This window comes from Alnus glutinosa, chromosome 11 (assembly GCF_958979055.1).
Source record: "Alnus glutinosa chromosome 11, dhAlnGlut1.1, whole genome shotgun sequence".
Lineage (NCBI taxonomy): Eukaryota > Viridiplantae > Streptophyta > Magnoliopsida > Fagales > Betulaceae > Alnus > Alnus glutinosa.
This window is the reverse complement of record NC_084896.1, coordinates 11,225,383-11,353,595: the sequence shown is the minus strand read 5'-3', so window position 1 is coordinate 11,353,595 and position 128,213 is coordinate 11,225,383. Positions and strand designations below refer to the sequence as shown.

The 128,213-nt window shown below is 37.8% G+C and overlaps 3 protein-coding genes across 8 annotated transcripts; 1 reads left to right on the top strand and 2 right to left on the bottom strand.

Moving 5' to 3' along the window:
• Positions 1-26,768: 26,768 nt before the first annotated feature.
• On the top strand, positions 26,769-95,958 carry LOC133882031 (uncharacterized). Of its 6 annotated transcripts, XM_062321123.1 has the most exons (12): positions 33,467-33,979; positions 34,150-34,378; positions 35,915-36,146; positions 36,655-36,802; positions 50,448-50,546; positions 57,882-58,039; positions 70,158-70,344; positions 74,128-74,264; positions 79,914-80,595; positions 81,831-81,943; positions 86,959-87,214; positions 95,304-95,958. In XM_062321123.1, the coding sequence occupies exons 4-12, from the start codon at positions 36,656-36,658 to the stop codon at positions 95,595-95,597; spliced, it is 2,073 nt and encodes a 690-aa protein (XP_062177107.1). In that variant the 5' UTR covers positions 33,467-33,979; positions 34,150-34,378; positions 35,915-36,146; position 36,655; the 3' UTR covers positions 95,598-95,958. The 6 variants fall into 6 exon arrangements, with proteins under 6 accessions (XP_062177105.1, XP_062177101.1, XP_062177100.1 ...); XM_062321121.1 differs by lacking the exons at positions 33,467-33,979; positions 35,915-36,146 and adding an exon at positions 26,769-27,140 and having other exon boundaries at positions 86,959-87,203; positions 95,304-95,444; XM_062321117.1 differs by lacking the exons at positions 33,467-33,979; positions 35,915-36,146 and adding an exon at positions 26,770-27,140 and having other exon boundaries at positions 86,962-87,214.
• A 404-nt stretch (positions 95,959-96,362) lies between these two features.
• Positions 96,363-98,276, bottom strand: LOC133882032 (pathogenesis-related thaumatin-like protein 3.5). The gene is made up of 3 exons (XM_062321124.1): positions 98,181-98,276; positions 97,024-97,690; positions 96,363-96,706 (listed from the first exon to the last, which is right to left on the bottom strand). Exons 1-3 carry the CDS (start codon positions 98,239-98,241, stop codon positions 96,571-96,573), a joined length of 864 nt encoding a protein of 287 aa, XP_062177108.1. The 5' UTR covers positions 98,242-98,276; the 3' UTR covers positions 96,363-96,570.
• Positions 98,277-103,746: 5,470 nt separating this feature from the next.
• On the bottom strand, positions 103,747-104,747 carry LOC133880818 (uncharacterized). The gene has a single exon (XM_062319786.1). The coding sequence runs from the start codon at positions 104,647-104,649 to the stop codon at positions 103,828-103,830; it is 822 nt and encodes a 273-aa protein (XP_062175770.1). The 5' UTR covers positions 104,650-104,747; the 3' UTR covers positions 103,747-103,827.
• Between the last annotated feature and the right edge of the window lie 23,466 nt (positions 104,748-128,213).

The window sequence follows — 128,213 nt, the reverse complement described above, 5'->3', positions numbered from 1 at the left end:
AGCAAGGCATGTGAGCACCTAAAATACTTGCAAAAGAAATTGTCGACACTTGGAGGTGCGGCACCTAAAATAGTCTATCAAGAGTCATTACATTAACTGAAATTATATTATACATATCATCGATATAAAATATTAAAATTAAACCTTAATACAAGGTCAAGCCTCAAATGATAAACCTATAACATCATCCAAAAGTACTAATTATCATAAGTGATCTTCATAATCCTATAATTAGTCCTCAAGCATAACCGGACCGATAACACTACGTCAAATGGCCACATCAGCCTCAAGGTCCAACTCGAATCCACCATCTAAAGGTAGTCAAACTATAAAACAACAAATATTTCATAGGAGGAAAAGATACACAAGTAAGTCCACAACTTAGTGAGTAATAATATACATAATGACAAGTTATTATGTAGTAAACTCAATTATTTATAAATCACATACAAAAATGAAATATTACAGTTTATCATTTGAGAATATCATCATAGATACAATATAGATATAATATATGTTGTAATATATGTCTTAGTTCAATTCTACATGGTCTACCAAGGATATAACCCCTTCTTAGCAGGGTTGACGCTGTCCCGAGGGACCTATAAATACAACATCGGTGCCCAGGATATGTACGCTACTGTCCATCATTAGCTGCCCAACCGAATCCGACTTCGAGTAGGTCATGCTGCTTATAACATCTATAATAACCATTTTTTTTATAAGTAAGAGTAATATCATTAAAAAAACGCAAAACGTAATCAAGTACACAGGGAGTATATAAGAGAAGGAAAAGAAAATAGAACAAAAAAATCATTAAAGCTAATTACTAAGGGAGCTAGGAACGCAGCAATCCAAGAAAACAGAGAATAAAAGAAGAAAGTTATGAGCTCCTTAATCATCCTTTCTTTGTCCTCGAAGTTTCTACCAATTTGTTCCCTCCACAAGCACCACAAAAGGCAAGAATGAACCATCTTCCACACAACAGCACTCCGAAAGCAACAACCCGACCACCACCAAGCAAATAAATCAACCACCCGAAGAGATATAACCCAAGACAAACTGAAGCAGCTGAAGATAGCATTCCACAAGGCGCGTGCAACCTCACAATGGAAAAGAAGGTGGTCTACAGACTCCCCACATTTTGCACATACAACAACTATCAATCACAATGACATGCCTCTTTCTAAGATTATCCAATGTAAGAATCTTCCCTAGCGCCGCCAACCAAGCCAAAAAAACCACTTTCAAAGGAACCTTGGCCTGCTAAATACTCTTCCAAGGGAAAGGAGCTTCATCTTTGCAAGCAATGACCTTATAGAAAGATCTAACATCAAACTTCCTTTTGTGAGAAGGAGTCCACTAAAGCTTGTCTTCCCCTTCACTTCTCACTCTAATGGAATACAACAAAGTGAAGAAGGAAATCAAGACGTCCACCTCCCAATCAGGGGCCGCTCAAATAAAGCTAACATTCCACTAAAGGGAACCACTCTCAGAGTCTAAGTGATCTGCAACAAGCGCATCCTTATTATGAGCAATGACATATAAAACCGGGAAAGCTTCCTTGAGGGTCATCTCTCCACACAACACATCATCCCAAAATCTAATCTTGGACCCATTTCCCAGCATAAATCTTGTATGACTATAAAACAACTCCACCCCTTATATTCTTCCATAGCCCCACTCCATGAGACCCAGGGGGATCAAAAGAGCATCACCCATCCCATGCACTACCATACTTAGGGTAGGTTTAGGATTGCAATTTTGTAAACAAAAAATACGATTTTAAACCAAATCGCAAAAAATGAATAATTTGGGAATTGCATTTTTTAAAAATTGCGATTTGAAAATGCAAAAATCTTCTTTTCAAATCGCAGGCAATAGGGTACTTTTTCGAAAAGGTAAAATTTTAATGACTAACTTGCAATTTTAAAGGCCAATTTGCAATTTTGCCAAACACTTAACTGTGTTTTTAAAAATCACTTTTTCAAATCTCACATTTTAAAATCGCACTTTTTGAAATTGTAAATCCAAACGAACCCTTAACATCCACAATAGATTTCCATCAAGCCTCTCTCAAATGCACATAATGCCACAACCACTTCCCTAACAGAGCCCTGTTAAGGATCCTCAAATTCCAAATACCCAAGCCTCCTTCAGAAATAGAGGAGCAAACATTGGACCAACTAACCAAGTGATATTTGTTCTCTTCACCTAATCCTCCCCATAAGAAATCTTGATGGAGCTTATTTATATGATTTGCTACACTAGCAGGAATAGGGAAAAGAGGCACGAAGTATGTTGGAAAATTGGAAAGACTACTCTTTATAAAGGTAACCCTACCACCCTTGGACGGATACATCTGCTTCCAGCTAGGCCAACCGCCTCTCAATCTTTCCGACAACACCATCCCAAGTAGACTTGGCCTCAAAAGAGGCCCCCAACGGAAGATCAAGAAACTTTAAAGGTAAAGAGGAAATCCCACAACCCAAGATGCTAGCTAGTCCATCCACATTATCCACAAAACCCACATAAACCAAAACAAACTTAGCCATATTAATCTTTAAACCTGAGACAGCTTCAAATCACAAGAACAACACACATAGATAGAGAAGATGGTCAAGATTAGCCCCACAAAATACCAAAGTATCATATGCGAACAACAGGTGTGAAATATGTTAACCACCTCAGAGCGTCTAGATCCCACAGAGAAGCCTGATAGAAGACCTTTGTGAACAATAGTAGTGAGCATTTTACTTTAGGCCTCCACAACAATAACAAACAAAAGAGGAGATTGAAAATCACCTTGTCTTAACTCGTGAGAGCTAGTAAAGAAACCAGACAAAGTGCCACTCACCAAAACAGAGAAGCGCACCGAAGAAATGAAATGCGCTGTCCAAGAATATCATTTCTCCCTAAATCTATATCTTCTCAACATATACAACAAAAAATTCCAGTTGAAAATATCACAAGCCTTCTCAATATCCAACTAGCAAAGCAACCCTGGTTCATCGAATTTGATATGACTATCCAAACACTCATTTACTATAAGAACTGAATCAAGGATTTGCCTACCTTTAACAAAAGCATTTTGAGGTTTCGAGATAACCTTCTCCACAACCTTTCTCAGCCCATTCACAAGAACTTTAGCAATTATCTTGTAAACATTGCTTACGAGACTAATAGGCCGAATATCTTTACGATCCAAAGCCCCAGACTTCTTCTGGATTAGAGCAATAAAAGTGGCATTAAGGCTTTTGACAAACTTTCTATAAGAGTGAAAGTTTTAGAAAACCCCCATGATATCATTCTTGATCACATCCCAATAGTCTTGGAAGAACGCGATAGAGAACCCATCAGGACCTAGAACTTTATCTCTGTTCATGCCTTTACCACCTCTAAAACCTCCCTTTCCTTAAAAGGAAGTTCCAATGAAGAGGCCTCCACCACATCCAAGGAGCTGAAAGCAAGGTCATCTAGGCTAGGATGCCAATTATACAATTCTGCAAATAAGGTCTCATAGAACTGAGTAGCATAATCCTTAATAATCGGTTGATCAAAAGAAACTGAACGGTTTATAGAGAGACTCTATGGAATTGAACCTCCTATTTGAGTTGGCTACCCGGTGAAAAAATTTAGTGCATTTGTCACCCTCTTTAAGCCAAAGAACCCTTGACTTTTGTTTCCAACTAATCACCTCATGAAGAATAGTATTTTCCATACCTCTAATGACCAAACATTTCATCACCTTCTCTTCAGAAGCTAACCCACGCTCTTCCTTTAATCTAACAAGAGCACCCAACTCTTCCATACAAGCTTTTCTAAGGAACTCCACATTACCAAACACCTACTCGTTCCACCTCTTAAGATCAACCTTTAGCTTTTGAGCGAAGATGAAGCTAAGAGAGCCTTAAAATCGATAAGGCGACCACCAAAGTCTCACCCTATCCAAAAACCCATCATCTTTTAACCACATATTCTCAAACTTGAACAGTCTAGAACTCCATTGAATACCACCACAATCAAGGAGAGTGGGGAAGTGATCATAGCACAATCTATGAAGCCTTTTTTGGAATAGACCTAGATACTTGACTTCCCAATCCGGAGAAACAAGAAACCTATCAATATGAGACCAAGAGGAAATATCCTGATTATTAGACCATGTAAATGACTTTCCAGCAAGGGGAAGATCCATAAGACCCTACTTAGAAATAAAGTCTGAAAACTCCATCATAGCGGTGCTAAAACGAACTTCTCCCAATCTGTCAACAGGAAAGCGAGTAACATTGAAATCTCCCCCAATGCACCAGGGCAACTATGACGTCCTACATCGCTTGGGTATGGGAATGAGTAGGCATGTATATAAGCTGAGCTCGGGCGAGTAGTGGTTGTCCGAGCTAGGCTCGTTTAGAATGTTCACGAGTTCGAGCTCGTGACGGGTATTAAATATTGAGCTCGATTCTGCTCGCCAAGAGTAAATTCTTGTCCGAGCTCGAGCTCTAGCTGGGTTTTTTGATGAGTTGAGTGTCTTATCGGGCACTCGGTTCGCCCGAATCGAAATCAAAATAATTTTTAAACTTCAAACTGATTCTCAACCATCAAATTTTTTTCAACAGGTTAAAAATAGAGACCGAAAATATTACGTGACTCGTGAACCTCTACTTCTAATACGTGCATAGCGCATGTAGCTTAGCGTGAGCTATGCATGCAAGTTGGCTGCACCCCTTTTATAGACGTGTAGTGTAAGAAATTTGTTAGCTCTTTTCAGTGTGGGACTAAATGAAATGAAGAAGGACGCACGTAACCTCCTGCCTTCACTGATAAGTTTAGATCTTCGTCAAAACTTCGCACAGTAGTCTTTCGAAGTTATAAGATTTCTCAAACAAAGGCCATGCTTTCTCCTCATTCCTCATTGGTTTCATTTCTTTTTCAACAAACTTACACTCCTAGTAAAATAAATATATATGATGTATTCAATGCAATAAAATACTAAAATGTCAAAAAAACATTCAGTAAAATTTTACAACCCTCACATTCTCCAAACTTTCAAGATGCAATTAATTAAAAGAAAAAAGAAAGACTAATGAGAGACATGCAACTTTTCAAAGTCTATATGTAACATTGGTGTTTTAGACCTTACAAAAGAACCCCGTAGATTTTTTTTTTTTCCTTCCTTTTTTTCACATGTGGCCAAACAACAGAAGAATCATGGAACTAATTTGAACTAATTTGGTGAAAAATGCACCGTTTAATTAAAAAATTAAAAAAAATATTATTTATACTTAAAAATAATTAATTATATTATTATAAGCCTATAAGTTAATTAAAAATTTATTATTTATACCTAAAACTAGGGGTGTTAGATGAGTCTAACTACTCGTGAACTCGACTCGGCTTGGCTCGGTTAAACTCAATTCGGTCTAAGGTCGAATAATAAATGAATTGTTCTTGAACACAATAATATGCTCGAATATTAAACGAGACATATTAGTATAAACTCGACACTACTCTGATAAAGCTCGTGAGCTCGGCTTGTATAAATTCGACTGGACTTGTTCGCTCGAATCGTTAGCTCCCTCGTATGTATTTATATATAGACATATTTATTAATATATGAAAAATAAAAAGACTTCTAATTTAAATTTGTTTGTGTGCACAATGTGTTAACAAAATAATGTAACAACAGAATTTAAATAACACAAGTATTTTGCTAATGATGTGGAAACTCCATGAAGAGAAAAACCACTCCGGGGCAGCAAAACCTAGGAAATTCACTATTCAAAAGACAAAGCTAGTTGCAAAGTAGTAGCACTCACATACCCTTATGCAGTGGTCGTACCTTGAACTCTGACGTGTAACCCAATACGAACGCCTCCCAACCAAGTCACCTACTTGAAGAGGTCTTCAATGGAATCATTTACCATAAGGCCAACTCCTAAGATACACTTCAATTTCAGCACATCAACAACACATAACGGCAACGGCTTGAGAGTAAGTGGATCAGCACAAAAACTCCTAAAATATACTCTTTAAGCTCTTCCAAATTCAATACCAAATTCTTGCAAATTACATGCCTAGGCACCTCTATTTATAGGCTACAGAAAACCAAAACCGACTCTAATATGATTTTCCTAGGCGGAGTCCGAACGGTAGCTAAGGGCATCCGGACAGATAACTGTCCAACCGGCTTTCCAAATTTGCTGAATATTCTTTCTTGAATAGGGTCACATCCGGACGATGTTGCCCTAGCGTCCGAACGGTTGCATTTCTGGTGCAAAAAATTTTCATATTAAGGCATGAGCGTCTGGACAGTGGGGACTGACATTCGGACGGTTGAACGTCTTCTGCACGACTTGTCTTATTAAGGATAGCGTCTGGACGGGAACACTACATCGTCCGAACGATTGCAGCAGTCTTTCCATATCTGTGTTTGGAAAGAAATCATTTTACTTGTCGAACACTGAAAGGCGTCCGGACGTGACGTCTGAACGAATACAACCTTGAACAGTTCGAAGATTTTGGACACAGATAGGAGTTCGGACAGAAAGTTCTCGTCGTCTGCACGGATGATGCTTGATAGATGAGCGTCCGAACAGAATACCACATCGTCCGAACGAATGCAAGGGAACTAAACTAACTGTTTTGAAATTCCCACAGAGTCTTCTTGAAGTACAAAACAGAAGTGTAGACTCTAAATATAATAGCATCCTTGTATAATAAGTATCATTACATAGAAGTGATTTTGTCCAACAGAATGCAGCCAATCACAAACTAACAAACTCCCCCTTTGGCCATTCTGGGACAAAAATCACTTGACCGGTTTAAAAAATACAATCCCGGTCCAAATCAAAAAATACTCCACATTTTTGTCTCAAAAAAACAAAGGGTAAAACAGAGTATGAGAAAAACCACAATAAAATTACTCCCCCTTAACATTTCAGCAAGAAAAGGGTAAACAGAGTAAACAAAAACAATCCCAAAAACAGTTCTAAAGACCAGAGACAAACTGTTAAAAAGCCATGAGAAAAACATCTTGCTGAAAAAGGGAGAGAAAAACAACAAGGTTAGTTCCTTCACAAGTAGAGCAGCACACACATGTATTTAATTCTGAGAAATCAGTCAAATAGCAAGTCAGAATTACACAAACATAGAGTTGAGAGACAAGAATTGGATAAGCAAAATTTTTTCAGCAAACAGAATAATTAAAATAGCTTGCTCAACTCATGTAATGCGTGCGTGTGTGAAAGCTTTCTCAATAAGGTTTTGAAGTTCACTGATATGACTTAAAGCGCCTGAATTTTCGAAACAAGAGAGAAAATTAATGAAGATCAGTCAAAAGTCAAACCTTATTTTACTAGGGCCTAGCAACCCTCATTTGGTCACTGACTGTTTCTTTAGGGACAAGTTCAAGAACAGATTTATATCACAATAAGTAGTGGATCTTTTTAATTATCCATATTTACTAATTTTTGAATGCTTTTTTATCACTTGGTGCTGCAACCTAGAGAGAATGCTAGAATTTTTAGGTTCTAGGTTCAACTAGCGAGTTGGTCAATTTGACCATCATACACAAATATCTCTCTCATCAGAATTTTCAGAAACAAGAAATCATAGAGAAAATGATGTACCTTAGGGGAGCCTTGGATAGTGCACAAAATCATCACATGAGAAAAGTGACTATCAAGCTTAAAAAGTGAACAAGAAAACTTTGCATATTTCATACCTATGATCTCAGCCATATGTAAGCATAATTCATCAAAGCACAATGAACCAATAAAGCAGAATAAGAGACATGAGATAATTGACAAACTTTAAAAAGAACAACCCTGCTACCATACTCCCCAAAAACAATTTTTTTTTTAATTTTATTTTATTAAAAACATCATGCTTTCAGAGGACAAGACTTAAGAAACACAAAGAAGTCTAATCCTAGCATGGAAAAACATATCTAGGACATGTCACAAACACCAATGGCTTTTCGAAGAGACTCATACCTGCAACCATCTAGAAGTTTAGTAAGAATGTCAGCCAATTGGTTATCAGTGGGAATGAAAGAGCGAGATACTACCTGGGATTCCACAAGATCACGTAAGAAGTGATGTTTGATGTCAATGTGCTTGGTACGAAAGTCCTGAACATGATTCTTGAAAATATTTATGGAACTAGTATTATCACAATTGATAATCATGGTATCCTGAGTGAATCCATAGTCACATATCAGCTTCTTCATCCACAAAAATTGGGTACAACAGCTTCCTGCAACAATATACTCAGCCTCAGCAGTGGAGAGGGAAATCAAAGATTGTTTCCTGCTCATCCAAGCCACAAGATTATTTCCCATATAAAAGCATCCTCCTGAGGTGCTCTTTCTATCATCAGCATTGCCAGCCCAGTCTGCATCAGAGTAACCTGCAACAACAAGATTTGTTTTCCTTGAATACCAAATGCCATAAAGAAGAGTATCATTTACATACTTGATGATACGCTTGACTGCAGTGAGGTGAGATTCTTTAGGATTTGCCTGAAAACAAGCACAAACTCCCACACTGAAGGCAATATCTGGTCGGCTGGCTGTGAGGTAGAGGAGGCTATCATACTTCTGTAGAGAGTAGGATCAACTGGTTTCCCTCTAAGATCAGTGCTTATCTTGACACTAGTGCTCATGGAAGTACGGGCATGTTTCTTTCCATCTAGGCCGAATCGTTTAACCAGATCCTTAGCATACTTGGATTGAGAGATGAAGATGCCTTCAGAAGTTTGTTTGACTTAAAGACCCAGAAACTAGTTCAACTCACCAATCATGCTCATCTCGAATTCCTGCTTCATCTCCTCAGAGAATTCATGGGCAAGGGAATCTAGAGTAGCTACAAATATGATATCATCAACATAAATTTGAGCAATTAGCTTGTGTGTACTTTAATTTCTGATGAACAAGGTCTGATAAGCCTGTCCCCTAGTAAACCCTTTAGCCAAAAGATATGTGGTCAGACGCTCATACCATGCCCGAAGAGCCTGCTTAACTTGTAGGCATGATGGGGATGATAAGGATCTTGAAACCCTTTTGGCTGTTCTACATATACTTCTTCCTGAATAATGCCATTTAGAAAGGCACTCTTTACATCCATCTGATAAAGCTTGAATCCAAGATGGCAAGCAATGGAGAGAAGAATTCTTATGGATTCTAACCTGGCACCCGAAGCAAAGGTTTCATCAAAGTCTATCCCTTCAATCTGAGTGTACCTCTGAGCAACAAGGCGTGCCTTATTTTAGACCATTGTACCATGCTCATCTGATTTGTTCTTGAAAATCCACTTGGTGCCAATGATATTATGATGAGTAGGTCTGGGAACCAGAGTCCATACATCGTTTCTGGTAAACTGATCTAACTTATCATGCATGGCAAAGACCCAGCTTTCATCTTGTAGGGCTTCGTCAACTTTCTTGGGCTCTGTCTATACAAGGTAGCCATTGTAGGATACTTGATTAGCTACTTCACTTAAGGGCTGGATCACTCTGTTTCTTAACCGATGCCCTTCTTCTAGAGTCCCAATGAGCTGCTGAGGGGGATGATTGAGCTTTACCCATGACCGCTTAGGAGAATTTGTGGGAACATCATCATCTTCAGAAGCACTAGTAGTGGCAGTAGAAGTTGCATGAACAGGAAGAAATTCAGCAGCTGGAGATATACCTGGGGTTTCTTGAGGTGAAGTAGAAGGCTTGATCATGTCAGCTGAAGGAATAGGCAGCTCTGTAGGAATGGGCTGAATTTCCTCCCCTTTGCTAGATGCCTCAATTTCTTCATCATCAATAATCACATTGATTGACTCTATCACAATTTCTGTTCTTTTATTAAAGACCCTATATGCACGACTGTTGGTGGAGTACCCCAAGAATATACCTTCATCACTTTTGGGATCAAATTTCTCAAGATTCTCCCTATCTCAAAGAATATAGCATTTACTTCCAAAAGTTCTGAAGTACTTAACTGTGGGCTTCTTTCCTCGCCAAATCTCATAGGGAGTCTTGTTGGTTTCAGGCCTCAGTTAGATTCTATTGATGATGTGGCAAGCAGTATTGACAGCTTCTCCCTAAAAATGTTGAGCAATATTTTTTGAGTGGATTATTACACGAGCCATCTCTTGAATCACCCTGTTCTTTCTTTCTACAACCCCATTCTGTTGAGGAGTAATAGGGGATGAAAATTCTTGCTGGATCCCATACGAAAGGCAGAACTTTTCAAACTTGGCATTCTCAAATTTTCTTCCATGATCACTGCTGATTCTCATTATGGGACAGTTTTGCTCAATTTGAATTTTCTTGAATAAGTATTGAGCTGCATCAAAAGCATCAGACTTTTCCCAGAGAAGAATAACCCAAGTGTATCGAGAAAAGTCATAAACTACTACCAATATATACTTCCTTCCACCTAGACTAGCAGTTCTAGTGGGACCTATGAGATCCATATGCAGTAATTCTAAATTTATAGAAGTGAGAATACGTGAAGTCTTCTTATGAGCTGCTCGAGTTTGCTTCCCTATCTGGCATGGACCACAGACTCATTTCCCAATCTTCTCCATTTTAGGTAGATTTTTGACAATTTCTTTGCTAGCTATCTTCATCATATCTGTGAAATTCTAGTGCCCTAACCTTTGACGCCATAATTCACTATCATTTACGGTTGTCTTATTGTAGATAATTTGAGGATCTGAAGTGAGACCAGGGAGGCCATAGCAGTTGTCAGCAGTCCTTTCTCCTCATATTAGCCACTTGTCACTACTGTCAAAGATATTACAGTCCTTTTTGGAGAATTGAACCACCAAATCATTGTCATAGAATTGGCTGATGCTGAGAAGATTTGCCTTGAGTCCTTCCACGTACAAGGCTTCTTGAGATGCTCCGAGTCCTGGAATGTCAATGATCCCTTTTCCAATTACCTTGGATTGACTTCCATCTCCATAGGTGATTCTTCCTCCTTTGCCCACCTGAACTTCTTTTAGTAGAGTCTTATCACCTATCATGTGTTTAGACCAGCCACTATCCAAATACCACAAACAAGTATCAATAATTTTTAAGGCAATATGAGCAACTAGACACAGGTTGCCTTATTTCTTAACCATACTTGTTTAGAAGTTTTCTTCTTATTATTAGTCAAGACAGATCTCTTTTCATTAGGAGTGAGGCTTCCTAGCTTTTCACTAATGAGTTTAACCTGATCACTTAAATTCTTGACTTGATTCTCAAAACCTGGTTCACCTTCCCTAGGTACATGCAATTTATCCCAAGGTTTCTGAGAACGAATCTAAAAGCAATTGGGGCAGATATGGCCACTAATGCCACGGTGATGACAAGTAGGGATGGAGGAATCGAAGTTTTTATGACTAGCCCCTTTTTATCCCCACAAGTAGACTGAGTATGATTATGAGACATGCTAGGTTTAATAAACATAGTTCTATGGGCAAACATAGCATGTGAAACAGAAGCAATACTATCAATACTCAAGTTAGAATTAAAAGGTTTGTCCAAAGGAAGTTTTGAATTCATTAGATCATCTTCTAAAGACTTAATTTTTTCAATAAACACATCTTTTTCAACTTCAAAATCTTTAAGTCTTCATAAGTGATCGGTGCTAGAATTTTTAAAATCTTCAAATTATTTAAACAATTTAACACACATTTTTTGGAGTTCACCTTTTTCCATCAAATCAAAATTGACAGACATGAAACCAAAATAGAAGTCAAACAAAATTACACTCAAGAAATTAATCTTCTCAGAGTGTACCAAGCTTTGATACCAATTGAAAAATAAAGAGACTTCTAATTTAACCGTGTGTGAGTGTGCACAATGTGTTAACAAAATAATGTAACAGCAGAATTTAAATGACGCAAGTATTTTTTTAACGAAGTGGAAACTCTATGAAGAGAAAAACCACTCCGGGGTAGCCAAACCTAGGAAATCCACTATTAGAAGACAAAGCTAGTTACAAAGCTAGTTACAAAGCAATAGCACTCACATATCCTTATGTAGTGGTCGTACCTTGAACTCTGACGTGTAACCCAATATGAACGCCTCCCAACCAAGTCACTTACTTGAAGGGGTCTTCAATGAAATCCTTTACCTTAGGGCCAACCCCTAAGATAGACTTCAATTTCAGCACAACAACAACACACAACGACAACGGCTTGAGAGTAAGCTAATCAACGCAATAACTCCTAAAATTTACTCTATAAGCTCTACCGAATTCAGTACCGAATTCTTGCAAATTACATGCCTAGGGGCCTCTATTTATAGGCTATAGAAAACCAAAACCGAGTTTGATACAATTTTCCTAGGCGGCGTCAGGACGGTTACACTTCTACTGCACAAAATTTTCATATTAAGGCCTGAACGTTTGGAGAGTAAAGACTGACATCCGGATGGTTGAACATCTTCTACATGACTTACCTTATCAAGGATAGCGTCCGGACGGGAACACTACATCGTCCGGACGGTTGCAGCTGTCTTTCCATATCTGTGTTTTGGAAAGAAATCATTTTACTTGTCGAACACTGAAAGGTGTTCGGAAGTGTTGCTGAGACGTCCCAACGGATACAACCTTGAACAGTTCGAAGCTTCTGGACACAGATAAGAGTCCGGATGGAAAGTTCTCGTCGTTCGAACGAATGATGCTTGATAGATGAGCTTCCAGACGGAATGCCAAGTCGTTCAGACGGATGCAAAGGAACTGAACTAATTGTTTTGAAATCCGCACAGAGTCTTCTTGAAGTACAAGACAGAAGTGTAGACTCTAGATATAATAGCATCCCTGTATAATAAGCATCATTACATAAAATTGATTTTGTCCAACAGAATGCAACCAATCACAAACTAACAATATATATGTATAAAAATAGGTTTTATAAATATAACACACACACACACACACACACACGCATACACACCTAAAAATAGGTTTCTACTCTTTAGTTCAATATAATAACATATTGTTACCTATAGACAAAAGTTATATACTATATTATATAATATGCTTTATATACATATTATATATTTATACTTTAGTTATATATAATATACTAGTATTACTTACTTACATAGTCATATATGACAGATACTATAGTTTATAGTTATAACTTATTAGCTAATATGTCACTAATTATTAGTTAATACTTAATATGTTAGTATTAGTTAAAAATTGTGATATGTTAGATTTATGTATTACTAGTGAATATGTTAGATTTATGTATTACTAGTGAATATGTTACACTTACTAATTTATATGTTGCTATTTATTAGTTGATCTGTTTACTAGTTAATATTTATAACATATTAGACTTATATGTTATTAGTTACTAATTATAATATGTTAAATTTACATATTACAAGTTATCATGTACACCATTCATATGTTAGCACTAGACTACTAGTTATTATATTAATAGTCAATATGTGACACTTTATTAGTTAATATGTTAGTAGTTAATAACTATAATATGTTAGACTTATATGTTACTAGTCAATATGTTACTATTTATTAGTTAATAATTATAATATGCCGGACTTATATGTTAGTAGTTATCATTAACATCGTTAATATGTTAGTACTAGACTACTAGTTACTATGTTACTAGTGAATACATTACATTTATTAGTTAATATGTTACCATTTTCTTCAAGATTAAGCTTTTAGAATTACTAGTAATTTAACATGATATTATAGTAAAAATAGTCAAAGTTTACTCAATTTCAATTAAAATATTTCACTTGTTGAACTTCACTTATTAAAAGAAAAATGATTAAACATATATGATTATATTGTAATGTTAAATATGCATATATATTAAATTAATATGTATTATATATGTGTGTATTTTGTGTATGTGTGTAATAAGATTTTAAATTGAAGAAAATTAACTATTTCAAATTACAATAATAGAATAAAAATAAAATTTGTAGTTTGTCAATCATGTTACTTGAAAGTCATCTAATAATTTAAGAAATATAGGCACAATAAACTAAATTATTTAATTAGTATTTATATTAATTTCTTTTTGGCATTATTTTACAAAAATATAGTGTCTAAATTACTAAATTAGAAATAATAAAAGAAATCGTCTAACCTACATAGATGTTTTTAATTCTAAATTTTTCATTTAAATTCATAATTTATCTAAAAATTTTAATTTATTTCTAAAACTCTAGAATTGGATTATAAAAATAATTTTATATACTATAAAAAATTGAAATTTGATGATAATGCCACAACCACGTATGTGGTTGTGGCTAAATGAGGGAGAATATATTTTCTTCTCTCTCCTCTGTCACACGTAGATAAGAGTGATAATTCACAAGACATGCATTTCAATATTCAAAGAAGAAAAGACAAGAAAGAGATGTGTTCTGTCAAAAGCAAAAGAAAAAAACAAGAGAAGTCGAGAAAAAAGGAATGTAGAGGGAGAGAAGGAGCTATGCTCTCCATGTTGTGTGGTAGTGTTGGCGGGTTAGTGGCCACTGTAATGCGTGGTGGCCGGGCAGTGGAATGCTATCTTTGGCCAAGGAGAGTGTCAGCATGCCGTCACTGTGGTGAATCGACGGTGTGAGCATAAATCTGAGGAAGGTTGTTGGTGGGTCTTCCATGCTAGCTTTGGTGGTGTGGCCACATAGCATGTAGGGGTAATCGTCTCTCGCGATAATAGGCCTTTGTGGGGTGGTATTTTGCCGATTGGGTGTATGAGAAGTTTTTTTTTTCATTTAAAATTTTTCAAAACTCCAACCGAGCTCGAGCTGCTCAATCTCGATTGGAGTCTTGGCTCATGAACCTAGTCAATTTCGAGCCAAGCTAGGTTGTTGACAAGCTGAATTCGAACATAGATTTCAAACTCGGCTCGAGCTCGAGCCGAGTCCTAGCTCCCTAATAATGTATTCAAACCGAGTTCGGCAGCCCCAAGGTTGGCTCAGCTCGAATGCAGCCCTATTTAAAACTAAATAATTCTAACTTATATGTTACATATTGTCATATTGGTATAATTATACATTTATACTTAATTAGTTAATATGTTAAATGTTAATCATAAATCCATAATTAGTAATTACACATTTACAAATATTACAATTAATCATAATTCATTAATTCATAGGCTCACCGCTCATGGGTAAAAGCCTTATTATTATTATTAATAATATTTAAACTATAATAATAATAATAATAATAATAATAATAATAATAATAATCATACTTAATCATTATTTTATACTTAAGCTACAATTGTATCAAAATTATCAAAGTAATCATCTAAGTAACCAGATACTTGACCATTATAATTTATATTAGTTACTTAGTGTGAATTGTATACTTATAAGTTATGACTTATGTAGTTATGTGACTATGTCATTATGTGGCTATAATAATTTATTGTTATAACTTAATTTTTAATTATATATAGTTATGAATTATGATTCATATCATATGATATGAGATTATTTATAATATGGCATGAAAATTATGAATCATACTTAATTACTTATCCTAACTTCCTTAGTATCTAATAATAACATTTATATGATATAATATTGTTAATATGATTATTACATTATACATTGTGCCATATGATATGGATTTAATATCATATAAATTGGGGGTAATTACCTTTTTCCCCCATGAACTACCAAAAAATGCGCAATGCCCCCATGAACTACCAACTCGACCAAAATAGAGCATTCAACTACCAAAGACAACCATTTTCCCCCCTTCCGTCAGTCAAAGGGGTTAAAACAAACGGTCAACAGGTCATGTGCCGTTTTATATGGGGGCATGTTGGAAGATGATGGTAGTTCATGGGGGAAAAAGAGGAAGATAGTGGTAGTTCATAGGGGGAGAATAGGAAGAAAATGAGGGTAAAACGGCGTGTGACTGACGGAAGGGGGGAAAATGGTTATCTTTGGTAGTTGAATGCTCTATTTTGGTCGAGTTGGTAGTTCATGGGGGCATCGCGTATTTTTTGGTAGTTCATGGGGGGAAAAGGTAATTACCCCTATAAATTGTTAGATTATACTTAAATTAAATCAAATGAATTGTTAGATCATATCGTCTAACTATTGTTGTTAGATCATAGTACATTATTAGAACTTGGATCACACTTAATTATACAATGATACAAAATAAGTATTGTTGATATGATTATTACATTATACATTGTGTCATATGACATGAGATTTAATATCATATAAATTGTTAGATCATACTTAAATTACATCAAATGAATTGTTAGATACATTGTCCTAAACTACGAATCAATGTAGATTTAATGGTTAAATATGTTTGACCCTATGAGGTTTAAAGCCTTTATTTTTTGCCCCATGTAGTTCATTTCGTATCATAAATTGTACATTTTTTATGGATAAAGGCGGAAATAGTATTTCCATTCAACTTCCGTCCAAAAATTTAGGGAAGTCCACGTCAACACTTCTCAGAAGCTGACACGTGTCCTATGCATTAAAAAAATTAAAAACATTAACAAATTATTAAAAAAAAAAAAAAAAAAAAAAAAAAAAATGAAGGGGGTGGTTGAGCCACCTCCATGGCCGGTTTGGGGGTGGTTGAACCACCCGCATGACCCTTGGGAGTCGTTTGACAACCCCAAAAGAGAAAACAGGGGTGGCCGAAACCACCCTCAAAAGCCTTAGGAGCCACCCCCATTTGGCCTGGGGGTGGGTTCGGCCACCCTAGACCAACCAGTCTGGGGGTGGCCGAACAACCCTCGTGGCCAATGGGGGTGGTTCAGACACCCCCACAAGGCTAAAGACAAAAAAAAAAAAGAAAAAAAAAAAGAAGAAGAAAAGGTTAAGGTTTGACCTTTAGGAGTGGCTGACCTTGACCACCCCTAAACCCAGGGGGGGTGGTTACGGTTTGGTCCTTGGGGGTGGCTGAACCACCCCCAAGGGTGGTTCATCCACCCCCACAAGGCTAAAGAGGAAAAGAAAAATAAAAGGGTTAGGGTTTGGCCCTTCGAGGTGGCCGAACCACCCCCAAGGGCCATGGGGGTGGTTCGACTACCCCAAAACCAGCCGGTCTAGGGTGGCCGAACCCACCTCCAAGCCAAATGGGGATGGTTTTGGCTACCCCCATTTTCTCTTGGGGGTGGCCGAACCATTCTTAAGGGCCATGAAGGTAGTTTAGCCGCTCCCTTTTATTTTTTATTTTTTTACAATTTTTTAATGCTTTTATTTATTTTTAAGTTTTATTATTTTTATTATTTTTTTAATTTTTAAATCTTTTTATCTTCAATTTTTTTTACTGCATATGGCACGTGTCAAACACCTTAGAGGTGTTGACATTGACTTCTATCAATTTTTGGACAAAGTTTGAACGGAAGTACCATCTCCGTCTTTAGCCATAAATGAGGTACCATCTATGATACGAAATGAACCGTAGGGGACAAAAAATAAAGGCGTTAAACCACGTGGGCAAAAAAGTATTTAACCCTAGATTTAATTCTAAAACTTAACAACATAACCGTAACAGTCCTCGGCAACGGCGCCGAAAATTGATGTGATTTTTAGTGAATCAATAATAAAATTACCACTCGCATTAGAACGAATCTTTGTAGGATAGGTCTATGTGAGGGTGTAGAACCTCAAGGGTTGTAATTTTGGTTGTTAAATTACTAAGATTAACTCTAATCTAATTCAGAAAAAATGTTTATTTTTTATTTGCAATTGAAACTAAAAAAAAAAAAAAAGAAGTAAAAGTAAGATAGGTTTGAGAAGATATAGGGAATTGATTTCACCGCTAGCCTCATAATAATGGTAAATTGCATTTAACATGAAAATTTCACATACATGAATGATATAATTCGTACGTATTTGTCAAGCACCCAACAATATTGTCAAAAAAATTCTTTTATTAAGAAATAAGAATAACTCATCTTCGACTGGCACGAATCGTCCACCTAACCACGAAGATGAGGTACAATCTGTCTTCCTTAGGTATAAACTATCAAATCTCTTAATTAGCATACACGTAACCAAGGGATAAGTATAACCTATCTTTCGGCAAGCATGAATTGTTCTACCTAAACTAAACTAACTAGGGTGTAGCACAATTCATCCTTTCTAGGCATGGCCTATCAAACCCTCTTGATTTCGTATCCATTAAAACTGTTGTAAAATTATCCTCCATGCAATCATTGAAAATATAAAGGTTTAGTTCAATAGAAATAAACAACTTTCTAAGAGAAAATAAGAGGTTTATCAAAATTGAATATAATCATTAAAACATAATCTCAAGGCTAAACAACCATGATTCATATGCATAAAATTCCCAAAAAAAAAAAAAACACAATCACACTATTATTAATTGGAAATGGTTACATCAATACCCTATGGATGATTTAGTCGCTTATGGAGGTGCTGGAAATCACATTTGTTGAGGAGAAATCTATTCCAAGAAGCTTCTGAAATTTTTGCACTTTTCTCCCCAAACCTAGCCACTAATATCCTAGCCCAATCCGTGGTCTTTTAGAACATCAAGTCCAAGTAGGAGAAGGAAAAATTATTTTCTTTTCTGTTTTCTGCCTTATTGTCAGTTCTGCAGCACGAATGCGAACTTATGCGAATGAGCTCGAGCTCTATAAGATGTGCACTCGAGCCTTTATGCTGGTGGGTTCCTGCACTCGAGCTCTTATGCACTTAAGCCTTACTGATGAGCGCTCGAGTGTTTTACCTTGCAGAATGCTATACTAATTTTTGAAGCCAAAGGATTACTTATGTTTTCCCTTAGATTTTTGAGAATACCTAAAACATAAAAACAACACAAAACATTATATTTCAATGAAACTAAGAGGCTAACATATGCGAGTTAAGAGACTTGAATATGCAACATTTAACGCTTATGACTGATTAAGTCTAAATATGCTGGATTGATGCCCTCATTTGAATCATAGAACGAATACCTTACTGGATCCTATAGACCGAAAGTCTTTTTGTGTGCAAGAAATTGTACATCTTTGACCATTCAACTGTTATGCAATACAAAATAACCACTGGATCTAAGGCTCGTTATAACATATTATAAACTTTTGACCATAAAGAATAAACCATATAATAGTAAGTCTATTGGTTTTAACTCATACGAGCCAGTGTACCGTGTCATATAATGCAATTTCATATTCACTGTCTTTTACATGCATGCCTTTATAAACTCATCATTTTCATTATCTTATTATTCATCACAGATTTTTCACAAAATAGAGTTCATGATAATAAAAATGTATTTCATGTGAGTTGTAACACATGCACGTTTGATACACAGAATAATCATGTTATGCAAGAAAAATAACAAGTATACATGTGAGTTTTTACTTATATTGTACGACCCCTCCATAAAGTCCTCTTGATGCCCCACAACCTCGAAATTTGAGAAAAACCTGTCATCATTCCTACTCCCGAGCTAAAACTGATTCTATTCTCTAATAAGTTCAAAATAGGTATTTTGCCTAACCCACGAACGCTCGGTACACGAGGATCAATTGTTCAGGATACGATGCTCGAGCGTTCGAAACATGAAGAACAATCATTCGAAGCACGTGGATCGAATGTTCGACTAGGGAGATCGAACATTCGTTCCTGGCAGAAACTTAGTTTTGAACGCAAACTTAACCAAACTACTTCTAAGCAAATCCGAAGCTCCCAACAATAATATTAATACGGTCCTAAGCCATAACAACACATCATACAAGCAATATAACATATAAACCATCAAAACGTTAAACCTAATACTAAACTAGCATTAAGACCAATGCAATGACTATAAGATTAAACCTATAATTAGAAGCTATAAAGATAAATCGATAGCATAACGGTTACAAAATAATGAGTTTAAGCTAAGGGCATTACCTTTTAAGTGCAAAAACGCCTTCCTCACATTGAGACACTCTCACACACTCTCACTAGAGTAAAACTAACTCCAAAAGTAGAATACACAAAATAAAACGAATGAGTGGTGGGGTATTTATAGGGGAGAAATAGTAGAAGATAATGATGAGCTACTCTACTACCTGGTGAACATTCGGTACTCAGGTATCAAACATTCATTACTGTTGCGAACGATCGTCGTACGATCCTCGAATGTTCGTGTACTACTGTCATATATACCAAAGGTGTGAGATGTATCTTCTGACACATAGTACACCATGTCATTGAACCTTCGTGGTGGGAAAAACTATTGTTTGTGAAGGGAAAATCGATCATTCGCAATCGATCGTTCTGGGTTCTCCACGAACGTTCAGTCAACGCAAAAAGTAAAAGTGTTAATTTCCAATTAGGACATACTTAATCCTATTTAATATTTTGGGATACTACAATTACCGATTGCAAACAAAAAAGGGTTTTTAGATTACAAGATTTATAGTCTAAGATCTTGTGTGATAATCTCATAACCATATACTATATTCAATGTAACCTAAGGACCATTTACATGCATACTATAAACAACAAAATAAGCATGTAAAAAAGTTATATGCCATATGTTTGATGTTCATTATAAGGGATTTTCATGATTCACTTTTTGTTCAAACGTTCCACAAAAGTGACTGAATGTTTGATGTTCTGGAGTATTGTGTAATAACTAGCTTATTCTTATCTTTAAACGACCCATCTCTATAAATACCAACCCATAGGCCTTATCTTTAGCTACTTATGCATCTTTGCTTAGGTTTTGACCTTTATGTTAGTTTAGTATTTGATTAGTGTTTTGGTAATGTTTGATGTTGATGTGGTCATTTTCAAACTCAATAATAATACTACTCGCAATAGCACGAATCACTGTAGGATAGTGTCTATATTGAGGGTGTCGATCCTCAGGGATTGGTTGGTTGTATCTATCAAGCTTTAATAAAATCAATCCTAATTTATCCATTAGAAAAATGATGTTTTTGTGATTTTTGATTTATCAACTAACAACTGAAATTAAATGCTAGAAAATAAATTAAAGTTGAACTAAATGAGATAGAAAATAGGGAATTGATTTTATCGCTATCCTCGTAACAATGGCCATTATATTTAACATGGGAAAATTCATTTCTAGGCATGATATTACTTGTGTGTGTTTGTCAAGTATACAATAAAGTGTCAAGAAAATACCATCCTCAATAAATAAGTGTAATCCATCTTTGTTAGCATGGACTATCAAATTCATTAACATGGTTGCAAACAAACAAGGATTAAGTGTAGCTTATATTTGGATTAGCACAAATCATCTACCTAAATGATTCTTGTTGGTGTATAATTGGCTTCATTCTGTTGGACAAAATCACTTTTATGTAATGATACTTTTATACAGGGAAGCTATTTTTTTTTTTTTTTTTCCAGAGTCTACACTTCTGTTTTGTTTTTCAAAAAGACTTTGTGCAGATTCCAAGGCAGTTAAATTCAGTTCCCTTGCAACTGTCCGGACGACGTGATATTCCATCTGTATGCTCAATTGTCCAAGCATCATCGGTTCGGACGATGAGAACTTTCCGTCTGAACCTTCCTCTGTGTCGAGAAGCTTCGGGATTTCTTTCCAAAACACATGTTCTGAATTTTATTCCTCTACTTTCTTTCATTTTCAGACTTGCAGGTCGGCAAGTCCACATTTTCAGCGCTGCATGTGCTGCTTCTTTTCTTTTCTTCTTTTCTACATTTGTAAATTAACCACACAAAACATAACTCTCCAAGTCGTGGGCCCCATCAACTTACAACACATCTAGCCCTTTCAAAAATAAACAAGCTTCTCTTCTTTGCTTCTCTGACTTCTCTTCTTTCTTTTGTTCTTTTCTTTTCTACTTTCTTTCCCTTGTAGGTCCCATGCGTAGCAAAAGTCTCAATAGTCTTTGTATTTTCTTCATTTTTCGTTTGCCCTTTCTCTTCTTTGGTCCCATGCTCCAGCATCTTTTTCTTTGCTTTCATTTATTTATTTATTTATGAATGCATGCTTTCATTTGCTTTCCTTCATTCGTTTTAAGCTAAATTTTTGAGAGCTTTTACGTCTCTTTTCATTTAACAACCTAAAAATGTTGAAAACACTAAAATAAGGCAAAATGTTAAATTACAATAAGGCTTAACAATCGCAAATTAAGGGGCTTGAATGTGCAACATTCAAGACTTATCAGATGTACCAAGTTTTGCATGGAAATGTTATTGAGGTCTAGGACTCTATTAGGAATTATCTCAAGGCCTTAGGAATTGCTTAGAATTGGTTTGATGGCTTTTAGGTTCGGAAATGGGATTCTACACCAGCACCGAATGTTCAATCCTACAATGGACGAACATTTGATGTCAAGGTCGAACATTCGATCCTTTTGTGTGAACGCTTGACCAATGGGCCAAGAGCCTATTTTGAGCTTTAAGGTTAAGATTTGGGCTTATAACTAATATTAGGTCTTTCTCATATTTTGAGGAGCCTTGGGAGGATTTTGTGGAAGCACCCTGTTAGTTTTTGTGTTGGCTGCATTCTGTTGGACAAAATCACTATCATATACTGTTGCTGATTTCACAGGGATGCCGTATCAGTTCAGAGTCTTCAAATATTCAGAGTTTATTTCTCTGATATGGAAAAAGCCTTATTATGACAAGATTAGTGTCACAAGCGTCAAGAAGGAATTTCCAGACTCCAAGAAGACTCTGCAAAGTCTACAGCTCAGCAAAAGTCGGATCCCGACTTTATCGTCTGAACGGCCTAGTGAAACGCCTGGACACTCATCAGTCAGTAACATAAACAATGATGCTTTTAATTAGGGGTTCAGTCAGTTTTCAGAAATCTTCTCCAGAGATATGTTTCTAGAAGATTCTGCACAAATCCCAAGTCAAGGAAATCAGATCCCTTGCATTTGTCCAGACGATGTGATATTTTGTCCGGACGCTCAACTGTCCAAGCATCATCTGTCCGAACGACGAGAACTTTCCGTCCGAACCTTCCTCTGTGTCGAGAAGCTTTAAACTGTTCCAGCTTGCATCCGTCCGGACATCTCAGCAGCACGTCCGAACGCCACTCAGTATTCAATCAGCTATGAGATTTCTTTTCAAAAAACAGATATGGGAAGACAGCTGCAACCGTCCGAACGATGTGAATTCCCGTCCGGACGTGCTCATTCATAAGGCAAGTCTTGCATTCAAAAATCCAGACGTCCGGACATTAGTCTTCATGGTCCAGACGCTCAAGCTTCATATATGGAAATTACGTGCATCAGATCAACCGTCCGGACGACAGATGTTATGGCCTGGACGCTCCAAGCCTTGATATGGAAATTGCGTGCAGCTAAAGTGTGACCATCCGGACGCGGCTCAATTCAGGAAAGAATTTCAGCGAATTTTGGAAAGTCAATTGCATAGTTGTCTGTTCAGACGCCTTATGTCTACCATCTGGACGGCGCCTAGGTATTTCAAGCCAGACGCTCATTTGAACCTATAACCTATAAATAGAAGCCTATAGGCTTGAGATTGAAAGAATTCGGTATTGAATTCTGTAGTGCTTAGAAAGTTATAATTTAGAGTTATTGTGCTGTTGCTGTGCTGAACTGAAATCTATCTTACGGGTTGGCCCTAAGGTAAATGATTCCATTGAAGACCCCTTCAAGTAGGTGACTTGGTTGGGAGGCGTTTGTGTTGGGTTACACGTTAGAGTTTAAGGTACGACTTCTACATAAGGGTATGTGAGTGCTGCTGCTTTGTAGCTAGATTTGTCTTCTGAATAGTAGATATCCTAGGTTTGGCTTCCCCGAAGTGGTTTTTTTCTTAATTGATTTTCCACTTCGTCAACAAAATATCTGTCTCTTTATTTTTCGCATTGTGATATTTTGTTGTACACTTTTGCACACACTTGTTAAAATTAAAAGTCTTTTAATTTTTACACCCTATGACTCAAGTGAGTAAAAACTCACATGGATACTTATTTATTTATTTATTTATTTTTTTTTTTTTTTTCGCATAGCATGATTATTTTGTGCACCAAAACATGCATATCTACAACTCAAATGAAATATAGTTTTGATTACTGTGAACTTTATTTTGTGAAAATGAATGATTAATGACAAGATAATGAACATGATGAGTCTATGAAAAACATGCATGCAAAAGACGGTGAATATTAATTGCATCATATGACATGGTACACCGGTACGTGTGGGATAAAGGCCATTAGCTTACTATTGTACATGCTTTTCTCTATGGTCAAATGTTATTCTTATGTTTGGCCTTGAATCCAATAGTTCTTATGGCCAGCACAACCATGCTTGAACAATGATCATTTTAGACGGACGTCATTAGCAGCGTGGGCCACCGGAGTCAAAATTGGTTACGCCGCTATTAATGTATGGTAGTGTACAATATCCAGGGCACCGGTATTGTATCACAGACATTTGTGACAGTGCCAACCTTGCTGGGAAGGGGTTAAAATCTTGGGTAGCCCATACGAAATTAAACTATGAAATGATTATATTTTTATGACATGTATTATAACTATACTGCATTCATACTCATTTTATTAAATGAAGAATTATAATTGTACATTTATGTATGTGACTTATACTTTAACTCTCAAATTCACTTCATGATAACGTGTGCATCATGTGTATTATTGCTCAATAAGTTATGTGCTTACGCTTGTATCTTTTCTATCTATAGAACATGTGTTGTTTTATAATTAGCTTTTTAGATGCCGCCACCGAAACGCATTATGGCCCACCTAGAGGATGTGATCCGTGTGATTTTTGCAGAGTTGGATCAGGTTTGGCTTAAGTCCACGTGAGAGGAAGATGGGAAATCTAGGGTAGCATGATCGAGATCATCCACTTGCTCTATCTTATTAAGACAGCCTTGACTCTTTTGATGTTATTTTATGACTATTAGTATTAAGTTGTAATATTTTTAGTATATTCAGAGACTAGTTTTTGATCTTGATATTTGGTGACTATCTATGTTATGATGCTTTAGTAATGCTCTGATTGTTCTTAATGTTATTTTGTGTTTTAATTGCTTTCTTTTTTGTTGTAAGTGAAAGTCTTTTGTTGTAGACTCTCTTTGAAGATGATGAAATCCATGTGGTCTTATTCTTCCTCGAATAAGACTGGGAGACGAACCATGAATTTTACCAGTTAGTTAATTTCACTGGGGCGCTATAAGCCGAGGGTCCATTGACAATTTTGCCTCGAGCTCAGTCGATTGAGGCTCTTGGGAACTACTGTCTCAATATTGGTCGACGGAGAAGGTATTGGTAGCATGTCGATTTTCTAAAAAACTCCAAAACCCTGCCTTTTGACGAATTTTCACTCTAACTATTCCGTAAACATCGTTTACAAGCTGTAACTATATGAGCAAAACCCTAGTTTTGTAAAAAATTCATTTTCTTTTACAAACTTTGCTCAATAAAATTTAGGCATCACAACGACCCATTTATGTACGTTTTTCAAGTGCTAGGCATGCCTATTTATGTACATTTGTCAAAATAACTTCTAAAACCCTACTTTATGAAAACTATAATATATTAGTACAACCACATATAAGTCTACATGGGCATTACAACGACTCTATAATAAATATGAATAAACGGACAAAACGAAAGTGTGGGAGTTTATACCTCTCGAAGCTCATCATGCAAGCACCTCCTTACACTGCACGTTGAAATTCTACTTTCGCAGGACTTCGCCACTCAAGAACCTCTCCTCTAAGCCTCACTCAACATTTTGGAATAAAAGAATGAGAGATGCGTGAAAATTTCAAACGATATGCGCTCTATTTATAGAGTTTTTCGTTGGTGCTATAGTGCTCGATCGAGCCATTTTCATGTTGTTCACGCATCGTGCGTCACTTGTCTAAGTTGATCGAGCCTAACTCTTGGTTGACCGAGCCATCATGACTCACAATAAATGCGAGTCAAACTCAGTCCAATTTAAGTCATAGTCTAACATAATCGCAATGTGCAGTCTCGGTCGATCGAGCTTCACTTTTTTCCTCCCAATTTTTCTAAATGTGACTCATGTCTAGTACAATAGATTGAGCATGGTGCTCGTTCAATTGAGCTAGTTGTAGGGACTTCTTAACTTTGCAATTTTAACCTCCTTTTTTGTTATGTTTCGCTCTATCTTCCTCGAGTCCTTCTATTCTTTATCTTAAAACATTATTAGTGTGTATTTCGTGGACATAATTGTCTTTCTTGATAATTATTTTATTCATTCTATTTTCTTGGGCATTACAGAAACGTTGTTGACTCATTCGAACGAGATCAATGTTTGTTTATCTTGGCCATTTTTTTCCCGTGCTTCATTCCAACTGACATGTGGAAGATGCTGTTTTCATTCGAACCAGAATTAGTTTTGTTCGAACCAAGTGCTCGAGCTTCAATTTTTCCTAAGTTTTAAGGTTACATTTCAACTCCCAATTGATCAAATGCATGTGAGCCTAATTGTGCTCAGTCTAATTTAAATAAGTTAACTATGTAAATTTATTATTTTTTGAATTTTGAATTTCTTATAATCTTAATTTTGATTCAATCATAATTTTTACTACCACCTAAAGAGGTACCTTAAAAGTGAGAGAGTTGTCTATCAATTTTTCTCGGTCAATTGGGTCAGAATGGTTAACCAAGGTAGACGTACCCTTCTCGTTCAACCGTACAAAGAGGCCATGATAAAAAGGCAATATAAATCCAGTTACGGAACTCGCTAGTCTCTACCACTTTTTGTCTTCACGCGGCCCCAGATAAAAGAACAAGTTACCTCTTTCCTTCACATTCACTGATACACATTTTTTTTTTTCTTTCTCTCTCTCTTTTCCGGTACACTTTCCCCGTAGCTCAAGTTCTTGTTCTAGCTAACGTATATATATAAAGGGTTGTTGTTCTAGCTCAAGACTAGAACTAGATTATGTGTTCCAAGTTCAATTCTTGAAAACCCAAACAAGAAGAAAAACCAAAAAAGAAAGAAAGATGCTATTGAACTCCCCAATGACCCAGCTGAAAGAATCTCCAGCTGCACCCTTTGCTTCGTTGATTCATCATAATAGGGACTTTTGCAAGTTTGGGTATTCTGCAAGGAGTTTTTCAGAGCATAACCACCGGTTCAAGCTTGTTGGGCAGTCTTTGGGAGATAAATGGAAGCTGAGTGACATAAATGCTAGTGAGTCTTTCCTCTATGTTACGTTTAAAAGTTTTTTTCTTTTTTTTTTTTAGTTTCTTTATTCTTCCCTTCTGGATTATATTATTTGATGAAGCCAATCAATCAGTTTTTCTTGTAAGCAAGAATAACAATATTAAACCAAGCAGAACGTCAGCAAAAGTCTACCAATAAAAGGAAAAAAAAAAACCTTTTAGTGCCTTTGAAAGCGTCCTCTATTGCTGCGCACAATTTTTTATTTATTTATTTATTTATTTTTCTCTCTTTGTACTTTTTTTTTTTTTTTTTGTTGAATAATAATAATTTTTATTGAAGAAAGAGGAAAATCCTCGTACACGAAGAGTATAGAAGAAATACTATACCATCATAGTTTGCTGAGCGCTTAGAGAAGCTTTTAGAAGATTTCTTGAGGTGTCTTAAAAGAAGAATTCAAGTATCGCTTGATGGATTGGAGTAAAGTTTACTCACCACATCATGCTGGAGGCTTGGGGTTGAGAAGGATAAGTCTTTTTGATCAGGCCCTTCTATGTAAATGGCTGTGGAGATATGCAATGGAAATAAATAACCTTCTTAGGCTTGTGGTGGAACAAAAATGTCGTGGCAGGGAGGTTGGACTCCTAAGGTGCCTCATGGTATAGGTGTTAGACCACGAGATGTTCAGCAGAATATATTGGCAGAAACAGGTTTGGAGTAGGATTTGTCTAGAATAGTCTTTGTAGGAGTCAATAAGGTTTGATGAGCAGTACCAGTTGGTTGTTTAGAAAAGTTCTTATAAGACTAAATAATCTTTTATGAGCAATAGTTTAGTTGCAGTAGGATTAGGATTAGGAGATAGTTTTGAAGTAGAAGTTTGGTTTCGTTTACTATAAAGAGTAGAAAATTGAGATAAAATAGGCAGAGAGAGTATTTTGTAACCAATTTGTGGTATTCTCCCGCCTTAAGTGGAGTTAGTTCAGTTATTTTCAGTGTGCAATTATCAGTTGTCTATTGGTAGGCTTGTAAAAGAGTATTTGTCAAGGTTGGAAGGTTTATTTAGATTTCTAACTTTCAGGTGGGAGATGGTAGGTTTGTCATTTCTGGATGTGTTAGTAGCGGGAAGTTGCAAGCCATTTTCTGTACTCTGTAGTTTTTCTAGACACAAGGATGCGGTGGTGGTAGCTTCTTACCTGGAAGGGGCTATTGGTAACATTATTTGAAGCCACCTGCACATTATAGAGTTCAATATCAGATGTTTCCTCTCATAAGATGGGTCATTTCTTGATTTTATCGATTGTTTTGATGCTTAATATTAGTTTTTCAATTTGTTGGTGGTATCCCCTTAGCATCTTTTTAGTGAACATAATTATCAGAAAAACACAGCGCGTTTTAACGGTTTTATAGCTCCACTTGAGACTGTGTGCTCACATGGTTTAAAGTTTAAGTTGCACAAATAAATTATATTTTCTTCAGTATAGGAATATTTAAAAAACCAAAACATGATTTTACTGGCCTTCTATCAGGTAGAGGTGCCAAAACAAACCATTTAGGTGGTTAGTGAGAAATGGAAAAGACATTTATGGTTTAGACTCACACTACTTACCATAAATTATGAGAGTGACTGTTGATAGGGAATTATTAGGCATGGGATAGACTCCTGATCTTGTGATGCCTCATCCTGTCAACTAAGGGATCTGCTTCTTCTGTTGGCAATAAATATCCATATGTAGTTATATGCACTTGTTTTAGGGCCATTGGTTGAACCAGTCACAAGTATATTCTTTTGGAGAGATCTTGGAAGGGAGGCTTTCTGAAGTGTGGCATGTAATCAGTTGCTTATGTTTTCCTTGTGATTCTGTTCTGTCTATATATATAAATAAACTTTTAGGCAATTATATATGTACGTGATTATATATTTTCATTAAGAAAGTTGGAGAAAACTCTTCTTTCTGAGGAAATAATATGGAGACAGAAATCTAGAGCTTTGTGGTTGAAGGAGGGGGACAAGAACACAAAATTTTTCCACAGGTTGGCCAACTCGCGTCGCAAGTTTAATCAAGTGGACTCTCTAAGCATAAATGGTGAAATCTCCAGAAATCCAAGGGAGATTCAGGAGCATATAGTTCATTTTTATAAAAAATTGTATGTTGAGAATTGTTCTTGGCGGCCAAGGGTCGAGGGCCTTTCTTTTCTTTCAATTGATGAAGATGAAAGTAGTTGGCTAGAAAGAGAATTTGAGGAGAAGGAGGTATGGGATGTCATCAGAGATTTTAACGGAGATAAGGTACCGGGCCCCGATGGCTTCACTATGGCTTTTTTTCAGAAGTGTTGGGATATTCTAAAACACGACATTATGGCTGTTTTTGCAGATTTTCACTCTCGAGGCAAATTTGAAAAGAGCTTCAATGCTACTTTTGTCTTTCTGATTCCAAAGAAGAATGATGTCTTGGATGTGAGAGACTTTCGGCCTATCAGTCTTATTGGGGGAATTTACAAGATTATTTCCAAAGTCCTTGCGAACAGGTTTAAATCAGTTTTGGGTAAGATTATTTCAAACACCCAAAACGCGTTCATAGGTGGTCGACAAATCTTGGATTCAGTGCTTATTGCTAATGAATGTGTGGATAGTCAAATTCGTTCGGGGGATTCTGGGTTGCTGTGTAAGTTGGATTTGGAAAAGGCCTATGATCATGTGAATTGGGACTTCTTGCTTTACCTACTAGAACGTTGTGGCTTTGGGGGGAAATGGAGGGCTTGGATTCGTTTTTGTATCTCTACGGTGAGATTCTCCATCCTTGTCAATGGAACTCCGTCGGGTTTCTTTACCAGCTCTCGCGGGTTGCGACAAAGTGATCCTCTGTCACCTTTATTATTTGTGGTGGTTATGGAGGCTTTGAGCCGGATGCTGGTTGCTGCGTTGGAGCAGGGTTCGATGACAGGTTTTGCAGTGGGACATAGAGAGTCAGAGGCAATAGTAGTGAATCATTTATTGTTTGCTGATGATACGTTGATCTTTTGTGGGGCGCAAGAAGAACAAATTCGACATCTGAGGTGCATCTTTCTTTGCTTTGAGGCAGCATCGGGATTAAGGATCAATCTAGGAAAATCGGAAATTGTTCCTATTGGTGAGGTGGAGGATGTTGAAGGGTTGGCTCAGCTTTTGGGTTGTCGGGTAGGTTCTTTGCCTATGACTTACTTGGGTATGCCTTTGGGTGCCTCTTACAAGTCCGTTTCTACTTGGAAAGGGGTGGTTGAGAAAATGGAAAGGAAGTTGGCTAGATGGAAGCGTATGTATTTGTCAAAGGGCGGGCGGTTGACTCTTATTAAGAGCACGCTGTCCAATCTCCCCACGTATCTCTTGTCGTTGTTCCCTATTCCCTTGAGGGTGGCTAATCGTCATGAAAAAATCCAGAGGGATTTCCAATGGGGTGGTATAGGGGATGAGGCCAAATTTCATTTAGTAAAATGGAACAGGATTTGTACTCTGTTGCATTCAGGTGGGTTGGGAGTTCACAACCTCACCCAGTTTAATCAAGCTCTTTTGGGTAAATGGTTGTGGAGATATGGTAGGGAGAGAGAGGCTTTATGGCGTTTGGTGATTGACGCCAAATTTGGGAGCCTAAAGGGGGGTGGTGTTCTATTGAGGTGTCGGGTTCCTATGGAGTGGGGGTTTGGAAATATGTCAGGAAAGGATGGGAGAAGTTTTGCAGTTATATTCAGTTTGTGGTAGGGGATGGGTCACATATCAGTTTCTGGCATGATTGGTGGTGTGGGGAGAGATCTTTGAAGCACTGTTATCCAGTTCTGTATAGTATTGTGAGGAACAAAGCTACAATGGTGGTGGATAATTTGGCTGTTCAGAATGGAAATATTCATTGGAATGTTCTCTTTACGCGGCAATTCCAGGACTGGGAGATGGAGATGGTGCTTTCTTTCTTCGAGAGGTTGTACTCCACTTTGATTCGACAAGGAGAGGGTGACAAGTTAGTTTGGAACCTTTCTACTGGAGGTTTTTTTGAAGTAAGGTCATATTATGAAGTGCTTAGTAGGAAAGAAGGCCCATCATTCCCGTGGAAGAATAAATGGTGTGCTAAGGCTCCGACAAGGGTGGCGTTCTTTGTATGGTCAGCATCTTTAGGAAAAATATTGACCCATGACAATCTGCGAAAGAGGAATATTGTGGTTATTGAGTGGTGTTGTATGTGTAAAAAGAAGGGGGAGTCTATTGATCATCTGTTACTTCATTGCGACGCCGCCCGTGAGCTTTGGAGTTTTATGTTTTCTTTATTTGGAGTTGAGTGGGTCATGCCACAAACGGTGTTGGATTTGTTGACTACATGGGGTGCGTTTTTTGGGCATGGCCTAGCTAAAAAAGTTTGGCGGTTAGTTCCTCATTGTGTTTTGTGGAGCATTTGGCGGGAGCGGAATGCGAGGCTTTTTGAAGATGTCGAGACTGTAATGGTAGTGTTAAAGAAGCGTGTTCTTAACACACTATATCTTTGGATAGCGTCCCATCTTTGCCACCTAGGTGTTTCTACTTTTGTAGACTTTCTAAATTTATTAGCTGTTCCTCCCGTTTAGGGGCACTCTTGTATACTTCCCGTGTATTAGGGTTGCGCCCCTCTGCGCTTTTTATTGAATTTGAAATTACTTATAAAAAAAAAAAATATTTTCATGAAGATAAGATTTGATAGGGACTGTATTGGAGAAGTAAGGCTGTATTTGCTTCTTGATTTTTGGAGAAATATCTTTTACTCCTTGGCTTGCTTTGGAGGTAGTCGCTTTCCTTGGAAAAGTGTTTGGTGCACTCAGGGTCCTTCAAGGGCTGCCTTTTTTACGTGGTCCGCGGTTTTTGGGAAGATCCTTACCTTGGACAATCTCAGTAAGTGTATGTTATCGTGATAAACATATGGTATATGTGTAAGAAGACTGGGGAGTTCGTGGATCATTTTCTTCTTCATTGCGATGTGACTTCTGCTTTGTGGATTACTCTCTTTAGTCGTTTTGGGATGTCTTGGTTATGCCTAGATGGGTTATCGACTTCCTTGCTTGTTGGTGGTCCTCTAGAAGGCTAATGAGTGCTGCGGTGTAGAAAATGACGCCTATTTGCCTCTTTTGGTGTTTATGGAGGGAAAGGAACAATAGGAGCTTTGAGGATTTGGAAAGTACATTGGAGGAGATTTTATCCTTGTTTTACTTTACGTTGTACTTTTAGACTATAGCTTATGACCCTTTGTCGTTTAGTTTTGATGACTTTCTTGCTCACTCCTAGTGTACTAAGGGGCGCCTTACGCTTTTTAATGAGATTGGTTTCCTACTTATAATTTTTATTTTTATTTTTGGAGAAATATAACATGAGGTCTCACTTTGGTGCAAAAAGATTTCCTGGCCTGCAAGGAACCAAGGACTATCTAATCATGTTTCAGAGAGTGAAAATCCACTTATTATCAAGCTGTTTTCTTCTTAATTTGGTTGCCGGAGACGGCCACATTAATAAGATTGTTTGTGAAGAAAAAAAAAAGTTATTGTAAGGTGTGAATCTCCAAGACCTTTTTTTTTGATAGGTAAACAAATTGCATTAAAAAAGCGTAAAGGCGCCCCTAAGCATTCAAGCTCGTTTGGAATGTAGTTGTGAAGAGCTGCTCTCATTCAGGGTCTGAACAGGAATTTTCCCCTTTATAACATCCTGTCTTGGACTCTTGGATATTATTTGGACTATGGTTTCGTTCTCTTCTTCTCTTGTTGTGTGAACCTACTCTGAAAGAGATCTCTTTTTTTTTTTTTTTTATTATTTTTTTTTTTCCCATTACTTTGTACTTGCTCCTTTCTCGTACTATTTTCATTTGTTATGGAGAAAGGAAAAAATGCTATTACACCGAGAAGAGATAGGTAACAATAATTCTTGGTGCTAAAAGACCTCAATTTTGGCATATGTGGATAATTTAACCATCTGATGCAAATTGATAACGTTTCTAAGCTGACCCCTAATGTAAGTCTAGTCTGTTGGAATCTTATTTGTCCCACTACTGATTGTTCTTGGAATAGTCACTTTATTCATCTACTTGACAATTTTAGTTCGTTATATTATTAAGTTTCAGAGTCTTATCGCTATGATGTTGTCACCAGCTTTCTCAAGCCAATAAATGATAAAAACCAGAGGAAAGCTTATTTTTTTATTGCTGAACTTCTCTTCATTGATTGTCTAGGTAAGAAGTTGGCCTACTAGCATCGACAATAAAATGGGTTCAAATTGTTAGTTTCTGGTTTGAACTTTTTTGTTCTCTCTCTCTCTCTCTCTCTCTCTCTCTCTCTCTCATGGGACAATATATTCATCATCAAGCAGTACTTGTGGAACTTGGAAACTTATATGTTTTACTTATTAAATGCATGGCAGGATAATACTTATAAAATAAAATAAAATATGGCAGGATAATAAGAAAGGGAAAGCAGTTTATATGTATCTTTCCTCGTCTGTTGGGGTATTTTCTGACTGTGGAACCTTTTCTAGTTTCATTGGTTGATCCTTTCTCTTTGAAAATCAAAAAATCCTTTTGCTTGCTTATATTGAAAGAGAGAAAAATTGATGAACTGCTTTTATTTATCTCTGATGTTTTCAAATTGAAAAATATGCATCCATCCCCTGCTTAGCTTTGAGGTATGAGTCTCACTGGCTGTCTTGCTTCTTTTGATATAATCTTGCATCCATCAATTATATGTGGGTGTTTAGTATTGAATGAAATAGGAGGAATTTCTATATATCAAGTAATGGAACAACATATTGGGTTTGCGATTTGGAAAGACACTGCAAATTTGGTCATCTGGGATAAGTTACAGATACATCTGTGTTAGAGGGGATTGAAGTAGAGGTCTCTATCAGTGTGCCTTATAATTCTTCTTCTTCCTTTTTTTTTTTTTTTTTTTTTTTTTTTTTTTTTTTTCACTTTATTTAGAAAATTTCATAATATATCTAATCGGGTTGCTGTCTTTCAGACTGTGTTCAGTTCTGGTATTTACACAACAATTTATTTCTTGACAGATACAGTGCAAGAAAGATTAAACTTATGGCTATTGAAGACCCAAAACTTTTTGAATGAAGTGACTTCTCCACTTGTAAAACCTGGTCAAAGTAGAAAGCCTGATCCTGGAAATGCTTTTGATCCTCAAGATATGGGGGACATATTTGTGGCAGAACAGACCATTCATAGCACGACACCAAATGGGATTCTCTCTTTAGCTGCTATTGTATCAATTGAGCAATTTAGCAGGTTAATATTTTAATTTGAAGTTTCTTATGTGGGTGTCTCCTATGTTATTTGTTCTTTAGTTGTAAAATGATGAACTATGATAGTACGACACTCGTAACATTTTTACCTTTTACTTTACATGAAACATGGAACTTATATTAAGAGAGGGAAAGAAAGACAAAAAGAAGGAAGTGTTATTCCCTGCAAACTAGAGTGTAACAATGAATTAAAAGAAAAAAAATGCATGAAGAAGGAAAGTAATATATTTCCATCCTGTTAGCTAAGAACTCCCCCTCCGACGAATATATGATAAACTTAATTTGATTGCGAGAAAAGAACATAAAACTCATGTTCACAATTTTCATACATGATTGCTAGGATTAAACAAGTATACAAGAGAAGTTAAATGACAACTTTCCGACCCTTGGAACTCATTCTGATAAAGTTATATGGATGACTTCATTGCATGGAATTGTATCAAGTTAAATGAAATTACTGTGCTTTATCTAAGTTTGTTGTACATAATGTCACAATTTAGGGAAAATGCTAGTCATATTTGGGTTATACCCCAAAAAGACAAGTCGAAATTACAATTGGAATTTCTTGGAATCACTTATAAAGTTCAGTTTAATCTAGCATACAACCAATGTGGGACTTAGCACATGCCTACATTCACAATCCACACAATTAATATGGGACTTAACATACACTTTCATAATTCAGAGTATCATACTAACCCTTACTCAAACCTCTGACGTCCTCGTCAGGTCCATATCAAGTTGTAGTGTCTCAGTGCCATATGATATTACTCGGTTAGTTCTGATATCATTTATTACGACACTAGGAAAGAGATTACTATATTTGCGCTATTGACAAAAGGACTAGTTGAAGCTCATTGGAATCATTTATAAGGTACAATTTCAATTAGTACAAAACCAATGTGAGACTTTGCATATGCACACCTTCAAATCCATATAGTCAGTGTATGACTTAGTCGTAACTCATTTCACAATCTGGGATATTACATGTAAAACATTTCACCAAGACTTCAAATTATGACTCGATTGAAATAACAAGGCATTATATATATGTATAATAGTTTTCACATAAATGAGCACATATTATCGCACTTTCCACACTTGATTTCCAAAAATACCCCTCACACCCATATACTAACTGTTTCACTAGAGCTCCCATCATTAATTCAATGCTCTTGGTTACTGTTGCTTGGGTTTTGGGATTGTGGGAGCTCCCTGTGTATACGACCTCTGTATTTAGGGGCGCTTTACGCTTTAATTACATTACTTATAAAAAAAAAAATTAATTCAATGCTCTTGGCCTCTCCTACTAAATGATATGTCCCCTAAATCATTGTGTCCCTTCATTGGCGAATCTAACCTATTCCTTACACCATGAAAGAATATAACTTGTCTCCATAGTCTCATATCATCATAGTTATCAGTTTCCTTTTGCACTCTCCCTCTCTCTCTCTCTCACCCAAAATCTTTGTATACTATACTAATTTTGTGTGTTGGAGAATCTTGTTACTATTGCCAGATTTCTCCTCTAAGGAGGTTTCAAGAATTGCAAGATTGATTGCCTTGAACCTAAGCACGACACATGGGTGACATCTTGTAGAGCAATTGAGTTGACTCATGGCGTTTCTCGTGGAAATGTTTGGGCATGAGTGATGGTTCTCGTTTGTATTGACACATGATTTTAGTGTTGCAACCAAGTAATTCATCTTCCCATACGATATTCTTTTGGGATTGAGACCTGGGCCAGAAGGGTGAGATCTCCAACATGACATTGTTTTTGCTGTCACAAATGTTCATTACAATCTCTATTAACAGCTACTACTTTAAGCAAGTGGAGCCGGGCAAAGTCATTGATGAGGATGACTGTATGACAAAGAGGGCGAAGTGGGTGAGGGTAGACTGGGCTTCCTAGTCTGACTACCTAGGTTTTGTATCTATGGTTGAAGGGTTCTATTTCAATCCAATTTGCTGAGGCCAAGATAGGGAGAATAAAACATTGCTGAAATGATAATAACAAAGAGGGAGCAAAAGATGTGTCAAGGAACACATCGTTGATGGGTAGTGGTGAAGATATATGATTCCTTAGCATTGCATTCTATTCACTGAAGTCTAAGCTCTTTAATTACCTACCGCATTAGTATGTTGTTCATTTGTGACTTGATGGTTACATGATCAATTGTTGGTTGGGTTTTGAGGTTCTTTTTTCAATTGGTCTAATAAAGGAATCGTGATTTAACTCTCTGAAGTTAATATATGCAGGATGAATGGATTGACTGGGCAGAAAATGCAGAAAATATTTAAAGCACTTGTTCCTGAATCTCTACATAATGATGCCCGTTATTTGGTCGAGTATTGCTGCTTTAGGTTCTTGTCACGGGATAGTTCTGATATTCATCCTTCTCTCAAGGTTTGTGAATTGTGATACTTAATCCAAATTAATTTCTTATCTCACTCTTTGTTGTATGTTCGTTGATTGGCTCAGATAGGCTTGTATTTATATTTTTGAATACTTATTTACGTTATTTATCTTTAGGGCTAAAGAAAAATTTATGGATCAACCATGATCTTGCAAGTCTGATTGGCATATTTTTTTTTTTAATCACCAAGTAGATCTGATAGTGACCAACCAACCTTTCATTTATTTGCTACGATTGCACCAACCTAGCCAAAATAGAGTCTAAGTAATGGCATTTTAATTGCATTGCCTTGTTCATGTCCTTGTTTATTGTCCAAGTAGTTATTTAATGTCTATCTTTACACCAGTGATGAGTGGGTATTAGGTTCTGTTCTTAAACAGTTTGTTTTTGACTGATCCCAGAGTCGTTGCATTCCTTTTCTAGTTTCCTTGCTTCAACTTTGTACTTTTTTTTTTGATGAATAATAATAATTTTTATTGATGAAAGAGGAAAATCTTCGTACACGAAGAGTATACAAGAAAGCAAGAGCACCAAAGAACTAGTTGCTATACAAGAGAAACAAGAGCACCAAGAACTAGCTGCTGTTACAATCTAGAAAACGAATCAGATCTACCAAATTCCCTGAAGAGAAGTTAGGAACATGAGCAAGGGCCCAATTCAGAAGAGATCTTAGGAATGAGGATTTAAGAAGTAGCACATTGGACTCACTATTCTCAAAGATCCGATGGTTTCTTTCTCTCCAAATGCTCTACATTAAGAGGGCGAGAATAACTTTCCAGATAGCTTCTCTAGGATGTTCATGCCCAAGGAGTTTTCAACAATGGAGCAGTTGAGGCACGTTATCAGGAGTGACCCAAGAGACCCCAAAGCTGATAAGCACTAAGTGCCAGATATCAACAGAAAACTCACGATGGAGGAGAAGATGATTAATAATTTCCTCATCCTTCTTACGAAGGTAATATTGATTAATCAGCTAAAACCCCTGCCTTCTAAGATTGTTCACCGTGAGGATTCTACCCAAAGCTGTGGCCCATAAGAAAAAAACAATGCGCGGAGGGGCCTTCGCCTTCCAAATGCTTTTCCAAGGGAATGAACCAGGCTCTTCATTGCTAGGAGAAGTTAACATAGTGTGGTAGCTTTTTGCTGCAAAACCATGCCGGCTCAAAGGAGTCCACACTATGCTATCCATAGCTCCCGAAAGTGGGTTCAAAGAGTATAAAAGAGAGAAAAGAGTCCAGAGATTGAATTTCCCAATCATGAACATCTCAAATGAAATTAAGATTCCAAAGGGTGTGTGGACTGGAGCGATCCACGTACTTTGAAACCAAAGCCTCCTTGTTATGAGCTAAGGAAAAGAGTTCAGGAAAAGAACACTTTAGAGCACTATCATCGCATCAAATATCATGCCAGAAACGGATGCGAAGGCCATCCCCAACCTAATAGGAAATATAATTGGAAAAGGCTCCCCAATTTTTCTTGATATACCTCCAGAGACTAACCCCATAAGAACCTTACACTTCCTTAGAGCACCACCCTCCTCTCTAGATCCCATACTTTGAAGCAATCACTTGCCTCCATAAATAATCTTGTTCATTCTCGAACCTCCAAAGCCATTCACCGAGCAGGGTTTTGTTGAATAGAGTAAGGTTTTGACACCTAATCCCCCTCTTGCAATTGTGGAGCAAATAGTCTTCCAGTTTACCAAATGTAAATTGTGTTCCCCGCTTGGACTGTCCCAAAGAAAATCTCTTTGAATATGCTCAAGTCTTTTGGCTATGCCAGCTGGTAGGGGGAAGAGAGAGAAAATAAGTGGGAATACTTGAAAGCGTATTCTTGATGAGAGTAAGGCGTCCCCCCTTGGACAAGTAAATATTCTTCCAACTCTCCAGCTTTTTTTTCCATTTTCTCAATCACTCCATCCCAAATGGTTTTAGATTTGAAGGGTGCACCAAGAGGAAGACCCAAGTAACGCAACGGAAGAGAAGAGATATTGCAACTGAAAGAGTACGCTTGGAGATCAAATCTGTAGTAGTCAGTTTCAAAACTATTTAGAATGCAATTATATAAAATTTTCCGCTCTGTCCTATAAATGGACAAATGTAAGCTTAGCTACCATGGTTCCTCCAGATTGATGACAGTTTGAAATAGCATCATCAAGAGAAGCAAATTCAGTCCTTAGAATAACACTTTCTCCATTGGAAGATTCAGCCCATAATTATGGCTTTGGGGAGTGGTAAGAATGTGTTTTGCTCCACTTGCTAAGCCTTACAAACTGGAGGAAGAATGATAGATTGTGACTTATGGGCTCTAATACAGAATGCCCTATTTGGGAGCTCAAGGCTTGTTGATGGTTGCTACATAGGTCTTAATTGTACAAAGATTTCCCAAATATGTTGAAGTTGGTGAGATTAAGTGATGGTGATGTGGCATAGAAGGGAGTAGAATTACTTGATTTTTAATAAATCACTTATTGAAGAATTGTTGACATGTAAGTGTTAATAACCACCAGGCCTTACTGCTTAAGCTTATGGGAAATGGGAAATCTAATAGTATTGTTACTGTTAACTGTCTACATGATTTTAAAAAAAATTGGTAAGAATTGGACCCTAAAAGGATTGAGTAGCAGACTCCATTCTTTTTTGATAAGTAATTTAATCTCAACCTTGGTACATAGGAAGTACACAAGAAAATCCCCTATTCAGTAAAAAAAGAAGAAATGTTTTAAAAGTTAGAAAAAAAAAGAAAAAAACAAACTATTATGAACTACTATCTACGTGTAAAGGGAGTTGAATTTAATCTTTTTCAGCTCCATCATCGAAGTCTCTCTATCTTCAAAGCTCCGTGCATTCCGGTCTCTTCAATTGCACAACATTAAACATAAAGGAGCCAACCTCCAAACTTCCAAAATGTCATGACGCCCCACCTGACCTCCCAAACTCATCAACAACTCTCTCATCCTTCTATGTCAAACAAATTACATAACAAGCTCCATAGATCTCTTGCTACTTCACAATGAAGAAGAAGGTGACCGATAGACTCCCTACCTTCTTGCACATACAACACCAATCCATCACAATGATATTCCACTTCCTTAATACTCCCCACTTTTTATTGGGAAGCAATGTTGCGCATCCAAAGAAAAAAGGTAGGAGGGAGTTGTTGAATATGAAAAGATCCATTAACTACGACGATGCAAGCGCGTCCTCTTGGCGTTAGAAAGACAAAGCTCACATGATGTAGTGTTGAGTGCTCCATGTAGGTTTTGGGTTTGAGGGATCTAGGTCCTTGTGGGTTTGTTGGGTTTCTTTTTGTGGGTTGGTTTGGTTGTTCTTGTGTCTACTTCCTGTGTACTTAGAGGCGCTTTGCGCTTTTTGCTTTTTTTTAATAAAATTTTATTATTTATAAAAAAAAAATGATGTTCCGCTTCCTCAGGTTATCCAACATCAATATTTTCTCTAATGTCGCCATCCACATAAAGAACATCACTTTTGAAGGAGCCTTAACTCTCCAAATACTCTTATAAGGAAATCGGGAACCCGTAGATATGGTTAACACATGATAGAACGACTTTACTTCAAACTTGTGTCTCTTGGAAGGGATCTAACATATTCTATCCACATTTCCTTGTCTTACTCCGAGAGAATACAATATCTCGAAGAAAGAGGAGACTAACTCCATCTCCCAATCCTGTACAAGTATAGTAAAAATTATGTTCAAAATGAATACTTCCATTTTGGTACCGCATGAGATCCGCCGTACACGCGTCCTTATAACGTGCAATACTAAACAATTTTGGAGGAGTGCAGTTGCTTAGAGGAGGATGAAAGGGTTCGAAAGATAGATATACCAAGAGAGCTAGAGAAAACTCTTCTATTTGAGGAAATGAATTGGAGATAGAAATCACGAGCTTTGCGGCTGAAGGAGGGGGACAAGAACACAAATGTTTTTCACAGGATGGCCAACTCACATCGTAAATTCAATCATGTGGACTCTTTGAATATAAATGATGCAACATCCAAGAATCCTGTGGAGATCCAGGAGCATATAGTCCATTATTACAACAAACTGTATTTTGAGCAATGTTCTTGGTGGCCAAGTGATGGTCTATCTTTCCTATCCGTTGATGCGGATGATAGTATTTGGTTAGAAAGAGAGTTTGGGGAGAAGGAGGTGTGGAATGTGATCAGGGATTTGAATGGAGATAAGGCGCCGGGTCCAGACAGCTTCACAATGGTTTTCTTTCAGAAGTGTTGGGACATTTTAAAAAATGATCTTATGGCTGTTTTTGCAGAATTTCATAATTGAGGTAAGTTTAAAAAGAGTCTTAATGCTACTTTTGTTTCTCTGATTCCAAAGAAGACTTGTGCCATGGATGTGAAAGATTTTTGCCCTATTAGTTTGGTGGGGGGATGTATAAGATTATTTTCAAGGTTCTTGTGAATAGGTTTAAGTCAGTATTGGGCAAGATTATCTCCAATGCTCAAAATGTGTTTATTGGTGGTCGACAAATCTTGGATTTAGTGCTTATTGCTAATGAATGCTTGGATAGTCAAATTCGATCGGGGGAATCTAGGCTGCTGTGTAAGTTGGATTTGTAAAAGGCATATGATCATGTTAATTGGGACTTCTTGCTCTATTTGCTACATCGTTGTGGTTTTGGGGAGAAATGGAGGGCTTGTATATGATTTTGTATTTCTATGGTGAGACTTCCTATTCTTGTGAATGGAACCTTATCGGGTTTTTTTAATAACACTCGTGGGTTGCGACAAGGGAATCCACTTTCACCTTTATTGTTTGTGGTGATTTTGGAGGCGTTGAGCTGGATGCTGATTGCCACAATGGATCAAGGTAATTTGACAGGGTTTTCAGTTGGACCTAGAGATTCTGATGCTTTAGTTGTGAATCATTTACTGTTTGTTGATGACATGTTGATTTTTTATGGTGCGCAAGAAGAACAAATTCGACATCTGCGGTGTATCTTCTTATGCTTTGACGTAGCTTTAGGATTGAGGATTAATTTGGAAAAATTAGAAATTGTTCCTATTGGTGAGAAAGAGGATGTCGAAGGGTTGACACAACTCCTTGAATGTCGGGTCGCCTCTTTGCCTATGACATACTTGGGTTTGCCGTTGGGTGCTTCTTATAAGGCCGTGCCTATTTGGAATGGTGTCATTGAGAAAATGGAACGGCGGTTGGCTGGATGGAAGCGAATGTATTTGTCGAAGGGTGGTCGGCTAACTCTTCTTAAAAGTACTCTTTCCAACTTTCCTACGTATTACTTGTCGTTGTTCCTTATTCCAATGGGTGTGGCTAATCGTCTTGATAAACTGCAAAGGGATGTTCTATGGGGTGGCATTGGAGATGAGGCCAAATTTCATTTAGTGAATTGGAATAGGATCTGTATTCCATTGCATTCAGGTGGGTTGGGAGTTCACAATTTCATCCAGTTTAATTGAGCTCTTCTGGGGAAATGGTTGTGGAGGTATGGTAGGTAGTGTTACGTACCTAGAGGCTAGGGTTATGTGAGAAGGGCATTCATGGAATTATATATTATGCCACAATGACTAAATAAAATATATTTAGGGATTTGGATTCTTGTTCATAAAGCAAGAATCCCTAATTTAAGGGACTTATTTCCTATTAGAGTAAGCAGGATTTTAAGGAGAGAAATAAGGGGCTTGTTACCCATTAGAGTAAGCAGGATTTTAGGGAGAGAAATAAGGGACTTGTTTCCCATTAGAGTTAGAAGTAATATTTATGTATTATATTTCCTCTTATGTAATCACCTCTACATAAACCTAATAGAGTGATCAATAAAAATATTAAGAAGAAAATTATTAGACAACTCTTGTAGTTACTTTGGAGTTTTTTAGGGTTCCTTGAATAATCCTAACATTAGGAGGCCCAGGATATCTTGAATTATCCTACCCAAATCTATCCAATTTATCATTGTTCATCCCTCATTATGGAGGTCCATAACATCTTGGTATCGGAGTCGTCGATCCCACAATGGTGGGTTACTATCTTCCAAAATTTGATGGTTAGAATCTTTCAGGTTGGATGACAAGATACAACAATTTTTCAACTATTACGATACTCCTGATTATCACAGATATATGGTAGCTTCATAGCATATGGAAGGTGAGGCTCTAACTTGATTGGAAGAAAGGGAAATAGAGGAAGTCTTTACAAATCTTACAGATTGGAATAGTTTTGTTAGACTAATACAAATTAGATTTGGGAACCCAGCCAAAGATCCATTCTGCCTAGAAATTCAACTAGAAAACCCAACCCCACCATCTTGCAAGGACCCAAAACCCACCCCCACTCAAATGACAACCCCAATCACCATACCCACCGTCGCAGAACCTCACACCAGCCACCAACCACGTCTGGTAGCCGCACCATCGCCCAATACCCACAACACCATCAACCCACATAAAATACCACCACCACCCCTACCCAAAATCCCAGCCAAAACCCAAACAAAAGACACCTCTTGGCCAAAACCGAAAGCCCAACCCCCACCATCACCACAAACATACACGTTCCCACTTAGTTCCCATCCAAAAATCCCACCAAGTTTACCCATCAACAAGTCAAACTATCACCCACAGTACCAACCCCCAAAAACTCAAAGCCCAGCCACCCTCTTCAAGATTCCCTCAATCCCGCATCACCCATACCTCAAGACCACTCACTGTCAGCCACAAACAAACGAGCCAAACCAAAAAAACCACCCCCATTGTTGAAATCCAATCTCTTCCACATTGATTGGTTTAGAAGAAGGAAAAAGGCCAAGTACAAACCAAGCAAATTAGTCGGCAGAAAGGACACAAGATGGGATTCTGAAACCCAGGGAGAGCTTGCCGAGTTCCTTGCAGTGTGATTTGGGCGTGAAGATGTCGGGGTGTGGGAAGAGAGACAGGGGCTTGGGCAAAGGAGGACCGAAGAGGTTGAGAAAGATGCTTTGGAGCAACACCCGTGGTCCCACGAAGCCAGCGATTCGGTGTTTGATGGCAAGAAAGAGGCTCGGGGAAAAGACTGAACTGCAAATTGGGTCGTGGCCCAGAGCGTCGTCCCTTGGCTGGCGGCAAGAAACAAGAGCCGGAAGGATGGTTGGAGGTCCGACGGAGCGAGCTTCCAAACGACCCCCAGACGGTGATTGCGCGAAGAATGGAGGTTTCGGCTTGAATAGCGGCAGCATAGATTTTTTTGTCCAAATGAAATGGGTAACGCCCAAAAATGTGGAGAATCAATGGATTTCTATAAAGGATGCAGCTAGCTGGGTGGACAGTTTCTTTTGAGAGAGGCGGACAGAGGAGCATGTTCTGGCTTGACCAGTGGAGTAGGAACGGAGATTGGGTCACCCGAGATTTCCCGATTTTCTGTTGCAGGAGAAGTGAAATTGGAATCTGCTGCTGGAGGAAAATTGCAAGAATATCTAGTTGGAAGAGAAGGGGCGAGCATTTGTGGACCAAAAGGCAGCAAGAAATTAGGGGAAAATATTCTGCCCAATCCGTTTATGTTACGCACCTATACTAGACGGAATAAAACCCTAGCAGTAAATCCTGGTGGTGGCTGAGACATGTATGGAATGTAAGGGAGGAAATCGTGGACTTGGGGAGCACGATTTCAGGTTAGGAAGTTCCTAGAAATAAGGGGTGATAATTCCCCATTAGCAGCATAAGAATAAGGGATTATATTTCCCATTTAGTAGCAGATTTGCAGCAGAATTTTAGGAGATCAAATAAGGGAATTATACTTTCCCTAGAATAGGTTATTTTTGTACTCTTTCTATAATTGTTTGTACCCTATTTATAGGGGTTATTGAGGAGGAATAAAGCATGCAGAAATTTACCAACAAACAACTTCTAAGTTGTAGGAGGCAGGGGTACCTCGAATACCCCCTATCCATTCCGCAATTCCACCATAGGTAGACCTAGGATAACCAACCCGGCAGCTCTGCCCCTCACCAGACCCATTACCCGATCACAAACACAATCCCAAACACAGGCCCGTAACAGTTTACCCCTAAATTGATGGTTGCTGGTGAGAGAAATAAGGAAATTATGGGTGGAATCGTGGAAATAGGGGCTCTTGTGGAACCAAATATGGGAAATATTTATGCAATTTTTTTTTTCCCATGCTACCCTCCACTTCAGCATTTATTGGCAGCATACTTCTAGGACCTTGAGGACAAGTTCCATTTGAAGAGGGTATTGAGTGTTACGTACCTGGGGGCTAAGGTTATGTGAGAAGGGCATTCATGGAATTATATATTATGCCTCAATGACTAAATAAAATATACTTAGGGATTTGGATTCTTGCTCATAAAGCAAGAATCCCTAATTTAATGGACTTACTTCCCATTAGAGTAAGCAGGATTTTAAGGAGAGAAATGAGGGACTTGTTGCCCATTAGAGTAAGCAGGATTTTAGGGAGAGAAATAAGGGACTTGTTTCCCATTAGAGTTAGAAGTAATATTTACGTATTATATTTCCTCTTATGTAATCATCTCTATATAAACCTAATAGAGTGATCCATAAAAATATGAAGAAGAAAATTATTAGACAACTTTTGTAGTTACTTTGGAGTTTTTTAGGGTTCCTCGAATAATCCTAACATTAATAGGCCCAAGATATCTCAAATTATCCTACCCAAATCTATCCAATTTATCATTGTTCATCCCTCGTTACGGAGGTCCGTAACAGGTAGAGAGAGAGGCATTTTGACGATTCGTGATTGACGTCAAATTTGAGTCTGAAGGGTGGGTGGTGTTCAAAAGAGGTGTTAGGTACTTTGGAGGTGGGTGTGTGGAAACATATTAGGAGGGGTGGAATAAGTTTAGCAACTTTATTTGTTTTGAGGTGGGGGATGGGTCACAAGTCAGTTTTTGACATGATTGGTGGTGTGGAGATAGATCTTTGAAGCAATATTTTCCAGTTTTATTTAGTATTGTGAGGAATAAAGATACGATGGTGGTAGATAACTTGGTTGTTCAAAATGGAGTTATTGAATGGAATGTTAATTTTAAGCGTCCAATCCAGGATTGGGAGATGGAGATGGTATTTTCTTTCTTCGCTTGGCTTTATTCTATTTTGATTCAACATGGAAAGGATGACAAGTTAGTTTGGAACCTCTCCAAAAGGGGTTTGTTTGAAGTGAAGTCCTATTATGAAGTGCTAAATAGGAAAGATGGCCCATCATCTCCATGGAAGAGTATTTGGCATGTGAAGGCTCTGGCAAGGGTGGCTTTCTTTGTATGGATAACAGCTCTAGGTAAAATTTTGATGCATGACAATCTGCGAAAGAGGAATGTTGTGGTGATTGAGTGATGCTGTATGTGTAAAAAGAGTGGGGAGTCAATTGAACATCTGTTACTTCATTGCAAAGTTGCTCGTGATCTATGGAGTTACATTCTTTATTTGGGTAGCGTGGGTTATGCCACGAATGGTATTGAAGTTGTTGACTAGTTGGGGCACGTCGTTTGGGTATGGTCCAGCTAAGGAAGTTTGGCGATTAGTTCCGTTGTGTTTAATCTGGTGTATTTGGCAGGAGTCAAATGCGCGGCAATTTGAAAATGTAGAGACATTGATGGTAGAGCTAAGGAAGCGTTTGCTCAACATGTTATTTATTTGAATAGTGTCTCATCGTAGCTTGAATATTTTTACTTATGTGGACTTTTTAAATTTATTTTCTGTTCGTTCCTATTAGGGGCACTCTTGTATACTTCTTATGTATTAGGATTGCGCCCTTTTGCGCTTTATTAATGAATTGGCATTACTTATAAAAAAGAAGAAGAAGATATCTTCAATGATTGATCCCCACACCATGCCAAAAATTGACTTTAGACCCATCACCCATATGAAATCTAACAAATTTTAAAAACGTTTCCCACCCCCTCCTTATATGTTTACATGCCCACTCCAAATGGCCCTATTACCTCATTGGAACACCAAACTCCCCTTAAACTCTCATATTTAGTCCTTATCACCAATCTCCACAAAGCCTCACTCTCCGTAATAGTGAAAAATTTATGATCTAGTGATGTTCCTTAGAGGGTAGAAGGTTTTTCAAAAGAAATGTAAAGCGTAGTAAACAATGGTGTTCTTATAGACTTTTTCACGAGTAAATCAAGTTTAATAGCCATACAATTAGGACAAGAGATAGTTATAGTGTCACATGAGATTCTAAATGAGATTGGGAGATTGACTGTGCTAAATACATCTATATGTACATTCTTCAGATAATGTACCATTAAATCTTTAATAAAGAAAAGCAAAAACTGAAGCGATATATGGGGCAGGATAAATGATTCATTTTTAGAAGGGAAAATTATAGAATACATTATCTGAAATGCTAAGTGTAGAGAAGTACCTTTTTTTTTTGATAAGTAATTGTAATTCAATTTAACAAAAGCGCATTTGGGCGCAATCCTTATACACAGGAAGAATACAAGAGAGCCCCTAAATGGGACGAGAAGAGAATAAATTTAAAAAGTCTACAAAAGTAAAATCACTCAAACAATGATGGGACACTATCCAAATATATAACATATTAAGCAAACACTTTCGTAGCTCCACCATTGATGTCTCTACATCTTCAAAGAGCCACGCATTCCGTTCCCGCCAAATACACCACAATAAACATAATGGAGCTAACCGCCAAGCTTCTTTTGAAAGACCATACTCAACCGACGCGCCCCAACTAGTCAACAACTCCAACACCGTTCGTGGCATAACCCACTCTACCCTAAATAAGATAAGAATGTAACTCTAAAGATCATGGGCGACTTCGCAGTGAAGCAACAGATGATCATAGACTCCTCATTCTTCTTACACATACAACACCACAATCACTACGACATTCCTCTTACGCAAGTTATCATGCGTCAAAATTTTACCCAAAGCTGTTGACCATACAAAAAAAGCCACCCTAGTCGGAGTCTTAACACGCCAAATACTCTTCCACGGAAATGATGGGCCATTTTTCCTAATAAGCACTTCATAATAGGATCTCACCTCAAAAAACCCCCTTTTAGAGGGGTTCCAAACTAACCTGTTGCCCTCTCCATGTTGAACTGAAGTGGAGTAAATCTGCCTGAAGAAAGAAAGAAGCATCTCTATCTTCCAATCCTGGATTTGCCTCGTAAAAAGAACATTCTGTTGAATAACTCTGTTATGAACGACCAAGTTATCCTCCACCATCGCATCTTTGTTCCTCACAATACTAAACAGAACTGAAAAGCACTGCTTCAAAGATCTATTCCCACATCACTAATCATGCTAGAAACTAATATGTGACCCATCCCCCACCTTAAAAACGAACAAAATTACAAAACTTCTCCCATCTCCTCCTAATATGTTTCCACACACCCACTCCAAAGGAACCCGACACCTCTTTCGAACACCACCCACCCTTTAGGCTCTCAAATTTTGCGTCAATCACCAATCACTAATCGCTATAAAGCCTCTCTCTCCCTACCATATCTCCACAACCATTTACCCAGAAGAGCTTGATTAAACTGGATGAAGTTGTGAACTCCAAACCCACCTGAATGCAAAGGAGTACAAATCCTGTTGCATTTCACTAAATGAAATTTGGCCTCATCTCCAATACCACCCCAAAGAAAAGCCTTTTGAATATTATCAAGACGATTAGCCACTCTCACTGGAATAGGAAACAACGACAAGAGATATGTAGGAAGATTGGAGAGCGTACTTTTAATAAGAGTCAGCTGCCCACCCTTTGACAAATACATACGCTTCCATCCAGCCAACCTCCTTTCCATTTTCTCAATAACACCATTCCAAATAGACCCAGATTTGAAAGAAGCACCCAATGGCAAACCCAAGTATGTCAAAGGCAAAGAAGTGACCCAACATCCAAGTAGGTGAGCCAACCTATCGATATCCTCTACCGCACCAATAGGAACAACTTCTGATTTTCCTAAGTTAATCCTTAAGCCCGAAGCTGCCTCAAAGCATAGAAAGATACACCTCAAATGTTGAATCTGTTTTTCTTGCGCACCACAAAAAATCAACGTGGCATCAGCAAACAATAAATGATTCACAACTAGAGCCTCGGACTCCCTAGATCCCACTAAAAACCCTGTCAAATTGCCTTGATCTAAAGCGGCAATCAGCATCCGGCTTAAAGCCTCTATAACCACTACAAACAAAAAAGGAGAAAGAGGATCTCCTTGTCGCAAACCACGAGAGCTATAAAAAAAACCCGACAGGGTTCCATTCACAAGAATAGAAAATCTCACCATTGAAATACAAAAACGTATCCAAGCCCTCCATTTTTCCCCAAAACCACAATGGTGCAGCAAATAGAGCAAGAATCCCAATTCACATGATCATAAGCCTTCTCTAGATCCAATTTACACAGCAGCCCGGGGTCCCCTGATCGAATTTGACTATCCACACATTCATTGGCAATAAGCACTGAGTCCAATATTTGTCAACCACCAAAATAAACGCATTCTGATAGTTCGAGATAATCTTGCCAAAAACTAATTTAAACCTGTTCGTGAGGACCTTAGAAACAATCTTGTAAATCTCCCTTATCAAACTAATAGGGCGAAAATCTCTCACATCCATGGCACTAGACTTCTTAGGAATCAAAGAGACAGAAGTAGCATTAAAGCTCTTTTCAAACTTGTCTCGAGCATGAAATTTTGCAAAAACGGCCATAATGTCAGTTTTTAAAAAATTCCAACACTTCTGAAATAAAACCAAAGTGAAGTCGTCAGGACCCGGCGCCTTATCTCCATTGAAATCCCTAATCACATCCCACACCTCCTTCTCCTCAAACGCTCTTTCTAGTCAAATGCTCTCATCCCCATCAATGGATAAGAAAGATAAGCCCTCCACCCTAGGCCGCCAAGAACAATTCTCAAAGTACAGATTGTTGTAATATTGGACTATATGCTCCTTAATCTCTGCAGGATTCCTGGAAATTGTACCATTAATACTCAAAGAATCCACTTGATTGAATTGTACCTGTTGTTCCTACCCAGATCTCTTTCCTGAATCACCATATTTATAATCAATTTCTCCATTTTGGACATATCTTTTAAAGTTTAGCATAGTAGTTTTTGTAGCAGTCAATGTGCAGCATTGAGCGGATGGGTTGTTTTTCTAATCTGAATGTTTGTGCTAGACAAAGGTTAAATGGGCCTTACTATAACCCAATTGGTTGGAACTTTTTTTCTCCTTGGTCTTGTGATAAAGACATGATAAATATAAGTTATAGTGATATATAAATTGGAAAACTATGCTGCCTACCAATTGTATTTACTAAATAGTATACAAAATTTCTGATTTTTGGAGGTCCTTGTGATATACTCTAAAATGCTTACTGAAAAATGGTCTTCACACCTTCGCTTCTTGTAATTATGAATTAGAATTTAGTAAAGGAATAAATGTGGTAAGGTTGGGATTAAGGCTTAGTTAAGTTGAACTGAATTGGAAGTTCTGGGAATCATAACCTTACTGTTTCATAAGACTTATTAATTCCTAATCTTGGACTCTTTTTTTTTTTTTTTTCATGATAAATGTAAGTTTTGGATCAACTGCACTAACACATTTGCTTCTTGATTTTGGACAAACCTTGATCCATTTGCAGGAACCAGCATTCCAGAGACTGATATTCATAACAATGCTTGCATGGGAGAATCCGTACCATGAAGAGCTTACAAATGCTTCGGAGAAAGCTTCTTTTCAGGTCCTTTTTTTTCATCATCTATTCGCTAAACTTTTTGATGTAGGACAGAATTTACTAATATTTTCGGTAAAAACGAAAAAATAGAAAAAATGTCAAAAATAATATTGGAATAGCACTGTTTGATTAGAAACTTACCTGTTCTCAAATAATGGAAGTACAAAAGGAAAGACTTGATCGTCAAGCCAGAATTTTATTTTATTATTTACAATTAAGACTTTATTTCCTTTACTTACTAGGATTAGATTTGCTTTATTTATTTCTTTTCCTTACTGGGATTAGATTTATTATTACTACTAGGATTAGGTTTACTATTGCTACTATGATTAGGTTTACTTTCTCTACAAGTATTTCTTTTTTATAAATAGGCTTGTTTATTAAGTAAAACTGAAGCCATTTAATTATTATAAAATCAAAGAATTCTCTCTCAAAAACTCTGTGGAGTTTTATTTTTCATTTAGCCTACGGGCTTTTATTTTTTATTTTTTTATTTATTTATTTTTTATCTTTTTGGGTAAAAGACGAAGACGCTTCTCTTTGTAGAATCAAAGACGCTGCTATTTGATTAGTTACCTTAGTCTTCTGCTATGTCAGTTGGTATCAGAGCAGACTTTATCTTGATCATGACCAATCAGCGTGACGGTGACGACTTTCTCCAACAAAGCCGCTTGTAGGGGAGGGGCTCTTTTGAGAGCTGACTTCATGGGGTATCCAAGCCGGCGTTATCTGGATTCGATGGCCAACTTATACTACGGTAACAACTTCTATAACAATGTCTTTTTTGAGAGAGAGGAGGTTTCAAGAGCCGACTACCAGTGATACATCAAACGATCAAAGGCAAGATCACAACAGGCACTATATCAAGAGCAATTGCAAGTGATATGTGAACTCTTGAATGATCTCATGCGAGTGGTGAGCAAACGCATTTAGTCTCACCATATCTTAGGGCTGAATTCCTGGAGTTAAAGCAAGAGACGCAACAAGTGTTCCGCAACATAAAAGATGCTATCATTAGATTGACGAGGAAACCTTTTGTAGACAAGTTCCTTGACGATGATGTAAGTTGCGTTCGACCTGTTTGTAATCATATTTATGAATCTTTGAATGGAAAACTGTATATGAAGAGAATGTTAGTTACGGTGAAAAAGTGGAGTTGCCGTCAAAGAAACAACATGTGCAGCCACAACCGTTGCTTCTAACTACTGTACCAGTGGAAGAATATCCACCACAAGCGCAGCTCATCACGATCACCACAGAAATAAATAACAATAGTGATTCCTTTGAAGAAAACAATAAAGTTGAAGATGACATAAAAAAAAAAATATTTGGAGGAATTTTTATGGAAGGAGACGAAAATGAAAAGTCTTGTCTTAGTGCCATCTACGTAGATTTTGTCAAAATAGGGATTTGGTCTGAATGGCTCTCCTTGTGAGAGATACTTCCTTTATATAGACTGTCGCACATTACGGGGTTGGAAATCAGCTATTGCAAAGGAAAGAATAAAGCTATACAAGATAAGAATAAAGCTTACTAAATTATACAATATATACTTCTAAATATAGTTTGGACTAAATAAGGTAGCACAAATCTAGCACAAATTGAACCGTCAAATCTGCTAACATTCCCTCTCAAATTGATGCTGGGCGATCGCGAAGCATCAATTTGTCAATCAAGAACTGATGGCGAGGATGAGAGAGAGCCTTGGTGAAAACATCAGCGGTTTGGTGTTTAGTGGAAATGTGAGGAAGAGTAATCTCTTAACAAGCAAAGGCTTCACAAATGGAATGACAATCTACTTCAATATGTTTGGTGCGCTCATGAAAAACGGGATTGGCAGCAATCTGAATAGCACTGGTATTATCAGCATGAAGAGGAGTAGGAGTAAGCTGTGGAACACTAAGTTCGCCTAACAACCCTCGCAGCCATACAATTTTAGAACAAGCAGACGACATAGCCTGATATTCAAACTCGGTGGATGACTTCGAGACACGAGGCTGCTTCTTACTCTTCCAAGAAATAAGAGCATCGCCAAGAAACATACACTAACCAGTAACAGAACGATGTGTATCCGCACAACCAACCCAGTTGGCATCACTAAAACCCTCCAACTGTAAAGAATTCCCGGAATGGAAAAACAAGCCAAGACCAGATGTCCCTTTGAGATATTGAAGAAGACGACGGACAGCGGCAAAATGTGTTTGGCATGGAGCCTGCATAAACCGACTAACCTGCTGAACAACAAACGAGATATCAGGTCGAGTAATACTCAAATAGTTCAAACTGCCCACCAACTGCCGATACATCGAAGGATCAAATAAGAGATCACCATCCGCCTGATGCAACTTCAAATTGACCTCCATAGGTGTAAGAACCGAATTACTGTCTTGAAGGCCGGCTAAAGAAAGAAGTTCTTGGGTATACTTATGCTGATGTTAGAGTGTGCCATTCGGACAAGGTTGAACCTCAAGTCCAAGAAAATACTACTGGGGACCAAGATCTTTCATATGAAACAAAGATTTGAGGCGCTGTTGGAGTTGCTGAATTAGTTGGAGATCAGATCCTATAATCACAATGTCATCAACATAAACAAGAAGGATAACAATCCCATGGGTAGTCTTGTGAAAGAAGAGAGAGGAGTCATACTGACTCTGAGTAAACGTGAAATCCAGTAGAGTAGTACGAAACTTTTCAAATCAGGCCTGGGGTGACTGCTTCAAACCATACAGAGACCGCTTCAAGCGACAAACCTCAACAGAAGAGGAAGGAAACAAGCCAGGAGGAGGAGACATAAATATTGCTTCTTTTAGATCACCATGTAAAAATGCATTCTTCACATCCATCTAGCGAAGCGACCAACCTTTCGAAACAGCAATGGCCATAACAGTGCGAACAGTAGTCATTTTGGCCATGGGAGTGAATGTTTCCTCATAATCAAGCCCATACTCCTGCCGATTCCCGAGTGCCACCAGACGAGCTTTATGTCTGTTGATAGAACCATCAGCCCGTAGCTTGATAGTTTAGACCCATTTGCACCCAATAAGCTTAACTCCAGCAAGACAAGGGACGATGTCCCAAATATAATTGTCTTGAAGAGCCTGAAGTTCGTTCTACATAGCTTGGCGCCAACACTCTCGAGTAGAAGCCTGAGAATAAGACTTAGGCATAGAAGTAGTATCAAGAGTAGCCTGAAGAGTAGAAGAAAAATCATACCAATCTGGGGGAGACCGGCGGGGTGCTTGCACAACAGGATCTGGCGGTGGTTCAGAGGAAGGAAGAGGCAGTGGGCGACGTCGCTGATACACAAGACTTGGCTTAAAATGAGAAGGAGTACTAGACATGACATCAAAAGGAGGAAGCAAAATAGATGAAGATACAGGATTAGGACGGGATGGAAAGAAATATTGATTTTCAAAAAGAATCTCATTGCGAGAAATAGGAAGTTTGTTAGCATCCGCATCATAACACACAAACCCTTTATGAAAATTACTATAACCAAGAAAAGCACACTGAATAGATTGCGCAGCAAGCTTGTGACGTTCAACGGGAGGTAAGTGAGGTAAGTGAACAAAACAAATGCAACCAAAAACATGCAGAGAATTATAATCAGGAGGAACACCAAACAAACGAGAATATGGAGAATCAAGATGCAAAGTAGGAGAAAGTAGGCGATTAATTAAATAGACAGTCGTAGACAAGGCTTCGACCCAAAATCTAGAAGGCATAAAAGATTCAAGCATCAATGTATGAACATCTAAAAGATGACGATTCTTACGCTCGGCGACACCATTCTGTTGGGGAGTGCAAGGACACGAACGCTGAGAGAGAATACCCTTCCGTTGAAGAAAAGATTGAAAAGCATGTGACATGTATTCTCCCCCAGAATCAGAGCGTAAGATCTTAACACAGGTAGAAAATTGGGTTTCTATATAAGCAACAAAAGTTTGGAAGATTGAGAACACATCAGCTTTAGAACGAAGAAAATAGACCCACCTGAAACGACTGTAATCGTCAATAAATGTCACAAAATACCTGTATTGACAGGACTTATACCCCAAACATCATAATGAATTATTTCAAAACAGGTAGAAGCACGACTACCTTGTAGAAGAAAAGGTAAAGATTTGCTATTGCTAAATTTACAAGGAGCACAATCAAATGACAATGAAGAGAGTTGGGATGACCCAATTTCTTATGCTAGAATTGGCTATTATTATTAGCAATAGCAGTACAACCAATAGAAAGGGAACGAGGAATGGAAAAAGACTGAAGAGGAAAAGGGCGCCCCACTTTAGGCCCCTTCGCTATCTCCTGTCCCGACACCTGATCTTGCACACAACAACCAGAATGATCAAAATGAATAGAACAATTTTCTTCTACTAATTGTCCAACCGAAATGAGATTGACAGATAAATAAGGAGACACAAAAACATTAATAAAGGAAGGTCTTAGACTTCCAACTGCTGTCATGTAAAGCTGCCGGACTGCCAGTCATGTGATTGGAAGCCGTAGAGTCAATTAACCACGGAGAAGTAAGAATATGTTTCTTACCTTGAAGACCGAGAGCACAAAAGACTGAAATAATCATTTGTTGAACCTGCTCGGGAGTAATGTTGGAAGAAGAACCCAGAACAACTGGTTGTAAGGAAGATGGAGTCACAAATGTGGACTGAACACCATTATGAAAAGCAGGAGCAGATCGATGTTTAGGACGTATAGGACACTCAATGATGATATGACCCCCCCTTCTTGCAATAAGTGCAGAATTTCTTCCTGCAATGTTTTGCAATGTGCCCAATTTCCTTACAATTATAACACTGTGGCGGAGATTTGGACAATCCTCTACCTTGAGCAGCATAGGCCATATTAACCATCTCAGACCCACCAGCATCTTGAGCAAGGCCAAGCTGTGAGGCAAGATGTTGTTCTTCACGCAAGAGTTCACCCAAGCAAACCTCCAAAGATTGTACAGGTGTGCAATTAATTAACCCAGCACGTGCACTTTCAAACTCAAGTCGGAGCTTCATCAAGAATTGATCCCGCTGGCTCTCTGAGTGAACCGCCTGTAGGGCTGCTAAGGCTTCTTTGGGAACCTGAGAATGCACCAATCCAGAATAATCATTCCATAAATTAATAAAACCAGAATAAAATTGCTCAATAGAAAGATTCCCTTGACCATAGTTTCCGATGTTGAGCTCCAATTGAAACTTTCGGGCAGAATTATCTTGATAATAAATTTGCCGAAGGTAATCCCACATCGCTTTAGCAGTAGTGAACCCACGAAGATTGTTGACCATATGAGGTTCAACAGAGCTGAGTAGCCAAGAAGCAATTTTGGCATCTCTGCCTTCCCATGAACTAAGTTCCTTGGAATCAGTGGGAGCCGGAGAAGACCCACCTAGTGACCCCATAATTCCTTGCCTTTTACAAATATCTTAAACTAGAATTCCCAATTGGCATAGTTCTTGTCATTAAGGCGAACAATAGAATTTTCTCCTGACATAATAACCACTAGAAAGAAAATTGACAAAGCAGGGAAAGTGCTGATAATCACAACAAAATTGCACAACCCAACACCACAAAAAAAATTGCACGACCAGTACTGGAATAATAATTGCACAACCTAACAGCACCAAAAAAAATTGTCAATAGTCACAAACCTAAACCAGTTACGGGAATATAATATCACAGCCCAACAGTACCGTCAATAGGCACAAACCCAAAACCAGTTACGGGAATATAATATCACAGCCCAATAGTATCGAAAACTTGCAACAGCCCAACAACACCGAAAACTAATAATTAGAATTATGGAACAAGACCAGAATTTCAACAGACACAATAATAATCAAGAAATAGAAAACCTGATGCACCGAAATCTCTCCAAGATTGCACTGGACCTGCTGACAGTCACCAAGCAACGTAACCACAACCAGAAACTGAACCGCAAACCAGGGAACCACCAACTGAACCTCCACGCTCACTGCTGAGAAACCAAGAGACTGCGACTTCCGAGAAAACCGCAGAAGCAGCTGACTCCTTCAATAGACCTGCTGAGAAACCAAGAGGCGGCCAATACCCACAAAAGAAAAATCCGAAATTCTACTCTCTGCCAATACCCACAGAAAAATACCGAAAAGCCAAGAAAACCAAAAAATTCAGCCAAGCCGAAAGTATACTACAAAAAGAATTTGGGGCTCTAATACCATGTCAAAATAAGGATTTGGTCTAAATGGCTCTCCTTATGAGAGTTACTTCCTTTATATAGACTGTCGCACATTAGAGGGCTGGAAATTAGCCATTACAAAGGAAAGAATAAAGCTATACAAGGTAAGAATAAAGCCTACCAAATTATACAATTTATACTTCTAAATATAGTTTGGACTAAATAAGGTAGCAAAAAGCTAGCACAAATTGAGCTGTCAAACTTGCTAACAGATTTCTCCAAGTATCTTTCTCCGGAAGAGCCGCGTGTGACATATTGCAAAGAAAACTCGAGGACGAGTTTTTTTCAAGTGGGGGTGCCTGATGTAGGATTGAATTTACTAATATTTTCGGTGAAAATTGAGAGGACTTTGAAGGATATTAAGTTTTTATTTTTCAACACCCTGTATCTTTGGACAACTGCTTTTGTTTCTCATTTGGAGATTAGTTACCATGATTTTATTGTTCTTTTTGCTCCTACTAGTTAGGTGGCTTTTGTTGTATATTCCCTGTGTACCTCTGGCACCTTACATTTTTTCTGATATCTTGATTACTTAGCAAAAAACGAAATATGGTTTAAGTATAGTGTTTCATAAATATTCGATCTTGGTGGGATTCGTGGCAAAGTTGTGTTTCTCAAATTTGGGTTCATGAAAGATATAAAAAGAAACAAAAATATACACAAAAAACAAGGTCATTAAGATGAGAGTGAAACGTCATTGAACAATATACCATGAAGGATGCTCTGATACTAAATTAGGGAAATTTTACCATTATTGTGCAAATGATCTTAATTTTCAACTGAAAAGAGTACTCTCAATTTTGTGGAGGATTCTTCTAGCCTATGTAACTTCATTAGCATACTTTAGATGGAAATACACAAGTGTTTTTATCTGCTAGGCTAGGGACGCTTCTCACTTACATTTATACATGGCTTCCATCAAGGGATTTTAACTACCAACATAATGTTTGATCAACAAAAATAACGTTTGACTATCAGTTGGTAGTTACTTTCTTATCTATTGCCTACAACATTAGATTAAAATAAAACACTTATGTGGTATGTGAACCGCATATAAGTCTCCAAAAGAGATGTATCCTACATAAATAACATTTATTTTTTTTGTTGGATTGTAGGGGAAGCTTGTTAGTATATCAGCTTTTGTTCGTATAGCTCCTGCCATTTCTGGTGTAGCTGATCGTTCAACAGTGCACAATTTATTCAAGGCACTTTCTGGTGATGAAGAGGGCATCTCTTTGAATGTGTGGCTAACTTATATTAGTGAACTTCTCAAGTGAGCTTCATGATTTTCTTCTATTCTTTTGAATTTGGACTATGGTTATGAGGTAACTTTTACTTCAGTATGTGCAATCGATATTGTTAGTGTGATGGTATGCATTTTTGTTTTTTTTGTTTTTTAAGGCATACTTCCTAGTAGCTTAAGTTTTCGGGTTAGGATTACAAATACTTCAAAAGTCCCTCTATATCAGTGTTGGATACGTAGCTAACACAGATACAGATGGATGCAAGTCCAATACATGTTTGTGATTGTGTCCAAGCTGTATCTGTATCTGTAAATTGTTTAAAAAAAAGAAGTTAAATCACACTTGTTAGGGACACCACCAGATACGTGTAGGACATGTTTAGCAAAGAAACCCCACAAATCTCCCTTTAAATTTTCTCTCTTGGTCAAAAGCAGAACACGAAAGGGGACTCACAATGGCAAACTGCCACTTCACCACCCCCACCATTACTGAGGTCCCAAGAGATATTTGTATGGACTTAATGGGTCTTTGCCAGTAGTCTCCCAGATTGGGGTGTCCTGAGCCCTGATGTCTGTTTGCATGTCACGCAGCTCTTTTGTCATCTCTATGCTAGTTTAGGCGTTAGACTTGCGATACTCTAGAGTGAAAGACTTTTTGGGAAGAGAGAGGCCTCTTACTGGATTATGTAAGTAAAGATGTGAGAGGCATGTGGGTCAGTTTTTTTGGTGGGTTAGCATTTTTTTTCTTTATTTTATTGGCACGTCTGAAGGTGGGCAATCTTTTCCTTTTATTTTCTTAAGTTTTAAAGAAGTTTTATTATATATACACATATTTTATGCCTTTTCTTTTACTTTTTATTTATTTTTTAAACCTAAATTAACATAATATGAAAATAAAAATAAAAATACTATGTATAGATTAATTAATTAAGTATTCCTACCATATTGTCATAGATTTTTAAGAATTGACATATTGCTAAGTCCATTTTATATTATATTTGTATTCCATAGTCGTCTTGGTGTTTGTTTGCATTTAGAATAAGTGGTAATTTTACTCATCATAGCCGTGTTTGTCTAAAGGCTCTTGTGTTCGAATCTTAGGAACCCTCATTTGCTTTAGTTTGGTGTTTGTTTTCATTTCTGTTTGTGTTTCTTGGTCCATAGGCATTTTCATCCCTGCACATGAGGAGAAGGGGTGTTAGTTTGTTACTGGTGCTTGATATACATCAGAATAGTTTAAGCTTTTGTGTTTTTTCAAAACATCCCAACACCATGTCTAAAGAACTCATATAGAAGTGGTGGGACCAAAGGTTTGGTATGGGAAATCAGGGAGTGTTGCTTTAAACTGGGTGGTGAATGTGATAGTAACATAGTCTGTTGAAGATGGAAACTACTGACATATTATGTATATTCTCCATAAGTTATTCTGATTGTAATATTGTCTTTATTTCTTTCCATATTAGTCTATAGGTTTCTTCTATTTAAACCTATGTAATCGTATGAAATAATATGCAAGTAATAAGAATTTCCTTCTCTCTTTATTTTCTACTTGGTATCAGAGCCGAATTAGGGTTCCTTTGTTTTGGGTTCTTCGTTTTTTTTTTCTTCTCTGCCCGTGGTCGTGTGACTACTTCTTTGTGATTGTGCAACTAGATGTGGCTCACAATCATCTAGGTCGCACGATCCATAGAAGGTACCACCAGCGTTCTCTGGGCCATTCCTTCGACGAACGGTGGCGATTTAGTGAGCACTCGATCCTAATCACTGTGTTTGATGGATCGATTGTGAACAAGGTGGTCTTCCCTGGCTTGTTTTGCGGTTTCTAATTTGATCTGAAGTTTTTGAGGCCTATCAGAGTACGTGATCAGCGGCGCGTGAAACCTCTGGCGATGAAAAGATGTTTTCCGTTCTGTATGACTAAACGACACATTGTTCCATGACTGGTTGAGAATGACATGTCTTTCAGAAGGGAGTTGCTGCTCTGTCGTTCTACCCTAATGAAAACGACTTGCAGTTCAAACCTAGAGAAAATGACCTGCCGTTCAGCAGTGTGCCAAACGACAGGTATGCCCTAAACGACCTGTAGTTTAGCCAAAAAAAAAATGTCAGAGACAAATCAGACGAAAGGGGTAGAGAGTCAGGTGACCTCCCATGGTGAAAATCCAACTATTCAAATCACAACATTCAAATTGGATGGGCTCAATTATTTTGTTTGGTCACAATCTGCTCCTTTGTCTATTAAGAGCATAGGGAAGATGGGATACTTGAATGGCAAAATTCAAGAACCAAAGCCCATTGATCCTACTTATGATAAATGGGAAGCAGAAAATTATATTGTTATGTCATGGTTGTTGCATTCAATGCAACCGGAAATCAGTCAGGGGTACTTTTTTCTTCGTACTGCAAAAGAGGTTTGGGATGCAGCGGCTCAGAAATATTCCAAATTGGGGAACGCTGCATTGAAATATGACTTGAAGCGATGGATCCATGGACTAACCCAAGGTGACTGGTTAGTTGCCACTTATTTTCATGAGCTCTGTAGTTTGTGGCAGAAGTTAGATCATTAGCAAAACTTGCAACCTGAGTGTGCTGTTGATGCTATTAAAATTAAGAAGATTATTGAAGAGGAACGCATTTATGAGTTCTTGGGTGGATTGAATTCAGAGTATAATCTTGTGTAGGTTCAGATTTTTGGGAAGGAACCTCTTCTGTCACTACAAGAGGTTTTTTCATACATTCAAAATGAGGAGAGTCGTCATAGCACCATGCTTCATCCTAGTTCACAGACCCAATCTGCTCTCGTGGATGCATCTCACCGCACCTCGAGGTGATTTTCGAGTTCGAGATAGTGTCAGAATAGCAAATACAACCTCAGATGACAAAGACAAATTATTCTGTGACCACTGTAATAGGTCACGGCATACTAGGGAAACTTGCTGGAGACTTCAGGGTTGTCCTCCAATCCGAGGTCGTGGAGGTCACACAGGTGGACGAACCAAGCCTCGGGCCAATCATACTTCCAAAGTTTAGATGGTTGTTCCCACACCTGATACTCATCCTTCTGCCATTGATATGGGGGGCCTGAGTAAAGACGAGGCCCCCCATATCCGTTTCGGGCTTCCCTCGGGTTCTTGCGTAGCAATGTTCCAATAGGCATGGCTTCTTTCTGATCATAGAAGAATATGAGGGTAGAAGAAGGAGAGGTTCTATCTTAGCGCCTAAAGGGATATTTGGCGAAGGATGGAAGAGTTTCGGGGAGGAGCTTCGTTTAGCTTTCAATAGTCTTTATGCTGGTAGTACAATCTACTCGAAGCATTTTCATGGTAAGGAAGTTTCACAACCCGAACCTAAATTCAAGTTGAGGAGGAGTTTTGCTGAAGTTCTGAGATCCTCTATATCGAGGATTGAAGAGCCCTTTGGTCCTTCCAATTCCACTATTGCTAGGGTCCCGAGGTGGGCTTGCTGTTCCTGCGCGTGCCGGGGCTATGTCGACATATACTAATAAGGAGATAGATATCCAGGCCCGTGCGAAGACTTTGGAGAAGGGCCGTCGTGTTCAGGCGTTTTCAATGGAAAAGTCGTCTTTGACGAAAATTGATGTGTCAAAGACTGATACGATGGTGAAGGCTTCTCCGGCAAAGGATAATCCTCTAAAGACAGCTCCGGTGTCTCTTCCTTTTGTGTCCGGAAAAGCTTCTGCTTCAAGCCTATGGGATAGGGTGGCTAGCTCAAGCTCCCCTATGTTACCCTCTGCTTCAAGCAAAACAAGCTCCCCTATGTTACCCTCTGCTTCACGCAAGGTACATTTCGGTGATAGCCTCGATCTTCGCAGCATTAGGAAGACGTTGGAGAAGTTACATGTGGAAATTGGGTATTGTCTAAAAGGTTTGCACCTGCTGGAAGATGATTTGCTGGGTAGTGGACCTAAGCTTCACGGTCCATGCCCTTTATCCAAGACCCAGCCTAATTCATCGGGCTCAAAACTTCCCCTGCCCAAATCCTCTAAGCCTTCAAGCCCCTTTTTGGCCCGAGATCCTTCAAAGTCAGTCCATCTCTCAAAAGGTAAAGCCCCTTTGTTTTTTCTCATTAAGAGGCCCAAACTGTTGGTTAAGGCTAAGGTGGGTTTGGTCCTTCGTCCCATTCCAACTCCCCATTTCTCGATGGACGCCGGTGCTTCTACCTCCGCTGTGCAGTTGGCGCCGATAGGTCTGGGTTCTGGCAATTCGACGTCTGCGTCTAGACTTGGTTTTTCTGGTCGGATTTATCATCGTTGGAAAGTTCGAAAATCTACGGCTGTTTGGAAAGTCAAGGAGGGACAGGCCAAACCGAAGGCGGGTTCGACTCTGAGTGGGGGGAAGGCTGGGCTTATTTCGATGGTTGGGGATGAGGCCTCCTTTCCGGCTTTTGAGAATGTGTTGTGCGGTGGGGAGGAGAATCGGAAGCCTTGCAGTTAGCCATAAGACAGCCAAAGGAGTTGGCAGTCGCATCTCCAGGGTCGGAATCAGATTGCTCTCATCAATCTGGGTTCGGCTCAGATGAAGCTAGAAAGACTACCAGTTTAGAGAAGAAGGGTTCTGTCGTTGAAGAAGGACCTACACTGGTTTTGTCGGAAGCTGTTGGAGGTTTGTTGCTGGCTCCTCAGGTTTCCAGTTCGCAGGAGTATGTTGTTTTGGGGAATTTCAAGTTTGGTACAGAACTAGTGGATCAGAGGCAAGAAGAAGGCACTCTCGAGCTGGTGATTTGGAAAGCCGCCTATGGGAAGATACAGGGGACAAAATGGAGGTTGGGGGGTCTTCTTTAAATGACTTGGTGGCTGAGGAGGGAGCTCATCTTGATTGTTCTTTGAATTTGCAACACCATTTTTCTGAAGGCCTCTTGCTACAAGATAAAGACAGGGATGTCCAGGGGGAGTTAGAGAGATGTGAGCCGATGGTAACCACACCATTGGCTATGGAAGATGGAGAGGGGCAGAGGGTGTCACCTAGATGGGTAGTGGAAAGAATCAAGAGATTTTATCCAATTATAGGGCTATCTTATGGTGGTTTGGAGGACAAATTGTTGGCTGTGCTTGAGGAGATTGAAGCTGCCAGAGACCGCTCTTTGGCAACACCTAAGACTAATTATTTGTCTTCACAAGGGGCGAAAGGGCAGAGGGAATTAAATAGGTTGGCTTGGTCTATTAACTATGAGAAGAAAGGGGCTCATTCTGTTGAAGGCCGACATAAGGGTAGGGTTTCATCTCGTCTCTATGAAGCCTAAAATACTTGTGTGGAACGTTAGAGGGCTTAATGCGATTGAGAAAAGATTGGAGATTAGAGGGCTTCTAAAGGAGGAGAATGTGTATATTGTATGTTTGGTGGAGACAAAGATGGCAGTTATCTCTAGGGAGGTGGTGCGAAGTTTATGGGGTTGCTATCATGTTGATTGGTGCTATTTGGGGGCCAATGGAGCATCGGGTGGGATTTTGTTAATGTGGGATAGAAGGGTGGTGGAGAAAGTGGAGGAATGCGTAGGTAGGTACATCGTTGCTTGTTCTTTGCGCAACACCGGAGATAATGTAGTTTGGGCTTTTGGGGGGGTTTATGCCCCGAATGATGACAAGGATAGGAATGATTTGTGGATTGAATTAGCTGGATTGATGAGTTTGTGGGAGTTGCCTTGGTGTATTGGGGGAGACTTTAATGTGGTCCGCTTTCCAAGTGAGAGGTCTAGTGGTGTCGGCTATTCCGTAGCTATGGAAGAGTTTAAGACTTCATTTTCATGCAAAATTTGGTGGATCTACCTCTTGAAGGTGGCCAGTTCACTTGGTCAAATAATCAGGAAGATCAAATATGGTCTAGAATTGATTGATTCTTAGTTTCTCCGGAGTGGGAAGAAAGATTTCCTGAAGTGATTCAGAAGAGATTGCCAAGACTTCTATCCGATCATTTTCCTTTGTCGTTGGATTGTGGGGCACCAAGAGGAGGTAACAAGTACTTTAAGTTTGAGAACATGTGGCTGAAACATGAGGGTTTTGTTGAGCAGTTTAAGAATTGGTGGCTGTCTTATGAATTTTCTGGTTTACCTAGTTATATTTTGGCTAATAAATTGAAGGCCTTGAAGAAAGATTTGAAGAAATTGAATGTAGAAGTGTTTGGTGATATGGGGAAGAAAAAGAAAGAATTATTGGAGGGTATTCGAGAGCTGGATGTTATTGAAGAATGTCGTAGCTTAGAGGAGGACGAAAGGGTTCGTAAGATTGATATGTCGAGAGAGATGGAGAAAACTCTTCTTTTTGAGGAATTGAACTGGAGACAGAAATCTAGATCTTTGTGGCTGAAGGAAGGGGACAAGAATACAAAACTTTTTCACAGTGTGGCAAACTCACATCGTAAATTCAATCAAGTGAACTCTTTGAAGATCAATGGTGAAATTTCCAAGAACCCTGCGGAGATTCAGGAGCACATAGTCCAGTTTTACAACAATCTGTACCTTGAGAATTGTTCTTGGCGACCAAGGGTGGATGGTCTTTCTTTCATATCCATTGATGAGGATGAAAGTATTTGGTTAGAAAGAGATTTTGAGGAGAAAGAGGTGTGGGATGTGATCAGGGAGTAGAACGGAGATAAGGCACTGGGTCCAGACGGCTTCACTATGGCATTTTTTCAAAAGTGTTGGGATATTTTAAAATATGATATTATGGCTATTTTTACAGAATTTCATTCTCGAGGTAAGTTTGAAAAGAGCTTTAATGCTACTTTTGTTTCTTTGATTCCAAAGAAGACTGGTGCCATGGATGTGAAAGATTTTCGCCTTATTAGTTTGATTGGAGGGATTTACAAGATTATATCCAAGGTCCTTGCGAACAGATTTAAATCTGTTTTGGGCAAGATTATCTCCAACACACAGAATGCGTTTGTTGGCGGTAGACAAATCTTGGATTCTGTGCTTATTGTTAATGAATGTGTGGATAGTCATATTCAATCTGGGGACCTAGGACTCCTGTGTAAGCTAGATTTGGAGAATGCATATGATCATGTGAATCGGGACTTCTTGCTTTATTTGTTGCAGCGATGTGGTTTGGGGGAAAAATGGAGGGATTGGATATGTTTTTGTATTTCTACGGTGAGATTTTCTATTCTTGTAAATGGAACCCCGTCGGGATGTTTTAGTAGCTCTCGTGGTTTGCGACAAGGAGATCCTCTTTCTCCTTTGTTGTTTGTGGTGGTTATGGAGGCTTTGAGTCGGATGCTGACTGCTACATTGGATCATGGTAATTTGACAGAGTTTTTAGTGGGTTTCAGGGATTCCGAGGCCTTAGTCATGAATCACCTACTATTTGCTGATGACACATTGATCTTTTGTGGTGCTCAAGAAGAACAAATTCGACATCTGAGATGTATTTTCTTATGCTTTGAGGCAGCTTCTAGTTTGAGAATTAACTTAGGAAAATCAGAAATTGTTCCTATTGGTGAAGTAGAGGATGTCGAAGGGTTGGCTAATCTTCTTGGATGTCGGGTTGCATCTTTGCCTATGACTTATTTGGGTTTGCCTTTGGGTGCCTCTTACAAATCCACTTCTATTTGGAATGGTGTTATTGAGAAAATGGAAAGGAGGTTGGTGGGATGGAAGCGAATGTATTTGTCGAAGGGTGCCCAGTTGACTCTTATTAATAGTACGCTCTCCAATAGTCCTACGTATTACTTATCATTGTTTCCTATTCCAATGAGGGTGGCTAATCGTCTTGATAAAATTCAAAAGGATTTTCTTTGGGTTGGCACTGGGGACGAGGCCAAATTTCATCTAGTGAATTGGAACAAGATTTGTACTCCTTTGCATGCAGGTGGGTTGGGAGTTCACAATTTCATCCAGTTCAACTGAGCACTCCTGGGTAAGTGGTTGTGGAGATATGGTAGGGAGAGAGAGGCTTTATGGCGATTGGTGATTGATATCAAATTTGAGAGTCTAAAGGGTGGGTGGTGCTCGAAAGAGGTGTCGGGTTCTTTTGGAGTGGGTGTTTGGAAACATATTAGGAGGGGGTGGGAGAAGTTTCGCAATTTTGTTCGTTTTGAAGTGGGGAATGGACCACATATTAGTTTTTGGCATGATTGGTGGTGTGGGGATAGATCCTTGAAGCAATGCTTTCCAGCTCTTTTTAGTATAGTGAGGAACAAAGATGCAATGGTGGTGGATAATTTGGTTGTTCATAATGGTGTTATTCAGTGGATTGTTCTTTTTAAGCGACAAATCCAGGATTGGGAGATGGATATGGTCCTTTCTTTCTTCGATCGACTGTACTCCATTTCGGCTCGACATGGAGAGGATGACAGGTTAGTGTGGAATCCCTCTAAAAAAGGTTTATTTGAGGTGAGATCCTTCTATGAAGAGCTTATTAGGAAAGATGGCCCATCTTTTCCATCTTTTCCCTGGAAGAATATATGGCATGTTAAGGCTCCAACAAGGGTGGCTTTCTTCGTATGGTCAGCAGCATTGAGCAAAATATTGACGCATGATAACTTGTGTAAGAGGAATGTTATAGTGATTGAGTGGTGTTTTTTGTGTAAGATGAGTGGGGAGGATATTGATCATTTGTTGCTTCACTGCAAAATCGCTCAGGATCTTTGGAGCTACATTCTTATTTTATTTGGGGTAAAGTGGGTTATGCCACGAATGGTGTTGGGAGTTGTTGAATAGTTGGGGGGTTGCGATTGGGTGTGGTCGTGCTAAAGAAGCTTGGCGGTTAGTTCCTCTGTGCTTATTGTGGTGTATTAGAGGGAGTAGAATGCGCGGCTCTTTGAAGATGTAGAGACATCTATGGTGGGGCTACGGAAGCGGTTGCTCAATACGTTATATATTTGGATAGCGTCCCATCATAGCTTGAATGTTTTACTTATGTAGATTTTTTAAAATTATTCTCTGTTCGTCCCTTTTAGGGATTCTCTTGTATACTTCCCGTGTATAAGGGTTGCGCCCCTCTGCGCTTTTTTCATAAATTGCAATTACTTATCAAAAAAAAAAAAAAAAGACGAGGTAGAAGCACTTTGTCGACTTATGTCTCGATTGGACACACCTACTACTATTTCCTCTTCCTCCGCTCTCACAAGTAATAAAAATGATGCACCTTTTGTTATTGCTCATATTGATTTGTGGGGCCCCTCACGAGTGGTCTCTTTATCTGATTATCGGTGGTTTCTCTTCTATTGATGATTTTTCTCGAACCACATGGGTCTACTTGTTAAAGGACAAAAGTGATGTGTTTTTTGTGTTTCAGATGTTTCACAACATTGTTCAAACTTAGTTTAATACCAAGATTAAAATTGTTCGTTCTATGAATGGAGGTGAATATGTCTGGTGATCTCGGGACGTATTTTCGAGAGTAAGGCATTATTCACCAAACTGCCCGTGTCAAGACTTCGCAGCAGAATGGTGTTGCTGAACGGAAAAATCGGCATCTTTTAGAGGTAACTCGTTCTTTAATGATTGACACGCATGTTCCCAAATTTTATTGGAGGGACGCCTACTAACTGCTACTTATCTCATCAATAGGATGTCTTCTCGGGTATTAGATTTCAAAACAACCCTTGTGGTGTTGACCCCACATTTCTCTAAATCAAAAGGTGTCTCTCTGAAAGTTTTTGGTTGTGTTTGCTTTGTCCATGTTCATGGTCCTACTCGAGGTAAGTTAGATCCCTTCAATGTGTCTTTGTGGGCTATTCTTCTACTCAGAAGGTGTACAAATGTTAGCAACCCCCATTGAGAAAAAAACACTGTCTCAATTGTTGTCACTTTCTTTGAAACACAATCATACTTCTCTTCATCCCAAACTCCTCTTCAGGGGGAGAGTAAGATTGAAGAGGATTTTTGACTCCGTTACCTATCCTCCTATGCCGAAGCAAGAGCAACAACAGCTTACTAATGACTCTCCTATTGCACCTACTGATAAGCCATTTGCGCCACTTGTGGAAGAGTTGAAAATTTACTCATGAGGCTAGAAAAATAAGACCATTCCTGATGTTACATGCCAAACATCTGATCCTGACTCAGGTAATACCACTTCTACTTCTGATATGAATTCTGTAATACTTGTTGTCAATGATACGAGTCTGCCCATTGCACAACGAAAAGGAGTTAAGTCATGTACACTCCATCTCATTTTTGATATTGTTTCTTATCAACATCATTCTTCATCATATCGTTCCTTTGTGTCCAAATTGTCTTCTGTGTCTGTCCCTAGAAATCTACAGGAGATGCTTAGTGATCCAAAGTGGAGGACAGCGATGCAAGAAGAGATGAAAGCTCTTCACAAAAACCAGACTTGGGATCTAGTTAAATTACCTAATGAAAATAAGGTTGTTGGATGCAAGTGGGTGTTCACTATCAACAATAAGGCTGATGGTTCTGTGGAACGATACAAGGCCAGACTTGTTGCAAAAGGCTTTACCCAGACCTATGTGACTGATTATGAGGAGACATTTTCTCTAATAGCAAAGATGAACTCAATTAGGGTTCTACTTTCTATAGCTGTGAACTTGGATTGGCCTCTACATCAATTTGATGTAAAAAATGCATTTCTTCATGGAGACCTCGAAGAAGAAGTATACATGAAAATTCCCCATGGATTGGAAGATTCATCCTCAGAGGGGAAAAGTGTGCAAACTAAAGAAGGCTTTGTATGGCCTAGAACAATCTCCAAGATCATGGTTCGAGGGGTTTTCCCGGGCTATGTAGAGATTTGGCTACAAGCAGAGTCAGGCTAGTCATACACTCAAGGAAAGGTAACAACTTTAATTGTGTATGTTGATGATATTGTGTTAACAGGAAATGATGATGGGGAGATATAGAACTTAAAAAATCATCTTGCTAATGAGTTTGAAATAAAGAACTTGGGGAGTCTGAAGTACTTTCTCGGCATTGAGGTTGCAAGGTCAAAGCATGGTATATTTATCTCCCAACAAAAATACATACTTGATCTTCTCAAGGAAACATAAATGCTCATGTGTAAAGCCACTAACAATCCACTAGAGGTAAATATTAAACTGGGAGAAGATAGCGAGAGCCCTTTGGTGGATAAGGGCATATATCAACGATTGGTTGGACGGTTGATTTATTTATCTCATACCCGTCCAGACATTGCATATGTTAGTGTGGTGAGTCAATTTATGTATTCTCCGCGAGAGCCTCATATGGAAGCAGTTTACCGAATTCTCCGCTACTTATAATCCTCACCGGGAAGGGGTTTTTGTTTTCTCAACATAGTCATTTAAAAATAGAAGCCTATACAGATGCAGATTGGGCTGGCTCGATTATGGATTGACGGTTCACGTCAGGTTATTGCACATTTGTGGGAGGTAAGTTGGTTACATGGCAAAGCAAGATACAGTCTTTGATTGCCGGATCCAGTGCAGAGGCAAAATTAAGAGCTATGGCTCATGGAGTGGGAAAGACATTATGGTTGAAAATATTCTTGAAAGAGCTTGGGTTTGACTCCAAGGACTGAATGCGATTGTATTGTGACAATAAAGCGGCAATTAGTATTGCTCATAATCTAGTCCAGCATGATCGAACCAAGCATGTTGAAATTGATCGACACTTTATTAAAGAAAAACTTCGAGAAGGTGTCATCTGCACACCATATGTGAAGATAGGAGAACAACTGGCGGATATTTTGACATAGGGAGTGTCTAGTAGTGTTCTTCATTCAGCCTTATCCAAGTTGGGCATGCGAGACATCTATGCCTCAACTTGAGGGGGAGTATTGAAGATGGAAACTACTGACATACGATGTTTATTCTCCTTAAGTTATTCAGATTGTAATATTGTCTTTATTTCTTTCCATATTAGTCTATAAGTTTATTCTATTTAAACCTATGTAATCGTATGAAACAAGAAGCAAGTAATAAGAATTTCCTTCTCTCTTTATTTTCTACTCAGTCATGGTAATATGAGGAATCTTTTGTTTTTTATTGATAAGTGGTAATATGAGGAATCTTTTCCATTAGCTTGATCTTTTTCCCCCTTTTTCTCATTGCCATTTCTTTTAAAGGTATTGTTGTTTGTCACAAAATGAATTTTAATTTCTCAGATATCACATTTTTTTTTAGTTTTTCATTCTGTTTATTTACAAGTAATACGAGCTTTTGATATTTATTATCTGAAAAACGTGTCCAAGCTTCTACTGTTTTTGGCCTAGAGTGCATGAAGGACGGAGATCATACCAGATTCGAGAATTCCCCCAGTTTGGCGAGGAGAGAATCTTATGCATTGCTTCCAGCAGTAAGCGGCCTGTTCTCAAATGGGAGAATAACATGGCATGGCCTGGAAAACTTACTCTAACTGATAGAGCAATCTATTTTGAGGTACAGTGTTTCATGTAACATTACCTCATTGAACAGGTATTTTATGGAAAAACTGGTGTCCTCCATATGAAGTCTATTAAGTCATTGGTGGAATGAATAATATAATGCTATAAATATTACTCTCCTCACAGGATTTTTCTATTGCATTAGTCTTGTCATGCAAGTAGGCAGGCATAGAGCCATATATACCTGATGACTTTTTTCTTTGAAAAATTATGTAAAGACTACTCAGCAGTTTGCTTCATTATAGGATCTAAAAAGTTGATGTTTTAAGAGATGCCTGACTGAATTAATAATCCTGTAAATGATCCAGTACATTCCGATGCGTGGTTACCTACTTGCTGGTGGAAGCAGCTTAATGTCAATTAGAAAGTTCTCTAGTTTTTGGCCCAAAAGTAGATATCTTGGCCTATGAGTTTTTGTTAAATGTTATTCTAAAGCCTAGACTGTTTCTTTGAGAACCAATCCAAGTAATCAACCACTTATTTTGTTGTGCTTGTTGAATCTCATTATACGTGTATGATTTATGCATATTTGTTCGTCTTTGTGTGTGTGTGAGTGCAAAATCCATTATGCTGTTTCCGCAGGAGCTTGAGTTACAAGCTGGAGAGGGCCAATCAGCAAATATTCCCATTATCTCTAACACCCTCTCTCACATGTTGGCCCAATAATTACAGAACAAATCCAACAAAGACAAAGAGATTCAACTAGCGCAACAAAATAAAACCTGAACCAAACAGGCTTAACCAGGCCCCAACTGATGCGAGCAGCCCAAGTCGGATAATGAAAAAATATGCAAATAGGCCAAGCACATGGAGTCCAAGAACAAACAAACTGGGGGTTGATGCCATGTTTAAAGTAACCAACCTCGTCTCTATTGGATCTGCTCTGGTTGTTTTTGGCTAGCACCTGAGAGTCCAAGAACGCACAAACCCTGCTTGTACCATGTTGGAAATCATCAATTCCAAAAGCTCAAGCTTTTGGGTTGGATGCTTTAGACTTTCAAGTGACCATTTGTTGATGTTGTTGTTGTTGTTGTTGTTGTTGTTTTTTTTTTTTTTTTTTTTTTTTTTTTTTTTTTTTTCTGTTTAAATTGTCAAAACGTTTTTGATGTAGAAGGCACAAATATGCCATGGCGATGTTGTCCTAATACGAAGAGTATTACATTTTCCTTATTTCATGTTTACTTCCTCAATTCAAATTATATCTTATTTAGTACTTTCAAAACTCTCTCTCTCTCTCTCTCTCTCATCAAAATTTCTCTCTCTCTCTCTCTCTCTGCCATAGTGACGGCGCGTGAGAGCGCGTTACGTTCGTGGCTGCAGTGATCCGCTTATCAGAGGCCCGGTTGCTGTTCGTGGATAGAGTGTTGAGCATCAAGTGTTAGTGGGTCGCGCTAGTTGCTCGCGTAGGGGTGTCTGGCGGTGGGGTTCGTTACTGTGTGGCTACATTTCGTCAAAAATGTGATCGTTCTCTGGGTCGGACGTTTGGGTTCTGGGTATTTTATGAGATGGAGTTAAGGTTTATCGTGGAGTCGAAGACTTTTGTCTTCTCGGTTCTGGAAGGGGCGTCGATGCTGAGGGTGGGGGAGAAGAGAAAAAGCTTCTCCGGCGAAATCTTCATTAGTTCTCCTTGCTCTGAGTGGTTGGCTTCAACTTTGGAGCTTCTTGTGGATTTTCCGAAAGATCAAGATTTCATCAAATCTTTCAGGGAAGATTCGAGAGTCTTGATTGCTCGAAGAGGGTGTAACCAAGCCGGCCGTTTCTTAGAGGCAGCTTCTTTCGGGATGGGTGGCCGGAAAGGTTTTATTCTGATCCCTGAGGGACGTGGAGGGTGGGGTTGGATCAAATTCTCCGAAGAGCTGAGGAAGATCGCTGTTTCCGTTTCTGCTTCAATGGGCGGGGGGGATGGGTTCTTGCAGGAGTCGGTGGAGATTAAGGGGAAGAAATTAGAGGTTTGGCCAGGTTTGGTTCCTGTCACGAAGGGGCCCTCCTTTGTGGAGGTGTTGAAGACAGGTTCGGCCGCTGGCATGAAGAAGGCGCCTTTCGTGGGGGGTCGTTTGTCTGGGAGAATGGTTACGCCAGTGTGTGAGCTTGACCTTCTTCCGACGGTGAGGGTGATAGTTGCAGATCGGAGGTCGGCGTTGGACTGTTCTACCTTGGAGTCTCCTTCGTTAGATCTGTTGGCTAAGGACCAGCCTCACCGTTCGATGGGTAAGACCTTGTTTCCACATGCGAGTTTGAAATTTCAAAGTTGCGCACGTGGAGTAAGCGGGTCATAGGTTTCAACTTGGATTTGGGCCGGGCTGTAAAGAAGATTCTGGGCCGGCTTGCAAGAATCGGACGGAGTCGAAAGGGATTGCGTTTGGGTCGCTTCCTGAGTAAACCTAATTCCTTACGGACATCGAGCTCTTGCCGGAGACGACGCTGGTGACTTCCTCTGGGCCTTGCGATCTCATTCCGTCGAAGTCTCCCGTTGAGATTCCCTTGTGCGAAGATAGAACTGGGGGTGGGTTGTCTCTGGTTAAGTCGGTTCCTTTGTTCGTCTTCCCTCCTCTACCGACTGTGAAGACGCAGTCGCCGGCGACTTTGCCTCCGGCGTCGACTGGGCTTCTGCGTGGGACATAACTCTCCAACCCTTCTGTTCCTTCACATTCAGGGGATTCTGCGTTGGGGAAGAAGGTTCTTTCCTTCCCTTCCCCCTTGATGCCTAGTCGACCATTTCAGCAATACTTCAGGAGGGCTAGGGAGCTCAGGGCAGGGTGTTCAGTGGTCTGGAATGATGGGCTTCTTGCTGACTCTTTGGAAGCCTCAAAGCTGTCCGCAGAACCTGTCCTTCTTAAGGTTACGGGTGGAGAGGCTTGTGCGAAAAAGAAGACAGAATTTCCAGCAAAAAAGGGTCTGTTTAGGAAGGGTTTTCTTAATCTTCCCCCGAGTGTTCCTGTCCCTCCCGTTGTGCTGCGGGAGGTCAAGAAGGTCGGGGTGGTACGACCTTCCTCTCCTTCGAGTGGCTGCTTCTCCCCTTGCTCCATTGAAAGAACTGGATTCTTCGGTTTTGATCACAACGGAGAGATTGTGGATTGGGAGAAGGAGGAAGATGACTTTCGGGATGGATCGCCATTGGATTGGGCATTGGAAGGGGCTTTTGGGGAGGAGGCCTTGGCAATTAGGGAAGCCATGGAAGAAGATTTTCAGCGGAAGAAGATGATGGCGCGCCAAAAGTCTAAAGGGAAAAGAGAGCTACTAAATTTGCATAGCTCAATCGATTATGGTGATGCTAAAGTTCCTTCTAGGAGTAGGAAAGGCAAGGCACACATGATGTAGGTTTGTGTGCTTTGGTGGGTGGGTAGTAGGTTTTTTTGTTCTTAGTTGGTTTTTTAGTCTGGGGTTTTTCTTCGTTTTCGAGGGGTTCGGGTTTTGTTGGTTCTATTGGGTTTTAGCGGGTTAGCTTTGGTTGTTTCTATGTATACTTCCTGTGTACTTAGGGGCGCCTTACGCTTTCTTTAATAAAGTATTCTTACCTATAAAGTATTCTTAATAAAGTATTCTTTCCAGCTCATTTCTGCTTCACATATATCAAAATGATATGTTCAAGTCCCTAAGGTAATTGTTCAGTTAAGCAAAATAAATTTTGTACCTGATCAAAATCAGTAATTTTGGCTGTGATTATATATTTTCACACGATGTATGTGGTTCCAGTGTTGTGTTCTCTTCATTCAGAATGCATGTTTGGTTGGAGCAATCTTTATCTGAAATCATTGATCTTCTCAAAACTGTGTTGCAGGCAATTGGCTTATTAGGTCAGAGAGATGCCATAAGACTGGATCTTACTAGACATGGACTACGTGTGGAGAAAGCAAAGGTTGGACCTTTGGGATCTGTTCTTTTTGACTCTGCTGTCTCCATCTACTCTAGCACTGAGTGAGTAAGCCACTCCAAGTTCTCTAAAGAGTAACTTTTGTGTCTATGAAATGCTGTCATATATAAGTCATGTAATACCTTGCACGTGGAACAGATGGCTGCTCTACATAAGCAGTGGCGGTTTTGTAAAAGAATTTGCTCTGTCTTGGTTTTATTGTTGGTGTTCAAAATAAGTGCTTTTGTGGATGCACATTTTTTTTTCCTTTTTTATATCCTTTCTGCTTGACCTTTTAGTGTTATATATATATATATATATATATATATATGATTATAATAGCATGTTACGTAAAATAGTCAAGTCACTTCTTGAATCACAAATGTTGTTTGTTGTAAAGAACGTTACTTTTGTTTCGCTAATTCCAAAGAAAGCCGGAGCAATGGAAATCAAGGATTTTCGACCCATAAGTTTAATAGGTGGAATGTACAAAATCATTTCAAAGGTTCTGGCAAACAGGTTGAAGTGTTGGGGAAAATTGTTTCTCATTCTCAGATTGCATTTATCAAGGTGAGACAAATCCTAGACTCTACATTGGTAGCTAATGAATGTTTGGATAGCCGGCATCAATCTGGAACACCAGGTATTATTTGTAAATTGGATTTGGAGAAGGCTTATGATCATGTACTTGGGAGTTTTTGCTTTATTTATTGGAGAGATGTGGTTTTGGAGAGAGATGGTGAGGTTGGATCCCTCTTGTATTTCAACTGTATGTTTCTCTATCATTACCGATGGGTCGCCTTTAGGGTTTTTTAGCAGTTCACGAGGTCTACGTCAAGGGGATCCTTTGTCTCTACTACTGTTTGTGTTGGTGATGGAGGCCTTAAGTCGGATGTTATCTGCAACAGTGGAAAATGGGCGACTCTCTGGATTCTCAGTGGGATCGAGATATCAGGAGGCTATGGTTGTGTCTCATTTATTATTTGCAGATGATACCTTGATCTTTTGTGACCCTAATGTTGAACATTTTCGAGATCTGAGATGTTTGCTGCTATGTTTTGAAGTGGTTTGAGGCTGAAAATCAACTTGTCTAAATCCGAGATTGTTCCTGTAGGTGAGGTAAGGGATGTGGAGGATATACTGTGCCTCTTTTATATATATATATAATGGATTGTGAGGGTTAGGATATACTGTGCCTCTTTTTTATGAACCTCTCCTAAATTTTAATGGTATCAGAGCATAAGAGTTAACAAAGAGTCTATTAGAGTATTGTATAGGCAAAATGGGCATATTAGAGTGGAAGGCTTCACTGATACAAATTGGGTAGGTTCTTCAGATGGAAAATTTATTGCAAGGGATAGTATGTTCTTAGGGAGTAATCTAGTCACATGGAAGAGTAAGAAACAAACAGTGGTAACACAATCTAGTGCAAAAGCTAAGTATAGAGCAATAGCTCATACTGCGAGTGAACTAACATTGTTACAATATTTTCCTCTAGAAATAGGTCTTTCGGCTCCTACTTCTATTCCATTGTTTTGTGATAATTGAGTTACTCTACATATTGCCTCTAATCCTGTGTTTCAAGAAAGGACTATGCATATTGAGGTTGACTGCCACTCATTTGAGATAAGATACTTAGTGGAGATATATCTGTGTCATTTGTGACGTCTAGAGACCAACTTGCTGATGTAAAGTCTTTGTGTTGTAATCAGTTAGAGTTTATTTGTTCGAAGTTGGGCTTATGTGATATATATACTCCCACATGAGGGGGAAGTGTTAGAAAAGGCCAACAAGGAAAGAGACATATGTCCCTGTCTTGAATGATGTATTTGTTTTCTGTATAGTAATGGATTGTGAGGGCTAGGATATACTGAATCTCTTTTGTGAATCCCTCCTATTCTTTACAAGAATTGTCTTAGAACTTGAGTAACCAAAGGTGGAAACAAAACTGAATCAAATCTAATTCTAAATGATAATGATGGGGTTGTGGGTGCTCCTTAGAGCCTGTGGTTGCCTTCGGGGGGGGGGGGGGGGGGGGGGGGGGGTGGGGGGTTGTGGAAGACCATCAGGAAAGGGTGGGAGAAATTCTTAGGCGTTTCTAGATTTGAGGTGGGGGATGGGGCTAGGACCAAATTTTGGCATGATATGTGGTGTGGGGATACAACTTTTAAGGAAGCTTTTCCTGTTTTATTTGGAATTGCTCGTGCGAAGGATGCTTTTGTTGCGGATAATTTGGATCTCTTAGATGGTACTAATCAGTGGAGCGTGAGCTTTTCTAGAGAAGCGCATGACTGAGAAGTGGATGTCTTTGCTTCTTTTTTCTAGGTGTTGCACTCAGTCAATGTAAGAAGAGGTAGTGAAGATAGGCTGTGGTGGGTCTCCTCAAAAAAAGACTTGTTCAAGGTCGGGTCTTTCTTCAGCTCTCTGGCTTGCTCTGTGGGGAGTCACTTTCCTTGAAAGAGTGTGTGGCGGACTCAGGCTCCTACGCAACCAGCTTATTTTGCGTGGTCGGCGGCTCTAGGTAAATCCTTACAATGGATAACCTCAGGAAGAGGTATGTTATTTTGGTGGATAGATGTTGCATGTGCAAGCGAAACGGGGAATCGGTAGATCATCTGCTTCTTCATTGCAATGTGGCTTACACTCTGTGGAGTGCTTCCTTTACTCATTTTGGATTGTCTTGGGTTATGCGTAGGAGAATCATTGACTTGTTTGCTTGTTGGTGGACGTCTGGAAGGCCGAGGAGTGTTGTGATTTGGAAGATGGTGCCGACATGCCTTCTTTGGTGTGTTTGGAAGGAAAGAAATAATAGGTGTTTCGAGGATTTAGAGAGGTCCTTGGATGATTTTTTTTTTTTTTTTTTTTTTTTCCATACTTTGTATCTTTGGACGGTGGCTTTTGTGTCTCCTTTGTCGCTTAGTTTTAGCAATTTTCTTGTTCTTTTTTCACTTTCTAGTTAAGTGTTTTCTCTTGTGTACTTTCAGTGTAGCGCCTTATGCTTTTAATAAGACCGGTTTATTACTTATCAAAAAAAATAATAATCATCTTAATGTTAAATAGTTGACAATGTATACACATAACATGATTTGTTGTATCTCACTTGTCATAAAACATTACTTCTCAACATATTCTTCTGTGTATAGAAAAAATATGACACGGAGCATTGTTATAATGTGAGTGAAATACATCAAATCATTGCTGGTGTATATCTTCTCAATTTTCTGGATTAGGATTATAATGATATTACTATATTAGGTGAAAATTCACAATAAGCATAAAAGTATAAATGAACACAGCGTCAAAAGTCCAAAGGAAAGAGAGAGCTCCTGAACCTGCATAGCTCCATCAATTATGGCGATGATTTTATTCCTGCCAGGCGTAGGAAAGGCAAGGCCCACGTGAAGTAGGCTTTGGCGGGTTGTGGGTTGTTTTTCCGGTGCTTTTTGGTATTGCTTTGTAGTTCGGTTTCGGCTGACTTGGGTTTTTGGGGTGTCTATTGTGGTTTAGGTCGTCTTCAATAGGCTTGGTCTATGGGTGTCTCTGGGTTTTGTTGTAATGGGTTTTTTTTTTTTTGGTGGGGGGGGGGCGTTTTAGGGTTTTGTGGGTGTTGTTAGGGTGTTTTGTCTTTTGGGCTTGTTCTTGGGCTTTCGCTTTCTAGTTAGGTGTCTCCTGATGTATACTTCTAGTGTACGTAGGGGCGCCTTACGCTTTTAATAAAACTAATCTTACTTATCAAAAAAAAATAAATGAACACAGATTTGGTGACAATTTGGAAACCTTTTGAAGAACACTTCAAAAGTAAAACCACTTTGTGGGCCAGCCAATCCCAAAGAAATATATTATAGAAGACTTGTGATATGGATTGTTCTTTCTTACAAAACCTTTGTAATTCTGAATTCCCAATTTGTTACCTAGCAAATGACATGTTTATCTCCAATTGCAGTAGCTCCAAAACCTTTGGCCTTTTTCTACACGGATCACCTTCATGAACGAACCTCCTCCGCTCTAACCTAGAGCTTTGGCGGCTATAGGCTTTCTACAGTTTGAATGGCAATGATGAAACAAGGAGAAGTTTTGAATCTGTTTAGGCTTAAGAACAATGGTAAGCGTCTCTCATAAGAATGAAACAACGCCTCTCTAGTTGTATAGAAGTCGTGGTTATGAGACTTATATAGAATGGGAGAAAACATGACTTTTTAAGCTAAGTCGATTAGGGTTTTCATGATTTGCCGCATTCTTCTTCGAATGAGAATAAGTGTCGTTCGAACAAAATCTAGGGTTTCACAGTTTGCGTGTGCAGTGATCGAACGGGCTTTAAACACCAGTTCGATCGAGGCATTGTGTGGCTCTTTTTTTTTAGCGCCTTTCGAATAGCTTGCGAACAAGGCTCTTTGGAAGTCCTTTTAATCCTCTGTTCAATCGGGACTGCAATCAAGTCATTCTGAAACATGTTGTGCATTCTCATTTGAACAAGAATGGTTTTGTTCAGAAGAGATCTTCAACTTCTTAGTCCCAGATTTTTAGAATTCTATTGACAGCCGGTTTTGACCTAATAAAAATTGAAATTTGAAAATTTTGATGAAATACAAAGTTGAAGCCCTATGAATCAGCTTTCCAACACCACCAAGCTTGCTTTTATATGATGTTAGAATCAAAAGATATGACCCTTTTACTCCAACTCAATCCTAGACCTAAAACTTACAATAAAATATGTTTTGACACTGAATTTGCTCACACTAAAAATATGTTTTCAAAATCAATTTACCTGAATCATTTAGTTTTTTGAAAGCCATAAATAGTTAGAGGACAATTAAAGGTCAAAGCCAGAATTTATGAATCGCTTATTTCTGCACATGGAATTCAAGCAAATCCGTTGATCTCCTTTTAAGTACCCATCCTATTGTGTGTAAAACTTCCAGTTAGCTGCCCCTCTGGCCAAAATATTTTCTTGATCTGTTTTCATTTCAAGGAAATAATATATCTTCTCTTTGATCATGGGTTCTTTCCTACTTCCCAGCATATCATTGTGCCACGACTACAGATAAAATGTGTTATTTTTTTGTTGACAGCTTAACTTGATCATTCATAAGGTTTCAGAACCTCAGAAACTTTTGGTCAGTTCAGAGGAGGAAGAAGGATAGATTAAACTGTTCAACAACTTTGAAAGCCCTATCTATCAGTACATTGAAAATTACCTTGGCTCCTAGACACCCTGTGCCATTGAGGTGGGGCTTTAGCTCATATGGGCACTTTGTTCTATATTATCCATCTAGTTGACCACCGCTGCAAAATTCGATTGCATAGCCAACTCTGAAAGATAATGTGACATCAAGAAACAATGTTGGATAGCTTCAATAATGATAGAACTTGTGAAGAGTTTATTTTGAATCCTCATTTATTTGATGGGTAATATAGGAAAGTAGGACAAGGAATACTGTGGGTATGTCAGGGAGATTCGATGAATCATGTCTGGTGCATCTCATCTCAAACTTCTACATTAGGGTAGTGGTAAGAAAATTAGGATTATCAATATTTTGATTTGTTTAGACATGCCAGCATTTTTCTCTTACGGCTTTTAGGGTTTGATTATTATATAAACATTTCTAGGTTTGTAATAATTTTTCTTACATAAGCATTGTCTTCAATCTACATTATTCTCTTATAAAATGTCTCATCTGCGTACAATAGTATATACTTATATTGCTGCTATGCAGGTCAAAATCATGGGTCCTGGAATTTGTTGACTTGGGAGGTGACATGAGGCGAGATGTATGGCTTGCATTTATAAGTGAAGTTATTGCTTTACACAAGTTCATACATGAGTATGGACCAAAGGATGGTGATGAATCATTGTTTCATGTATATGGTGCTCATAGAGGGAAGGAAAGAGCTACTACCAGTGCCATTAACAGTATAGCCAGACTTCAAGCCCTTCAATTTATGAGGAAGTTATTCGATGATCCCAGCAAACTTATTCAGTTGTCATATTTAGAGTATGCACCTTATTGTCCTGTTGTTTGCCAAACTCTAGCTGTAAAATATTGGGGTGGACCTCTAGTTACAAAATCTATAGAGGCAGGCAATCAACCGATTCAAGGAGCAAGACCTTCTGATGAGGTATTTAGTAATCATGTATTTGACATAGATGGAAGTGTTTACTTGCGGAAGTGGATGAGATCTTCAACATGGGCTTCTAGTGCTTCAACTACTTTCTGGAAGAACTCTTCAATAAGGCAAGGGGTGGTATTAAGTAAAAATCTAGTTGTGGCTGATCTGACTCTTGTAGAAAGGGCAGCAGAAACATGCAGACAAAAATACCGCTTGGTAGAGAAAACTCAAGCCACAATAGATGCTGCAATGCTTAAAGGAGTAACCAGTAACATTGATCTTTTCAAGGTTGGGCACTTGACTTGTTTTTTATTTATTCTTTTACTGCTGTGGTTTCTTGTTTAATTCTGCTTTTCCTACAAGTAGTTTTTCATTCATGCGAGTAGGACAGAAATTTCACTACAACCAAAATGGCCATCTCTTTAACTACAATATCATAACTTGCATCATTCAGTCTGACATTTCCTCTTTTAGATTGACAAAATTTCATTGAAGTCAAAAGTCTAGAATTCGTGTTGTATGAGTCGATGGTCTGGTTTGAGACTTCTTCTGGTATGAAGTTTCTGTTCACCTTTCTAACAACTGCATATCAACCCTTATTCCTGCGACCAAACTTTTAACCAAAAATTGATCTTGCATTGTTTGCAGTGACCAAATTTGAGCCTGTAATTTATATGTAAAACTTTATATCTTAGATGTCAGTTTTGAATTCTTCTTTTGATATTGTTTGTCTTAAAAGATATTACATCATCTTTGTATATGTATGATTTGGAGTTCATACATTTGTTTGATTGTAGGAGGATTTATGGAATCAGCTGCTAAAGATTAATTCCAAAGTTAAAGATATCATACAAAGTGTTTTTAAATGTCCACTATTGCAACAATCATGTCAAAGTGCATATCTGTGTTACTGTTGCTTAACTTACTGATTAAAGTTTAGTTGTCTCCTTTTGGGGGTGTGTATTGTCTCCTATCATATAGCTCGGTACATTGTTTTTGGCAGCGCCAACGCACGATAAATACTCTAGTATTCTGAGGTGGACAAATATGTAACTAGCTATCATATTTGACTGGTCCCATGGACTTAATAACACAATTTTCTGGCTCAGTGGTTAATAAAACTCATGCTGTATAATTGTATGTGATTTCCTTGATCCCATTGCAAAACCAGAATCCAACAAGATAAGTTTTAATACACACACACACAAACATTAAGGAAACAGAACGAGTTGAAGGTCTAAATTAATTTTATCCTTGGAACTTAATTGGGTAAGGTTCCTATACAAGTGGATATGAAGGAATTATAACATACTTCTTTATTGAATAGGTTATCTATTTCAGTTGTTTAGATAGTATTTTGGAATTTGACCACATGGCATAATTCAATGTTTGGTGTTGCAGCAAATTCTAATATGTTCATATTGCACAGTTGTTATTTGATATTACTTCCAGTTGTTTTATCCCTGCATTTGACTCATAGCATCATAATTAGATGAACACTATTGCAATCTGCTGCTGTGCAGGAACTTCTGCTTCCTCTAACAATAACTGCGAAGAACTTTGAAAAACTTAGGCGCTGGGAGGAGCCGTATTTGACTGTTTCTTTTCTTGCGTTTGCGTATACAATAATTTTCAGGTAGATCCATTCCTTGTAAGAATTATTTTGAGACTAATCCTTATTACTTTCAGTAGACAATTTGCTGGGAAGCAAATCCAAATTAAGAATCTATATAGTTATTCTGTATATGGCTATGGGCTCGTCGGGCCCCTTTACCTTTATGTATAAATAGGCTATAAAACTAGCAAAGGTGGGTTGCTCAAATAACACTTCAAATCATGAAAAGCACTCTCACATTTTTCATTCCAGGCAAACGCCTTCCGTAGGGTTTTGAAAAACGGGAGACACCTACCCATTGATCAGGATAGGAAATTGTTGAGTGTTGCTATCCTACCGGTGAGTTGTTGTATCTCTTTGATATTTTGAGGCAGCTGCATCTTCACAAAGGCCTTGATCTTCTTTGGGTTCATCTCTATCCTATTTGCTCTTGGAACATTGCGTTTACTAACCTTTGATATGTGGCTCCAACATTCTTTAGTTCGAAGGCATCACAGGATATCAGTAAAGCCCTTCAGTCTATACTAAATGAAGTCTTCTCCTGGTCTGTCCCATACATCTGTATCTGGTTGTATCATGAAAAAGCATCCATAAAACTAAGCAACTCATGCCCAGTAGTGGAGTCCACGAACATATCTATTATGGGGAGAGGGAAGCTATCCTTCGGGCACGCTTTGTTGAGGTCAGTAAAATCAACGCACATCCTCTTTCCATTGGCCTTTTTCACCATCGCGACGTTTGCTAGCCATTTGGGATATTGTCGTTCCTTCCCAAAGCCTTCTTGCAAGAGCTTCTCCACCTTGGCATTTGCCAAATTACATTCAGGCGCAAAATTCCTTCGCTTATGCTTTACCGCATTGGCCTTCGATTCTATGCTCAACCGGTGCACTAATATGTCAGGATCTATACCAAGCATATCCTCGTGTGTCCATGCAAACACATCTTTATGCTTTCGAAGGAAATCGAGCAAACGGCGCCTCAGGTCTTCTATAGGAAGTCCTTCAAGGCGCACCGTTCGGCTTGGCTCATTTTGGTGAAGGGGGACCTCAACCAGGGTTTCTACTGGCTCCGCTTGCTGGAGCGCTCGTTTGTCCCTTATCTCCACCTCTTTGACGGTCAAAGTTCCCTTTGAGCTGGGATCTTTCAGAGAAGCCATATAACATCTACCGGTAGTTATGAGGTCTTCTTTTACTTCCCCAACGCCATCATCTGCCGAGAACTTGATTTTTAAGTGGTAGGTCGATGTTACCGCCTTCATACTGTTGAGCGTGGTGCATCCGATAATGGTGTGGTACGTTGAAGGGTAATCGTCCACCAAGAATTTGACCATGGTAGTGATTTGGTAGGGAGCACTTCCCACAATAACTAGCAAAGGTAATGTCCCGACAGGGTAAACTCGATCTCCTGCGAAGCCTAAGAATGGACAGTTTACCAACTGCAACATGTCTCGACCAAATCCCATATGTTCGAAGGCTGGCATATATAATATATCTGCTGAGCTGCTGTTATCTAAGAGAATTCTTCGTGTCCTGTAATTGGTGGTAAGCATTGTGACCACGAGTGCATCATCATGGAGGTGTTGGATCCCATTGGCTCCTCATCGGTGAAAGTTGTAGAGTGTTCTTCAACCTTATGAGCCTTCACAGGTCTCCTGAGTGCGTAGACCTCACTTGCTCGGGCTCGTCGGACATGGGCCTTTCTGGAAGAGTTGAATTGCAACAGTGGGATCCTGATTCCCAAGGCTCCTTGTTGGCCTTTCCTCCTGCCTTGTATCCGGTGGGCTGCTTGCTATCTTGGTGGCCTTTGTTGGTTGGTTACAAACCTCAATAACTTCCCTTGCTTGATCAAACTCTCCCACTGCCTTCAGAGATCGAAACAATCCTCGGTATCAGGGTCATGACCTTGGTGGAACTGGCAATACTATCTCGATGCCTGGTGTCAGGAGGTGATTTTAACTTTCTGGGCCATTTTCAGTTTTGGATCATCTTGGATCTACATCAATACCTCATATGCAGGCATGTTGAACAGTGTGAACTCAAAGGGTCCCAAAGAGGCGGTCCCTGCCTCTGCTGAAATGACTGAAGCGTTCCTTGGTCCAGCAAGGGCGGCCATCTCCCCCTTGCTTCTCTGCCCATGGGGGCTCCTTTCTCTTCTTATCTGAACTCTCAATTCTTCTTCCAGCCTACTCCGTGAAGGATTTGATCCTATCTTCTACATTCATGTGCTCTTCGGCCTTGTCCCCAGGAACTCCTGTAGGGTGGAAGGAGTTCTCTAGCGGAGATCCTCCATAAAGGAGCTGCGCTGGCAGATTCCATTGAGGAGGGCCACCCGAATCACTCTCTCATCTTGGTCGTCTACCAAAAGCTTCTCCTGATTGAAGTGAGTCATAAAATCTTTGAGGGACTCAATTTCACCCTGTTTAAGGGTGAGAAGTATGCTACCGGACTCCACTGCTTTTGCCCAGCAATGAACTGGGTGATGAACTGTTACCCAATTCAGTGAAGGACCCTATTGAACTCGGTTGAAGATTGCTGAAACCACCTTGTTGCGGGTCCTTTCAATGTGATCGGGAAGGCTCGACACATAATTTCATCCGGTGCCCCTTGTAGGGGCATATGGGTGTTGTATGTTTCGATGTGGTCCACTGAGTCTTTAGACCCATCATATGAGTCAACATGGGGGACTTTAAAATCCGGAGGAATATGCAATTCTATGATCTCTTTTGTGAAAGGGAGACTGGTCCCTTGAACTATGGTTTCAATCGTAGAGGAATGCTTACCGTTCTTCTTTATCGCTTCAAATTTGGTTTGCAGGTCATCTAGCCAAGCGTCGACCTGATTGTGTACTGTCAGCTGCTCTTGTTGCCTGAGCTTGGATTCTCGCTGAGGTGATGGGGGGACGAGTTCTCTTTGCGTGGCCCTCGGTGTTACCTTGACAGTCTTCTCTGTTGACTTCATGATTAAGCGCATGAGGCGGTTCTGGCTTGGTATGTTTGGTATTTCCGTTTGGGGGTTGCTGGTGGTGTTTCATGAATTCATACCTTTGCTTAAAGAGGAGGTTCATATTTTGGGAGAGTTGGGATAATTGGGCTTCCAACGCTTGAAGGCACTGCTCTTGGGTGTTAGGGTCCTGGGCACTTTTTGTCCAAGTGTTTGGCATGGGTCTTTGTCTTGAGGAATCGCAAACGAGTTCCCATAGAGAGTGCCAACAGTTGATACAGTAACTGCACATCAAACTCACAATCCAAGAGATCTGTAAAGAAGGAAAAGGAAATCAGTGCGGCTCGCTGGGGGACTAGTGAGGACCATCTCCAATGCTTAAGTCAGTGAGGAAAGAAGGGCAAAAGAGTAGAGTATTGGCTAAGGAAAAGAATGAGTGTACTTGGATAGTGTGCTTCTCTTCTAATTATAGGTCATGAGGTCCCATTTTCTAGTCTCAGTCATGGGTGGTCTCCTCCAAGGGAATCGGGGAAGTTATTCTGTACGATCCCTAAGGGTTACATACCGTGCAAATGGGAATTTTGTGATGTTAGGTTGTGTCATCTTAGTGGTTGTAAGACGTGGCTATTGGGGCGGGGCGGGAGAGGGGGGGGTGGAATTCATTCCTAGTCGCTTCAGGCAGTTAGCCAACGTGGGCAAGGAATGGACTGTCGTGCCGCGTAAAACGCTGCATGTTGTTATTTTGTTCCTCAATCGTGGTGCAACTTCAAGCTTAAGGATCTGAGCTTCCCTTTGGTCTTTGGCGGTCTAACAGGCTCGTATGGGATCCATGACAACCCTGAAATCTCGAGCGGGCCATGGTGGGGAAAGTGGCATGGAGGTGGTGAGGCCCAATGGGCCTTTGGAAATTAGTTACTCCAAATTCTATTTACCTCCACATATTCATAAAATGAAGAAAAAGTTACATAAAGGTAATATCCAAGACACGCAAAAAATTTAAATGAGACTTGTGTGCATAAATGTAATGGCCATACATCAAGCATTACACTAGATGTACACATGTGATTCTTATAATGGATGAGGATTATGATTTATAGGGCAGGTCAGCCTCAAACCCAAACCCACCACAAAATGATCCCCCTAGATTCACATCTAATACTTGACTCCGCACCTAACTTCTTAAACGTGTCTCAGTAAAGCTTGTGCCTTTACAGGTGGGGTGGGTCAGCCCAGGGCTTCCACTAGAATGACCACCAATTGCAACCCGTATATGTTGGGTTCAATATTAAATCTATATGACTCTTTATACAAAAAACTTTATATTGACAAGCTATGCATATCATACAACCCTAAAGCTCCTTTGCATGTTAAGTGGTACATATCTTTTTGTAGGTTTTCTAAGTAATAGTTTCCAAGAGCCATTCCTTCTCTTAAACCACGTGAATATCTCAAATTTAAATGGAAATTGTGGTAAGAGCTTGCTTCTTTTCAAAACAATCATTTACACTTCATGGGTCCTTTTTCTTTCCTTTCTTTTTTTTTTTTTTTTGGTGGGGGGAGGGGGTGATCATTCAATTCAATTTTTTGTAGTGACAGATCCTTTTTGTTCCAATATTAAATAGGAGATGTCTTTACAAATAGATTTTTGTTTCTTTTCTACAAGGCAATGTGTGTGTGAGTTGTTAATAAAAGATTGTAAAGTTTCTCACTTTGCATTCCTATGTTGGAAAGTTGTCTCATATGTTGCGGACAGGAGATTGTACTCCCTTATAATAAGTGTCTCCACTTACTTTTTTGCATGTATTGAGATATATGTCCATATGCAAAATTCAAACCATTAATTTTATTTTCTTTCCTGCAATACTCTTATCACATTTTCAAAAGGGCGAAATTTGGAAGTTTCTATCAATAGTATGAAATGTTTTAGCATTGATCACATTTTCTTAAAATTTGTGCATTTGTCCATTCAGCCAGTCATTATGGATGGAGGAAGTGCTATGCATCTTGCTTAATGATTGTTCTTATATTATTCTAGAAACCCTTGATTTTTCCACTCTATGATGGTAAACCTAAACTCTGTTCTGATTTTGTTTTCAGAAGTTTGCTGTCATATATATTTCCCATGGCTTTGATTATTATGGCAGCTGGCATGCTAACATTGAAGGGACTCAAGGAGCAAGGTCGCCTTGGACGATCTTTTGGGAAAGTTACTATCCGTGATCAGCCACCATCAAATACTATTCAAAAGATTATGGCAGTAAAAGATGCCATGCGTGATGTGGAAAACTATCTGCAGAATCTGAATGTCACATTACTGAAAATACGTACTGTTCTTCTCTCAGGTCAGCCTCAGGTACATTTTCACCACTCATGAGAGGACTTTGTTAAAGCTATGCGATTAACTACAAATGTGGTGTTTTGATGTCACTTGAAAACTTCTAATTTTTTTTTTCTTCTTTTTGACTTGCTAGACCTAGTGCATTTAATGCTGTTTGGTTTCATCTCCACAAAATATGTTGCTATCTCAGACACATCATTGCATTTGACACATATTTGCATTTACAAAAGCAAAGACTATTTTTCCTGAACGTTAATAATTATAAGCAAGATGAGCAATATCACGTGAAAGCACAGCAATCATCCCCAATTAACTGGATGTGCTTGCATCTGATCTTCTCTTTTTCAGCCAAAACTTGTATATATAGAAAACACAGCTTTAGACAACACATTCAACAAATAAGCTCTTTGTCAGAATTTCTTGCGAACAACATCCAGCCATACCTCATCAACTATCATGATATATTACTTTTCCATACATTTCCATGAAAATGACTTTAAATTCAAGTTGAAAGGGTGAAAGGAGCTAAAAGGGAGGCCAAAGTGAAAAGGGTAGAAGTGTCGGACATAATCTTCAAAATTGTAACATAAATTATGGCATTAGATGTGGTGTAGTAGTGACAAACAATTAGTATAGTGGACAACCCTTGGTTAGTATTTAGTCTTAGTGGAGTTTTATTTTCCACCACTACAACCAATGACTCAAATGATATATTATTTCAGTGAATGTCCATGTCTTAGAAATAGAAGCCTCTTGGTAGTTGTTAATTTTACAAATCAAATTCCATGTTAATTAGTTTTCAAGCTTTATTATTTTTGTACATTTTTCTTGCATGACACCTTTACTTGTTGATTCAATTTTTTTGACTTGAAGAAATTTCTAATTTATGTCCACTTTCTTGCATAATTTAAACAATACCTTAATTTATTGATTTGACTGTTCAGTTGAACAAATTTTTAATTATTTACACTAGTTATAGTTGATAAAAGTCAGCTGACAAAAATGTTTTATCTTATGTTCCGAGCCGGTCTCTTTCGTGACTGAGTTCATTATTCAAATCTACCAAGTTCAATTATGTGTTTCCTGAAAAACTTCAAAAATGTAATTCATTCCTGGATGACAGGAAGTGTGCATTCTGGTGTACTTGTTTTCTGGGGGTGGACCTCAGACTCAATTTTAGTGGGCCAAAATGTTACATGAAAAGCCTGTTTTACTTGTACGCTAAGATGAAATGTCTCGGTCTACTATTGCTTGATGTTTTCTCAATCTTTATATTTATGAACTTATAACCATCTAGTTTAATTTTTTTTTTACCTAATAAAATAGTTATATGAAGAAATATCGGAAAAATCCTTAAGAAATGATTACCAAAGTATTTTACACCTCATCTCGAGAGTAACAATTGATTTCCTAAACCCAGTCAACACAGAAGTTATCATAGTATCTTAAAAAGCGTTGCCATGAATTCAAAAGAGAACGCCTAGACAATGATCAAGGAAACACAATCAACAAGAAAAGGCATTACCGTTATGAAAAATACAAAAAGTCCATCCTCCATATCCCATTCATCATAAAAATAACAGATCTTACACACACACGGCTACTTCTGTACCTACTTTTTTTTTTTCTGAGCCAAATAGTAGGATTCTTTTACTGCAAGAATTCTGTAATTGCGAGACAGAAGAAAGAAAGAGAGGAGATGCAGAACAGTAGAGCAGAAGTCATTTGTTTTAAATTAAAAAAAAAAATAAAAAAAAAAATAAAAGAAAAGAAAAGAAAAAAAAGGAAAAGAAAAGAAAAGAAGTAAACAAAATAAAAATAGAAATAATATAGTTATCTAAAAAACAGATGTAATACCAAATCAGGAATAGAATAGACTGCTGGCCACTATGCATACTATGCATAGCTCAAAAGATTAGGGAGGGCCATTTATGAAGATATGAGTACCAATATAAATGGAAATATGGTTATAGGAATCATTTTACCTTGTTAGGGAAGGTCATGGCCCGTGTCATGGCCCGTGTTTGCCCTATGGTGGTCTGTCACTGTGAGTTGTGCCTCTTGTCATTTTCTGGAAACTTACTATCTAGAAGGAGAATGAAAGAAAAAGGGAACAGTAATTACAAATTTATCAGTATTACATGTGTGTGTATTTATATATATCTTATCTTAAAAGACCATATGAATGTTGACACTATCAGATATTTCACATCTTTTAAGAATTGGACTCATTTTATTCAAAATCAGTTTGGGAAAAATACTTCAATCTCCTTTGGATTTTATAGTAAATACATGGACCTCTGTGCTTTCAAAAATTTCTTTGGCCTCCCCTATGTTTCATACCTGATATACTATAACGCCCCGGATAATTATATCTAGTTTAAACTAATATCTGGGCACGCTACTTTGAAACTTTGACCTCTAAATATATTATTCTATCATTTGCAGCGGAAATGTATAAACCATAAGTTGGAACAGCGGATAAATTTAAAACTTTTTGTAAACCTGACAGTCGTAAGCATCTTTTGTAAACATAGCAAATATTTTTGTAAAACTTTACACAGCAACATAGAATTTTTAAAATACGAAGTGGCCTATGCGGTTACTTACTTTTACTTTCTTTCTTATTCTTGTACCTTTCTTTTTTCATTTTTCCTTCCCTTAAACATACATACATATCATGTCATATCATCGTGTTAATTAATCCCCAGAGTCAAGGTTGTGCTTCTTGCGAAATCAACCCCTCTCAGCAAGATTAGCCTACTCAACCCTTCTCTCTATGCTCGCCTTGTATGCCAGCCCCCTTTGCTTAGAGCTTTGGGGGTGATAATTCCACCATGGGGCCTCTGGTGTGTTGTTTTATCCACTTTAGAAATTTTTGCACATTTTATTACACATGGTATCGATGTCCTATGTCGTTCCTTTCTTTATTGTCTTTATTAACTTTACTCTCTACTTTCTTTAACTTTTATATATATATATACAATATTCATAAAAACATTTTACCACTTAACCCTTTTTTCTTTTGTCCCTTTCTTGATACTTTAATACATATAACCCATGCATATCATAAATGATCCTTGAAAATATATCATGCATCTTTTCAAAATAACATTCATAATCGCAGTTCACGTCACACATTTCACGCATAAAACATTTTCATACATTTCATCATATACATGCTAAGAATGACCCGACTTTTCTTTGAAAACATCACGTAACTTTGCTCATAAAATGCCCCCAGGTCAAAATTTATAAGAGGAACCAGTACAAACATAAACTTGTTTATCTCGATTGTTTAACTCCCTTTATACATTTACCGTAGCGTACCATTCCATCGCTTGGGATCACTTACCTTTCTAATGCCCTTATCGGAGTTCGTACCTCAAACCAACGATCATGTTACATAATTTTTTTTAGTTAGAGAGGCCCACTTTAAACCCCAACTCTCATTTTTGTATTCACGTAGCATTTCTCACTTTCCTTAAACCAACGATTAGACTTCGAAGCTAACCAAACCCCTACCACTTTGCTTACTTTCCCTTGACCTTAAAACAATTTATACCTAATTCCTTAAATCCAAACGTATTCGTAACGGATAAAAGCCTATGTAAACTCTTCCGAATTCTTTCTTACGAAACTCATCTTGCTTCAAACCCTTTATCTTCCTCAGGAAACCCGATCTTTCAGCTCAGGATTGTTCTGTTTGAACGGACAGCGATCGCAGTTGCGAATGGGGCTTCCTGGACTACTTACATTCGTACGGCCTACGATCAGTGTTGCGATTGAGGCATTCGGTGCTATTTAGACATCCTATGGTGTTCTCGTCCGAACACAAATCCTGTGGTTCAAACGGGAACCTACAGAAACTCCATTTCCTTCGTGAAAACTCCAAACCTGGTTCTCTTCAACACCACTCCCTTCCTCCATTCTACACAACATCACAAAACCTTCAGCCAACCTCAAAACGTCTCACTTCAACAAAGATCAAGTCTTTTTCCCAAAACCCTAATCTTTACACTTCCCTTCTTTTTCCTTAAACCACATCACAAAACCCTCAACAATTACAACAAACTACTCTTTTAATACGAACACACCTCCACAACACTTCCACAGCTCATGCACCCAACTCCTAATCATCAATCACAAATCTTATAAAAACATCAAACCCTAAAATCACACTACTTACTCTTTATACTTAAAACCACATTAAACCATCCAATACAACAACAATCACCCAAAACCTTGCTGACAACACCATACAATCTAAATCCATTATAAATACTTTAACTCGAAAATCAAATGGAGGGACCAGTGAGAAAACTTTACCTCTTCAAGCACCTCCTCCAAGCTCTCTTGCCTTTCTCTCTCTATTTTCTCTCAAAATCCCTCACAAACTCACTCTCTTAGCTCTCTCTCGGCCTGCTGGAATGAAGGAAGGGAGAAATAAAATTTTCTCCCATCGCTTCACGTTTTAAAGACTTGGTATGTGCAACTTTTCCAATCGCATTCAAACGGAATTGTGTCAGCAGCATTTAAGGCGCAGTCACTTCTCACCTAACCAACACATGCGACAATCTGGACCGTTGATCTTCACCTACCACTCAATCGCCCACTGACAAGTGGAGATGTTGTTCCGTTCAAATGGACCACTTACCTGTTCAAACGCACCTTTCCAAAGATCAATCTAGATTGTCTATCTTTTCCCACTCGCGTGACCCTCTGCCACGTGGAGATTCCCTTTCGTTCAAACGAAGCACTCGTTCCGTTTGAACACGGTCCCAAACTTTGTGACACATGAATTGCGTTCGAACAAGACAAACCTAAATGGAATTTCTAAGGCTTTTACCTTAAAAAATTTCTCCCATTTTCGATCAAATACCTATGGGCCCCACTGTGCTCAATATAATTTCACCAAAACATATCTTCATGTTTATTATTGTATTATTTGATTATTGAACTCTAATTTTCTTTTCTTTTTTCTTAGCATTCAATTTCACCGGTTGTTACATATACACTTAACTTTATCACTGGTACAGACAGAAAATGTGAATGGAACTGTTATAATAAATTTAAATGACTGAAATGCCCCTAAGTTTCTTATTATAAAGTTCCTGAAACCTTTTCTCTGCTCTAAAACTCTCAAACTATACCCGCTAACCCCCAGGCACAAGTTATAATTTAATTTTCTTCCCCTTGAAATGAAGGAAACTTAATCTGTTGAATGATAGGGCAGGATCGTCAATGTACATTCTGTTGACAAAATACTTTGACTTGGAGTAAAGTGTAGTTTCAGAAAATACAAGGGGTGTTTCTACAATCTAGGCCTAGATATAATTTTCAATTTTTATTTTCTCACCTTCTCTCTTTCTCTAAACATACAATTTCTGCTGTTTAGCTCAATGCGCTATCCAGATCTCGAATCATTGGAATTCGCTTTGGTTGCTTTCTGTTCTGTTATATCAAAAGTATTCAATAGTCAAACTAGTCTAGAATTCATTTAGTGTTTCCCTATTCCATCTAGTGTTGCTAGTCATATAGAGAAGCTGCATCGAGACTTCTTGTGGGGAGGCATAGGTGAAGAATTCAAATATCACCTAGTTAGTTGGTCCAAGGTTTGTTCCCCTATTTCAGAAGGTGGTTTGGGCATCCAAAATTTGAGGATCTTCAATAAGGTTCTTTTAGGGAAGTGGTTGTGGCGTTATGCCCATGAGAGAGAGGCTTGGTGGAAATATGTTGTGGATGCAAAGTACGCTTCTACTTGGGCTAGTTGGTGTTCCTTAGACCCCCCTGGGTCTCACGGAGTGGGGCTCTGGGAGAACATTAGGAAGGGGTGGAGCTTGTTTCGTAGCTATACCAGACTTATTTTGGGAGTTGGGTTCAGGATCCAATTTTGGGATAATGTGTGGTGTGGTGAGATGCCCCTTAAGGAAGCTTTCCTAGTTTTGTATGACATAGCTCGCGACAAGGATGCACACGTTAGCTTCTTTCGAGCGGCCTACGACTGGGAGATGGACGTCTTGGCTTCCTTCTTCTCTTTACTGTACTCCTCCAGAGTGGATCGTGAAGGGGAAGACCAGCTCTGGTGGTCTCCTTCTCACGAAGGAAAATTTGATATTAGATCTTTCTACAGGGCTCTTGCTTGCAAAGAGGCTGTTCATTTTCCCTGGAAAAGTATTTGGCGAACTAAGGTTCCCTTGAAAGTGACTTTCTTCGCTTGGGCAGCAACGCTAAGGAAGATCCTTACCTTGGACAATCTCAAAAAGAAGCGCGTCATTGTAATTGACAGATGTTGCATGTGCAAAATAAATGGGGAGTTTGTGGATCGCCTTCTCCATTGTGAGGTCGCACGCGCTCTATGGAATGCCATCTTTTGTTGCTTCAGTCTGTCTTAGGTTATTATGCCTTTTCGGGTGGTAGATTTATTAGCTTGCTGGTGGACGGGTGGTCACTCTCGGAGTGCGATCGTGTGGAAGATGGTTCATTATTGCCTTTTGTGGTGCCTGTGGAGGGAACACAATGATAGACAGTTCGAGGACAAAGAAAGAACCATTGAGGAGCTCATTTCCTTTTTCTTTCATTCTTTGTACTCTTGGACGGCTGCGTTCCTCGCACCTTTAGTGATTAGTTTTAATGATTTCATTGTTTTGTTTTCTTCTTCTTAGATGCCTTTCTTGCATACTCCATGTATGCTTGATTGCGCTTTGCGTTATTAATGATATTACTCTTACTTGTAAAAAAAAAAACTAGTTTGGAATCAATTAGTAGTACATCCTGCGCTTGATTGGCGAAGGAAAACAGGAATTTTGAATATGGAATTTCGATACCAACTGGCTTGTTGAAACAATCAATCTTGGTCCAAACTCTTGATCAATCAAGCTCTCATTCTCTATCTGGCCTGGTGATAGGTGCTTTTGGAAAAATCTAGACTAGTATGGTATCTCATTGAATCCGAAACCCCAATTGTACCAACCTACATGTCTTTCCTCCATCAATCAATCCTAGTTAGACACCGAATTCATCAATGGTATCTCGACCATGTCTACATCACCACTTTGTGTCATGGAGCCTTTGTGTTACGTACCTATGTTAGGCGTGGCAAACGCATGCAGGCTGCCGACACAGCAGTAGAGGAACAAGCCGAAACCATAGCTGCAGCAAACCGTAACCCTAGTGGCGGCTGATCCGTATATGGGAAGAAGCAAGGAACAAGTTGGTGCTTGGAGAGCACGACTTGTGGGTAGGGAAATTCCTAAGAATAAGGGATTGATAGCAGGATTTTAGGTAGACAAAGGAAAGTTCTTCTATGGAAAGAATTCCTAAGAATAAGGCACTAGCCATTATGCATTTATTAGTATTTTGTATTGTAACCCTAGATAGGGGTTTTGAGGAATAAAAAGGTATGCAGAAAATATTTACTCAACTCTTGTAGTTGCTTGGAGGCAAGGGTACCTCGAATACCCTACTATCACATCATTCACACTCACCATAGGTAAGCTAAGGAAAACTGATCCTGTGGCTTTGCCTCTCATCAAACCTATCACCCGTTCCCAAACACAGGCCCATAACACTTTGGCTCAAGTTTCCAAGATTTCTACCAACCTAGAAAGCAGGTGATATTCAATAAGCAGCATGATGCTGTAGTTGCTCCTATATTGCTGGATTTGTTAAAGGTATATGTGAATCCATGGTTGTCAAAAATGCCATATTGTAGGAAAAGGACATAAAACTTCTTGAAATGACTCAACCACATGGAAAAATGTTAAAAATAGGAAACAAAGGACTATTTAGTATTTAGACATTGATATCTGCCATTTTCTAAGTGCATTGAAAAGATTGGTCATATCTTTAAAAGGCAGGCTTTTAGATTCTTGTGTTATATTTGGCAGATTCTGTGGTTGCTTTTCCTGGCGCCCTTAGAAGACATGTTTCGTATATTGGATTCATTTTAATAATGTTTGAAGTGATAAATATGATAGTAGTTGTTAGTTTTTGACGGTTACCATTTTTAAGCTTTTGAAAGTCTTTAACTTCTGTAATACGTCAGTCTCAACTCTGTCTTTGATTTGAGATGAATTATTATATTGATTTAAACTGTTGTCAGATAACCACTGAGGTAGCACTGGTGCTGTTATCTTCTGCAACCATTCTACTCGTTGTCCCTTTTAAGTATATACTTGCGTTTCTTCTCTTTGATCTGTTCACACGCGAGCTTGAGTTCAGAAGGGAAATGGTTAAGAAGTTCATAAATTCTTTGAGGGAGAGATGGGACACTGTGCCTGCAGCCCCTGTAGTTGTATTACCATTTGAAAGTGAAGAATCCCGATCAGAAACTGAAACAAAGGAAATCGAGAACCAAGCAAAACTGGAATCTGGAATGAAGTCAGAACAGTGGTAATTTAGGTATGTTATGACGTGTGTATACAGGATAGTTTTGTTACTAAAGATATAGTATTAGCTTTAGAGAAAAGAACATGTGATCTCATTGCAATTTATTTCCCCTTTTTCTTCCTTTTTTTTGGTTTGAGAGTCTTTTGTATAGAAATATAACATCATCTTACTTCTGTTCTTTTTTACTGTACTATTAGTTTTGTTTGATCAGTGTAGGATTCATATTACTCATTTGGTCGTTAAACACAAAAACTCCAGGGTAGGAACACAAGGGGTGGAAAAGAGCAAAATTTGTATAATTTAATCATCCATCAGTTTACCATGCTGCTTCAGTCAGAATGCAAAAGATTGCAATTTAAAAAGTCAAATAGTTTTTTGCTCTAGTATTCACAGAAATGTGTACCTTCATATCCTTCTTAGTGCTTTGCATGTGCCCCATATTTACCAATGAAACCTGCTGATTTGGAGTTCACCAAAGTAAAACCTTTCCAGTTTTCCCTTCCATCTTTTTTAGGCATTTATGTTCAGCTAGCTGACTTGTATTTTGGTTATGTTCAGTCTGGTGCTTTATCTTCCTTATGCTTGTTCCATTTACTGCAAGTTGTTGCTAAAAAGTCTAAAACTGCGATTTGAGGAGAGCTTGAAAATAAGACTTTTCCTAAAAAAGCTCTTCCAAGCTTTTTCTGTAGACAAAAGCTCTATTTTCTAATGCAATCTCAACGAACATCAACGAACAGGCTCTTAGCATCGGTGCTAGATATCTTAATACTATTTGACAAGATTTAAGTTTTGTGAGCTTTTTTTGTTTTTATTCCACTTTTTCACACTTTTTTGTTGATAGAATCTTGCGTCTTAGTGCTTCTCTTTGCTCAAATGTCTAGTGTTTTCATATCCATTTGTCCTAGAGAAAATTATGTACACACAAACGAGAGTGAAAAGGAATGGTGGGCACATCCTTTTTCATCTTTTTACAGAATTTGCTAAAAAATTACCGAAAATTTATACATCAAGGGTAACACAAGCATTGGGACCCACCATCCGTGAGAGACTGGTCTTATGCCCTTTGATTGGTCACAGGCAAGCTGCTTGTCATGGTAAGAGCACACTGTTTGGTTCCTAGATTCATCAACAAAAAACGTTTGAGAAACATTTATTAATATCTACTTGCCTTTTTGAAATTTATTTTCTTTTTTGCTCTTAAAGGTTTGTTTGGGTTGGCGATTTTTGAAAACGTAGTAAAGCGTATGGTAACCGTGGTTTTTAAAATGCACCCCCTTTACTGCAATTTGGAAACATAAATTTTTTCTAAATTTTCAAATAGCAGTTTTTGAAAAAGGTACTCCCAAATGATATATTTTCCGTGATTTAGTTTAAAACTGTAGTTTTGATCTGCGAAATCGCAGTGCAAAATGCCAATCTAAATGTGATATTACCTTGATGCACAAAAGGCTATAATGTAGTCTGCTCCAGAGCAAGTTGTAAGACTGGTAGGATCATCAAATGCATAGCTATACGCTGCTGGGCATACTTGTTTGAAACTCCTGGAGTAGTTTGTAGGTAAACATGTCCCGGGATTTCCATGCATTCCTCTACAACAATACTCGTCAGTGTCGAACACCTCGCATGCACTCCGGCAAGCTATAACCTTTCCGTTGGCCTTAAGGGCAAGCTCCGACGGGCAATTTTGCCTCAAATCTCCATCACACCCAGCAGTGCTGCAATTGCCTTTACCATTAATAGCTTTGACAACTATAGGCAAATTAAAGCCATCTACAAGGCTTACATCATAAAAATCGACTTCTCCAAGGCTAAACTCTGCAAGGGAGGCAGGTGGGTTACCCGGGCTAGTGCAATTGAGGGTGGTGCCACAGTCGCCAGTTTGACACGTGCCGTTACCATTTTTGTCAAAATTGCAACCAGTTCGAGCCCATATGCGGCCACCCCACCCAGGTGAAGCTGTATAGACAACAGACTGGCCTGGTTTTATTGCAAAACCACCGCCACTGAAGTTCTCACCGTGGGTAATTCCAGGCCATACTGTTTCCTCGCAGTCATTTACCATTGTGAAACTTCTTGTGCTTTCCGAAAAATTGACACTCACTGCAAACAAAATGACAAAAGGTTAGTGAGCTTTTAAATGAAAGTATAGATTATGCCTTCAAAAATTTGTAGTCGAAGTTTTTCTTGACAAATCGATGGAGTGCCTATCTATGATGGAGCACAAAGATTACATGAAAGCTATGTTGTAGTGTCGGGACATTTTCGATGCATGAGTTGAAAATGTGTAGTGTAACGACCCAAGAAAGGAAAAAGTATGAGCCATATTTATGCTATCACTCAAAAATGATTAGTCAATTTAAAGCTTTCATAGAATCTATTATATAAAGTCCAATTTCACTTAATTACTAAGTAATGTGAGACTTAGCAACCATGAGTATCTTTATAAGTCACTAACTTTATGTGGAGTACTCATCTCTTTTTAATATAGGACCAGTGTGTTACATAATATATGGCATCACTAATTACAAACAAGCAAACAAACTAATCATAGAAGATGAATAGAGAGAGAGAGAGAGAGAGAGAATTACACCTGATGCAATGATAGTGAAGATGAGCAAAGTTGACAGAAGCACACTGGCATAAGAAGCCATCCTTGTCTTTGCTTAAGCTGGGGACAGCAAGATGAATGTAGATGTATATATAAGAGTCTTAAGAGAATATACAATATTAATTAAGAGAAAGCAAGAATACGTGTGGGAGTGATCGAGTGAATGTTCAGAGATAGGTTCCTTGCTTACACGCCATAAAATCAAATGATACCTTGCCTCACTTGAATGATTGGCATCCCTTCTCTACTTACTGCTCTTCTCGTTGCAGGACATTAGTACGTAAATTAACATACAATTGTTTTAGGTCCGCCCAAGTGCAACAAACTAAGCTCGATCTCTTCAACCCTATGTGAAGTACTTCATGTTTGAATAAATCTCAATTATATGACCCAATCACAATTATATATATGGAAATATATTCTAACACTTCAATGGGGTCATTGGGTGGAAAATTTGTCCATGCAGCTACACGCGCGGGGTTTACATGCGGCTCACCAAATTTATTCTCAATTTTAGCTAAAAATCACATTTTTTTTATTATTATTATTCATTTTTTCAAAGCATCTACATCTACTCTCTATTTTAACTATTCGCTTTCACTATTCCATTTAAATATTTATTTTCAATGATTGCTTTATTCTTTCTTTGAAGGAGAGAGAATGTTAGAGATTTTTTAAGGAAAAATTACACCATTGATCCCTGTGGTTAGCTTAAATTATAAATCGTTTCCTCTGATATCAAAAGTAATTCATAGATCCCTATGGTTTGTTTAATTTACAAATCGCTCATTGGAGAGTCAATTTCCATTAAAAATTTTAACAAATTCCGTTAGGCGCCATGCCAACACCAATAACATGGCCACCCCTTGCCACCTCTGGGCATGTCTGCCCAATCAAAAGCAACCCCCTTTTCTCTTTTCAATTTTTTTTTTTTTAAAAAAAAAAATCTTTATATTTTTTATAACGATCGACCTGTGTTGCCATCTTATTGATGCTGACGTGACGCTTAACGAAATCTGTCAAATTTTTTAACGGAATTTGATTCCAGTGAGTGATTTATAAATTAAATCAACCACAATTATAAATTAAATCAACCACAAGGATCTCTGAATTAATTTTGATATCAAAGTGAGCAATTTGTAATTTAAACCAATCATAGGTACCAATGGTACAATTTTCCTATTTTTTAATGCTTTTTTCACAGTTGATGAGTGAACAGTGCTCACCAAGAAACTTACCAAATGTTTCAACATTTTGCTGAGCTGGATGTAATTAATTTTGATCCAATTTTACCATCTTGGCTAGCCAAAATAACATTTGGGTTATTTTAACTAGCAGGATGAGAATGCTAAGGGCCATGGATTGTAGGCTCACATTTCGCAAAGTGTATGCAAGCACTCCATCCAGCTCATCAAATTTTAGTTAAAAAAAAAAAATCACATTTTTCTATTTTAAAGATTTACTTTTCCAAAGCACTTACATCTTAGTGCTCACACTCTTTATTTTAGCTATCCATTTTGAATATTCTATTTAAATATTCTTTCTTTATCAATTTTTACTATTGATTTTCTTTAGGAAAAAATCATATTCCAAGAAGACGGAATCTCCTAACGGAGTGTCTACATTATATCAAATTGGTAGTTTGGAAAACCATATAATGTGATTTGTCACTTTATGGCGCTACATCACAAATGACTGTTAGTTCAGGGAGCTAAATAGTATTTAACCCTTTTTTTTAGTAGTATATTCATGCATTGTTGAGTATTTAGGTATCTTTTTTGGCTAAATTCGCTAGCCAGATGAAGATGAAGAGCCCGTTTGAGTGTACGATTTTTTTTGTATTATATTTTACGGTTCGGCTTCAATGAAGTGAAAAAAATTAATAGTAATTTGTTGTAGTTATTTTGACGGTTGAGATTTGGTTATGAATTTCTAGATAAAACGATGTCGTCGGTAAAATAAATAATTTAAAAATAAAAAATAAAAAAATCTGGCTCCTCTCTCTCCTCTTTTATTTTCTCTCTTCCTTTATCTTGGTTCTGTACAAAATTTATGGGGAGAGAGAGAGAGAGAGAAACAATGAATGCAAATTATAATATAGTCCATTTGGGTATTTAATTTTTTAAATCATAATTGAATTCTTATTCTATTTACAAATTTTGAGGATTAATTTTTTAGAAAAAGTTAAATAAAATATAATTTGTTTAAAAAAAATTGATTAAAATATGATTTGTTTTTTAAAAAGTTAAATAAAATATAATTTATTTTTGAAAAAGTCAAATCAAAATCATATTTTGTTTCCAAAATTTTGTTCTCAAAGAGCTAAAGATTTCAATCAAATCCCATGCCACCAACAAAGAATAGTACCAACGTCCAAAGCCGTTCAGGAAATCCGATCCCCACAAACCAAAACCCGCTTTCAGACCCAGTCAAGATGGCACCAATTAATCCATTCCTCCAAGACCCGGTCTTCTCTCTCTTTAGAAGTTCATACATTTGAGGCATGTAGCTTTTATATATATCTTGTGGGTCGTTTTCTATTATGTGTGTTTTTTATCACTTTGAGGATGGGTTTATTCATCGTTTGAGTTTGTCGCCCAAACATCGATCTGAGACTCAGAAACCATGGATCAATAAAATGATCGAATTAAGGGTTAATAACATTTTTTCCTCCCCCTAAAATACCACTCATTTGTTACATTTATCTAGCAAATAAATATAATTATTTCTTTCAAATAATTATAAAATTTATTTTATTTAAGGCTTGGGAGGTTATAAAAAAGATTTAAAGATTATGTGATTACAAAAGAGATTAAATATGTTAATTATTTATTCTTTTGTGGTTAAAAAATATATTAATATGCTATATATTAAGGTGTCCATTAAGTTAGATTTGATGGTTACAAATTTATGACCATTAGTACAATGGTCCAAAATCAATATAAATATGACCCTTAATTAAGTCTCCTATGCAAAAAAATACATGAGCAAATATCTTCTTTTTGTCTCCTACTAATTTATTTTGTGCAAATCTCCATAAAGGTATTTCACATTATGGTATATAAATTTGATTAAAGGTCTCAAAATTCTCAATTTTTCAGCAAGACTTATTAAAATTTGTTGAGAAAACTTTACTACAATTTTCTTCTTAAAGAAACGTAAGAGTGGAAGTAGAAACACGTATACCAACATCAAGCATCTCAATGTGTAAGAGAGCATTAAGAGACATGAAGTGTCCCTTTCTCATAAAGGACATATTTAAGGAAGACTGATTATATAATGACATATTTTACCGAGATGTTTCAATTGTGTCGTAGTACTCTTTATGTGAGTGAAAATATCTCGATCATGAATAGTTGGAAGAAAAAAATTTATGTCCGTATTGAAATACCTAACACGTACCATAAAAAAAATTTATGTCGTGTGTGGGTCAAAGTGGAAGAACAAAAATATTTTCTTATATTAAGTAAAGTGGGGCCAAAACGCCGCATGCAGATTTAATGTGGTTTAATTTACCAAAAATTAAAGGTACTTCGTACCTAGTTTATTTTGGGGATAATTACATTATTAGTCTATGGGGTTAGCCTAAATTACAAATCACTCCCTGAACATAATCTCGTCCACCAAGTTAACAGATTCCTTTAGTTTGTCATGTCATACCCAATAAGAAATCGACACATGTTCATTACAATAAAAAAATATAAATCAATAAAACTTAAAAATTATTTTATTTTATTTTTTTAAAAAAAAATATAAAATAGCAAAGTGGTGAGGGTGGTCCGGCCACGTCTGGGGGGTGACAAGTGGCCACCTCAAGGCATGAGGTGGCCACGTGTCGATTTCCTATTAGGTATGACGTGATAAACTAACGGAATCTATTAACTTGGTGAACAAAAAACGGGTTCAGGGAGTGATTTGTAATTATAGTTTACCACGATGACCATCCATGAACTTTTTGTACCACATGGAGTGATTTGTTATTCAGGCCAACCCCAAGAACCAATGATGTAATTATCCATTTATTTTAATAAGAACACTATTAATGAAATTCTAATTTGAATTAAGTTCTAGGAAACCTGGATGAGGGGAATAATTAAAGTAAATTGCTGAACATTGAGGTTCCTAGTTTAGCCTTAGAGTATTTCCAATGGATTAAGCATACCCAACTTTTAGCCAAAATGGCTATCCAAAACTTAATTTTAGCCAAAATGGTATTTCACAATTTTTCAAAAACAAATCAGGCTTTATTTTTTTTTTTTTTTGGTCGTTGGAAATCAAGCCATCCAAACATATTTTTCAACTTTATTTTGCCTTGAAATTTACACAATAAATTATAGTTGAATTTAAATTTTAAAAGATCAAACACCCAAACGTCCAAAAAAAAATCACATCCAACGAATTATGTGAATCAAATGCAAAATGAATTTTTGCTGCATTCCTCTAGTACTGCATGTGTCACGCCACTGCACATCAACCTATGTTTTTTTTTTATTCGTTTCCTATTTTTCCCTCTCTCTTCGTTTGCACTTTTCTTCTTCGTTTTTCTCATTTAATTCTGACTCTCACCAATGAAGAGCACTCTTGGCTTTACCGAGACAAAAGTTCTTATGGGCATGGGTCACAAAGGCAAAAAAATTTGTTCATAGACATCAGTAGGCTAGTTTTTTTTATTTTATTTTTTTTTACCTTATAATTATTTTTTACCTAATATTATCTTTTTCTTTTTTGGAAGTGAGGGGGACCATGACCCCTACCAACCCCACCCTTAAATCCGTCCTTGGCTTTACCCAAAATCGGAGAAAATAAATTTCTTATTGTCTTCGCTCCCTACTTATTTCTCATTTTTCTCAATTTTTATTTTTTATTTATTTTTATTCGTTTCCACATCAACGAAGAAATGTCTCTTGGCTTTACAGTTTTCTGCTATTCACCCGAGCAAAAATCTGCCATTCAGGGTACCCCTTTATGAGCAGCAATCCAAGTCATGCATCCACCAAGAACGTACATTTCTTCCCTTAAACGTAAAACTTTAGATTGATAAATCTTTTTTTCTTTTTTTTTGGGTAAGTTTGTTTGAAGCTCTAAATGTTATTTTAAACCCAATGTTTATGTCTGTTTTCTGAATGTTTAGGTCTGCTCTAGAATGATAAAGCTTGTTTGAAGTGATATTTGGCTCGTACTGTGTTGAAGACTGTGGAAAATAATGCGGTGGTTATATTGTCAAAGATGAGAGTTCTATTTGATGTTTTTGGTGAAAATGAGTAATTTTTTAATTAAAATGAATAAAATATTCTAAAAACTACTATTTTAATAAAATAGAGAAAATTAAAGTCTAAATAAGCCGATTGATCGATGAATATAGGTATTGAAAAATTGTTAGCTAAACTAGAAAAAATGAATTTTAATTAACCATTTTATATTGAGATATATATAAGGAAGCGCCAGCTCTTATAAATAAATAAAAGGTGTGTGAGTACTTCAACCGATGAATATATATAGGCAAAATTTGACATAATTATATATATATAGATTAGAAGATCCAAAAAATAGTAACGAAATAATAAATAGAAAGCAGTCATGCAACATTACATTAATTAATCAATCTTGACCGTCCATGCATGCTAGCTGATCATGACAGTTTATAGTCATTCTTGGTAGTCTTGAGGGTGGCAATGGGATAATTCTTTGCATGGAAGTCTAGGAACAGAGCCAAAAGAGAAGAGTAGAAGGCCACGTTGAAGCACCAACCCCAGACTCCGGAGCACCCTATTCCGGTGAAATGGTAAAGCAGCATCATACCCAGCGCCACAAAGCTAAACATAAACTGCAATATTTGACACTCCGTGAGCAGCCTCTTCCATTTGGGACGCATCCCTAGAGCGCAGGATAAGTAGTAGGCGTACATTAGCACATGCACGGATGCGTTGGTCACAAGCACCACCGGGAACAAGGACTGCGACGTTTGTAGCCATATGTAGCACATGATCACCACCGCTGCATGGTGGTAGACGTGGAGGAAAGTGAGTCTTCTTCTGGAGGACTCACTCGCGATGATCAAAAGGGTGTCTACGAACTCCAATATCTTGGAGAGGTAGAACATGTACGCCCAGAAAAAGAGGGGCCCGGTGGGTGGGGTTCGAGGGGGGAGGCAGATGATCCAGCGGAAGTCAGGCGCATGGGAGAGGGTGGAAAGGCTGCAACCGAGAGACATGGCGAGGGAGAAGATGAGGAGGGCGAGGTTATGGACGGCTGAGATTGGCTTCAGGAGGCTTGGCTGGATGGGTGGGAGTGGTAGGTGGGAGAGGAGGAAGGTGAGGAAGAGGTAGGAGAGAACGGCGAGGGTGAGGAAGAGTGGGGAGGAGCCAAGCGTTTGGCCTTGGGTCCATGAGAAATGGAGGATGCTTGGGTGGTGGACTAACCAGTAATGGAGAGCGGAGGAAATGTGCATCATGGTGTACGTGGATCACCGGCTGCCTACAATCCTAGTTTTATGATGGGCGGGCAGATAAAGAGAAGGAAGGTGTGAATTTAAGGCGTTCAAAAAGTAGGAGGGCGATCGCAGGCAGGCAGGCAGACAGAGACAGAGACGACCACGGAAGAAGAAGAAGAGGAAGAAAATGTACTAGGATTATCGATCGACGTGAAGATGATGTTGGTCCCACACCACAGCTGGCTGGTCAGTCCATTTTGAATCTTCATGCATGTCGCTTGCCCATTTATGTTCAGTAATAAAAATTCCAACTAATCTCTCACCGGTTGCAATTGCAAACCACGATTCATACACCGGCATGCATGACGCCTTCGCGACAGCGACCCCACGAAATTTTTAATTTTGAACTACCAGGCCATTATGACGTACGGATCAGCACATGCATCTGCATGCTGTAAAAAGAAAAAAGAAAAAATAACGGCTCAGATTTCACGTTGATTTTTTTTTCAAAACAAACGTCGTCGTTTTTGAGATTTATATCTTATTTCTACTCACATTAGAGCATTTACAAGCAACTTCTTTAAAATGAATCTATTCCCTAAGTTTTAAGAAAAATTTCAAAAAAGTTAAAAAAACCAAGCTTAAGTGGCTTTTTTTTTTTTTTTTTTTTTTTTTTTTTTTTTTTTTTAAGTTTTTAACTTTTTTATTTGATTTCTGCTCCCCTCCAACGTGTCTCTTTTTCTCTCTCTCCGGCCGCCCAACCTTCATCAACGGTGCCATCTCCACAGCCCAGATTTGGTTCACGTTTCTCTCTCTCTCTCTTGCCGGCGCCCAAATCTGGTTATAGCCGTTCTTCACCGGCATTGTAAGGAGCTCGATGTACTAGCTAGCTCTAAGGCACACAACAAAGAGATCACAAGCAACAAGGGGAGATAACACGTGGCGTTGATAAATAAACAGTCAAAGAATAAAGACATCTGGTTGTGCACATGGAAGCAGAGTATGCATTTGATACATGTAGCTTATATAAGATTGCATTTTCTTTGTAGATAAAGTTAGTAAACGATGTTGTTTTACTGGTTTGATCTATGAGCAGTTTTTTTATTACATTGTTGGCGGAGTCTAGTAGTTTATTAAATAGGGAAAGCAGGGGAGAAATCATTCATTCAATTGGTTGTAAACTCATATTGGATCCGGAGGTTTTGGCTCCTCGAATTGCCAAAATTCGTAAACAATCATTGTTTCTTCCATCTCTTTTCCTTTCCATTTCATTTGCATCACAAATTTCTTAAACAGATTTACAGGATTGTTATAGGCATCCTTTAATTTTGATCGAGCAGATTATTTGTTCAACTAGATCCGATTCAGACAAAGGTTTTTTTTTTTTTAAATATGAAGCACGAAATTTTTTGTTTACATTTTCGTTGTTCTGGGTTCAATTTGGGTTTTTTACATTCAATGATCTATTTTTTTTTTTTTTTTTTTTTTTAAGGGGGGGTTGTGGGGGGTTTCATTCAATGATTTGGTATTTTGGTTGATACGTACCTCGCATGACCACGCACCCTTCTCTTTTTTCTCTATTTTTCCTTTTGATTTCCTCTGATTTTTTTCTTGTTATGGTTTTTAGTTCCTGAATTTCAATTTGCATCACAGATAATACTTCTGTTTTGAGAAACGTCCGAATAAGTACCTCAGTCAAGTTTTCCGTCCAAAAACTAACGGCTCGCCACGTGTCTGAGGTTGACACGTGGCATTATATAAAAAAAATTAAAAATTAATTAAAAAATAATAAAATTGAAAAAAAATTGAATGGAAGAAAAAAAAAAAAAATTAAAAAAAAATTAAAAAACATGCACCATGGGGGTGGCCAACCACCCCCATTTTGGCCAAAGGGGTGGCCGCACAACCGATCTTGAGTTTTTTTTTTTTTTTTTGGTCAAGGGGTGGTCGAACCATCCCATGAGGGATGGTTCGACCACCTCAAACCGACCAAGAGGGTGGCTCCATTTTGGCCAGCCACCCCCTTGGCCAAGGGGGTGGCCAGCCACCCCATGGTGAGCCACCCTCTTGTTTTTTCAATTTTTTTTAATTTTTTTAATTTTCTTAATTTTTTAATTAATTTTTAAAGATTTTTAATTTTTAATTTTTTTAATAGTGCCACATATGAACTTCATTTGTTGACACGTAGCAGACCGTTAGTTTTTGGACGGAAAACTTAACTGAGGTATTAATTTGGTTTTTTTCCAAAATTGAGGTACCATCTGTAATGCAAATTGAAACTCGGGAACTAAAAAATAAAATTGTCTAAACTCAAGAACCAAAAAAGTGTTTTAAGCCTTTTTTTTTTTTTTTTGGTTCGTCGTTGATTTGATTCATAATTCTGCAGTGTTTTTGAGCTTAAACTTGCTTACAAAGGCACCCACTTCAAGATTTTTTTGCCATATTTTTTTTCTTTGTTTTCTTTTCTTTATGTGTTTTCTCTTTGGTGTTCGGCGTCGATTCGATTGTTTAACAGTGTGCGAATGCTGAGAGTGGAAAGTAACAACATACATCAACATAAACCTAAAAAAAAATAAAAAATAAAAAAGAAAAAAGAAAAAAAAAGTGCAGAAATAATAAAATGGAAACAAGAGAGTTTACGTACGTTCATATGATAAAGTCCAAAGAGTTACATTATGTTCTTATTGCTCTTGATATTTTCACAATACATTAAACTCCTATTTATAGAAGAATTTAGATAGATAAGTATGGTAATCAAATCAATGTGATATTGTGATTTGATTACCATCAAATCTAATTTATAAGAGATAACAATAATTACAATAAATCTCTGAAATCAAATCCCTTAATATACTCTAAAATTCTCAAAGTGGAACAATCTGGAAGCTTGAGTTTGAAATAAGTTATGACAATGATCGACGACGGTCAAGGGTGATGACTAGAGGAAGTCGGCGACGGTAGTTGGAAATGCGCCTTAAATTTCAATAGGCCAACTATAAGCCAAAATCAAAGCCAACTATAGGTTAAAATGGGCATGAGTTATAAACAATACCACAAATACCAAAAAATGTTAAGCCAACTATGGGCTAAAATGGGTATGGGTTTTAAACAATACCACAAATGCCAAAAAAGGATAGGCTAACTATGGATCAAAATAAGATCGTCAACTATGGGCTGAAATAGACTTGAGTTTGAACAATACCACAAAGGCCAAAAGATGAGTCTCGGTTAATAATATGACCAACAAGACCAGACAACTGGGCTAACAAATGGCCTAAATGTGGGCAACTTGGCCTCTTTTAATTTAATTTAATTTAATTTCTTTTGCTAGCATCTACTCAACTCCTTGTTTCTAGTGAGTGGTTTCCGAAAAGGCATGCACTCTTTTCTTTTCTTTTTTCCCACATTTTCTCTGAAAAACAACCAAAGTAGCAACAATCGTTTTTACCAGATAATAGCTACAAGAAGTTCACAGGAATAAGAGCAAATGCGATCGCAACCTTGAAGAGGACGATGGGCCTAATGGACGGCCGGCAAAAGACGTGGTAAGGTGGTGACTGTGGCAGTGAGGAGAAGCTCTACTTACGACGGGCCATGGATGGCCGGAGGAAAGAGCCCCGACGTTGGATTAAAACATTACTTTTGTTTCTAATTATCTCTTTGGATTAAGGCTCTTGTTTCTTTCATGGTGAGTTTTGTAAATGCAAAAGCAGATCAGCTTAGATATAATAGTGCTTTATAATTAGACGCGGTAAGGTGGTGATTGTGGCGGTGAGAAGAAGCTCTACTTACGACGGGCCATGGATGGCCAGAGGAAAGGGCGCCGACGTTGGATTAAAACATTACTTTTGTTTCTAATTATCTCTTTGGATTAAGGCTCTTGTTTCTTTCTTGGTGAGTTTTGTAAATGCAAAAGCAGATCAACTTAGATATAATAGTGCTTTATAATTAGAGGAAACATTATGTCAAAGTTTAAGAGTAATTCTAGGAGTATATTAAATGTCCATCAAGAGTTCATAAAAAAATGAGGTGGCTTTTAAAATCACTATTGGGCATGTGATTGATCAAATGATGATTTTGATCAAATGGTGACTTTAAAAGCCACCTCATTTGTTGATGGACACTTGATGGACACTTAATGTACTTCTAGAATTACTCCAAAGTTAATCCAAGGACGTGCAGCAAGAGCATGATGTTGTATCGGAAGACTAGTTGGGTTGTGATTGGTAGCTGGTGGAATATTCATTTGGCTATGTAAAAAGGCGATGTCTTTGGTCTTCCATTTAGGAATTTAATTAGTTTCTGCTTCTCGACATTTTCATTATGGTGCATATAGAAGTTTCTTTACTTTCTCCAGTGTTATTATGAATTTGTCGAAACATGCTTGATTATTGTTAGGGAATTATTATTCCCCAAAACCCAAATAAGCATGCCCACTATAGAGGTTTGGGCCTTGCCATGTCCCGGCTAAACCTTGACCCATATGCTTAGAATTCAGAAAACCTGCATCAAGGGAGGAATGGGCCTAAAGGCCATTTAAGGCCCACCCCTAATCCACAAAGAAGATCCGACGATAAAGTCCAAAACAAGGCTCAGTCCATTCCGATTAAAAGACGAGAAACTACACAAATCCAGGATACTAGGCCATGATCCGTGCATGGGCAAAACAGGTCGTGGGTTTGCCTAGTAGTGGGTGTATACTCTCCGGATCACTAGGGAATTTACCATCCAAAAACTGTAATAACCCACGTCTGAAAGATAACCACGATCAGAGAGAGGTTTTCCCTCAACTCAAAGAATTAACCGTCTCAACCCTATAATATAAATACAGATCAACCTTCAGGTATTCTCTAGCTGAAATCATTGTTATTGAGGCATTTATACAGATTATCCAAAAGATTAACTTAAGCATCAAAGTGAGAGTAGTTGAAACTCCTAGCAAGTGCTCTTATTGTGATTGTTATTTTGCAGGAGAAGTTTATTATAATTTCCGAAACAGGCTCGTGTCAGAAAACTGCCTCAACAATTATTTTTCTGAACGTGGGCACGTACGTAAGATAATGCAAGTGCCAAGAAGCTAAGCTTTGTCGCTGTCAAATATGACCTGAATAGAACTACACCTAGGTTGTGCCAATCTATGCCTAAGTTTCCCTGAGCTCAAACGTTGTCTATTAGAACCTCTTAACTTTAGGTAGGTTTGAGCCTTCTCAAAAGCCATCGATCCTCCTTGTACATAGGGTATTATGTATTAGCAAAAGCTGACAATAAAGGGTTCAAGCAGTAATTCAGAGCAAAAAGTATGCAAGCTTGGAACTTGAAGAAGTCTTTCATATTTCAGCATATACATCATTCTGATCAAATAGCTTATGTATTGAACTTATGTTTAATTTGATCAGGCAGAGGGGTCCTAACCCAAGATTTGAACTTGTGGATGTTATTTTGATGAGTGCGTTTATGAGGCAGAGAATTAATATTCACTCTAGCTAATTGTATTGTTCACCACAACTCATGCCAGTTCCCTGTAGTTTATTTATTAATGCTTTTGTATATAAAATAGTAGTGGAAGAGTACAACTGATGGAGACTGATGTATTGATTCCTAAACAAATTATTGATATATTTGTTAAAAATTTTGGAACTATTCTTGGCTTTGTAACTTAATCCCATATTGTCCAAACTCCATCAATAATTATATACTAGCCTTTTAGCTAGTGCGTATAACTTGTGTTGTATTACTAATATTTTGGGGTAATTACCTTTTCCCCCCATGAACTACCAAAAAATACGCGATGCCCCCATGAACTACCAACTCGACCAAAATAGAGCATTCAACTACCAAAGATAACCATTTTCCCCCCTTCCGTTATTCACACGCCGTTTTACCCTCATTTTCTTCCTCTTTTCCCCCTATGAACTACCACCATCTTCCTCTTTTCCCCCCATGAACTACCATCATCTTCCAACATGCCCCCATATAAAACGGCACATGACCCGTTGACCGTTTGTTTTAACCCCTTTGACTGACGGAAGGGGGGAAAATGGTTGTCTTTGGTAGTTGAATGCTCTATTTTGGTCGAGTTGGTAGTTCATGGGGGCATTGCGCATTTTTTGGTAGTTCATGGGGGAAAAAGATAATTACCCCTAATATTTTTGTCTTTCCAAATTCCAAGTATTCAAACATACAAATAACAATGGTAGTTTATGGGAAAAAAATATAAAAAAACTCATTCAACTAATCGTCGATTTTAAAATAACGTCATGAATTTTCAAGTGTGCTAAAGTGACACATCAAACTACCACGGTGTGCCAAAAATGCCATTTTTTTCGATAATACCCTTATTCTCTTAAAAACTAAAATAAAAAATTAATAAAAAAAATATATTTTTTAAACAAAAAAAAAAAAAAAAAAAAAAAACAAGGGGTACCATGTCATACAATCTAAGGCCAAACATAAAAGTAAATCTCTATGACCATAAGGTCAAGCATGTATAATAGTATGCACATGGCTGTAATATATCGTACGAGCCGATGCACCATGTCATACAATGCAAATATTGTTATTTTATTTTTAACAAAAATCATTTATAAGCATTTATCAATTTGAAGCAATTTAAACATGTTATAAAACCAGTAGGTTCAAGACATATCCTTTTGAAGAGTAAAGCATGCTCGGTTCTCTGACATATTGCACGTTAAAGTGAAATCAGTTTTTGTAAGCATTTACTTACCTCAAACGCTCATAAAAAAACTCAAACATCTTGAACTCTCGCTACTGCAAAACATGCCCTAATATTGTATATAATAATAACTAGAGTTCCAACCAATGTATGTAAAAACTCTAATAATGCTCTAGGTACTCTAATCTATCATTAAAATCCTAATAATACGTTTGTGGTCACTGTCAAACATTTGGTATCGAGGTCGAGCGTTTGACCAACAAGGATAAATAAATGTTCAATGGGTACTAGAATGCATGAAAATCTCAAAACTCCTACCCATATTACATTTAAGGTTAACCAAAGCTTAGTATACTACAAAAAACTGAGCATTTAGTAACCTTACTTTAGTAACATACAAAAGCCTTTTGCACGTTACTAAAGATTAGTAACCTTACTTTAGTAACGTTCTGCTCAGGTTACTAAACACTTGGTTACTAAAATAATTTTAGTAATGTGGAAATTGTCACCACGTTACTATTTATTGACGTGGAAAATTTGCACGTTATAGAAAATTTGCACGTTACTAAAAATTTAGTACAGCGCAAAAAAATTGCACATTACTAATTTTAGTGACGTTCCACACTTTTGCACGTTACTAAAATTATTTAATGAAAATAAAAAATTAAAAAAATAAATAAATAAATAAACACGTTACTAATTTATATAGAAAAATTAAAAAAAAAATTAAAAAATTATTATTATTTTTAGTAACGTGTGTAATTATGTATAAAAAAATAAAAAATAAAAAAACGCGAGCTTCTCCTCCACATTTCTCGTCGGAAATCGCTCCTCCAAACCATCAGGAATCGATTTGACACGCCAAAAGTCGCACCCCTGATTTCGTCGAAAGTTAGTCACTGGCTTGCTGGAAATCGCGCTCCAGGTCACTGGAAGTCACCGGAAATCGAACCCATCGAAGGCCCCTTGTTTCGTCGGTGTTGTCTGCTCCGACCATGGGTTCGTCAGGTCCTCCCTCTTAGTTTCGTCTCAGTCTCCCATCCAGTCTCTCTCTCGGGTGATCTCCGTCTCTCTCGGTCTCTTCCTCTTTTCGTCTCAGTCCTCTTTTCTTCACACACTAAGAACAGATGATATAAAGCTAATCCTGACAAGAGCTACACCTCAAAAAAGATGAGAAAAACAAAATCACCATAAAAAGAATGAAACAATGAGACGAAATAAAAACATGAAATGAAAAATTCTTGCTTTGTGATGAACTTATGCTAGAATCTTCTTCTTCTCTGCAAGTGTGTGCGAGCTCGACAAAGCGAGGACCAAATGAAAAAGCAGAAAAAGGGGTGACACTTCGAGAAATGACGGGGAGTGTGTGTTTGACTTAACAAATAGTGAAATTATAAAACCCCAAATTCGTGTGGCAGGACATATTTGTGTCTTGCGTGCACGGATTTTCGAGGAGTGGCGAGTGCGGGACATGAAATTTTGCGTGTCCTGTGTGCACACCTACCCCCAAAAGTTCAATCATGAGCTTTTTTTTTCTTTTCTTTTCTTTTTTGTAAATGAGACTTTTTATTTTTTAATTAATTTTTTTGAAAAAAAAAAAACATTATATATATATATATATATTGGTTTAAGATATTTATTTTTTAATTTTCAATTAATTTTTGTTTGTCTTTTTTTAAAAAAGGCTTAATTTGAAGGTGTTTTAACAAAAACGGCTCCAATTGGAAGAATTTTTGTAACGAGAGGAGTAAGAAAACTAAAAAAAAATGAAAGAATTAGTGGCGTTTTACATTTGACACGTCACTAATTAATGGTAGATATTCTATTAGGATCCTGCCATAATCGAACGGACTAGTACTTATTAGGATTAATCGCACGTTAGATCGAACATTCAGTGTGTCAAGTATAATTGATTGAACTCTATCACGATCGATCAGACTAATTAATGCACTATGATCGATCGGATGCTCTATCGTTCATATTATTCTATCATGATCGATCAGACTACTACATTGGGATCGATCGGACGTTCGATCGAGCCTTCACTGTGTCAAGTCTGGTCGATCGAATTCTATCATAATTGATCGGACTAATGCAATAGGTTCGATCTGATGTTTAATTGATTGGAGTAATACATTTGATGGATAAGATATTCGTCGATCCTATGATCCTGTCATGATTAATTAGACTAGTACTTATTATGATCAATTGCATGTTAGATCAAACATTCACTGTGTAAAGTATGATTTATCGAACTCTATCACGATCGATCAGACTAATTAATGCATAATGATTGATCGGATGGTCTATCGATCATATTGTTCTATCAAGATCGATCAGACTACTACACTAAAGTCGATCGCATGTTAGATCGAAGATTAACTATGTCAAGTATGATTGATCGAACTCTATCACTATCGATCGGACTAATTAATGCACTATGATCGATCGGATGGTCTATTGATTATGTTGTTCTATCATGATTGATTAGACTACTACACTAGGATCGATCGGACTAATTAATGCACTATAATCGATCAGATGGTCTATCGATTATATTGTTCTATCATGATCGATAAGACTACTATACTAGGATCGATCTAGCATTCAATCCAACCTTCACTGTGTCAAGTCTGGTCGATCGAACTTTATCATGATCGATCAAACTAATTAATGCACTATGATCGATCGGATGGTCTATCGATCATATTGTTCTATCATGATCAATCAGACTACTACACTAGGATCAATCGGAAGTTCGATCGAACCTTCACAATGTCAAGTCTGATCGACCGAACTCTATCACGATCTATCGGACTAATTAATGCACTATGATCGATCGGATGGTCTATTGATCATATTGTTCTATCATGATTGATCAGACTACTATACTAAGATCGATCAGACTAATTAATGCACTATGATTGATCGGATTGTCTATCGATCATATTGTTCTATCATGATCAATAAGACTACTATACTAGGATTGACCAAACGTTCGATCGAACCTTCACTGTGTCAAGTCTGGTCAGTCGAACTCTATCACGATTGATCGGACTAATGCAATAGGTTCGATCGGATGTTTGATCGACTGGAGTAATACACTTTGATCGATCAGATAGTCTATCGATCCTATGACCCTGTCATGATCGATCAGACTAGTACTTATTAGGATCAATCACACGTTAGATTGAACATTCAATGTGTCAAGTATGATTGATCGAACTCTATCACAATCGATCGGACTAATTAATGCAATATGATCAATTGGATGGTCTATCGATCATATTATTCTATCATGATCGATCAGACTACTACACTAGGATTGATCAGACGTTCGATCGAACCTTCACTGTGTCAAGTCTGGTCGATTAAACTCTATCACGATCAATCGGACTAATGCAATAGGTTCGATCGGATGTTTGATCGATTGGAGTAATACACTTTGATCGATAAGATGGTCTATCGATCATATTGTTCTATCATGATTTGACACGTCATTAATAATTTAAATTTCAAATTATTATTTAAAAAATTATATCAACTTAATATTTTGGCACGTCACTAATCATTTAAATTTTAAATTATATTTAAAAAATTATATCAACTTAATATTTAGTGAGGTGTCAAATTTGGCACATAACTAATAATTTAAATTTTTATTTTATTTTTTTATTTAGTGATATGTAAAATTTCACACGTCACTAATAAGGCTCTTTTTCTGAGTTGGAATCTGTACAAAATCTTCCTTGAACACTGAAATAGCCTTCTTGCAGCTTGTAACACTGGAATTTGTCATAATAAGGCTCTTTCCATCTTAGAGAAATAAATTTTAAATACTTTGAAGATTTTGGAATATATGGCATCCCTGTGAAAGCAGCAATATTACATTATAGTGATTTTGTCAATAGAATGCAGCCAATCAAAAACTAACATATTCAACTTACCTTGTCGTTTCAAGTGCTTCAAGGACTCATGGTCGGTATGTATGACAAATTCGTTCGACCAAAAGTAATGTTGTCAAGTCTCCAATGCTCCCACCAATGCAAAAAGCTCCTTGTCATATGTCGAGTAGTTAAAAGCTGCCCCATTTATCTTTTCACTAAAATAGGCTATTGGCCACTTCTCCTGCATCAAAACAGGTCCAATACCTATTCCTGAGGCATCACACTCAATCCAAAAAGTTTTAGAAAAATCAGGTAATGCTAATAAAGGAGCTCCACATAACTTTTCTTTAATCTCAATAAATGCACGATCTTGCTCACTACCCCATTTAAAACCCACGAAATTTTTAACAATTTCAGTGAGTGGTACAACTAGTGTACTGAAATCTTTGACAAATCGCCGATAAAAACTAGCCAAACCATGAAAACTTCTTACCTCCATGATTGACTTAGGTGTGGGCCATTCCTTGATAGCCTTCACCTTTTCCTCATCCACCGTAATTCCTTTCACGCTAACAACATAACCAAGAAACACAACTTCGTCCAAGAAAAATGAACATTCTTTACATTGGCATATAGTTTTTCTTTTCTCAAAACATCAAGCATACAATGCAAATGATCAATATGCTCATCTAAGCTCTTGCTATACACCAAAATATCATCAAAATAGACCACAACAAATCTACCTATAAACGCATGCAATGCATGATTCATTAACCTTATGAATGTGCATTAGTTAGACTAAAAGGCATTACCAACCACTCATACAATCTATATTTAGTTTTAAAGGCAGCTTTTCATTTATCACCCTCTTTCATCCTAATTTGATGATAACTCACTTTTTAAATCAATTTTTGTGAAAATACATGACCCATGCAACTCATCCAATATGTCATCTAGCCTACGAATGGGATGTCTATACTTCACCATAATGTTGTTCATAGCCCTACAATCAACACACATTCTCCAAGTTCCATCCTTCTTAGACACAAGTAGCATCGGTACCGCGCATGGACTCATGCTCTCCCTCACATGTCCTTTGGCCATCAACTCCTCAACTTGCCTTTGAAGTTCTTTTGTCTCCTCCAGATTACTCCTATAGGCTGGTCGATTAGGAATTGACGCACTTGGCACAAAATCAATTTGATGCTCTATTCCTCTAATAGGTGGCAATCCATTAGGCACATCGTTAGGAAACACGTCCTCATATTCTTGCAACAAAGAGACAACAACACCAGGCAAAGATTCTTCATGTTCGCTAGTATTAAAACATGCCTCTTTGTACAAGAGTACAAATATAGGCTGGTTTGTATAAAAAGCACTCTTAACATCACTCGCCTTATGATAAGTCTTGAATTATTCGATTCAAGACCACTTAATTTGCATTTGTTAAACCTAGTTTGTGTTGTATATATAACGTTTTGTTGTAGTTTTGTGTTATGTCTTATTTTCAGGTCTTAGTTGAAATCTAGTTCAAAACATTTAAATTAGACCTGAAAATTCACCAAGGGTAATTTGGTCATTTCCAGAGTTCGAAGTTGATCCTGAAAAAATGAAAAATCGTCCAACGCATTTCGATCGATCGATTATTTGTACAGCCAATAATTCAATCGATCGACTTTCAGTCGACCCAACTTCGATCGATCCAGATGCGATCGATCCAGATACGATCGATCGATTCTCAGAGCATATAAAAATCGATCGATCAAAGTTCAATTGATCGAAATATATTCGATCGATCGACTTCTCATCTTCCAAAAGGTCCATATATTTTCAAATCTTTGTGCGATCCAAATAAAAGTTGAGTTCTATGAACAGAAATGGACTGCGACTAGCTCTGAATACTTGGCTAAAATTAACTATTGTAGTATTTTTGTAAATCCAATTTCCAATATATATGGAATTCGGATTTAGGTTTAGTTTATGCATCTTTTGGGGTTTTAGGACTTTCTCAGGTGTATCACTTAATTTCTTAGCTAATTTTAGTGCTTTTTATTTACTTTGATGCACGTTCTCTAGGCCAAAATCCAGAGAGCAACTTCTTCTTTTTCCTCTTTGTTCTTCATGTTCTAGCTTAGGTTTATTTTCTTTTTATAATCCGAATTTTAATTTTAATATAGTTGTTTTTTATTCATTTTCTTCTTGTTTATTTACTGTTTTCCATAGATTTTATGCTTAGATTAGATTCAATCAGGCATAGCTAAACTAGTTCTTAGAGTTTGATCAAAATCCTCTCCAAAAATCATGAAGTGTTCTTGATGTTCTTGAGTTTTTTTCTTGATATGTTTGATGATTGTGTAAGGCTAGAGGATTGCAAAACTCATGCTAAAAGGTTTTGTTATCAAGATTCCAATCCATTTATTCATAAAAAAGGGATTTGCTTGTCTATGAGTTTTCTTGGATTCATGAGTAAAATCAACGTTTTTGAAAGAGAACGATGTCTTTTGCAATGGTTTTATTTGACATGATGTGTGTTTACCTATTAGAGTCACCTTATAGGGTATGCTAGGGAACACCGGTCATTTCATACCTTTGGTAGTGCAAAACGTCTTTCCATTGTAGTTTAATCTTTACATGGAATAGATCGGTGTGAAACTAGATACCTTATCATTGTGGCCTAATTGGAGTTTTCATGTATCGTGTATGCTTATTAGGATGTTTTATAAAGTGGTAAGTTAGGAAGCATCAATCCCCCACACCTTTGGTAGTATAAACATTTTTCAATTATAGATTAATCTTTATGAGGTATGTGTTTGATGTAAAACTATGTGCTTTATAACTACGTCCTAACGAAAGTATTTTCATGTCGAGGTCGTCGTAATGGTTAACGCCCATTACACGCACATATCATGCATGTTAGGAAGATCCATATAGACTTTAAGCATTTCATTGGCTGAGGATTAGATGAGATCAATACCCTAAGTTTCTTTTAAGTTTGTTTCATTTTCCGTCTTTATTACCTTGTTGTAACTTCAATTCTACAGCCTTTACTTTTGTTTTCTTTTTCAAAATTAAGTTAAATACACTCTTTAAGTATCTTGTTACGCAAAATAACCCCCAATCTCTGTGGTTCGATAACCCTTACTATAGTACAATTGATTCGTACTATTGCGAAGTGGTAAAACTTATAAATTTAAAATCCACGTAGTCGAGTCGACTACCACCTTAGCATAAAAACTCACTTGTTTTTTTTGTTGTTCTCTTATTTTCTTCTCTCTTTTCTTTTCACTCTTTTTTTTTTCCTTTCACTCCCTTATTCATCATCTTTTTTTGAACTCTCGGCCTCACAATTTTTTTTCAACTCATTCTCTCTTTTCAATTTTATTTGATATTCATACACTTGTCTTGAAGTCAACGGTATAAGAGTAACGGTTTTATTGTCTTTTACAAAAGAATGCCTATTCTTAAACCCATCATGAGTGACCTTTCTATCAAATTGCCATTGCCTGCCCAATAATATGTGACCCGCTTGCATTGGAACAACATCACAAAGTACTTCATCTTTGTACTTCCCAATTGAAAAAGAAATTAGCACTTGCTTATTTAACTTAACCTCCCCACAATCATTCAACTACTGCAACTTATACGGTCTAGGGTGTTTCCAAGTAGGTAAATTCAATTTTTCAACTAAAGTAGTGCTAGCCACATTAGTACAACTTCCCCCATCAATGATCATACTACATACCTTGTTGCTAATGTAAAGATCAATAATTTAAATAGGAAATTTAGCAATTAATAAATTGTATTTACTAAATAGATGGGATTAATAATTATATTTTAAGTAATAATAATTGTGTTATAAAAATAAAATAAGTTTAAGATAAAATAATAGAAATAGAGTAATAATTCTTATAATGGGTCCTAGTTGAATAAATAATTAATTACATTAATAAAAGTGTGGTTAAAATATATGTGGGGTCAAATGTTAATTGTTAAAAGATAGGATTTTAGTAAAGTGGGGTCCTACAGTAATTTAACAGAAGAGATGGCTTAAAATATAAGTCAATCATATCCTGCCATGTGTCATTGCCAGATTGGGTAGGAGAAGATTACTTTATCTTCTCCCAACCACTCTCAAGATGACACATGGCCACTTCTTCTTCTTCTTCTTCTTCTCTCTTTCTCTCTCTCTCTCTCTCTTCCTTTTCTCTTTCTTTTTCCCTTCTTTTCTCTCTTCTTTCCGGACCCTCTCTTCTCCTCACCCGCACGCCCCTTCTTCTTTTTCTCTTTTCTTCTTCTCCCTTTTTCCCCTCTTTTTGTCACACCTAAACTAGCAGCACCTGAACCCTCTCCATCTCTCCCTCTTCTTCTATTTGGCTCTCACACACACACATACTCAAACCACACACACACTCAAACCACACACACCCATGGCAGAGAAAGTTGAGAGAGTTGAGCCGAGAGTAACCCAGCAAGAGAGAGAGAGAGAGAGAATGAAATAGGGAGAACCTGTGTGTGGGAGGTGGGTTTGGCTGTGGGTGGTGTGATTTTCGGAGCTGTGGTGGTTGGGTCACCGTCAAAGCATGGTGGCAGCAACTAGGGCATGGATTCTAGCCCTATTCTGGTGAGATTCATCTTTTCCTTTCTTTGATCTTTGCTTGAATCTTCCTTTGATTTTCTGCTAGAATCGGATTGGGTCCTATTTGGAATTTGATTGGGTTTGGTTTAAGATGAAAATCTAGGGTTTTACTGTGGTTTTTGGGGGTTGGCCGAATGGTATGTTTTCTTTGGGTTTCGGTTTTAGTGACTTTAACCTATGATTAATACTCTGGAATGGATTGATTTTTGGGAAGGATTCATGGTTGATGAATGAAATTGTTGATGGTTTCTTCGTGTTGGCCGAATGGTGTTTATTTTATGGGTTTTGATTCTTGATTTTGATAACCTATGATTGATGCTTTATTGTAAGTGGTTGATGTTTGAATGAAAAGTGATTATGAAGGGTATTTTAATGGAAATCTATATCTGGTTTGTGTTTGTAAAATGGGGATAATTGTTTCAGTTTATGGTTAATACTTTATTATAGATTATAGAATGTTGGGTTGCATTAGATCCAGTTTTGGAAAGGAATTTAGTAAATGATTGTTGAAATTTTGATGGTTTGATGTGAAGGAAAATCTTGACACATTTGATGTTGTATTTTAGGGCTTAGCTTGGTGATTTATAGTTTGAGTTTTGAGGAATATATGGGCTAATTTTGATGAATGTTTTAATGGAATTCAAATCTGATTTGGATTGGTAGTTTAATGATAAATGGTTAATGATTATTTGTTAGGGATTGAGGTTAAGGTTCCTCGTTGAATGGTTGGCACTGTGGTATTGATTTGGTGAACCTTGATGGCTATGGCCGTGTGATGTGTGGGTTGATTTGGAGTGATTTTGTGGAGTAAAATCCTTCGATGGATGTTGATGCTTATGGTTAGTTGAATTCAATTCGAGTTAGAAGCAAAAATGATGGATTGGTGTGTTGGGTTAATTTGTTGTATGAGGACAAAAGATGGTTGAGTGGTTTCTAAGAATGTTGTTTAGGGATTTTATGTGAAAAATAAAGAAACTTCTAATTTAACTAAGTGTGTGTGCAACGTGTAACAAAATAATGTAAATCCAGAATTTAAAGAACACAATTATTTTGTTAATGAAGTGGAAACTCAATTAAGAGAAAAACCACTTCGAGGCAGCCAAACCCAGAAAATCGATTATTAGAAGACAAAGCCAATACATAAACAGTAACACTCACATACCCGATGCAGCGATCATATCTAACACTCTAACACGCAACCTAACGTGAACGCCTCCCAACCAAGTTTCATACTTGAAGGGATCTTTTATGGATTCTTTTACCTTAGAGCTCATCCCTAAGATAGACTTCAATAATGAGCACAGCAACAGCACACAACAGCAAAGGCTTGAGAGCTAGCGGATCTTCACAATTTCTCCCTAAAATATACTCTCTAAGATATGAAGAATTCACCGAATTCTGTAAATTGTACATGCCTAGAGGCCTCTATTTATAGTCTACAGAAGACCTAAATTGACACTAATTCGGTTTTCTCTAGGTGGTGTTCGGACGCAAGCTGAGGCTGTCTGGACGGACAACTGTGCAACCGGTTTTCCATAACGTGTTTCACGCAATACCATATCAGGGCCACATCCGGACGGTGTTGCCCTAGCGTCCGAACAGTTGCACTTCTGTTGCACATAAATACCATAATTAGGACTGCGTCCGGAAGGTGTTGCCTTGACGTCCGAACGGTTGCAATTCTTCTCCACGTCTTGCCTTATCAAGGATAGCGTCCAGACGATGTTGCCCTATTGTCCAGACGGATGCATTTGTCTTCCCATATCTGTGTTTGAGAAGGAAATCCGATTTCTTGTTGAACACTGATGAGGGTCCGGACGCGTTGCCGCGACGTCCTGACGGATGCAACCTTGAACTGTTCGAAACTTCTAGACATTGATAGGCGTCCAAACGCATGACTAGGCCGTCCGGACAGAAGCTTGGGATCCAACTTCTCTGACTTGAAATCTGCACAGAATCTTCTTTGAGCACCTTGAAACACTTTTATGAAATGAAAACTCTGAAATAAACGACAACCCTGATAATGTAGAAACATTACATAAAAGTGATTTTGTCAAACAGAATGCAGTCAATTACAAACTAACATTATGTTAATGAAAACTAGAGGGACGGTCTTGTTATTCATGGTTAGTTCTTGATATGTAGCTTGAGGTTTAGGCCTTTATGTTTTGGCCTCATGATGTAATGGTTAAATGAAGGAATAAGTAGATAAAGTATTAGACATATTAGTAATTGTATTTAAGGTTAAGAAACTAAATAATGTTACAAGCCTAAGATTAATATAAAAGGGGGATAACAATTCTAGTAAAAATGTCAATGAGTTATAAAGTACTCAAATAACCCTAAGTTAGTAAAATAAGTTAGTAAGCTTATAGAAACACATAAATGTAATATGAATCCATTATGTGACAACTTAATAGCTAATTCACCTATCCATGTACACAGAGTATTTTAGTGTATCATTGGATTAGGCTTAAGTGTTATATGTGTATATGAATATATGTATACATATACATGTATATGGCTAATATATATATATATATATATATATATATATATATATATATATATATATATATATATATATATATATATATATATATATATATATATATATATATATATATTGTTAACTTAGTAAATGAATGACAAATTATAAAAAGGGTTAACAATAATAATGTGATACAAAAAATAATATATAAGCCAATGAAAATAATAAATACATCATTGTATTAATAAACAAGATATAATACGAACATAAACCTAAATATTAACCAAATAATAGTTTAGGATACCTAGTTAGCTTTAGAATCTGAAAATGCAACGGGTGAGCACGCGGGTAATACTTGTGTCGTAGAGTATAAAGTTTAATAGCATAGTCTGACGTCATAAGTATTTGCAGGCTCATGTCATAATTGGAGACTTCAACGTGTTATCTAATGTAGAGTTCAAGTAATTAGAACACGGGGGAGATGTTGGAGTCATGAGTTCTATGCAGCTAAGGTGAGTATTCTACTCACTGAAAAAATTACTTTAATATATTATAGAATTGCAAAACATATATTGTTTTACAAATCCGGATCGATTGTATGTTGAATATATGCTTTTGGAATGATTTGAGTAGTTTCTCATTATGTTCAAATATAGCAATGATGTTTATGAAATTGATGCATGAATGAAAGGTGTTTGAATTGATTTAAAGTGTTTGAATGTGTGCTGCTGTTGGGATTTAATTATGTAAAATAGATTGTTGAAGATGCATATTGATTGATTTATTGTTTGAAGAATGCATGGTTTGCAAAGGATAGATTTATAGAGTTTGAATAGCAAAGCATAATGCATGGGCATAAAACCATAGTCATGAAAGTGGGTAATACCACAACCGAGGCAAGCCTCTAAGTTGTATGAAGGAATGGTCATGGGGTGTGATTGCGAGCTTTCACTACCTCGGGGCAAGCTCCATACAGCAAGGAGGAAGGAAATAACACTTGCCAACGCATACATAACATAGTTTACATGTGTGAGTTGTTTTTATGATATGTATATTTCTATTGACTAGTTGCATGATTTGAGGACATTGAACTTAGATGTAAATGGGTATTCTCATTGTTCGGATATAAGTAATGCAGTGTCTTGGGAGTAGGTAGATAAAATGTCATTGTTCTCCAATAAGACATGCTTGCATATTGGAGTCTCACTCTAGTGCTCGCATGATCATCTGGCGTTCAAGGCACAATATTGTAATGCCCTGGGATTCGGTGTTACCCGTATTCGGGGAATGATGATATCTTGTATCGAAGAGAAAAATGTCATTGTTTTAAGCTTAATGTACTTAGATATTTACGCTACTGGATGGGGTATCACGGTGTTTTGGGAGTAGGTAGACAGATTGTCGTCGATTCATTAGCAAGATGTGCTTGTATATTAGGGTCTCATCGTAGTACTTGCATGATCAACTATTGTATCGTAGGCATGAAGTCTTAATGCCTTGAGGCACAGTGTTATCACGTTTGGCAATGTTGGATCTTTGTGCATTTGGGTTACCAACCTAAAAATATTATAGTAGGCGAGAATGTATGTAGTTGTTTCCAACAACAAAACTTCTATGTATAATCTCAGCTGCATAATATGCTTTAAATATTTTTTATTAGTCAGTGTTTGCTATATCAGCTATGGTGGTTTTTCAAACAAAATTTTATAAAATTGGTTGCTGTTATAATGTATGCAAGACTAGAAAGGAAAGTTGGTTCTTTGCGAAAATTCAGTCAGTTTAATTTCACTAAGGTCTCGATATTATACATTGAGACGGTGAACTCATTCTTTCACTTTTACGGATGTGACTACCCCCACAACCGTATAGATGAGGTTTCTTGGTTTCAGGTATCGCCGATGTATTGGATGACCAGTTTGCTTAGCGTATGGATGCTATGATTGAAGTACATTGCGACAGTCATAAGTCGCATATTGGGTATTTTGATGTGGCTCGTGTCCTGCGTGACAAATGTATTGTGGAGCCTATATTTTAGTATGTAATTATAGTAATTTGTTTTATAAGCCTTAAACAGATAGATGCTAAATGGCCTTTTGGTTATGATTAGATTGTAGTAGAGTTTATATTGTGACTACCGCTATTCAGATTTATGTTTTCTGCTGCATAGATATTATTAGATGTGTTACTCTGATTTACTAGGTACATATTATGGGGTATGAACCACATGTTGGCTTTGCGACACATTGTCGTGCCAGTGTGAGGACCTATTTGTATTTTTAAGCGATTAATGATTATGTAAATGATTTGTATATATATATATAAAAGGGTCGTCACAGTTGATGTGGCATCTAGTATGAAAAATGTTCTCCCTTTGTTGTTCCATGTCATCTTCTTTGACTTGGGCACTTAAAGCACGCCTAGCCACAAGTGACTCACCCTCCATACTCCACATCATCGTCACAAGCGTCCTCAGGCGATGGCATTTGATCATCATCACCCTCGCTTTTGGTTTCCACCTCTCCATCAACACGTGCGATCATGGTCCTCTTATTTGGGTATTGTGAAGCTATGTGACCTACTCCCAAACAACGAAAAAACTTAATATCACAATTACGAGTTTGGGATTCGGTTTTTGTTGACACTGGGGACTTCATCTCTCCTTTTTGTTGATTCGGTTTTGGACTTTAAAATAGCCTTTTCGTCCTCTTATTGTCTTGAGAAACTTCTGCAAATATTTTTTTTGGGATGACAAATAAAGCACGTCGAAGGACTGCTTTTCTGTCTTGGTAATTCCAAACCTCTTCCCCTGAGGTCAGGTTTGCTATTACCTTATATGCTAGGACGAGATATTATTCCTTTTCTCCATAAGCATGTTTGTGTTTTTTTTTTTGTCTTATTTTTTCAACATAATTAAATAAAAAAAAAAAAAAAAAAAAAAAAAAAAAAAATTAGGGGAGAAGATGTAGAATTTTTATTTTTTTTTCTTTTGATAGCTTTTCAAATATTGCATGTCTTTTTGTCTGATATCTGCTAAATTTTCCTGTGTATCTTAATGTTAGATAGTTACTTTTCTCATGCGATGTAAAATTGTGCACTATCCAAAGCTCTCCTAAGGTACATTTGTTTTATTCTCTGATTTTTAGCTTCTGAAAGTTCATATGAGAGATTTTTTTTTTTGCCTAGATGGTCAAATTGACCAACTCGCTAGTTAAACCTAGAAACTATAAATTCTGGCATTTTTTCTAGGTTGCAGCACCAAGTGATGAAAAGTATTTAAATTTCTGTAATTATGGATCATTAAAAAGATCCACTGCTTATTGTGCTATAAATCTGTTCTTAAACTTGTCTCTATAGAAACAGTCAGTGACCAATTCATTGCGGAAATAGACGGTCACTAAAGGACTAAGTAAAAGAAAAGTGCTGCATCTTACGGAAAGTGTATCAGACGAGGGTGGCTAGGCCCTAGTAAAATAAGGTTTGACTTTTGACTGATCTAATATTGATTTTCTCTCTTGTCTAGAAAATTCAGTTGTTTTAAATCATATCAGCAAACTTCATACCTTATTGAGAAAGTTTTTACACACACACGCATAACATGAATTGAGTAATCTATTTAAAATTTCTATCTGCAGTTAAATTTATTCTCATTGACTACTTAACTCTCAATTATATCTTTGCATTTTTTTTTTTAATTACTATTTGACTGTCTTATCAGTTATTTATACATGTGTGTTATGAAACTATCTTTAGGGAAAAATTATTTTTTTGCAAATTTTTTTCTAATTTTCAGCTTTTCAGTGTAAAGCGTCTGGACAGACTTGGCTTACAGTCTGGACGCAAGCGGCCCTGCCGATTGCTAATCTAGCAGTGGACAGCTAGAACGAGATTCTTACAAGTATTTTTCCGCCGCTTACTTTCTCAACCAGCTGCACACCACTGCATTTTTATTGATTTATCATGACATGTGTGTTTTTCTTGCGAATTACTCCCGAGATTTTGGCATTCTCTGCACATCGCTTCTCATTCTGCGGTAATCTCTTTGTCTTCATCTGTTCTTTTAAGTTTTTGTGCTTCTCAGAATAGTGAAATTTTTGTTGATTGGAATATTTTTCATGAGATATTGTGCATAAAAATCCTATTATGTCCGTGTGTTGAGTTGATATTGATATATCTGGGTCATTTAGGTTGCTATATTTGCTTATGTAAATTTTGGCATCTAATTGATAGCCGTCATAATACCACATTGTTTTTAGAATTAATAGGATCTAATCTTTCTTGGTAGTGGTATTTTTGGAAATATTTATGTTTAAATCCTTTTATGAATATGTCAGCCAGCGGTTCCCAGTACAACATCCGACAGATGGATTCTTTGAAAAACAGACTGTTGTTGAAGTCATATGCTTAAATTCCAAGGGTCTCAGGATTTAGATGAGCTTGTTTCCCCAGTTCATGCAGAGCCTTTCATAGTTTCTTCCTTCAGATTTGCACCAGTTAGAGGTTTTAATGGTGAATATTCTCATTTATCTAGCAAACTAATTAACTAGAGGATTTCAATCTGCGGATAATCAGTTTTAGGCTTTGCAAATTCAAGCGACTGAAGGTTTTCAGTCTATGGTTCCCGGCTTCAGGAGCTTGAAACCGATGTGGCACAAATCTAGATTAATGAACGGATTTCACTCCGTCACTTGGTTCAGTGAATCAGCAGGTTTTGATGCTTGTTGTTTTACAAACTTGTGATTATTTGGGCTTTTTACAGTTCTCTATTTCCATGTGTTTGGACTTTGGAACTGTTTAATTGTGGTTTTTCTATACTCTGTTTACCCTTTGTCCTTTTGAGACAAAAAGGGAGAGTATTTTTATTTTTGGACCGAGAATGTATTTTTAAACCGGTCAAGTGATTTTTGTTTCAGAATGGCCAAATGGGGAGTTTGTTAGTTTTGTTGGCTGCATTTTGTTGACAAAATCATTATTATGTAATGTTGCTGTTTTAACAAAGATGCCATATATTTCAGAATCTTCGCAGTATTTAGAGTTTATGTCTCTAATACGGAAAAAGCCTTATTATGACAAGTTTCTGTGTTACAGGCTTCAAGAAGACTATTTCAGTGTTCTAGGAAGATTCTGTACAGATTTCGACTCAGAAAAAGTCTGATCCTATGTTTCCGTCCGGACTGCCCAGTCATGCATCCGGACGCCCATCAATGTCGAGAAGCTTTTGAACAGCTCCAGGTTGCATTCATCTGGACGTCATAGCAACACGTCCAGATGCTCTTCAGAGTTCCAGAAGATTTTAGTTTTCCTTTGCAGACACAGATTGGGAAGACAGCCTGCATCTGTCCGGAAGATAGGGCAACACCGTTTGGACGCGGACCTTAATAAGGAAATTACGTGCAGACAATTTGCATCCATCCGAACAACTGGGCAACACCGTCCGTACGCAGTCTTTGATAAGGAAATAACATGCAGACAAATTGCAACCGTCCAGACTTTAGGGCAACATCGTCCGGATCCGGCCTTGATATGGAAACGCATGAAGCACGTTATGGAAAGGCGGCTGCACAGTTGACCGTTTGGACGCTCTATGCTTCCGTTCAGACGTCACCTAGAGAAATCTGAATCAGTAGCGATTTAGGTTTTCTGAGCCTATAAATAGAGGCCTCTAGGCATGTAAAAATTAGGAATTCAGTATTGAATTCTTCTGCACTTAGAAATGGTGTTTATGTAGAAATTGTGAAGATCTGCTAGCTCTCTAAGGATTGCTGGTGTGCTAGTACTTTGCTCGTGTTGAAGTGTGTCTTAGGGAGGAGCCCTAAGGTAAAGGAATCCATTGAAAACCCCTTCAAGTAGGTAACTTGGTTGGAGGCATTCAAATTGGATTACGTGTCAGAGAGTAAG

What these genes read in the sequence shown, in the direction of transcription:
- LOC133882031 (XM_062321116.1), top strand. Translation starts at nt 26,951, where the DNA reads ATGCTATTGAACTCCCCAATGACCCAGCTGAAAGAATCTCCAGCTGCA. An exon ending in TATATTAGTGAACTTCTCAA is followed by an intron (nt 58,040 to 70,157) that starts GTGAGCTTCATG and finishes AACGTGTCCAAG; the next exon opens with CTTCTACTGTTTTTGGCCTA. An exon ending in GCGTATACAATAATTTTCAG is followed by an intron (nt 81,944 to 86,958) that starts GTAGATCCATTC and finishes TTTTGTTTTCAG; the next exon opens with AAGTTTGCTGTCATATATAT.
- LOC133882032 (XM_062321124.1), bottom strand. Translation starts at nt 98,241, where the DNA reads ATGGCTTCTTATGCCAGTGTGCTTCTGTCAACTTTGCTCATCTTCACT. An exon ending in CTTCACTATCATTGCATCAG is followed by an intron (nt 97,691 to 98,180) that starts GTGTAATTCTCT and finishes TTTTGTTTGCAG; the next exon opens with TGAGTGTCAATTTTTCGGAA. An exon ending in ATAGCCTTTTGTGCATCAAG is followed by an intron (nt 96,707 to 97,023) that starts GTAATATCACAT and finishes TGATGAATCTAG; the next exon opens with GAACCAAACAGTGTGCTCTT.
- LOC133880818 (XM_062319786.1), bottom strand. Translation starts at nt 104,649, where the DNA reads ATGATGCACATTTCCTCCGCTCTCCATTACTGGTTAGTCCACCACCCA.